Source organism: Chironomus tepperi, unplaced genomic scaffold, assembly GCF_022539635.2.
Source record: "Chironomus tepperi strain 1889 unplaced genomic scaffold, CSIRO-AGI_Ctep_v1 contig_412, whole genome shotgun sequence".
NCBI lineage: Eukaryota > Metazoa > Arthropoda > Insecta > Diptera > Chironomidae > Chironomus > Chironomus tepperi.
In genome coordinates, this window is record NW_027226534.1 from 447080 (window position 1) to 591258 (window position 144179).

The 144179-nt window shown below is 30.5% G+C and overlaps 8 protein-coding genes across 17 annotated transcripts in view; 7 read left to right on the forward strand and 1 right to left on the reverse strand.

The window, feature by feature from the left end:
* Positions 1–15307: 15307 nt before the first annotated feature.
* LOC139097068 (muscle LIM protein Mlp84B-like) lies at positions 15308–37035 on the forward strand. Of its 2 annotated transcripts, none has more exons than XM_070648831.1 (13): positions 15308–15467; positions 20277–20439; positions 22423–22487; positions 22950–23050; positions 29495–29609; positions 30627–30723; positions 30893–30977; positions 31959–32193; positions 32269–32333; positions 32452–32694; positions 32798–32872; positions 32947–33143; positions 33685–37035. In XM_070648831.1, the coding sequence occupies exons 2-13, from the start codon at positions 20325–20327 to the stop codon at positions 33756–33758; spliced, it is 1467 nt and encodes a 488-aa protein (XP_070504932.1). In that variant the 5' UTR covers positions 15308–15467; positions 20277–20324; the 3' UTR covers positions 33759–37035. The 2 variants fall into 2 exon arrangements, with proteins under 2 accessions (XP_070504932.1, XP_070504933.1); XM_070648832.1 differs by lacking the exon at positions 15308–15467 and adding an exon at positions 19829–19957.
* Positions 37036–37598: 563 nt separating this feature from the next.
* LOC139097042 (reticulocyte-binding protein homolog 2b-like) lies at positions 37599–44884 on the reverse strand. Its single transcript, XM_070648801.1, has 3 exons — positions 43368–44884; positions 37671–42727; positions 37599–37605 (listed from the first exon to the last, which is right to left on the reverse strand). The coding sequence occupies exons 1-3, from the start codon at positions 44694–44696 to the stop codon at positions 37599–37601; spliced, it is 6393 nt and encodes a 2130-aa protein (XP_070504902.1). The 5' UTR covers positions 44697–44884.
* A 564-nt stretch (positions 44885–45448) lies between these two features.
* LOC139097003 (uncharacterized) lies at positions 45449–49466 on the forward strand. 2 transcript variants are annotated; one of them, XM_070648764.1, is made up of 5 exons: positions 45449–45852; positions 45940–47244; positions 48237–48384; positions 48456–48532; positions 48645–49466. In XM_070648764.1, exons 2-5 carry the CDS (start codon positions 46116–46118, stop codon positions 49295–49297), a joined length of 2007 nt encoding a protein of 668 aa, XP_070504865.1. In that variant the 5' UTR covers positions 45449–45852; positions 45940–46115; the 3' UTR covers positions 49298–49466. The 2 variants fall into 2 exon arrangements, with proteins under 2 accessions (XP_070504865.1, XP_070504864.1); XM_070648763.1 differs by having other exon boundaries at positions 45449–47244.
* A 944-nt stretch (positions 49467–50410) lies between these two features.
* On the forward strand, positions 50411–53168 carry LOC139097004 (putative gustatory receptor 28b). The gene is made up of 4 exons (XM_070648765.1): positions 50411–50925; positions 51803–52362; positions 52521–52607; positions 52663–53168. The coding sequence occupies exons 1-4, from the start codon at positions 50436–50438 to the stop codon at positions 52789–52791; spliced, it is 1266 nt and encodes a 421-aa protein (XP_070504866.1). The 5' UTR covers positions 50411–50435; the 3' UTR covers positions 52792–53168.
* A 2867-nt stretch (positions 53169–56035) lies between these two features.
* Positions 56036–76925, forward strand: onecut (homeobox protein onecut). 6 transcript variants are annotated; one of them, XM_070648843.1, is made up of 10 exons: positions 56036–56392; positions 67445–68405; positions 68903–69001; positions 69070–69387; positions 69449–70092; positions 70165–70368; positions 70460–70598; positions 74549–74572; positions 74667–74791; positions 75511–76925. In XM_070648843.1, exons 2-10 carry the CDS (start codon positions 68225–68227, stop codon positions 75817–75819), a joined length of 2043 nt encoding a protein of 680 aa, XP_070504944.1. In that variant the 5' UTR covers positions 56036–56392; positions 67445–68224; the 3' UTR covers positions 75820–76925. The 6 variants fall into 6 exon arrangements, with proteins under 6 accessions (XP_070504944.1, XP_070504942.1, XP_070504945.1 ...); XM_070648841.1 differs by having other exon boundaries at positions 70460–70592; positions 74646–74791; XM_070648844.1 differs by having other exon boundaries at positions 70460–70592.
* Positions 76926–95152: 18227 nt separating this feature from the next.
* On the forward strand, positions 95153–126737 carry LOC139097056 (potassium voltage-gated channel protein Shal-like). 3 transcript variants are annotated; one of them, XM_070648818.1, is made up of 6 exons: positions 95153–95283; positions 118445–119259; positions 119484–119668; positions 119906–120565; positions 120718–120870; positions 126482–126737. In XM_070648818.1, exons 2-6 carry the CDS (start codon positions 118635–118637, stop codon positions 126614–126616), a joined length of 1758 nt encoding a protein of 585 aa, XP_070504919.1. In that variant the 5' UTR covers positions 95153–95283; positions 118445–118634; the 3' UTR covers positions 126617–126737. The 3 variants fall into 3 exon arrangements, with proteins under 3 accessions (XP_070504919.1, XP_070504920.1, XP_070504921.1); XM_070648819.1 differs by having other exon boundaries at positions 126485–126737; XM_070648820.1 differs by lacking the exon at positions 126482–126737 and adding an exon at positions 122357–122507.
* LOC139097048 (uncharacterized) lies at positions 97863–99998 on the forward strand. The gene is made up of 2 exons (XM_070648808.1): positions 97863–97981; positions 98879–99998. The coding sequence occupies exons 1-2, from the start codon at positions 97965–97967 to the stop codon at positions 99669–99671; spliced, it is 810 nt and encodes a 269-aa protein (XP_070504909.1). The 5' UTR covers positions 97863–97964; the 3' UTR covers positions 99672–99998.
* An 8211-nt stretch (positions 126738–134948) lies between the features above and the next one.
* Srpk79D (Serine-arginine protein kinase at 79D) overlaps positions 134949–144179 on the forward strand; it is a 20673-nt gene continuing 11442 nt past the window's right edge. The window contains exons 1-2 of the mRNA XM_070648817.1: positions 134949–135253; positions 138616–140116. Of these exons, the coding sequence (XP_070504918.1) occupies positions 138825–140116 (1292 nt within the window). The 5' untranslated portion in view covers positions 134949–135253; positions 138616–138824. The remainder of the gene's footprint in view (positions 135254–138615; positions 140117–144179) is intronic.

The window sequence follows — 144179 nt, forward strand, 5'->3', positions numbered from 1 at the left end:
TGCTTAATGAGAGCAGTAAATCATTTGAGTAGATTGTGTTGATTTGAGGAATGTTTTCGGTTGATTTGGGGCTAATTTTGATTAAGATCCAAATTTTAAGCTTTAGGGGTGTGACACTATGCAATTTTAGGGTGTGACACTAAGCAATTTTGGAGTTAATAGTTTCTAAAATCAGTCAATAGTTTTTAAATTCTATTGTAAGGTTCAGGAGGATAAAACTAATCGTGTTTTAGTTTGTAGCTTCTTAATTTCAGATTTTATTATTCAGAAGTATACAACTATGCAATTTTAGGACTTCTGGATTCTTAATTCCAGGTTTTAATGTTCAGGAGTATGAAACTAAGCATGTTAAGGTCTGTGGCTTTTAAATAGAAGTTCTTATGGTTCATGTGTTTGGAACTATGCAGTTTTAGGATTTATGGCTTGTAAATTCCAAAACTTTATTATTCAGGGGTGTAAAACTACACATTGTTGAGTCTGAGGATTTAAATTCCAAATTGTTTAGTTTTTACATCATTTAATCTTATTAAAGGATGTAAAAACTAAACAATTTTAGTATCCATGGCTTCCAAATTCCAAAAGTTAAGGTACAGGGTTTCAAAACTTTGCAATCATCGATTCTGTGTCTTCTAAATTCCAGATTCAAGGATTCAAAGCTGTTAAGCAACTCAACTAAAAGATACAATTCTTGTCTCCCGTTATGCAACACTTAAATGACCCAATAGACCTTGAAATATTTCAATTTAAATTCTCAGTATCATAACTTAAATGTTCTTCATTCTTCATAACAGCTTGCAAATGCTGCAAAATAATAAAAATTTCATCAGCAATAAGAAGATTGTTTACATTCATTCGATCGCGTGTGTATACATTAATTTCAATTTTCTCATCTCCTTTACCAGCAAGCGTGAAAAAAATCCAAAAAGTCTTGAAATCGTAAAAACATTTGAAAGATGAAAAAATACAAGCAAAAAGCTTCTTTTTTTGTTCAGTGCTGTAATTTATCGACGATTCTGAAAATAAAACTGAAATGAAAATAAATCTGAATTAAAAAAAAAAAAGATTCGTTTGCGTAATAAAAATAGAAAAATTGCGCGAATATTAATATAAAATGTGTGAGGTAGGTGAGAAAATATGTCTGATGATGATCATGTTTTCTTGTTTCTTCTTCAAGATGACGATGATGATAAAATAAAAGATTATGAAATTGAAGATGAGAATGATATTTTTCATGTGGAGAGTGGCGCTGAGGAAGTTGGGATTTTTTTTTTGTTTAATTTAAGAATAAATTGTTTGGATTTATTGGTAAAATAGCTACATGAGGAATTTTGATTTGTATCTTACTGATTGTTGCTATTATATGGATTAGTGTAGACTTGCCGAAAATCTTTCTAATAATGCAAACCTTAGGTAAATTAAGGGTGTAAAGAGATGATCAAAGCGATCGAAACAGTTCAAAAATTGCCAATAAAATTATCATAAAACACTCCTAGAATTGATAAATCGATCAAAAGTGCAGTTCCAGAACGCATAAGCGTAGTCAGAGGGATAAGAGTTTGGCTCATGATCACACTTTCTGAAAAAAATTAAAAATATCTCATACTTTTTATGATTCATTAATCATTCCTGGCTATGCTTCTATTAGGTTAGTATGACTCTGATTCCGTTTAAATCCAGCAACAATCTAGGATCATGCCTTGTTTCGAATTTTGGGTTATGACGTCTTGTGCTATTTGGGTATTAATTATGATACAAAATACTGAAAATGGATCAAAATTTACTAAATCATTATTAAAAAAGATTTGCGATCTTTTTTTGATCCAATAAATCAAAATTGATCAAAATTTCGACAAAAATTGTAGAAAATTGATCAAAAATGAACTATAGTTATCAAAAAACAAACGAAAAATTTTAAAAAAGGAATTATTAATCAAATATTTAATTTAGAAAAAATCAGAAAACTAACAAAACTACACAAAATTACAGGAAATTCATAAAAGATCAAAAAATTACATAAATGCCATCATTTCCATTTTTTATTATTAAAACCTCATTTTTCAAACAAAATAACTACAACAAGTTTCAAAATATTTAAACCATCATCACTTGAATACTTCATAGAAAACCGTACAGTTCCTTTTGGTAACCAATTTAAAACTTTTGCATCCGCTGATAGATTTGTTAGATTGAAATGTCCATAAAAAGGACATGGCCTGACGGCACCTGGAAACATTGATTTGCCGATTTTCAAAAGTGATTTAACGATTGGACTATGATTTCCGGCTACGCCAACAAGGAAACTACACAGCTCTAATTGGGTCTAAAAAGTGAGAAAGAAAAATTAGCAAAAATTAATTATGGACGCATTTTTGAATTGGAAGCTATTAGTTTTGGCTATAAATGACGTTTTCTGGTAGAACGAAAAAATTCAGTTTTGCGGATTTACATTTTTTTGTAATTATTGAATCCATAACCTCAAAAAGCGTGAAATAAGGTCAAATTAATGTCAACTACATAGGCATGACTTACAACTTTCAATGGTGTCCCAGATACAAGTCCAGATATCCAATCAAATGACATGTCAGCCTGACAAAAACAGCAAAATTGAATATAAAATGCTTAATAATTTCAATAAACTTTACCAGAACACGATCGAATGGTTTAATGATTTCGAACTTAAAGTTGAGCTTTCCATTGACAATTTCACATTGTTGAATTTTTGTAGACATATTTGATCCTGAACATTCTTCGATTTTTAAAAATTTGGACTTTGCAGAAATGTTATTAAAATTTACTAAAATTATCAGCATTTGAATAAATTGTGCATGCTTCATGACTGTATTGTTTCAAATGCTACTTTAAAATTGGAAATGAGATAAGCACAAATTGGGGTTTTTTAAATATTTTTATGGCAATGAAACTGCAATTTTTTAATTTATTTCCTGAATTATTTTTGGCCTCAAAAAAAGGTAAATTTTAAATGCTTTATATTATATAGGTTCAATCTTATGCAGCACACAAATCTACAATAGAACCAAATTTGGATGTCAACTCGGAGAGGCCATGAATCACAGTTGATCTGTACAGCTAACGAAGTCAGTAAGAAAAATACCTGATTCTCTGCTTGAAATTTCATGCTAAATTCAGTGTAATTTGAAATTAAATCTGAATAGAAAATTTTTGGAAAAATCATGAAGAATTTTAAAATAAAACTTGAGTCGATGTCAAATTTTTAATTTACTTCCTTTCTAAATACACTTCAGTCAATAGTTCATAAAAGGTTCAATCAGAATTGGCAAGAATCCAATGTAAATGATGACTCTAACGGACTCGACTTTTAGCGCATTTTCCCAAAATTATATGTCGCTATTGTTGTATGAGTCCGGACCACAGGACCAGTGCTTTTTCGGACTTTTGCAGTCCGTACTCCAAAAATTCCTACCAACTCTTGGTTCAAAAATTCAAACAAACTTTATTTTTCAAACAAAACAATCACCGAAAAACGCAAAATATTTTCATCATTCTTATTTGTTGACTTCACCACAACACGTAGAGTACCTTTCGGTATCCAGCTCAACAGCTTCGTGTCTGCAGAAGCATTCAGCAAGCTTATTCGTCCACTAAATGGACATTGTTTGACAGCATCAGCTGCAATAATTTTAAGAACTTTCAAAATTGATTTAATAATTGGACTTTGATTCTTTGTGATGTCCTGAAGGAGATTACACATGTCAAATTGTGGCTGGAAATTTAATTTGGTTAGAAAATTTCATTTTAATTTAGGAGTAAATACTCACGACTTTTACAGTTTGTTTAAAGCCAGTTGGGAATTTTCTGAAAATTGTTATGTCGATCTGAAAAAAAAGTCAATTTTTTCTTAGTTTTAAATTCAATTTTGGACATAATTATAGCTGAAATAAGCCACACTTTACCATAGACTGATTAAAAGGCTTTACCACACTGTAGACTAAATTAAATTTATCATTAGCAATTTCACAGCGTTCAACTATTGTTGAAATATTTGAAGAATCACAATAATCAATTTTAAGAAACTTTGAACTTGCCAAAATTGAATAAAAGTTTACAAAAAGAAGACAAATTTGAGCAATTTTTCGAAAATCCATGAGCGATATTTTGGCATTGAACAAAGTTTGTGGTCAAATGTGGAAAATATCGACAAAAATTTACATCTTGTTAAAGTCTTTTAAACGTCGTTTTCCGTCAATTAAGCGCAATTTTATTATTAAAAAATTAATTTTTTTTTAACAAAATAAGCAATGTGATTACCATTACCTTAGTTTGAGGCATAAAAGATATTTAGATGACAAAGCTGATCGTCTTAAAATCATGGTTTGACTGCATTTGCACCAACAATTGATTTGAGTGATACACTTCAATTCCGTTTCTTAATTTGAATGAAGTTTTTATGACAGTATGTAAGTAATAGGGCAGCCTTTGGCGGACGAAAAGTATCGTGGCACACCTCAAAAAACCTAATGGTAAACCTCGTCCGAAACAGCATACTACATACGAATCATGGCATTTCGAAATATTTTTGACGGCATACTACTGTGTCGCGATGCATAGGTAACCCACCACTGCTCTATTGTATGTTATATTTACTTACATACTTCGCTGTACGAACAGATCAATTGTGATCCATGACTTTCATCAAATGTCGTCTGAAACTGACCTTATCGCTGGCTTGCTAATTTCTAAAACACGTCTGTTCTATTTGATGTCTGACTAAATGTCATATAATTATTTAATAATGAATAAAGCTTAAATAATATATATGTAATGCTTATGTTGCATGACATTGATACTGCTCATGATTGATAATTCCACAAGACACACTACGTGGAGGATCGGAATAGAACAGGTGAAAAATCTCTCATTCCAATCTGCAATGGGTGAGATTTCACTGAATCTGGTTACACTGAGTGATTTTAAATTTGGAAATGATCAGATTCAATTGAACCTAAATGGCTAATTTAGATTCTGGTAGAATAATTTAGAATTTTAACCAATTATTTTAATGACCAAAAACCAATTTTTATTTGTTTTAGATTTTGTAAAAAATGTTTAAAATTTTTCCAAAATCTTCTTCAATTGTTGAACATTTGTCATAAACCATGAAGTCCATTTCAATTCTAATAATTTTTGTTAAAATTAACTTAACCTTTACAAGTTCAAGATTCCTAAAAATTGAGCTTTGCGACAGTTCAAATGTAACTTCAGTCATTCAACGATGTGAACTTGTTGATGATAAATTAAATTTTGTTTGGAATGTAATTAAGCCTATTAATCAAGCTCAGGTGAGATTTTAAGGGACAGACATTAACGGACAATTTTAACAATTTTGTCATACAATTTTGAGATCAGTTCCGAACAGCACAATACGGCAAATTAATTTTTGACATTCATTTTGTAGATGGATATGGCATTTTTTAGAAAATTTCCTACCGGATTCAAGCAAACTTTGAAACTTGTAAGTATTTTAATAATTTAAGATTATGAAGATTTTGCCAAGATTTTGGATGACTTCCAAACACATCCCACACCCATCCCCTGAATGCGTTCCTGGTAATTAGTGAATGGCATCAAATTGCACATAAATCATCAAATTACTTAGTAAATTTCAATTTTCCTTACAGCCCACTATCGAAATGTGCTCTGTTCTTCAAGACATCTCAAAAAGTCAAAGTCCATTGATTAAAACTTTTGTAAAATTATTTAGGACAATGGCACCAGATGCTGTTAAACCATGTCCATATAATGGTATGGTGAGCTTGCTTAATGTTTCAGCAGATACAAAGCTGTTAAATTGGGTACCAAAAGGAACTATAAGGGCTGCCATTAAAGCATATAATAAGGATGACGTGAATATTTTTAGAATTACGACTGTAATTTTGTTTGAAAAATGATAAAATTTAATTTGAAAAATTGAAATAAAAAACGTAAAAATTTCACAATTTGAAATCAGCGCCATCTTCCAAAAAGTCATCAAAACCTTCTCAACTAGCAGCGATCACTGAAAGGAAAATCGCAAATAAAAATTACAAAGTATTTTTCATCACAACATGTGGAAAATGTATTTTTAACGCTTTAAAGTCACCGTCGACATCAACACGTAAGAAATATAAAATTTCATAACAACTTGACTCATTCCAACCACATTGTGTTGATTGCGTCGACCGATGAGCTGAATTGTTGAATTTATATATTTTTACATTTTTTTGTTGTATCCAAACTGTCTCGCTAAAAGTAAAAACTTAAATATTATAAAGCATGCATGGATACATTTTTTTAATTTTAATTTAAAAAATTTCAGAATTTTGTTGAATTTTTGAGAATAAAATTTTAAAATATTTCTTGAAAAAAAATACAAAAATCCAATTAATTTGATATAAATTTGAAAATTAAAATTGATTTTGAAAATTGAAATTTATTTTGAAAATTAAAATTTATTTTTAATAATAAAATGAAATTTGATTTCGAATGTTAAAATTGATTTTTAAAATTAAAATTGATTTTGAAAATTGAAATTTATTTTGAAAATTAAAATTTATTTTTAATAATAAAATGAAATTTGATTTTGAATGTTAAAATTGATTTAGAAAATTAAAATTGATTCTGAAAATTAAATTTCATTTAAGAAATTAAAATTTATTTAATTTTTTAATATTATAATTTTTCATTTATTATAAAATAATATGAAGTTTTTTAAAAATCTTATTTAAATCTACATTTCAAGAAACTCAAATTCATGCTCATCAACCAATCCACCCCCTCACCTTCCTCTTTTCACCTACGTGATCATTAAATAAGAAATATAAATTAATAATTTTTATGTCGACAAAAATAGAACCAAAGAGAAGAAAAAAAAATAAAATAAATTAAATGATGATCTTTAAAATCCAATTCATCCTCATCCTCACTCGACTTTTCTTTATTTTATTCATAAAAATTTTCCTATAAACTTTTCTTTTGATTCTCACTCACACGTGTGTTTGTGGAGGCAAATAAAAATAGAAATGATGATGTTTTCGTTGCGAGAAAATATCAAATGTAAATAAAAAAAAATAGATAAAATTTTATAACAAAAAACATTTTTTTATGTGAATTATTTGGAAAATTGAAAATATTTTCATAATAAATTTGAAATTCGCGAGTTTTTTTTTAATTTATTATATTTTTACTTTCAATTTTAAAACTTTATTATAAAAATTTTTAGAAAATTTTGATTTATTTTCAAAACTTCAACATTTAAATAATTTAAATAAGAAAAAATAATTCTATAAATTTTTAATTTTATTAATTTAAAAAATATTTAAAAATTGTTTAAAATTTTTTAAAAAATATTAAAAATTTCCAAATTTTAATTATTGATTTTATAACTATAATTTAATTACAAATTGTAATACAATTTACCAAAATTGAAAAAAAAATCTCAGCAATTCCAACTGACATTTAAAACTTTATTTTCCTTCATCCCATCAACTTTTCCTTTCATTCAAATTAAAAATAGCCAAAAAAAATGTACAAAAAAAAAATATTTTAATAAAGCTCGCAAGACAAAAATGAAAAATTTGCAGATCTAAAAATACAAAAAAAAAAAATGTTTTTTGCACTTTTATTTCTTTTTTGATGATAATTAATTATGTCACATTTGAATTTTGTGTTCTGACTTTTTTGGTTTTTGGTTTGCGGTGTTTTGATTACTTTTTGATAATGACAAATTGAATTGTTTTTGACTTTAAGTAATCTGTGGTGTATAAAGTACAGGACATGACATCAAACCAGGTGTTGAGCTTTGTTTTCTATAAAATTCGTCTACAGCATCAGCATCATCAAAGAAGGTTGAAATTTGATCAATTTCAAACAATTGAGTTCGTTTCAGAGACTGAGACTGAGACTGAGACTGAGACTGAGACTGAGACTGAGACCTTTATACCTCCCTGACTGCGCTCATATCCCCCTTCTTCAATTAATTCCCTACTTTTTATAAATATTCAATTAAATTTTTATTATTTTTCTCTAGAAATTTCTCTTTTTCATGCACGAACGAGATTTATGAGACTCAACAAAGTGGCTGTTTTGTAAATCTGGCGTGTTGATTAATGAATGTGTGCACTCCATATAATAAGTGATGTAATTGCAATGAATGCGAATAAACAGGATAAAGTCGAGGTTTTAATTTCAATATAAACTTTTGCAAGGTAATTGTGAACGTAATTTAAGTTTTGTATTTATTGATCCTAATGGACCAGTGGTGGGCAACCTTTTATTTTTCGCGGTATTCCTTGGTATTAAGCTTCGATCAAAAGCACACGTGACTTACGGCTTATGAAATTTCCAAAAATTTTTATGGCACATTAGTGAGCCGCGAAACACAAATTGCCCACCTCTGCAAAGGACAATGAACATCCCATGAGAAAATTTGATTTTACTAATTGAGTTGCTCTGAGTTGATCCTACTGATGTAAGGGAAACATTAGAGGTAAAAGTCAAGTTCGCGCTGATTCGCTTAAAACCATTCAAATTGCCGTCATTGATTGTCATGTGAAAGATCATAGATGATACGGAGTCCATGGATTCTAGAAAATGGTTTGAACTTGACTGACATAGTAAAAATGATTGGTTATGGTATGTTGAATTGACCTGACATGAATCATGACTTAAGTCCAAGCCTTTGAAGAACTCTCTTGAAGTCTTGATTTCGTGCCCGTTCTCAGTCTCGTTCTCAAAAATTCAATAAAATCTAAACTCAGTTGAACCCTAATGATGACTGTTTTCAAATTGCTTTTTCCACATTGTTCCGCTCAAATTGATTCTATAATTTTGTTCAGACTACTTGACAGAACCCCTCAATTTGCATGCATGCATACAAAACAGATTGTTTCGACTTCATTGCCTTTTTAAGCAATTTTACTCACACAGAAAATCTCTTCTCTTAAATGAAATGATGAGTAGGAAAATAAGTAAATTAATCATCACGAAAATAATGAACAACTTTTAATCTACCTGTGCACTTTTGTCACAATTTATTTTTATGGTCAGCTGAATCAGGCTTTTTTGAGAGACTTTGAAAGGAAAATTTATTCTTTCTCATACAATTTTGTTGAATTGTCGTCAAACATTTATCTAGATTGTAAATTGTTGGATTTTTCTGAATTGTGCTTTTCGTTCCCAGAAGGCAGACGGAGTGGATAATGACGAAAATCCGCAAACTTAGCTGATCTGAGACAAGCTAAGATCAGATTTTATCGAATCTAATCAGAAGTACGAGCAACTGCAGCATGGATCAGGTCTTCCGACTATATGTATTCATGTGCTTTCCTGAGATGCAACAATAACAGATTTATCAATTCGGAAGCATATGTTGACTGCTCGTAATCTTTTGTGTCTTCAGATGTGAATTGACTAAGTGTAATAAATCACAATAGACTAGTATAACTAACAATCATGACTTCTGTATCAATATTTACACCAAATAGTCTTCCAATCACCGAATTAGTCAACAAAATATTGACATTCATCTCTGCTCAACCAAATCAGTTCTTATTTTTCAAATTGACATCTCAATGATCAAAACACAGATCTAATAAGTCAGGGGCGTATTCAGGAAGAAGAGCTTTGGGAGTCAACTTCCTATTTTTTGAATAATTCTTAATTTTGCTAGAGTTTTAGAAGTCAAAAATCCCAAAAATCGTCCCTCAATTTTTGCATTTGTCCTCTGCCTCTTCATACAAAAATTTTTTGGCTACGTCCCTGAAATAAGTCATCTGTTTTTCTCATTTTGACATAGATCAACATGGCTAAGTATGTTTATAAACAGATCATTTGTATGACGATATAATCGACTATTTTCAATGCGGTCTATTTTTGACAAAAGTAAAAAACAAAATTTATGATTCAGTCGATTTGAAAAATTTATTTTTGCATGATCAACTTTTCGGTATTTTACAATTAAAAAAGTTGATGTTTTATGGTCAATAAATTAGCGGGACTATTTTATTAATATTATCGTATTTTGCTGAATTATGCAATGAGTCTGATGATTTTCTAAAAGATCGAATTTGAATTAAAATTGTTGAATTGAGCGGAATCATACGGGGCTTTTGCAAGGCGTTGACAAAATTTATGCACTAATTATGTCACCGCCATGCATGACAATGATTTATAATTTTAGAAATGGAATATAAACTATCAATTACTGAGTACCATAGATGATACAAGCAAACCTTAACAGTAGTGACGATACCTTTAGCCTTAACTAGTGTTCGAAAAAGAACCGCAAGTCTGAGTATGCTATTTGTCTGTTAGGCTCACTTAAGGTTACAAACCTTATTTTTTTGTCTGCATGAATTTTTGGACGAACGCTAACCTTTGCCATGTTTTAAATAGAAACTTCTAATTGTGTCCAAGAAGGATATTAAACTCTTGATGAAGACAGCAATGTGCTTGATAATGGTGATTAGCAAGGTATAACCTTCGATAGAGTCAACTTCAGACGCCAACTAAGGAAATTTATGGATCACAATTGATCTATTTGTCAGCAAAGAAGGAGACGGCTCTTCTTGGGGGTTCCCAGAATCCTTCCTTTAATTATGTCTCTGACAACACCTAATTAGCGTGGATTAACTGTATTAAAAACAGATTTAAAGACAAACTTAAGTTTTTTGACATTTTTTTATTAACACAATAGCGTAGCTGTACTCTTGCGACTATGTGGACCCGATTTGTATAGGACATAAGCACTATTAGTCATACATAATCAGTGCTTAGTCTACAACAAACCAAAACAACACACAAAAAATCGTAAAATTAATGAAAAACAAAAGATTTTTATCTTCGATATCTAAAAATACCCCAAAAAAAAACAAAATTTTCATAGAAATTTTAAAATAAATTTTTTGTTGATATTTTAAAAATAACCCAAAAGAAAAAATTTTCAATTTTATGTTTATTTTTTTTGCCAAATCGCTATGGCCATTTAAAGATCACAAAACGTCTTCGAGCATTATTCACCTGACATTTTTACATTTTAGTCGACGTCGACGTTGTAGTCGAGTGAGAAATTTAGTGGCTTATAGCCAGTATTTGCGTGCATTACTAAGTCATGATGTGTCATAAACATATTCTCATACTGTGTGATGAATCGATCCTCTCATAACGCCTACGTTGGGGCAATCATTATTTTTTTGTAGAGAATATTTTTGATGTTTTATTGCTGCGTGACGCATAAAATAATTTATTTGGAGATTTATCGTTTTGGGGTGAATTATTTGGCTTATAATAACACGTTGTGAATGTAATCTTCAATTAATCGATTCCAGAAAAGAGAATACAGCTTACTTCGTGTGCAGATCAATCGCGATCTATGACCTCCTTCTTAGATGCCACTTGAAACTGGCTCTATCATTGACTCCTGTCTGCCAATTTCTAATATCAAATGCAATATTGTCTCTGTCAACAGCTTGCATGATCCGGAATTTAGTATTGCTGGGTCGGTATTGTCATTATCTGATAGAAATTTTTCCAATTTTCTGACAAAAAATCTTCAAATGATTGCATATTCAAGAGATGGCAGGAGTCCAAACTCCCAAAAGTCCAAAAAGGCACCTTTGTGGAAAAAAATGGAGTCAACTCCAATGGAATCCGGATTTTAATGAAGACGACTCCACTCTTTTTGTGAGGTGCCTACACATTGGAGTCCTGCCAACTCTGAAATGTGATATTGGGTCGTTCACTTTTGACGTAACAGGAAAAATCGGTTTAATGACCTCCACCTCCTCTGCAACAAAATCTCAACATCCTCATCCAAAGTGGGATTTATGACGAAATGCGGGGGTTTAAATAAACGTCCATTAGTCTCTCTAGTCACAACCAATGTATCCTGTTTTCCTCAATAATTCTTGAGTATTACATTCTGGATCGTTAGAACAGGAACTGTTTTGCAAGAAAATCTATTAAATTGATCCTCCCAAAATGGATGAGAGGATCGTTAAAATTTCCATATTTCAACCCTAAATCCGCCCCTGCACCAATGGTTGAAACTTATCATTTTAAGCTATTCTACTTCATTTTTAATTCAACTATATGTAATGCAACATAGTAACAAAATGCTTCAAAACCCATCTTAATCTGTCATCATAATGAGTGAATGACTCAAGTTACAAATGTTTCAATCCACAAATTATTTTAATAAATATTTTAATCTAGAATCTTCACAAAACTCACGATGGCTTATTTTACATTTCATCAAATTTTAAAAATTTTATAAATCTTCATTTTTCTTATTCCACATCCATAAAGTCGACATGCCTCTTTCCTCTCACACACCATCCTATAAGTCTATGGAGTCATTTAGCTATTTTTAGAATTTTTTCATCTCATCAACATGCTTTTCCACACATAGGTGCACAAGTAGGCATTAAATACATGAAGAGATGGAAATGAGATACTATCGTATATGTAGCGAAACTCTTTTGGGACTCATTTTTAAATGGTGTGTAATATGAGCTTACTTGCAGCTGTGGAATCAATGATGAAGAAAGGTTTCGAACTTTGCGAGGTGATTCATTACGATACTACGAGCCATGATGGAATTATTGGGATTTTCATTGATTAAATCTGATTAACCCTCTGACTTGAATTAGCAAAATGGACGTCGGCTAGTCTACCGTAATAAATGAATGTCCTCTAATCGATAGAATCCAAAGCTCAAAGTCGACTTGAATTTTGTTCGGAGCCTAGTCGACTTTAACATCCGAAATCCAACTCAAATTTGAATTCTGATAGAAATCTATTGTAAATAAATTGGATGATGCGATTGCAGCTGTGAATTCACATAACTAGGAAGATAAGCCGATGTCAAAAACATAGAAAATGTCAAATTTAGGTTAATATAATGTTATTTAAGCAGGAACAATGAGGAATTGTATCGATCATTCTATAAAAAAACCTGTGGAGACTCCGATGTTAAAGGTATTTAAATTCGACATATTATATCGAGCGGTAGCCAACGATAGAGCCAGCTTCAGGCGCCGACTGAGGATGGCCATGGATCACTCTTGGTCTGTACGGCCAGCGAAGTAAGTAAGGCCAGGCATCAATCCCTATCTAAGACATGTTCAGGAAAGGTCAAGTCATCATTTAAGAACAACTCCTGCTTCATACATCGATGAAAGGAAAAATAATTAAGAATTTATGAAGAATTTAATTGGATTGGAAAAAATAAATTTGCTAGGTTGAAACTTATTGGCTGGTTTGTTGATTTTGATATGTTTATTTGCCATTTATTGTGGTTGAAAGAATTTTGGGAATTTTTGTAGCTTTTTCAGCACTTGAAGTGGATATTTGTAGAGTCTATGCATAAATATGATCAATTTTCATCAGATTGCATCACTTCCTTCACTTCAATTGATCCTCACATGAAATGTAAAGTTCAAATCAAATCAAAAATGATTCAAAATTTATTTAAATAAAATTAATAACATAAAACGCCCAATGAGTTTGTCAGCATGTGTAAATTATCTGAACATAAAAAAATTTGATATTTTAAATAAATTTACGATCTACGATGCCGGTAATAGTAAAAATGTCACATGTCGACTTCATTTTTTTCTCATGTCTTGTACTACATTTGCCACCTTTGGCATTTTACAATTGGAACAAGATGAGAGGCTTTAAGATGATGATTAAATGATTCAGAAAATAATGAATAATTTAGAGACAGAAAATATTTAAGGAGGTGAAAGAAGAAAGGTGTTGAAAGAGATAATGTTGCATTTGGTGTCAGCAATAGCCAACAATAGCTTCAGGTGTATATTTAGAGGTTGATTGATCTGTAAAATAAATATTCATGCTATGGATCGTAAATTTTGTAGAGAGTAATGAGATTTGAGATTCCAGAATAATATAACAAAACTGAAAAGCACATGGCATAGAGAAGTTAAAAAAATCCGACTCCAGGTCATCATGTTTCTGTTCAGGAGCAAGATTCAATAGAATCCGGACTCAGATTTTAACCAAGCTAACCTGTCTCAAGATTTATTCTGGAAATTGATACAGAATTGGATCAAGAAGTCAGTTACATTCCTGAATATAGAACTCATTCACGGTTCTGGTTCCAGCCGCATCATAGGGAACCCTTAGAGGCAATGAAATCATTTAAGAAATTCACAATGCACTTCAAACTCTACTAATGTTGCTTAAAGCCATTTAAAGGAGTCCAATCTCTTATAATGACATTATCCCTTATGAGATTCCTCTTTCAATTTACACACAATGCTCGGCAGACACACAGATTGTGAACGGTATTTTTTTTCTCAATGCTACAAAACCTGTAAAATTTTGCATTAGTTGAATTCGATGGGAAAATGCTAATTAAAAATCTAAAATTCTTCATGTTTGTTTCCCTTAATTTGTCCCAAAACTAAAACGTCACCTTTATGACCAACAATACAAAGGAGTAATGCAGACTTACACCAGCTTTATAGAAACGCTGATATCATAAGACGATCCAAACTGAACAAGTTACAATAGGCTGGACATGTTATTAGAAGTCCTACATAAGCTAGATTAAGTATGGGATTTAAATCCGACTTTATAAATGGGTCTAGATAGTAAAATATCACGTAGACTACCAAGAAACTCTTGGAAGAGACTGTTGTTAGAGACAGCATTGGATATAATATTGGAAGTTGACAGTCGGAAGCCAACGATAGTGCCAGCTCGAAGCGTCATCTGAGAGAAGCCATGGATCAGAAATGATGTGTACTGCCAGCGAAGGAAGTGAGTATAATCTAAAGAAGCTGAAATAAATTTCAAAATTTTAAAATATTTTTGCATTCAAAAAAAGAAAGAAAAAAAAACAATTTAATCTAATTGCATCAAAAATAAATATCACCGCACGAGTTAACAAATAACAAAAAGAAATGCGTAAACATAAAAGTCAGAGTAACTGTCTCGTGTCCTTCAGCAAATTATCATCTTTAAATCAACCCACAACATTCATCCACAATCAAAAAAAAAAGCTGAAAAAAGGTGAAATTTGACTTCTTCTACTTGACATTTTGATAGCATTTTTGAGAGCACCTTTTTGAAAAGTAATAATATGAAAAATTATTAGAAAGGGATGAATGGATGTGTTTGCGAGGCAGGGCTGTAAACGGAAATGTTCATAGATAATTATTTTCATCATTTTCCAAACGCCGCACACAGAAAAATCTGAAAAAAGAAAGAGCAAGCAAATCGTTTGACGTGCCGTGTGCATATGACTACATAGACTACCCAGCACTCGACCAACATTCGATTCATTCGACGTCGATTAGCAGAAGAACAGATTGCGAGTTGTTTAGTGGAAACCGCTGTCTATAAATAAAATAAAAATTTTCGTCTCTTTTTTCCCAATTTTTATTCATTAATATTATTAATTATTAAGCTCGACTTAATCTTAAGTAAGTTTTTAAGTGAAATTTCGTTTAAATTTGTTTTTTTTTCGGTGATTCGTCTCGTTTGTGAATTATGCTGGAAATGAAAAGAAAAGAAATTAATTAAAATTGTTGAAGTTTTTATGAGGAACTTAAGTGGATTTTTCGATTAGAAAAAAAACTTAAAAATAATTGTGAAAAGTGGAAAAAGTGTTAATGCTTATATGAACAATTTGATAGTGATTTATGGACTTGAAGACTATTTTTTTGAATATTTTAGAATTATCCAAATTTAAGTCTAAATTGTGAAATTTTAAATTTAACACAAATTCATGGAAAGTTTTCAAAATAGAATGAAAAATGGAAATGGACTATAAAGAATATAATTTTTTCTGTGGAAAGTGCTTCACACCTACTACTAAATTCACACCCACATGTTGGATAACATTTTGAGTATTTTTCATGAGATATGAGTCCAAAGTTCATTATGAACACTTGGAAATGAAAATTATAAGTCGGCCATTTTTGGAAAACAACGATGCGCACAAAAACTTGACTTTATTCAACTGATGAGTATAATTTTACATTTTAATGTCATTTCGGACCAATGAAATTATTAGGAATCATCAAAATTTAGAAAACTTGATATAATAGAATAGTCAAATTTCTGTTAAATTTGAATGCATGAGATCACTTTATGAAATTTTTACATCCAGATTTTAACATCTTCTGATCATTTTTTTGATTTTTTTTGTCAATTGTATGATATCTCAAAATTTGAAACTAATTAAATATGAACAATTTGACCAAATTTTAATAAATTTTGGCAAGAATTCAAAAAAAATGCGGAAATTCAAGAAATTGCATTAATAAATGAATGAAGATCTCATATCAATAGCCTTAACGTTTTGAAGTCTTCATTTTTATGCAATTTGAACTGCACTTAATGCAACTATTGCATTAACTTCCTCCTACCTTCAAACTGCATCTGTCTTTGATCTCACTTAAGATCAATGCACTTGTAAATGCATTTAGTTAGTTTTTAAACTGTTTTTTTATAAGTTGAAACCTTCTGCTTTATGCTACTAAACTGGATTATCCTAAACTTAGACTGCCATTGGCATTGTTTAATTAATGGTGGACAACCTTTTTTATGCCAAGACACACCTCAGTCCAAGAAAATATCTTGCAATACACAGGTAGCAAACTACAACATTAGATAAAATTCTGAAGTTAATTCAAATCTGAATTAGGTTTTTAATAGATTCCATCTAAACCTCACAATTCTAGGTACTAGAGTTCAAGTAGTTTTTAAAATTTTAGAAATGTTAAGCTTGTCAAGTTAACAAGGGTGTCAAATTGATTAACCAACTTTTTCTAATTGTCTTGTTGACACGAATACTCAATTAAAAGTCTAATTGTAAATTCCTTTAGAAATGCAGTTTATAGTGTTATACATTACAAGGACATGAATAGTCATAAGCTAATGTACACTTAACAATGCTACAATTATATTTACAAGATTCTGCCAATAAACTCAAAATTTCACTCAACATATAACTAAAATGGCGATTTTGATCATAATTTTTAGTCTTCTTTGTTCAGTTCATCATTTTTGATCATTTTGTTTCCTAAAATTCCTAAAATTTGTAACTATAAATCCGACAATAATATAAAATATATATGTCAATCATTGCCATTTGATCATGTCTCAGACACTCAGAATAATCTCTTAATTTTCACAAATTCCATCTTTTCAATCTTAATTAAATTTTTCCTAATTATCCACACAAATTTATTTAAATTAGTTCAAAAATCCTACAAATAAATACGATAAAAATCATCAAAATCGCAATTAATCATCAAAACTATGAATTTTAATTAAACATTTTGCACCTAATGCCGGTTTATAATTAAATATCCGAGAAAATTCTTCAAAATGCGATCATTAATTTAAAAATATCTCACAAAAAAAACAACAATTTTTCCCATTCAACGGAATGGAAAGCAACAAAAAAAAAAAACATAAAAAAATTTCTCGTTAGAAAAAAAAATCTAAAAATAAAAAAAAAGTTGAGTTGTGATGAAGAAAAAAAATTGAATAAGAAGGCATAAAAATGGGCGTGATGATGCCCAGGTGAAAAAAAATTTCCAAGCGAGTGATTCGAATGCCTATAAAAGGATGTGTGGCGTGGAAAAAAAATGCAAATGAACTTTTTCCTGTAATAAATTGCATAACTTTTATGAAACTAGTTCTTTTTTTGGATAATTTTAGATCTGTAGTGAGCAAGAGGGATTTACATGGATTGCAAATATTTAGGAAGATTTTTTGAATTTTTTAATAAAAATCGTCATCAAATTGAAGAATTTTGTCCAAAAAGTGGGATGGTTGATCCCTAAAACCCTCGATTAATCGATAACCGGCATGACTATGACTTGATCCCAAATTTGGAAGCCTTCAGTTTCCATTAAAATCTCTTATTTCACTCAAAATATTCAGCATGTGTTATGTTTCTTTAGTTTCATCTTTCATAACAATTTCGTGATTTTTTTCATTTTTGAATTTTCCACAATAAAAAATGTCATGTTTTGCTATTCAAACCTTCCCACACAAGGCAATCATCATTAATAACATTAATGTTAGTCATGTAAGATTTATTTTTTTAGTTGAAGATATTTTCTCGGAAAACATGAAATGTTATTTTTTAAGAAAATTTTTAAATTTTTTCATCAAAATTCAACAAATTTTCAGATTTTCAATAGCTTAAAACACATAAGATCTCACAAATTGCAATTTTAATTCGATAAAGGTTTTCAAAATCTCACAATTTTTTTTTAATGTTTCATAATCAGAGCAATTTATAATTTGAATCTATAAACAAAAATTCTGATACTTTAAACAAAATTAATTCTGAATTTGTAAACATTTTTCCGCACGAGTTTCTTCATACTTGTGTAAATTATCGTATAAACTACAAATTTAGTCCAATAAACAAAGAGTGACACAAGTGAAGAGGTTTATGGAGTTATTAAAGCTCTGTTTAAGCTCTTTCAAAAACATCAAATGAAAATTGGTTTGTCAGTCTGACTTCCTAATGATCCCCAAAAAAGAGACAGCTTCAAAAGACCTTTAGCAGCATCATTGTAGAGCTTTCATCATTTTTTGTCGCTCGGCAACAGCAATTATGGATACTTTGTATCAAAAATCAACGCAATAATCTCAAAATAGCCATAAAAACCGTAAAACGCTCAAAAAGAATAAATTTATTGTTTATTTAAAAATTTTATGGCAACTTTTTCTCAGAAAATCTCATCAATAAATCATATCGAAAGATGAAAGGATGAATAATTTTAATGATTTGTGGTTTTTCGCGGATATTCTTTTTTTTGTGGATGGAAAATTTATTAATTGGTTTAAATAAATTTGGGATTTATTCATTTATTTGGTCCTGCAATATAATTAAAAGAATTGAGTGGCCTTTAATGAACTTTGAAAGAATGACAAGCCAATTTTACTTGTTATTCTTAAAAAATGAAAGAATTAACATTCATGTTTACATCAAAAACAAGATTGATTTCGGTTTTCAATCAAAATGTCATTATAGAAATATCAAAACATGAAAATTCAGAGAAAAATAGCAAAACTACATTCAAATCTCAAAAAACATGAATCTTAGTGACAGTTAGAAGAAGAATAAAACTTAAAATCAAGAGAACCAAGTCGTTATTGTGAACACGTGTGATCAAAACATTTAATTTTGAGAATGAGAAACTGTTTTTTTTACTTCGGATTTCGAAGAAAATAAAAAAAAAAAATTACGAAGATGAAAAATAAATTTGAACTTAAGAATTTTCTTGAATAATGTAAACAGTATGATGATTTTGGGAGAATTTATGTACATTATTTTGAACTTTTTAGATTTTTGGATTGAGATTTTCAACTAGATTTGGAAGTGGTCTAGTTATGGGCCATTCATCTATTACGTTACGCAAAACTCGAATTTTTGGAATCTCTTTCCTCCTAAAAAGCGAACGTAATAAGTGAATGGCTCATTACTATGGAATTTTGGAATAAAAACTTGAAGATTCTGAACCAAAATTTCAATTTTCTTGACTTCTTTTGAATTTTTATTCGACATTCTGGAAAATTCCTTAAAATTAATTAACATTTTTAAGACATTTCATAATTTAATATAAATTAAAAGAAATAGATTCAAAGTTTTACTGTTCAAAAACTCAATTTTGAGTCAAAATTGCCATTTTTACAGTCACATAAATTCAATGTAAAATAAAAGTTCTCCCAAAATCTCCAAAAGATCCCAATTAACTGCATCAAAGTTACAATTCTCGTCTAAAATATCGTCGAGATCGTCAAGAAGAAAAAGTTCGAAAGTTCGACACAAAAAAAAAAATAAACTCGAATGAAATTTCAATTCAGTCGCTAAGTCGTAATTGTGATGTTAAAGTGATCGCATCGCGTTGCATAAAAAACACAGAATCGAGGCTAGTCAGATTAGGTCAGTGTGTGTGGGTCAATTTCCAAAATAAAATTCATCCAATTTTCTTGTTGTGAAAATAAAAATTTGTGAATTTAAATTTAAAAAATTTTCGTGTGATAAAAAAAAGAAAAAAAAATTCTAAAATTAGAAAAAAAATTGCCGACTTTTTTTCATGTGAAAAAATAATTACGCAATCGTGCAAAAAATAAATTCGAAAAAAACCACTTTTCGTGTTCCTCAGCGATCGTCAAATTTCGCTTCTCATTTCCAGCACATCGAAAAAATGTTTTTTTAAGTGAAATTTTTTTTAACAAAAAATTCAAAATTTTTTTTCCAGGAAATTTTCAAGTTTTTTTGTGAAAAGTTAAAAATAGCAAAATAAAAAATGCCTTTCAAGCCAGCTGAAAACCCAAAGTGCCCAAAATGCGGCAAATCAGTCTATGCTGCTGAAGAACGTGTTGCCGGTGGACACAAATTCCACAAAGGATGCTTCAAATGCGGTAAGTTCAAATTGACTTTTTGTTTGGGAATTTTTGGGATTTATGATTGAGGTTTTTGGATATTTGAAGAGTAACTTGGTGTTGACTTTAAACACATGTCAATGCTTCTGACTTATTCTTGTGGATGATTGCAGTAGGGACGAAGCCTTGACTTGAATTTTGACTCTATTCATAGGCATATATCACTAATAATTTCAATTACTAAATTGAAAAAACAGCTTAAAATACAAACATTAGCAATTAAACATTGTACAAGCGATTGTTCCATTTTCGGAGGGTTCATGTGCCCCAATGTTCCCCTCCTCCTATCAACTCCTCTAGACTACAGCTAAGATACACACTTAATCACCCTATAAGCTCCCAACATTCTTCACAAATCTAATGAATCCTAGTTTATATCATTTTGATATTCTTTTTCAAAACATTGAATCCAATTTATAGCATCTCTAAATTGCCTTCTATCATCATAAAAGACAGTTTTAAGTAGATAGTTTTTTTTTGTCAAAAATTAAATATAATCTACGAATTAATGATGCTTATAAAGTTTAAATTTAGAATTGATGTGATTTTAAAAATAAGTTTTATATCCTAAGATGTATTAAGACTTCAGGGTTGGATTTTAGAGTATTTACGGAAGTATTTAGTTTTAGATGATCCTAACAGGACCATATGTCTAAATATAATTTTGACATCCGTTTAATATGCCATAAAATGATATTTTAGACATGCCTCTAGCACTGTCCCAATACCATGAATTCCATATTACAACCCCTCCTACCCCATATTAAGTACTCTAAATCATGAATCACAATCAGTAAAATAACTCAAAATTTGAATGGAAAAATCCACAAAAGATTCAAATAAATCTCCAAAATGGTCTACTCACCGTCTACAGGTTCATTTTAATGTTCCATGGAATGCATCAGTTTCAGTATCAGTCTTATAGTTTCACATTACAGCCACTAATTTGTCACAACCGCCTACTCTAAACCAGCCTCTTTGGTTTGATCTTTCAATATTTTTTTAAAATTAAAATCTGGCATCGACTAGATGTCTGACTTGATCGTATGCTGTTACTCGACTATTTCCTCTAAAACATTTTCGAGGATTTGAACTCAGACTCTCGAAACATTTTGCTTAAATACTCTTCGTTTTCCATATGGCTTTTTTATTATTCTTATTTTCACATAATTTTCACACATAAAATGAAATCGGACGATCTTTTTTATTTTTAGATGCGAAAATAAACATTTATCTTTCCACCTACACAGAATGTTTACATTACGGAGATTTTTCTAGAGAATCTAATTATTTGATTTGTGCGAATTAAATTTGAATTGAGGATAAGTTGTGGAAAATTTTCAGATTTTTTTATTATTAAGCATACAATCATAAATTTTAAAAGATATGGAGATATTGGAGCTATTTATGAATGTTCCTAAACTGCTTCTTGTCTTTAAACGTGTTCTTAAGTCAGAACTAGCCTCACTCCATTATTAGTGAATTATTTTGGACTTTTGGAGTCCGCACTGTTAGAATTCAAATTCTGGCAATTCAGCTTAAAGAATTAAATAAGTCTGAAAATTTATTTTTGTACACTTTTAATGTTGACAATTTGAAAACTTTTTGATCTGATCTATGGTCCCTGATCTTTCTGATCCTCTGATTCTATTGACCTAAACCTTCCCTCTCTAGTTCCGTCCCTGTCTCGAAATATCCAAACTTCTCAAGATGCACTTAATTAATGCAGAAGACAAGTGTATCCCAAATTACAATAATACCAAATCTACAGTGTAATCTCTGTATTAGTCTTTGAACATTCTACATATCCAAAAACAATTAATTCATATGAAGCCGAACAGACTTGATCCAATTTTTCCATAACAAAAATTAAGTCGACTTCGATCTCTCTATTACATGAACTATCCATGAATATTTAGTTTGTGACCTAATAATTATTTAAATATTCATTTATTCGACTAGGAATGTGCGGAAAGTTCTTGGATTCAACTAACTGCGCTGAACACGAAGCTGAATTGTACTGCAAGGTAAGTTCTCATTTCAAGCATATTTTAATTGGATTTTTGATGTAATATATCATTAAATTGACTAAAGAGCTAGATATTTGCTGGAAATTTGAATAACTATCAATATTAGATATAATTCTTTTGAGAGTTTGGGAAAGGAAGTTGCCAGAAAAGCACAAGTTGGTTAATCGATCCAAAATCAAACATCAGACAGATGTGACTCTGACATGGTGTCAAATTTGATTCCTGATGCTGCATTTTTGATCGATTAATCGATTCGGGTTAACTATTAAGTCAAAATTAGCTAAAAATCCTTAAATGAAGGATCTGATCAATACATTGACACTCTTTGAATCTTTTAAGCATTTCAGTGATGCAGCGGAACTGATCAGAGACTTGTTGGTCATGTTTTGATCACACTGTTCAGTTAAACTGCCTAACAATTCAATAGAATATTTTAGTAACATTTTTTCAACATTTCAGAACTGCCACGGCAGAAAATACGGACCAAAAGGATACGGATTCGGTGGCGGTGCCGGCTGTCTGTCAATGGACCAAGGAGACCAATTCAAAAATACAGAAGCGTGAGTAAATTTTGTTCATATTTAATTTGGCATTAATTTATATTAAATGTCATTTATTGACGTTGGCTTTTATGTTCAAAATATTTTTTTATGATTTTTATGGTCTTTTTTTTTTTGGTTGACGATTCTTGCGATGGAAATTTTTAAATTTCCTTTTTTTGGGGAATCTGTTGGGTTTGCGAAAATTAAAAAAAAATTCATCTTGAAGAAAATTTTCGCGCGTGTCTGGTGGGACTTTCCTTATCATTTAATTTTATTTTTTTTTAATTAACGAGAAATTTCTGGAAAACAAAAAATTTTCTGCAAGACACAGAAATTGAAGATTTTTTTTGTAAATAACATCGATAATACTTGGTGTGGGGTTGAGGGTCTTTTAGGAGAGTTTGAAGACTTTTGAGGAAATGTTGTGAATTTTTGGAAGGAATAATGACAAAAATTGTTAAAAATTTGAATAATTTTATAAAAAAAATTGAAAATTTATTAAGAAAAATTGAAAAAAATTCAAAAAAAAATTGAGAATTTTGAAGATTTGCTGCATAATTTTGACAAAAATCTACAAAACTTTGACTAAAAATTGCAAAAACCAAAAATCCCAATCAAGTCTCAAAAGTTCATCAAACAATCCTCAATTTATCACCAAGATTCTCTCAATCACCTCCATCAAGCAGGTGCAAAATTCCATAAAACCAAAAATAATTTCTTGTAAAAACAATTTTTAAATTTAAAAAAACAAGAAACAAACAAAAAAAAAAAAAATTTCCACACGCACAAAAAACTTTTGTGAATCTCAGAAAAACGAGAAAAAAAAATTTGTGTCGTCTTTTTCCTAAAAATAGTTTTTTTTTGTGTCTTTCACATCCACATTTTCATGTTTTTTTCTACTTCTTTTTCACCAATACACCTTCACACATACTATTTTTTTTTGAGATTTATTTGATCTTTTTAATGAAAATTTCCATTTGGATATTTTTTTTATGTGAAATTCCTCATCACTTTTTCTGTCATTTTCCATGTGAAAATTTGTAAAATTTACATTTATGTTCAATATATGGTAGCAGGGTAGGGAGGGAGGGGTGTGTCCTACACCTAAGAAACTAGATTCATGAACCTCTGCATCGATTATCATTAGTTGTCACTATAATGAACATATAACAGCCACCACGTGGGCGTGAATGCAATTTCTCATGATTTTGAAATTTATCTGTCAATTCAACAACATATGACTGTCTTAGTGCAGATCTAACATGATTCCGGGGAAGTTAGATTGCACAAATCTAATCAAAAATCGAAAAAAGATTCAATTTCTGAAATTTACTTTAAGTCTGACAAATTCCTAGTGGATTCCAATATGAAGAACGGCATTTTTTGCGATAGAAATGAATCTTAATCAGCCGTCATGATGCAATAAAAGCAACTTTGGGTCTTATCGTTAGTACGACGACATAGCGGTACCCAAGCGATCACATTGTGGTGTTTCGAAATTCTATGAATATGTTTATTATCATCTATATTTTAAGGAACATATCCGAAAAGCACAAGTCAGTTTATTGATCCAAAATGCCGCACCAGGTCAGTGTGACTCTAGGATCAATTCAGAGTCACAATTGCCTGGAGCTAGATTTTCAATCAATTTACCGTTTATGTGCTTTTCGGGTAAGAATTTTCCTCAAATTTTCCATAACAACTTCTTCAACATTCCACATCAATCCATCCAATAATAAACACACAATTTCTCAGAATGACTCACAATGTATCACCCCACCCACTCGAAAGCTGCAAGTCATTTAATTCTTTCCTCATATCTCTTATTCTCTTCCCATTTGGCACACGTTCAACATCAGTTCTGCCGCATTTCAATATTACATACATCATTTAAACTAAACACACACATGACATGAACACATTTAGTGCAACTTGAGTGAGAAAAACAACTTTTTTTTTAATAAAGAAAAAAAAAATCTAAAAATAAAAATAAAAAATGTTCGTTGAAGAGGAAATCGTGAATGTTCATTATTAAATTAAATTAAAACGCCAACATGTTGCATATGTGCTGGCAATGGTACGCACACCGGTTCTAAAAGGTGAAATAAGTTGCATAAAAATTGACATTATTATGTCGTTCGTTGACTTCTTGGGCTGATGTAATTAAATATGTTTGAGAAAATGGGAATTTGTATAGGAAATGTGAGGAGGATGATGATGGGTGGAATTTGGGTTAATGGGAATATGTTGAAATTTAAAGGTGGAACATTTCTCTTTAAATGATTTTATTAAATTACTTCGACAATATTCATCTCAAAATATCTTTAATATTGGGATTTTTAAATGAAAATCTTCTGGATAATGAAATTACAACCTTTATTTTGTAATCCTAACCTTAAATGTTCCTCTATTTTGTGTTCCTAACCTCAAAGTTTCCTTCATTTTAGATCCTAACCTCAAAATATTTTCAATTTTTGAATCACAAGCAATAATTTTCCTCATTTTTGTGATCATAACCTCAAAGTTTCCTCCATTTTGTGTTCCTAACCTCAAAATCACCTCCATTATGACATCTTAAATCTTTCCCAATTTTTAGATCCTAACCTCAAATGTTTCTCAATTCATGGATCCTCACTTCAAACTTTCCTCCATTTTGAGATCTTAATTTTAATTTTTTTCTCAATTCTTTGATCTAACCTAAAAATTTATTTCATTTTGGCTACAAAACCTAAAAGTTTCCTCCATTTTGGATTCCTAACCTCAACATTTACTCGATTTATAGACCCTAACTTCAAAATTTCTTCCAATTTGGGATCATAGCCTCAAAATTTCCTCCATTTTCCTCAATTTTTTACTCCTAACCTCAAAGTTTCCTCAATTTTGAGATTAAAACCTCAAAGTTTCTTCCAATTTGGTTTCCTAACCTCAAAGTGTCCTTAATTTTTAATTCCAAACTTCCAATTCTCCTTTAAAAATACTTTTCAAATTTGGGTTAAAAATGTTTAAAAAACCTTTAAAAAATTTTGAAATTTTTGAATATAAAAAATGCACAACCAAACCTAATACGTCCACTATATTTCCAATTTTTATCTCTCTTTTCTTCTCCAACAGCTCTTAAACACACAATACACAAAAAACTCCATTTTGTTCACATTGATTGAGCACAAGAAACAAGAAAGCACACAAGAACTCAAAAAAAAAAAATCTTTCAACAATTTTTAATTAAAAATTTATTTTAAATTCTCTCTTTTGTGGAAATTTTATTCTTAAAAATTTTTTTTAAAACTTAATTTAAAAAATACACAAAAAAACTTACACACACAATTACACATACACACACACGCACACACAATTACACACACATTTACATCTTTATTATTTAATTTTGGATCTAATTAAGATGGATAAAAATTTTTGTATTTTTCTGCGATGGACGTAAATTTTTTTTGTGGATTTTCATTAAAATTAAATTGTAATTTGTGGGATGAGGGTGATTTTTTGGGGGTTTATTGAGAATTTGGGGATACTTTATTCAATACTTGAACTTTTTTTAATTTTAACAAATTTTTAAAAATTTAAAATTTGGAAAAAAAATTCCTAAAATTTCCCAAAAATTCTTTAAAAAATCACTTTTCTGTTAATATCGACGTGAAATTACGCTGTCTAGCCGCACATAAACAGAATCAATCAAAGATCTTTTTTTATAAGTCCATCGACATTAAAAAAGAGATTTATAAGAAAAAATTGTCAAATTTATTTCTTTTTGTAAAAGTTAATGAATTTATAATTTTTTTTTTTTTTTTTTGATTATGAAAAATGTCAAATAAAAGGAAGATGAAAAATAATTTTGATTGGATAAAAAGCTTTTTATCGATATTATTTTTTTAAATTTTTTAAAACTCAGAATTTTGAAAATTTCAGCAAAAAATTTGAAAATAGAAAATACTTTTAAAAATTTCAGAAAAAATATAAAATTGATTAAATGTTTCAAAAAGATTTTTTAAAATTATTGAAATTGATTTTTAAAATTATTGAAATTAATTTTTAAAAAATTGAAATTAATTTTAAAAATATTGAAATTAATTTTTATAAATTATTGAAATTAATTTTTAAAATTTTTGAAATTGATTTTTAAAATTATTGAAATTAATTTTTAAAAATTATCGAAATTAATTTTAAAAATAATTGAAATTAATTTTTAAAATTTATTCAATATTAAATTCAAATTATTGGAATTAATTTTGTTAAAAAATGTTCAGTTAAAATTAAAAAATCTCAAGTTTAACATAAAATCTTCAAAAAACGTTTCTTAAATTCTGATGGAAATTCACACGAAAATTGCAAATTTTGTCTACAACAAAGCTTTGTTTCATGAGCACACACACATGCACACGTGTTAGGGTACACAAATGCTGGTTTTTTTTGGGTAAATTTCACACATTTCTTAATTGCTACAAAGTAAAATTACTTAGCACACGCAATAAAATAAACTAATTAATTAATTAATTTCAAATTTCTAATTTTAAAATGCTTCGAGTTGTAAATTTAAATTCTTTAAATTCGTAAACGCAAGAAATTAAATTTTTTTGTATTCAAGGTGGGGACACTTTAATGAATAACTTAAATTCATTTTAAATATTTCTACCTTGATGCAGTTTAATTCTAATTTATTGACAGCTTTTAAGCTTTTCAACTCTATAATTTAAACTTAAACTTTTGCTTTGTACTTTAATGGGCTTTTTGGTATCTTTTTTATTAAATCTCTATAACTATACTCTATAAACTTTAGCTGTTGTTGAAGCATGAACTCTTAAACTATTTTTTGACATATATCTAAGCAAAATTTGGGTTATAAAATCACTTATTGGACTTAATTTTTGTGAACTACGACAAATTTGAAATCGATTTCGTAACCGAATAGTGCAAGTCGGTCCAAGGTCGGTGTGGTTCTGACATGATGCTAGATTTGAATCGAATCTGGGGTCAAGTTAGAGTCATGCAAGAATTTACGATAGAATAACCGATTTATGCTATTCGGAATAGATTTTATTAATTAAAATGTAGAGACAGTTCAAAATTGTAGTCCTGCACTTCTTGGCAGAACCCTATTGAAATATAAATTCAAAAATATTATTCGATGGGCTAGAATTTTCAATAAAATTTTAATATCTGTTAGGAGAGCTCGAAGTCGATATAGCGATATCAAGGAAAATCATGAGAAGTTATACATTAGACACTTAATCAGGTTCGGGGCCAGACTTCGGTTTCCTTAATCCCCAAAAGTTGACTTAGCTCAGGTCAAAATTGACTGGTTTTTGAAAGTCCTAATAAGAACCTTTTTGAATCTTCAGACTTATAAAGTCTAAAATGGCGCTTTCATTTGAATCTGAAATTGAAAAAAAAAGTTGATTTTGAACTTTATTAGAGTCGTCTTTTATCATTTCGTTAAAGTCCTTTGAGGCGCCTTCACAATAGAGGACTAATTCTAATTTAGATTGACTAAATTCTATCAAAATTTGACTCGAATTTGTTGTAATTTTTGAACTCCTTTTGCAATGCAAAGTGCTAGTGTCAAAATACCATTTTCTGAGCTCTTAATCCACTAAACACCATACATCGAATGTACATGAATTCCTTACTGATGAAAGCTTATTTACCCATTACTCTCTTATGTTTAATGTCTAAACTTCTTAATATAACCCAATTTTAGTACAATACACAAAAATTGATAAATTCTTATGACTGATTTTACACTATTTCTCTATTAGACTTACCTAATCTTACTCTTAGTCTCTATCCTTTACCTATCATTTCTATACTTTATTAGGGGTCGTTCACTTACTGCGTAATATAAAAAAATTGACTTTTTGACTCCATTCTGACCCAAAATCTCTAACGAAAGTTGAAGTTGAAGTTCAACTTCTTAAGAGCGTTACGTAACAAGTGAACGGTCCCTTATCAAAACTATTATAAATTTGAATGCTTTTTTTTATTGTTGTGAATGTTGTAAATAATTAATTAATTAATTTAACTACTTAACCTTTATAAATTTCACTGTACTGGTACTGATTAAACTCACTCATTTTTAATATGTTGTTTGTTCTGTTTTGTGTCTAAAACATTTAAATTTTCACTACTGTTGGTCTTCTTTCGTCGATGGGATAAGGAAAGTTCCTCCAGATTTTTTTTTTTTTTTTGGTTTTAAATTTTTTTGATACCTGAAAAAAAGAAGTAATTGCGTAATTTTAACTCGATATAAAATCATGAGAAAATTAAATTTATTTTTAAAAGAGAAAAAATTTGACTTTTTTTCAAATCTTGGGGAAATGATTTACCTTCTCCCATTGATTGATATTTAATGGCCACAAGGAGCTTTTAGCTTATTTTAGAGCTTTTGACTAATTAATTATTTTTTTTTTGTAAATTTTTTGAATAAAATTTTAATAAAATTAAATTTTTTAGTGAAATTTTCAAGCCACGTGAACCAAAACCAGTTGTTCAAGCACCAGAAGGCGAGGGATGCCCACGTTGCGGTGGATTTGTCTATGCTGCTGAACAAATGCTTGCTCGCGGACGTGTAAGTAGATTGCCTGAATTGTTACATACTTTTATGATTTTAGAATTGATTATCTTAATTAAAATGCACGCAAAATTATTAAGTGAACAACTGGAATTTATGGCATATATTGACCAGTGCTTCTCAAGTTACGCTTCACGACACTCCAGATCAGTCGTGGGCAACCTGTATGCTGTGGTATACTAGTGTGGTTTAGGCCTTGGGGTTAACCACTAAGGAATGTCGCGAAAAATAGAAGGTTGCCCACCACTGCTCTAGATATGTGAATTACTGTGTCGAGTTCTGAAAAGTTTGAGGAATATTGCCTTAGATCAGTGTTTTCCAAACTGTGTAACACCGAAATCTTATTGAAAATGCCATGAACCGATTGTTGATTTCATATTTGGTTATGAATTGCCATTTAGGTGTGGATGGTACAAACAAGTTTGGACAACACTGCAATAGACTAATCATTCAATCCAGAAGACACAAATCGTTGGAAAAGTGAAAAATCCGGCAATAAACCGGCATGACTCTGACATGGATCTAGACTCGATAATATCCGGAATCAGATCAGATTCACACCAGCCTGTGACCTTTTCTATGTCTTGTGTCTTCTGGGAATGTTGTTCACTTTATGACAATAGTTGAGAATTACAAATAATATTGAAACAATAATTTTAAAGGGTTATCACAGAAGATGCTTTAAATGCGTGAATTGTAACAGGACGTTAGATTCTGTAATGCATTGTGATGGACCTGACAAAAAGATTTATTGTAGAGGTTAGCTAGAGCTAGTTTATTCCTGTTTATTGTAATTAACTGTGAAGGGATATAAGTGACTAATTAGATCCTCTTATTGAATCAATTGTTGCGTAGAATTTAATATTTTTAAAATTGGACTCAGACTTTGAGCCTTGACATAAACAAAATATCCAATAAGTTCTAATCCAAAATTTATATTTTTTGTCTCATTTTATGTTATATTGTCAATAATAAACCAAATCATCACATAAATTGTCAATTAATTAACTGTAGTCATACCACAAAGAGTGCTTTAAGTGTAATGCCTGTAAAAAGGGTTTGGATTCACGTAACTGCTGTGAAGGCAGTGATAAGGAAATCTATTGCAAAGGTATAAAACTGAAGATCTACTTACCAAGTCAGGGATTTTTAACTAATTTTAATTCTTCTTTTTTCATCAAAATTCAATCATTTTTGGACATCCAACAAAATTTACATGTTTTATTACATCCAATAATATCTGTGTACATCATACAAATTTAAATGTTTCAACTCAACAGTCTGTTACAACAGAAAGTTTGGATTGAAAGGATACGGCTATGGTCAAGGTGGTGGAGCACTGCAAAGTGATGATGCTGCTAATGAGTAAATGTCTTTTGATTAATTATAATATATAAAATCAAGTAAATCCTGATGGTTAATGTTAAGGCATAGATTTATTGATAATCCTCAGTTTTTGGTGAGAATTGAGATGTGGAATTGATCAAAATAATTGAAAATTATCTAAAAATGGTCAAAAAATGATCAAAAATTGTCAAAATTGTTCAAAACTGATGATAATGTGATTTTCCAGTTCCACACTCATCGTGTTTAGTTGAATTATCAAAAAATATGTCAAAACATCAGGATGCTTTACCCAAGAGTCAGACATTATCGTAAAATGCTAAATTCATGATAATATCTGACCCATGGCCTTATGGACCGTTCACATATTATATAACGTGAAAAGCCTCATCCCATAAGGGAGCGTAACGTAATTAGTGAACGGCTCCATACCTTAGTTATAGTTTTATGTACGTACCATTTCCATTTGTGTCATAATTTAATTGATACTTTATAGATTATTTTTTAGCAAGAATTATTTGTCGTTTTTCGTTTGTGTTCATTTCTGTCTAGAATATTTAAATCAGATTACACAATTTTCACACAAAACAGACACAAATAAGGCTGATTAAACTGCCAAAAAAATACACGACAAACCTACACAATTTTGACTTCTGTATAACGACATCAGAAGTAAATTTTCATGTTTTATGTCCTGAATGTCAATTTTATGTCAACAAGCTGAACAAATGGCCAAAAAAATCTAAAAAAAATCATTTTCTTCTTCTTTTTACCTCAAAATCTTCCAAATAATTTCCCAAAATGAATCCTTAAGGCTGCTACTCAATGAAATATGGCTCACGTGGCTATGGTCATTCAGGAATTTCATCACTTGGTCTCATGTCTGATGCAAAAGATTTAGAATGGCAATGGTACATAAATTTGTCCCATAAATGAAATTATTTCAATTTTTCTCACAATTTTCCTTTAAATTTCCCAAAAAAAAAAAAAAATAATTAACAGCGAAACTCATGCACCAAGAACAACTGTCGTTGATACAGCCAAAATTTTAGCACCCGAAGGTCAAGGTTGTCCACGTTGTGGTGGTGCCGTCTTTGCCGCTGAATTAGTTTTGGCCAAGGGAAGTGAATGGCATCGCAAGTGCTTCAAGTGCAAAGATTGTAAGAAGACACTTGACTCAATCATTGCATGCGATGGCCCCGATAAGGATGTTTATTGCCGAACATGCTATGGAAAGGTATAAAGGCAATCTTTTTGTGCTTTTCTTAGAATTTTGTTTTGTTAAGGCTGATGTTTTATTTTTGATATCAAGAAATGGGGACCTCATGGATATGGATTCGCATGTGGATCAGGATTCTTACAAACTGATGGAACAACGTAAGTTTTTTGAATGCTGTTGCTTTAATTGGCCAAAATTTTAAAAATTCTAACCTCAAAAAATATTTTCTAACCTCAAAAAATAATTTCTAACCTCAAAAATATCCCAATTTTCCAGCGAGGAAGATCTCTCAGCAGCTCGTCCATTTGTCACTACAGACACAACAATCATTAAGGCTCCAGAAGGTCAAGGATGTCCAAGATGCGGAGGTGCTGTCTTTGCTGCTGAACAAATGCTTGCCAAGGGTACAATGTGGCACAAAAAATGCTTCAATTGTAGCGAATGTCATCGTCCACTTGACTCTGTTCTTGCTTGTGATGGACCTGATAGAGAAATTCACTGCAAGGCTTGCTACGCTAAGTAAGTATCATGGAATGGAGTAGTCTGGGTATGGATCAATCCAGATTTTTCTTTGGATGGATTCAAAATACAGGATTAATTGACATTGTGCTTCTGTTTCCAGATTATTCGGACCAAAGGGATTCGGTTACGGCCACACTCCAGTTTTGTCAACAAACGGAGAATCTACACTTAACTTGTGAGTATTTTGACTATTTAAATTACATCCAATATCCTGAAATACCTAATAAATCTCAATCTTCTCTCCTTCAGTGCTGGTAAGATTGGCGGTGTTCGCCCAACTGACGGTTCTGGATGTCCAAGATGTGGTTTCGTAGTTTATGAAGCTGAAAAGATGATTAGCAAGAAGAATTCATGGCACAAACGCTGCTTCAACTGCTCAGATTGTCATAAATCACTTGATTCAACAAACCTTTGTGATGGTCCTAATGGAGAGATTTACTGCAGAGGTAGGAACTTGGAAGTTTATACGCTTTTTTTTGGGGATCTGGGGTTTCAAATTTGAAGGATTAATGACTTCAAAATTGAGGTTATGTGTCTGAAATTTGAGGTTATGTATTTAAAATTTGAGGTTATGTATCTCAAATTTGAGGTTATGTAACTGAAATTTGAGGTTAAGTATCTGAAATTTGAGGTTACGTACCTGAAATTTGTGGTTATGCACCTAAAATTTGAGATTATGTAACTGAAATTTGAGGTTAAGTATCTGAAATTTGAGGTTACGTACCTGAAATTTGGGGTTATATACCTGAAATGTGAGGTTATGTTCCTGAAATTTGAAGTTATGTACCTGAATTTTGAGGTTATATACCTGAAATTTGAGGTTATATCTCAAGTTTGAGGTTATGTACCAGAAATTCGAGGTTATGTATCTGAAATTTGAGGTTATGTACTTGAAATTTGAGGTTATATAACTAAACTTTCAGGATATGATTCTACATTTTGATATATTTGAGGTTATGTAACACTAATTTTCATGTTTAATTTTAGGATGTTACGGCAGAAACTATGGACCACGTGGTGTTGGTTTCGGTATGGGTGCCGGTGTACTTTCAACAGTCTAAATCACCAAATCTGTATAAAAAAATATTTTTATAACCTAAAAAAATCTGCAAAGTCATCCGCAGAATATCTAAATTAGCTTATAATCTTTACAAAAACTTTCAATTTCTTTTATATAGTATTTATTTATAAAAATTTATAAAAAAGTTAAACTTTTTTTTGTGTATAAATACAAATTTTAGTGCAGCAAATTTTCCTTATAATGATAGCAAAACTTGAACTTTTTTTTTTGGGAGTAAAAGAATGAAATTCCTAACAAACATGCACAAAACTTTAGATGACTAACTTATAAAGCTATCAAAAATTAGATCCCTAAGAGTCAATAGATTGTGCTAGGCAGGGGTAGTGTCAATGATAGGAAGTTGACAGCCCAGCAGATAATTTTAAGTTTTGAATTAAACATGTGGCATAAAATGGTAAAATTTAAGATTTTAAGATCGTCCCAAAGGCAGTCATTGTTGGAATGTTGTGACTTTTTTGGAGATTCTGTTGATGAAATGATCAAACTTAATGAAAATTGCTGCATTCCATCAACGACTGCAACATTGTACAAAAAAGGACCACGAAAAATTTATATTTTAATATCCCTAACGCTTCATCACACTTTTATAATGCATATTTATTTAATTTATTGTAAAATATAACCTCAAAAAGCTAGATGTCCAAAGAATTTCAATAAAATCCAGCTTCTGTAATTTGATTGAGTCAGTTTGAATATTTTGCAATTTAAAAATTGCAGTTTAAAGCCATAGCTACTGACTAATCGCTTGTAGAAGTTGAAGATTATAGTACAACTTACTAAGTTGAACTTAACAACCGTCATAGAATATTAAATTGAATTAATTATTAAATAAAATAGCTTAAAGCTACCAAGTAAAGGTAGATGAGAGTAGTGTAACTAATTAAGGATGTTCAATAATCCTAATAGTATTTTATAACAAGGAATCATTGAAGTCCTTAGCAGCATAAATGAGTAAATAAGCCTTGATCAACATCTAATCGAGTTATAAATTCAAAACATATTGTGCGCTAAGGAACAGGCTAACTGCTAGGATTGATAAGCAATTTTATAGATATACAAATAGGGGCAAGTCAATTAAGTAACACAAAAAGTATTTTAGTGTTTTTGACGATCCAAAATAATTATTGAGTGAACTTTTAACTTTAAATTGACAAAATTTTGTCCACCTTAATATCAAGTCACTCTATTTAATCATAATTAGCTTTTTGGTAAAGAAGGCAAGTAACAATAACTATTTACGATCCACGACTGGATCACATACCACTAAGGATTTTCAACTACGAGATTAAAATGTACAGAGTCCCGGGATTGATCCCGAAATCACTTACAACTCAATCCCGTAATTGATAATCCTTAATAACACCAAATATTATAATCTAAAATATTTTTTATCAACTTTATGGAACAAAAAAATATATTTAAAGTGTGTAATAATTTACTAGTTGGCACTTAGATATTAATTGCAAATTTTGATTATAAAAAAATGCAGTCCTTTGCAAAATATTTAAAACTAAAATGAATTGGAGCTTAGACTTATAGTTAATAATCCCTAAATGACAATGAGTACAGTTAAATCCTAGCAGATACATCACAGCCACTTCATATAGTTCAAATAATGACAATTTAGCTTGTTGCTACATCAAATGTAGTTGATAGTAGGACACACCTATTAAATTGTAAATACACAGAGGATTACAGAGGTTTGATGAACATTGATCACATCCGAGTGACCAAAACAGCTTTTACGGATCCATTACCGCTCCTTAACTTGAATTTGTTGTGTCACTCGAGCATATTAAACATCTAGGGATGAGATTTGTCCATAAATCAATAAAAATACAGTTTAGTAAGCCATAAGCTACTCTAACCTAAAGGGTAAAATCAATAAATACTAAAACCTAAACCCAAACAAGCTTCCAGTTAACAAACAAATCCAGGAAGCTCAAACTATCCCACCATACTTCCCATAATTATACACAGGAAGTCATAACACTTAGCAATTTTGTCTTCTTCTGCTGAAAGTCTTGAAAATATTTTTTTTTTTTGAAGAAATTAAATTTCTAACGAATTTAAAAAAAATAACGTTTTTACTGAATTGTGTGAAAAAAAAAACATAAATTTTATATAAAAAAATTGAAAAAATAAATACAAAAAAAAATTTGCTTAAAATGATAACGAAACTAACTAAATGTTGGAAATTTTGAGGTTAGAAAAATTGTAAAAAAATTTAAAATGAATTTTGCCGGCAATTTTAAAGAAGTTTTTTGCAGCTCTTCTTTAATTTTGTCTCATTTTTTGCAATGTGAATCTAAATTTCAAAAAAACAAAAATGACTGAAAATTTTCCATAATTTATGCTCAATCTATGTTTAGAGGATGCCTGGATTGAGTTGACTACTTTCAGTATTTGCCGCTTAATTGTCAATTGTGAGATGAATTTTGATAAATTTGAATGAATTTTGATGGAAAAATGCTTAAAAAAATAATTAAATTTTCTTGAAAAATTTCACAAAAATTAAAAACTTTTTCCCCAAAAAAATTTAGGGAATTTTTTAAGAAAATTAGCTTTTATTTTGACTGTTGTTGACTATAAGCTGGCATAATTGATAATTTTTTCTTATTTTTGTTTCAATTTTCTACAAAAAAACTTGCATTTATTGTAGAAAAATTTGATTTTTGGTTCTGAAAATTTTTAAATTTTTTATAATTTGTTTTGAAGAAAAAAAAACAATTTTTAGATTTTAAAAATTAAATTTTATTTTAAATATTTTAAAATTATTGAATATTCATTTTAAATATTTGGATTAAAAAAGTTAAAGCTTACATTTAATAATTAAAAAACAAATAAAATGTTTATGCTTAATTAAATTTCAAATTTTTACATTGAACATTTAAAATTTTAATTGAAAATAATTTTAATTTTTTTAAAATTTAAATATTATTTTTTGAATAACTTTCAATTTTAACCTCAAATTTTTTTTAAACTGATTACTCCACATTTAAAAGTTAAATAATTTGGAGTTTTAAATCCAACAAAATACAAAAAAAAAATTACTCAACGATCGAACAAGAAAATGAATGAACAAAAATCGTTTTTTACAAAATATTTTTAATTATCTATATTATTAATTTTGTAGCTTCTTTTGTGAAACAATGTGACTCTTATATTTAAAAAAAAGCATTGTGAAGAAAAATGTACACAGAAAAATTGCGATAAATTTTTTTAAAAACAAAATAAAAGTAAAATAAAGAAAATAATTCAAATTTTAATTTAATTCTTAGATTTTTTCTAGGGCTGCCACTTTATGTTATTTAACTGAGGCGCTGCTGTTCTTTTCTTCCTAGCTGCTGGCTGTGTTCCGACAAAATGTGCCGATTTTTGGAATTTTAAACAAATTTCCTTTTTAAGCATCAAAGTTTCAAGCTCAAGACATAGATTTTTTTTTTTGGAATTTTAATTATTTTTACAAAGTTTTTAACGTGACTAATTCTAAATATACTCAAAATAGTCCAAAATAACTTAAGGAGTGCTAAACTTAGAAGCGAAATTCTCTGGTCACCAAAAAGTTAGGAATCACCAATAACACGCAGCTATGGGTCTGAACAGCTCATTTTATTAAATTTTATTATTTAGTAATAAAAAATCAAATTTTAATCTTTTTTTTTATTCTTAAATTATGTTTTATATGGCCAAGATTAATGAAATTTTGATGATTACTTAAAATATAATAAGGTGATTAAAATAAATCTAGAATTTTGATATCTAATCTGTTGAGAGTCCAAATTCTTTAAACAAATTGATCACCCAAATGTTCACATTCTTACCATCTGAAAAATTTTCTAAAGACATTTTTATTAAATTTTGTTCATTATATCTAGTTTTACTCAAATACTTAATTTGCTCATCTTTTGAAATAATAAATCTTTTAATTTTATTCCATGTAAACTCGACAATATCCATTTGGTTCCAATATACAGCCTGATGGAAAATATTGTCATCATCATCATCACAATGATTTATTAAGTGCGTAATTTCTGATGGATTTAAATATTTTTCAATAATTTGCCAGATTGTTTTATGCAATTCAAGTGATTTATTGGATTCTAAAGCAGAATGCAGCAAGTTTCCATTGTAGTAACCTAATGAATTTAAAAACAATTTTACTTTTTCAATTCCTGCAATATTTTCAATCTCGTGAATAGCAAATTGGAAAACTTCAATTGTTAAGAAACTGGCTATAAAATGTAAAATATTGAAGTCATCTTCAACTTTTTCGAGAATTTTTATAAATTCTTCATCAGATCTGCACTTTCGAACAATTTTCCATAAAATTTGATGAGTTTCGACCTTTTTGGATTTAAATACAGCAGTTTGTAGTAAATTTTGATTTCTATACCATATATCCTTATTATATTCTGTTGAATGTACAATTTCATGATATTGTGAATTATCGAGTAATTTCTTTAGCTTATCAAATATTAGTTTAATAATTTTAAAATTATCTCTTTCAATTTGTAAACAAATATAACTTTTTATATTAAAATGTTTTCGTTTAATAAATTTTTGTAAATTTTCCTTATTGCTCAAGTGAGAATTCCACATAATTTCATGATTTTCAACATCATCATTAAACTCTAGTAAGTGTATGTAGTCTATATAAGAAATTGAATTTTTCTGAGTTGTGAATTTTTCCAAACTTAAAATTTTTAATTCTATATTCAATTTACCAATGCATTCAGAATCATTTGGATCTTTTTCAAATTTATTTAAAATTTCTAAGCATTTCATTTCTTGTTTTGAATAAATTTCATTTTTTGGGATCAAAATTTTCTTAATTTCATCATAAGTTAATTTTAAAACCTCTTTATTATCATTTTTAGCAGCAATGTAGAGCAAATCTTCTTCATTACCATCCCAACTAAAAATCATTTCCGCTATTTCTGAGTCATCAAAATATTTGTGAATAATTGTCCATAAAAAAGTGTGAAGTTCGCACGACTTATGGGCATGTGCTGCACACTGCAGTAAATTATGATTATTTTTATTTTTAGCATTCAACAATTTTTTGATTTCTTCATAAGTTGTCACCTTTTCAAATTTATCAATTACAAATTCTAATATTTCATAAGTCGACCACCTCGCGATGCAGTGAAAAATATTATTTTCATCACAATATATATCTTCATCACTATCTACATCTTCATCATTATCTACATCTTCATCACTATCTACATCTTCATCATTATCTACATGTTCATCATTATCTACATCTTCATCACTATCTACATGTTCATCACTATCTACATCTTTATCGCAATCATAATCTTGATTTAAGAATTTTAGGAGTTCGTCATTAGATTTGCATACTTTTAAGACTTCATCCCATAAAAATTTGAAAATTTCAATAGTTTTAGATTCATCTACAGCCTTTTGGAGCAAATTATTTCCACTTAATACTCTGGATAATAACATTTCATGATATTGGGCATCAGTTAAGATTTTTTTAATTTTTTTAAAAGTAAATTTTACAATTTCTAAATTATTCCAATTTTGAGTATGAATAAGTGTGTAACCATTTCCATCTTTTTGAATTATTAGCTTTTGAAGTTCCTTTTCCGAATTTACAAAAGTTTTAAGAAGAAGATCCCAAAGTGTCTCAAGGAATTCAAAATCGTCACTGTTTGCAGCAGTATGAAGAATGGTTTCATAAAATGATGATTTTTGACAAATAAATTTTTTAAATTCATCGTGAGAATTTTGTGACTTGAAAATTTCTTCTAATTTTGTCCAAATAAATTGAAGATTAAATTTATTTTCACATTCAATACAGACTTCTAAAATGCTTTTATCAACCAAATTCCTTCCTTTTGCAAGTTTTAAAATCTGATCATCAGTTAAGTATTCATTTATAATTTTAAATTTTGCTTCTAATTCATTTAAATCTTCTTCATATGATTCTAATAAATAAAATATTAAATTTTCGTTATAGCTATTAGTATTTTGTAGCTCATTGCTGATAAATGTTGAATTAATTTTGGTTTTCAAAGCATCTAATGCGATTTTTATGTCTTTAGAAGTTAATTCTGAACGAAATATTCGCAATAAAATATTGGTGCTTGACAAAACTTCTTTTAAATCGACTTCGTTTAGATAATCCACAATGAAAGTGTGAATTTTTAAAATCATTCCATTTATTCTTGTATATTCATACAAAATATGTGCATTTTTATTCAAAATGCCTTTAATTTCATTTTTCATGACTTCATTTTTCATACATTTAAAGATTTTTATTACAAATTCAAGAAGATTTTCTAAATTTTCATGAGAAATATTCTGCAAAACGTCTTTCCAGTCGATCTTCGTTGATAAAATTTCAGCAATTTTTGTCATCTTTTCCTCATTAATTTTCAAAATATCTTCCTTATTTACAGTGTCATTCAAAAACATTCGAATGACTTCAAATTTCTTAATTGATAAAAATTCGACAAAATATTTCACAGCGTCACTGTCTCCTTTTGATAAGGTTCTGAGTATATACTTTGCAGCATAATATTCACGAAAAGTTTCATGAATAAAAAAGAATTTTTCACCAATTTTAATTAATATTCCATGTGCAATGATTTCTTCATCTGGATAGTCCATATCTTCAAAATCTAAGTCACTAAATGTATTTTCATCAGGAAACAAGCTTTTCATTGCCATAAGCTCATGAAGTTTGTGATAAGTTAAGTCTTCTAGCTGGTTATTAATGCTTTTCGAACTCCACAACTTGCCTTTTTCTTTTAATAGTCTTTCATAGTAAATTTTAACGCATTCTTCAAATATTTCAAATATTGTAGAAGCAATTGTTGAAGATTTTGAACTTTTTAAAATATCTGCCAACATTTTATAGAATTGTGGAAGTCCAATTGAATACATATTCAGATTTGAAATTTTTTGATTTAATTCTGCTGCTTTGCTTTTATTATTTTGAAAGTTTGGATGACATTGAATGATATTTTTAGCACTGCATGCTTTAAATCCATCAATTTTCGACTTCATGTCATTCAAAGTCCAATATGAAGCAATCAACTCAACTCCGTGCTCTTCAGTGAACTCATCAAGCTTATATGCAGCATCAACATTTAATTTATTTTGTAAATCCAATTCAAAGTAATCTCTTGTTGCAATCCACAGTTGATTTCCGCCATTTTGTTGGAATTTTTGAAATAATTTAGACACAAATTCAGCACAATCTGGTGCAATTTCATCAAATCCATCAAAAAGTAGGCAAACTTTTCCATTTTTATAAAGTTTTTTAAAGATTTCAACCTCAAATTTACTTTTACTTTTGACAATATGTTCAGCAACAAAACTTAAGAATTCTTTTGGTTCACTTGTGGCGGTGTCCATAAATTTATCGACAAACTGCTTCAAATCAATATAGTAAATCCATTTCTTTGCATACCGATTGATGAGTAAATTTTTAAAATTCTTAAATATCCAACTTTTTCCAGATCCAGCTTTGTCTGAGATGAGAACAAATTGTTGATTTTTGACATCTTCAAGCATTTCGTCAACTGACATTTTTTGTGATTTTTTGTCTGCTTCGTCAGGATTCTTAGTGCTGTATATTTTAACTAAATCTCTAGTTTGATAAAGAATATCGAAGAATGATTCATTAATTTGTGGATTAATCATAACTTCTCCTCTTTCTAGAAGTATATTCATCAGTTGACTATCAAGTATGGAACTTAAATGATTATAATTTTGGAATCCGACATGCTGAGGATCCATCTCATCACCAATCAGCTCATAAAGTGAATATGTTGGATTATTTTGAAAATTAACTTTGCTGTCCAGTAAAATTTTCTGACTTTCAATTGTTAAGTCCGTCCAGTCGTAATCCAATGTGACTTGTGCTGGATTTTGCTGCTTGTCTTCCAATTGCTTACACAAATCTTCACAATGCTGTTCACTGGGCACGATGAACATTTGTTTAGATGACCCATTCAATGGAATTTTGTCCAAAATTCTGCCAGATCCTTTCGAACAGTCAATGAAGATTTTTAGATTTTTAGTTTTATTCAAAACTTCTTCAAATTTGTCAAATGTGAAAGAATTTTCCAGAATTTGTGGATTAATAAAAATATTGTGAATATCAACAAAATGTTTATCGATTGCATTAAAATGTTTAAATACATTTAAAAGAAATAGTTTAGGCATATTTGTAGTTATTACAACTATTTGATCTCTAACATATAAAGTAATGTCTTTTAAATTTGAAAATTTAAGATTTAGTTGTTTCACATCAGACAGCAAACCAGTAATGTAGTTGAAATTCTGAACACTTTTTCTTGACATTAGCTTGAACTTTCTTAATTCAGGAATCACAAATTTTCTACAAAAGTCAAAAAGACTTTTGTATTTTAGTTCCAGTTCTCCCAATTTCGTTTTATTGTCATTAAATTGTGCTTGAATGTGGAAAGGTCGGACAATTAATTCAGCTATCCAATTAATTTCATCATAAAATCTGTAAACTGTTGATATAATTCCATTACATTCATCAACATCTGTTTGAATTTCTGCTTCCTCTTCTTCTATTTGCTTATTATTGTCATCTACAATTTCATCCTCAACTTCTTCCATTAATTCTTCTTCTGGTGCAACTTCTTCAACTTGATTCAATTGTTCGGGTTGGAATTTTTTGGGAAACAGCATTGTTTCTATTTCAGTCACAATTTCACTGAACATTGTAGCACCACTTTTATCGTCTTTGTAGAATGGACTCTCATTATTTTGGTAGACTAACCGCATCACATAATGACATATTTCATGTGCCAGAACTCCTTTAATTTCCTGTTCGCGCATCTCCTCATCTGATGTTTTAGCACCGACAAATATAAATTTACTCACTGGATAGGTTACGCCCAAGCTTTCAGATGGTTGTGAGACATCAACATTTTTGACCTGAAATATAATTTAAATATTTGAAAAATATAAATAAAATGCAGATAGATGCCATGGTAATTAGTCTATTGATAGCTAAACTAATTAAGGAAATCGAAAACGTAGCCCGATCCAAAACAAAATCAAATAAGCAAATTATCAGAAAACATGACATGTTGAAAACAGACAATGAAATCAGATTTTTCCATAGTTTTTTCTAATATATATAGATTATAGATTATAGATTATATAGATATTAATATATAGAAATATTAATTCTTCCTGAAGATTTTTATATTATAAAGATCAACTGCTTACAGGAACATAATTTTACTTACAGAAACAATAAACACTGTAGGTTATCTCTCTTAATGGGCTCAATATTTCAAAATATTCAATCAAAATTGGCAAAAAACCCATTTCTTGCTTCCGTACTCACTGAATATTTCAATGGAAATCAGAAAATTTATGAAATTTGAGTTCCTAAATAGCGATTTTAAGCAGGCAAATATTTATTTTTTTTTTCCAGATATTAGTGTTTTGCATGGTATTGTTCGATTTACCCCAAATATTTGGGTATTTGTATTGACATCTCTACTTTCAATCAAATTTACCAAACTATCTCCTAAGATTAATTACAAAATTAATTTGAAACACTTACCGAACTACATTCAAAATCGAATATTATTTTCAAATCTTCACATTGTGAGGCAGCATTCAACAGCATTGGTCCAAAATCTGTATTCTTAATTTCCTTAAACCACTTCCTGATTAAATTATTGAATTTATCCATTGGTTTTTCTGTTTTATTTCTATTGTAAATAAACGATTTCATTAACAAAAGTTGAATCTCACTGTCTTCACGTTGCATTGAAATTTTGATATTTTTTCTTCGTTGGACAGCTGCTAATTTTGATGCTTTTTTCTTATCCTTCTTCTTATTTAACTCTTTGCTGGCATAATAATCAATTTCCTTGTCTTCATATCGTAGTGCTTGCAGCAGAAAAAATGATTTAAATGTTTTCGTGTCTAATGCATTACAAAGTGCTGATTTATTTTTCAAATTGTACCCGAATTTGATTTTTGGATATTTTAAGCTAAAATCTTTAATTTCTTTCCAATTTCGATTTAATATATTTTGGTGAAATGTTTCTCGATTTTCTACAATTTCTTTAAGTCTTTCATTTGTGATTGAATCTTCTTTTAAATCTTTTGGAAATGGAAAGTCCGCAAATTCGATTAAATCACACAAAAGTTCAAAATGACCATTTTTAAATGCAGCTGTTGAAATCTCAATTTGATGATTCAGTGAAAGTTGAAGAATCAAATCTGAGCAATTTTTGACCAAAAAACTGATAATTTCATGATGATTGGAGGCAGCACATGCTTTAACCAAATTTATCCAAAAATTAAAAGAAAGTTTCAAAGTTCTTAAAAATCTCAAGATTAATGAAGAATTTTTGGGCTGTTTGAATTTCTCAATCGCAACGGATTCAAAGTTGTTCGATTTTTGTATTAAATAAAATCGCAAAAATGATGAAAAATCATCAAAAGTGTCTGATTCTTTAACTTGCTTCTCAAAATCTAAAAATATCTCCGCATTTTCATCTTTGTAATAAATTTTTGTGGCTTTTCCATTACTTGACGTAAGTTGCAAAATTATCGGACGTGATATGTCGAATTTTAATAAGAAACTCTGAAGTATTTTAACTTTTTCATTATTTTCGTCAAATTGTGTATCACAAAACCCAAAATTGTCACCCTCGATGATAAATATGAACAAATATGGATAACATTTGGAATCGAGTCTTGAAATATTTGACAAAATTGCATTCGCATCAAAGTCCAATGTAAATTTAAGTATTTTGCACTTCCGTTTAGCTTCATGATCAATATTGCTTATGTTTTCTTTTGTTAATTTGATGACATAATCCTGATTCACTGGAACCACATTATTACTAAGAATATCCACGTCACCACTATTTGACATTTTTGAATATTTTCTTCAAAAATCTTCTTAAATTCCACAAAACCTTTAGTTTTAATGTTTTTTCAATATTTTATTGTCACTTTCAAGGCACAAAAGGTTTTTTTTAATGTTTAAATAGTTAATTTCACAAATTTTCACAATTATTTCGCTAATGAAACAATGAACAAAAAAATTTAGAACTTATTTTAAAACCGCACCCGATCAAATGGCAGCGAATAAGAGAGGAACAAGGAGTAGACACTCAGCATTTAATAATAAATTATTTTTTCTATAATTGATTAAAATTAGATTTTTTTATTGAAAAATGTTTTAATAATTAATGTTAATGTTAAAAATAAAAATAATAAAGGCAGTGTCCAAACCTTAAAATTTACTCTCCCAAAAAGATTAGTCAATATGTTATTTTTTTGTCACGTAATATGCGAACGACTCCTCAAAAAGCTAACATGTTATATTCAATATAAATTTTAAAATAGGAAAATGGAATAGATCGTTGTGCATAAATAACTAAAGTTATTTGTATTGCCGACTTGAAGAGCTCCTTAGTGTCTTTGAATGATATGTACTGGGAGGAATTGATGACCCTGTAAAGGATGATAAGGACTATTGATCACGATATATTGACGAGTTATATCAGTTTGTAAAGGATGCTGATGTCATGTCTGTTCTTCAATTTAACCTGTTGATATGAGTTGGATACGTGTAGAGACATCCACAGGATGGCCCAGTATATATAGTAACAGGATAGATAGACAATAGATCTCGAATAATTCATTTATTTTTAAATAAATATTAACTCTCATTTCCAGATTTTGCTTCCAGTGGTGGGCGGCTCTCGCAAATTAAAAATTGAGAGAATTTTTTGATCGTCTTTAAAGACGTTACGGGAGAGTTTCTCTTCTCTTTTAGTTCTCAACTGCTTCAAATTGATGTTCTCTTGCTCTTTGTGAATATCATCTCAGTTGCAGTTTGCTTCACAATCTTGATAGTTTACTTATTATTTGTTAACAAACTTTTTTGTGGTTTTTGAGTGAATTTCCTGAGTAATTTGATAGCTAGTTAGAAATTCAAGTCATTAGTCATTAGAAATTTAATAAAGCAATTCAAAGTAAATTCTTACCTTTTAACCAATTACTGTAATTCTCACCTACAAACGGTAAAGTTATCAACATAAAGCAATGAAGTCATTAATGGTTTTTTATTGCAAGAAGTAATTTTGTCGCTGGGTTTTTTTCTGATCTAGCTCGGGAATTTCTAAATGGCAAAGATGATTAAGCAGTGAATTGTAAAATGGAACTAAAAAGTGTTGAAGCATAGCCAATTAAAAAAAGTGATAAAATATTGAAATTCTGATTATAATTTATAAAAAAAAGTGAAAAAAAAAGTCAAAATTTGTGTGAAAATTACAAAAATTTAAAAATGGATCTAAAAATACTTCAGTTCCTCATAATCCTTATCATTAAAACAACAAAAATCTCATCAGAAATTATCAATTGCGACTTTACAGACACTAATGTCGTCATTAATTTCCAAAATGTTCCCCAATACGGTTGCAACATCTCAAATATCAATATATATTCAACACAATCAGACATAACTGGTTCTCATTTTGATGATCTTCAAGACAATGACGTCAAGTTCGTTTCATATCAATCAACAAACACTAAAAATCTTCCAATATTTAGTCCAGTTTTGTGCCAAAAATTCCCAAATTTAGAAAAAATTCAATTTTCACAAATCAAAGTGGAATCGATTGATGAAAATGCTCTAGAAAATTGCAAAAATTTAAATACTTTGAGCTTAACGGAAAATAAAATTTCAAAAATTCCGGAAAATTTTCTTAAGGAAAATTCAAAATTAAAGGAAGTCAATTTTGGTCAAAATAAGCTTAAAACTTTACCTGAAAATATCTTTGCAAACCAAGATAAACTCGTTTGGCTGGACTTGCGAATTAATTTAATAAATTCACTGCCGCCGAAAATCTTTGAATCTCTGGAAAATCTTCAAGGTCTGTGGCTGGGCGAGAATAATATTCGAACTTTAAATCCTGTTTGGTTTGAGAATTTACAAAATTTAGAAGAACTGAGACTTCATGGCAATAAATTAACGGAACTAAGTGCTGGTATCTTTAAATCTTTAACCAGCCTCAATGGACTTTACCTAAGCTTCAATAGAATTCAAAATTTATCGCCTGATTGCTTCCAAAATTTAGAAAATTTACAAATTCTTTCAATTGGATCAAATTTAATTACGGAGATTCCAGCAAATGTCTTTACACCATTAATAAACTTAGAGGAATTGTGGATGCATGGGAATCAGTTGACAGTCATTCACTCAGATTCATTTGGAAATAATAAAAATTTGAATAAATTTGCTGTACAAAATAATAAAATTAATCAAATTGATAAGAGATTTGTTGATAATACCGGAGTGACGGAGGTCAACATGCAGAATAATTTATGTAGTCAGGATTTTATCAGAAGTAGACAGGAATTGAATCAAAAACTGTCAATGTGTTTTGATAATTATCAGCCAAGAATTGGAGTGGGTGAGTAAAATATTGAAAATCTTGCAATAAGTGACTAAGGGACTAATGGACTAAGGGACTAAGGGACTAAGGGACTAAAGGACTAAGGACTTACTAAGGGACTAATGGACTAAGGGACTAAGGGACTAAGGGACTAAAGGATTTAGAGATTCTAAGGGACTAAGGGACTCAGGGACTAAGGGACTAAGGGACTAAGGGACTAAGGGACTAAGGGACTAAGGGACTAAGGGACTAAAGGAAGGGACTAATGGATTAAGAGATTCTTAAGGGACTAAGGGACTAAGGGACTAAGAGACTAAGGGACTCAGGGACTCAGGGACTAAGGGACTAAGGGACTAAGGGACTAAGGGACTAAGGGGCTTAAGGGGCTTAAGGGGCTTAAGGAACTAAGGAACTAAGGGACTAAAGGACTACGGGACTAATGGATTAAGAGATTCTAAGGGACTAAGGGACTAAGGGACTAAGGGACTCAGGGACTAAGGGACTTAGGGACTAAGGGACTAAGGGACTAAGGGACTAAGGGACTTAAGGGGCTTAAGGACTAAGGGACTAAAGGACTAGGGACTAAGGGACTAAGGGACTAAGGGACTCAGGGACTAAGGGACTAAGGAGATTCTAAGGGACTAAGGGACTAATGGATTAAGAGATTCTAAGGGACTAAGGGACTCAGGGACTCAGGGACTAATGGATTAAGAGATTCTAAGGGACTAAGGGACTAAGGGACTAAGGGACTAAGGGACTAAGGGACTAAGGGACTAATGGATTAAGAGATTCTAAGGGACTAAGGGACTAAGGGACTAAGGGACTAATGGATTAAGAGATTCTAAGGGACTAAGGGACTAAGGGACTAATGGATTAAGAGATTCTAAGGGACTAAGGGACTAAGGGACTCAAGGGACTAAGGGACTAAATGATTCAGGGGACTAAGGGACAACATCAGCTTTATATCTCTTAGATCCAGCAACTTTAAACGATTTGTCTTTAATTTCTAGTCTCAGTTCCTACAAACATCAATTTAACTCCTAAAGATGAAATTCGACACCCATCAATGCCAACCGTGCAGAACAGTTGTGGACGTTCTAAAATTGGTCAAGGTCAAATAATTGGCGGAAATTTTATTACACGTGGTGCTTACCCATGGTATGAGTCATAAATGTCTGGCGGATTGAAAAATAGTACAAAATTTACTTTTTAAAATCTGCTTAATTTAGGATTGCAGCTCTAGTTTATAACAATGGAAGCTATTTTTGCGGTGGAACTATAGTGTCGGATCAAAAAGTTTTGACTGGTAATTTTCTATTTTTGGATGTAAAAACCAGAGTTGGAGTCCGTACTTTCGGATGGTCCTGCCTTTGGAGTCCAACTCTGGAAAAAAACTATTAATATTTAATTAATTTCAGCTGCTCACTGCATACAAGAGAAGCACAAACCATCACGTCTCTATCAATCTGAGTTAAAAGTCCTCCTAGGTGCCTTTAATCTCAATGAGCGCTTTGAAGTTGGCCTCAAAATTGCTGTCGTTCAAAAAATTCACATGCATAATGACTGGAATCCAAATTCAGTTAGTTTTGACTCGGACATTGCAGTTTTGGTTTTGGAATCGAAAATTATTTTTGATAATTATATTCAACCAATTTGTATGGGATCTAATATTGAACATGTTAAGAATGGATTCGTTGTGGGATTTGGTAAAAGTGAGGATGAGACGAAAATTCATGAAAATATTCCAAAAGTATTGGAAACTCCAATACACTCCAATGAAGATTGCTTCCTTGTAAAAAGTGAACTTGCTAATTTATCAAGTAAAAAGACATTTTGTGCAGGCACTGGAAATGGTATTGGAGTGTGCAACGGTGACAGTGGAAGTGGATTAGTGGTTCAGTACAATGGATCTTATTATTTACGAGGAATTGTGTCATCGTCACTAAAGGGCGATAAATATGAATGTGATGTCAATAGTTATGCTGTTTGTACAAATGTATTGAACTTTACTGACTGGATTAATGGAATTGATGTAACTGAGAACTTTTATGCTTCTAGTTTTGGAAGATAAACTTAGTACGTTGGTGATCTTTTAATATTAGGTTCCGATGGCCACAATGGGCTGTTTGAGAATTCCTAATCCTTTATACTGTTTATTTTATATCCATTAAAATCTATAATAAATGTAGTCAATCCTCTCATTAAATTAGAGGGATTAAATAAATGATTTATCTATAAAATGCTTGCTTTTTATTCAAGACGATTTAGTTTATTTCTGTAGCTCAGCTCTAGCTCTCAGCTCTAGCTCTCAGCTCTAGCTCTCAGCTCTAGCTCTCAGCTCTAGCTCTCAGCTCTAGCTCTCAGCTCTAGCTCTCAGCTCTAGCTCTCAGCTCTAGCTCTCAGCTCTAGCTCTCAGCTCTAGCTCTCAGCTCTAGCTCTCAGCTCTAGCTCTCAGCTCTAGCTCTCAGCTCTAGCTCTCAGCTCTAGCTCTCAGCTCTAGCTCTCAGCTCTAGCTCTCAGCTCTAGCTCTCAGCTCTAGCTCTCAGCTCTAGCTCTCAGCTCTAGCTCTCAGCTCTAGCTCTCAGCTCTAGCTCTCAGCTCTAGCTCTCAGCTCTAGCTCTCAGCTCTAGCTCTCAGCTCTAGCTCTCAGCTCTAGCTCTCAGCTCTAGCTCTCAGCTCTAGCTCTCAGCTCTAGCTCTCAGCTCTAGCTCTCAGCTCTAGCTCTCAGCTCTAGCTCTCAGCTCTAGCTCTCAGCTCTAGCTCTCAGCTCTAGCTCTCAGCTCTAGCTCTCAGCTCTAGCTCTCAGCTCTAGCTCTCAGCTCTAGCTCTCAGCTCTAGCTCTCAGCTCTAGCTCTCAGCTCTAGCTCTCAGCTCTAGCTCTCAGCTCTAGCTCTCAGCTCTAGCTCTCAGCTCTAGCTCTCAGCTCTAGCTAAACTTTTGAAGGAATCAATTTACCGAAATAAAATCCTAACTAAGCCCCTGTCCCTTTTTTCAGATATTTAGCTTTCTATTGCCTCAAACAGCGCATTTTAATTAACAGAAATTGATCAATTTTATGAATTTTTAATGACTAAATTTCAATTAATTCGTGTATTTTAAGAGTGTCCACATACGTAATTTAATCACCAAATTACAATAATTAACCCCAAAAAATACATAAAATTCATTTCATTTTCAGCTGTCACAGGAACAAGTCACATTGAAAATACATGAAAATGTCTGTTGAACCAAGAAGAGCTTTTGAGAATCCATACACAATTTGGGATATTGTTAAAAGATTTCACGTCGGTTGGAAAATTTTTGGATTTGCACACTTTTCAGTGGATGGAAAAATTGAAAATGGAAAAATTAAATTGGAACTTTTTGACTTTTTGTCAGCAGTCATAAGCAATTCTATAGTTTTGTACATCGTTTATTTAAATTATGATCGTGACTTGACAATCATTTCGACTACATCTCGAGTTATTAACATGGGCAGTCGATTGGTATTAATTTATGAGATTGGAAATGTTTTTATTGCTGCTGTAATAATGATGCTGAAGAGACATGACGTTTGGGGTATTTTTTACAGATGTCATAAGTTGGATGAAGAGCTGAAAACTCTTGGAATGCGGATTGATCATAAGAAACAGCAACTAAACTTACACATCGTTATTGGAGTTTGTCTATTGATTTTCTTCTTGATGGCTGGAATTTCAGGTTAGAAATAAGTTTAATTTACTTGTGAGTAGAGTGATGACTAGGTTAGACATGGGTCAAATGCTGTTGGTAAGGTTCGAAATTTTGGAGCCAACAACCATCAATCCCACCCTGTATACTCCTCAAGGAACATCTGATTATGTTGATCATAATAGAAAATTGAGAAAAATGTTCAAAAATCAGGCACAGACGAACGTAGTCGACTCTGTCGTTATGCCAAATTCGATGAAATCTGGTCTCACATTTTTTCTCAATTAATCCCAAATTTACGCTGAATCGGAGTCAATATCAGGTAATATCTGACCTTGTACTGTCGGATTCTATCCATACTCTTCTTTTAGATCTAAATTAATCAAACAAATGACTCTGTAAATCTAGATATTCATTTGCTCAATCGAATCGAGTCATTTAATCGATAAAATGAGTATCATGAGCAGCACAATGTGGCTAACCCCATCATACGCCGTAAAAAAAACCTTTAGCTATTCAGATCTTTAAGATCCAGAGCTGCGCTAGGGCGATTCGCGGCTAATGATTGTTAGGATGCGCCAGACCACTGCACTCAATAGACCTACAGTTTAAAGTGGGATCAGAACCACTCCTTTGATGACATTGCTGCCTGTAGCCTTCAAGGATAGGCTGTGAGCCGCGTTTCCCCTACATATGATTCGAAAAAGGACATGTGAAAAATTTCCCATGCCGAGTCTCGAACCCATGATAGACATAATTATGTACCGAAGTACTGTGACGTTACAGTCCAAATTAAACAAACTCATAGTCTATACAGCACTAAGTCAATCACTCTACATATTATGCAATTAAGTCTAACCTATAATCACTAAATTACATCCAAATAATAGAATAAACCAAATTTCAGGATACTTTTTGTGGACATTAATCGACCCATTACGTGCTCCATTTATGATTGTATCGTACATGACCATCAATGCATCTATGACGACCACTTTATTGACATCAGCATTTCTACTTTATTCAATTTTCATTCGATTTCGTCTCATTAATGATTCAATCAAAAAGTTTTTCGTTACTGAAGAAGAAGACGAACTAAAAAATCAAAAATCCTCAGAAGTTTTGTGTAAAATTGTAGCTAAATTGGCAGACCTGCACGACACTCTTGTCGACATCGTTGGAAGTTTCAATTATTGCTTCTCATTTACATTAATGCACGTCGTAGCATCAACATTTTTGACAGATATTTTCAGTATTTTTGCAATTTATCGAGTATTTGTGCGTTATGACTACTCGCAATGGGAAGCAGCAGTCATTCAGTATGTTTGGAACTTGTACTTTTTAATTTATGGATTCATAATTGTGATGCTTGGAAGTTTGGTGACAAGGACTGGAAAATATACAGCTGTGTTGGTTCATAAGGCTGTCAATTATATCTATGATGATGATGATCCGATTATTGATGTTGTAAGTTTTGTGGGGTCTGGTCACTTATTATGTAAGGTCCCAACAGCCTCTAGCAATGAAATGGAAGCAAGGGGTGGGGTTAGGGACGTAATAAGTGAACGGCTCATTGATATGTACTTGAATATCCATCAGGTATGATTAATTTTTATAAATTACAGTTGAAAATGTTTTCACAACAAATGCAGCATCGAGCACCAGTTGTAACCTGTGGGCTATTTACTTTCGATTTTACATTACTATTTACGGTAAATTAAAAGCAAATTATTGTCAATAATTATTTAATTAATTTTTATTTATCAGATTATTGGAGCAACTGCTACATATATTGTCATTTTAATTCAATTTGATACGGATGTATCTGTACCGAATAAGAATGTGACATCAATGTTTTCAAATATATCACTTACTACTGAAATTATGGAATTGTAAGGAGTTGCTGGATAATGTTTCAACTTTTATGCATGCACAAATTTAATAGTTTTCTGTGCTCACAATTATTGTTTGGATAATATACACATCAAGTCCTGACTAATTCTTAGAAGTGATTCCATAAAGCACAATTAGATATCTGCAGATAAGTCAGTGTAAAGCTGAAATTAGAGTTGCAAAAATAGGTTCCTGTTACTAGCCTAGGCAACAGATCTGTCACAGATTTGTCACAGACAATGTCTTTCACAGGTGTTGCCTGTTGGCAGGCAAAAACAGAATTGCATTTTCGCAGGCTATGCCTGTTCACTACAATGCCTTTTTACAGGCAACGCACAGATTGCAACTCTGGCTGAAATCGACAATCGTAGTAAAACGACAACAAATTTCGCACAATTAAGAACTAACTGCTTGATCAATTTCTTCAATCCAGTAATTCCAAAATTGTGATTCGTCCTCTTGATTGAAATCTCTAAAATTTAAAAATACATTCGCATACAGAATGACCAAAAATTCAATAGAACAAACATATAGGGTGACCAAAAACGTTTTAATTTCAATATGAAGTGAGATGGTTTTTGGTCACCCTGTAATAAAGAATAACGCACTTTTTGTTGCATATGAAAGACACATTAACAATTTTGTTAATTTTTGAAAAATAAAAACAAGTTTGAAAGAGAAATTTTGATTAGTTGTACTTAGGATTATTAATAATAATTAAAATGGACTGAATGCCAGGATTGATTCTGGAATTACATACATTTCATGCTCGGGATTTTAATCAGCTGAGATTGCACTTAGATCTTAAAATTGCTTATAATTTTGTAATTGTGTTACAGAAATATTAAAATTTTTCTGGGAATGCTGTTCAATTTTGAGGTTATTCTACTGGATTGCTCACATTTTTAAGGTTAAGTTGCAATACTGCTCGATATTTCTGAATTTTGGTGGTGAGATTTCAGGTTATTTTGTTTATTTGCTCAAATTTTTGATACTATATTGCTAAAATGCCCAAAACTTTGAGGTTATGCTGTAAAATTCTCTCAATTTAGAGGTTATGGTACAAAAATTGAGACCCTGCTGTAAATTAAACCAAAAAATATTCAAATTTAGAACAAAATCTTCAACTGTCTTTTCCTAAAATACAACAATATTCACAAATTCATGAAAAAAAGCCATCAAGAAGGGGTCGTTAAACACATCAACATTAGCCAACGATGTACGAGCCGATTTATATACAAATAAGTAGTCAGTCAACTTTCTACTATGCCATTGCATTCAAAACACTTTGCATCAAATGTGAATTAATTTCATTCACATAATGTTCACATTTCTATGTATGTATGCGCAATGAACATATCAAATGTACAAGCTATGAAAGGAAGAAGAAAAAAAAAGGGATTGAAAATAATGCGAAACAAATAAAAATGAGGGAGAAATGAATAGAAAAATAACAAGGGAGGAAGATTGTGAGGAGAGAAATAACAAAAAAAGAAAAAGTTTAAAAGGCTGAGTCAGAAGATTTGGTAAAAGAGAGGAATTTAAAGGGCATAAATGAATGAATTGAGAGAGAATTTGAGAATGAGAGGAAAAAGACAGATGATTGTGAAATTGAGAAGTTGGTGGATGGATAGGGTGAAGTCTGATATTTGTTGACAAATTCGGGGTTTTTTAACTTTCCATCTGATAAGGATTCTGTCCTTGGCTTTACTTAGACATCAATTTTATGCCGGGTTGCTCAGAAATAGCTAAAACTGTCTACAGAATTCTACCCCATGCAAGTTTCAAGCCAACCTGAGGTCTAGATTTTTTCGAAGTTTTCTATGCTTTTGGGGCTGACTATGATAATATCTTACATTTTCATTTTTTTTTTCATTTCAATATCCTTATACCTCAAATGCAGGTATAGGTTACATTATTGGTAGATTATATAGAACATTTAAGATTATGTACTCTAGTAAGTGTCGGTTTTTTGGTATACAGCTGTAGGTCTACTCCTATTTCTACTACATATTTGAATTCATAATTTGTTAGAATTTTCAGGATCGTAAGTCGAAGTTATTCTGACTTGGTGCTTGATTTAAACTAAATTCGACTTAGATCCGACCGGTTTAAATACCATACCAGAATCACGCTGGTCTGGTTGAAGCTTGCTGCATGACTTGAATCGACTAGCCAACCTAATTGGATTATCTGCTGTATTTTTCTGTACTTTTCTCATGATATTGTGTCTCTAAAAAGCTTAAAGTAGTGATGGGCAACCTTTTATGTTTCGCGGCACACCTTGGTGGTGAGCTTCGACCAAAACAGAACAAATGACATTTCCAAAATATTTTGATGTGACACAAGTGTTTCGCGTCCTACAGATTGCCCACTTCTATCCTTCGATAACTTCTGCCAATTTGTGATATTGAGAACTCTAGCGTCCTTATCAACACAATTCCAGGACATTTTCGGTCTTCCTCTTGATCTTTTCAAGACCGTCCTCGAAGTCTGCAAAGGTTACTCTATATACTGGGGCATCATGTGGTCGTCTGATCACATGACCTGCCCATCTAGGGCATCAGTAGGTTGGCCACTACTGGCCTAAAATATCCTGATTATTCAAAAATTCAAGAAATTAGAATAAATGTCCAAAATTAACACAAAATAAACAAAAAAAATGTCAAAATTAATTAATTAACAGTTCTACATGCAGGTCTATTTTTTGAACCATTCTTTAAATTCAGCATATTAAGACCTTGCCTTCAACAAATCTAATCCAGAAATTTATTAAATTGAACCAGTTTTGCAACCCCCTTGCTTCAACTATATCCCTCGTTTCCCTTCATTTACTTAATTGCACATAAAATTACTCTCCCAAAACTCTCAATTTAGCCATAAATTCTCTCAAAAAAGTCCAAAATTCTCTCAATAAACCACCACACTCAAATCTGAAACCCTCCAAAGTCTTTGCAAGCTGCAAACAAAATAAAATAATTTTTTTTTGTCGTCTCTCATTTCCCTTTTAGTTAATCACTCGGCGTTTTCGGTGTCGTTTGTTGTCCTGAATGTATTTAAACTTTCAGTTCCTTTTTTCTAGTCAAAAAACATAATAAAAAAATATTTAATTAAAGCATACACGCCGTAAAAATTAATTTTTTAAGATCACAAAAACTGAAAATTTTTGATGTGAAAATTTAAAGTTAAAAAATTTATGAGAAAAAGGAAAAAAAGTTTTTCACTTCCTTAAGTGCGGAAGAAAAAAAAAATTTTTTTTTATAGCCATAAAAAGCCGTACGTGCAGTTGAAAAAAAAAGAAACAAGAAAATTTCCATAGCAATTCCGACAAAATAATTCACTGCAAATAATAATTTTTTGATTTTGGTCGTGGAAAATGAAGGAAAATTCTTGGAAAAATGTAAAGTGAAAAAAAGGAAGAAAAATTTCTTAAAGGAAGTGAAAAAAAAAATATAAAAAAAATGAAAATGTCACACGGAGCTGAAAGGTTTAAAAGTTGAAAAAAAAGAAAGAAATAAAATTGAATATTTTAAACTGATTTGTGGATTAGATGCAGTCATATCAAGGATTAATTTTGGATACATAAACACCGGATATTTAAGAGGTCCGAAATAAGTTTTTTAACATTTTGTTTTAATTTGAAAATTTAAAAATTTTGCAATTTTTTTAAACAATTTTAATTAATTTTGAAACTCAAAAAATGCTAAAATTCCCAAAAATCTACAGCAACCCTCAAAACTTTCATTCATTTCATCCTCAAGTCAACCTTTTTTATACCTTCATGTCCTCACCATTTCACATTCTTTACAAATCTCATCAAAAATCCACCTGAATCTCAACAATAATTTGTATCACAAGATAACCGCAGGTGTCATCTTCAACCTTTCCCTTTAACCCATCAAGCTCTTGTTTTCCTGAAACAATATTAAGGTAGAATAAGTGGAGTAAAAATACGTGGAAAATGAATTTTGGTTTGCTTAAGATACACAAATTTGTAATGTTTCTTGGAATATGATTTTGTTGGATTTTGAATAGTGAAAGTTAGGGTTTTCAATCCCGGGATCCCGAACACCGGAGAATTTCACAATACCGTAATCCAGGGATTGAGATTTTAGTCCGGTATTGAAATCCCTAGTGAAAGGATAATGCTCTAAGGCAGTGCACTGCAGTGGTGGGCAACCTGAGTGCCGCCAAAAAATATGGAAATGACGTGAATCAAATGCCGTTTACTGTTTCGGTCGAGGCTTACAACCAAGATGTGTCATGAAAAATAAATGGTTGCCCACCACTGCTTTAGAGATTGATCATCACTATGCAATCGGTTTTTAGGGCGGACTGGGGTCTACTATTTTGTGATAGTTTAAACATTTTATATGGACCTTTTGTAAGGAGGAAGAGTAAGGGAGTAACCTAACTCATTTCTTTGTGTATCGTAAGGAACCGTATCGCAAAAAGCCGACTTTTTTGAACGCCTCTTCCTTTCTAATAGTGTTACGTATTAAGTGAACAACTCCTAAGAACTGAACGACCCTTAATGCAGATTAACAGATAATCTCTAATTTAACATTTATCCAATGATCATCATTTAGGTGCTCTGTTAAAATAAATCCAAATACTAGTATATTGGGTAAAAATCAGAGCTTGGAGTCGACTTGAATTTCATGTGGAGTCGAGTCGATTGGAGTTGACTTTTTCTTACAAAATCCGACTTGACTTCAATCTCTAATAGACATGCAATGTAAACATAGCATAGAGAGTCTCGCGGATAGGCCAAGTTACATATGCTTCGATAGGACGGCCATATGTTGTATTTTTCCCAGGACGTTGCTGTGACTTTTTACTTTGCTGCTGTGTCCCGACAAAGCCTTAATATGTCCTGATTTTTCAACAAATCAAAAACAATTTACAAATTTTGGAATTTTGGATAAATTTTGAACATTTTCCTTTTGAAGGTCCGGGTTCAAGCTCAGGACTGAATACATTCCTGACTACGATTACTTACTTACTTCCTTCGCTTGTCGTACAGATCAATTGTGATCCAAAAGCTCCCTTAGAAGTCTCCTAAAGCCGCCTACCAATTACCGATACCAAAAGTCATGCTATCTCTTTCAACAGCTTCTCTCCATGAGATCTTAGGCCTCATTTCCATCAATTATTTTGATACATCCCTAAACCAAGCAGTCTGATCAAATCATGGACTTCAAACATACAAAAAAATTCTCAGAAAAATCAAAAACTTTCCTAAAAAATGTGTCATTTTTCCTCAAAATTCACAATTTGTCTCACATTTTTCCATAAAATTTTACACAACAAAATTCCTGTAAGCATCAAAAACAATCTTCTAACCCCTTAGGATCCACATCCTTTACAAAATCTCATTATCAATTTCTCTGGAAAAACAAAAACATAAAAAAAGCTTTAAAGAATCTTCAAAAAAAAAAAAAAGTTTTTCTTTCATGAGACTTTTAAGGCTTTTGAATGTTTGATTGTGTGCGTGAATGTGCATTCATATGTGTTCAATCACGCACACACACACACACACATTTCAATGTGGGATGTTTACCAACAATTGATGTATTTCTCATTTATACATGAAGGTTCTATATATAACAATTTTTCACATAAATTATGTCCAAGTATGTGGAAAACGAGAAGAGAAATTACACAAAAAAGAATCTGAGGAAGAAGAACTGAGGAAGAAATAATTCGATTTCATCGACAACAAAAAAGACAATAGGATCAATTAGAAGAGGCAAAAAAAAAATGTTTATAGGATGGAGGAAAATTGGAAAAAAATTGGAGGTTTAGGATGAGATTGACAGGGATCCTTGTGGATGTTTTTTATGATTTTTTTGTGAGTTTTGAGATTCAGGTGCCTTTACACTAGTTATTTTGAGATTCAGGTGTCTTCACATTTGTAATTTTTGAGGTTCCGGTGCCTTCATGCTTGTAATTTAGAGGATCAAGCGCCTTCACACTGATTATTTTGAGGTTCAGGTGCCTTAACACTAGTAATATTCAGGTTCAGGTGTCATCACATTAGTAGTTTTGGTATTCAGGTGTCTTCACATTAGAATTTTGTGGTTCAAGTGTCTTCACATTAGTAATTTTGAGGTTCAGGTGTCTTCACTTTAGTAATTTTGAGGTTCAGGTGTCTTCACATTAGTAATTTTTAGATTCAGGAACCTTCAAAACACAATTTACTTTCCGAAAATCTCAAAAAATCTTTAAAAATCTTTTAAAAAATCCCCTCAAGGGACTAAGCAAGCCTGCATTATCTGGATAAATTCCAAGAAAGCTAAACAGCAAGCTAACAAAAATATATCTAATGAAAAGAGATTAGACGAAATGAAAAAGAAAAAAAAAAGTTGTAAGTTTTCCTTCACTTTCCATGTCTTCTTTCGTTTAATTCTACAAAAACCCACATCACTTAGTGGAAGTGAATGAATGTATAATAAGCAAGACAGCAAACAACAACAACGATTGGAAAGCAATGGCATTGGCAGCATTTCACATTTATGTATTTTTTTAGCTTCATTCAGGTGTCTTCACATTAGTCATTTTCTTCCTTCAGGTGTCTTCAAAAAAAACATTAGTAAAATGAATGAAAAGAATTCAGGAAGTGAACCTTCAGGGGGGATGAATTGATACAAGTTTGAGATAAATTTGTGAAAAATCTCAAGAAAATTATCAAGTTTAAAATGATCTTTTAAAAAATTCACTCAAGGGGTTAAGGTAAATTCACAGCAAGTTGCCTTCACACTAGAGTTCATGGTTTAGGTGTCTTCACATTAGTTCTGGAGTTGCCTTCAACTAGAATTCCAAGAAGTTGCCTTCACAACAGTTAAGGTGCTTCACACAAAAATGGTTAAGTCTAAGGTGCCTTCACACTAGAGATTATGGAAAGGTGACACTAGAAAAAAGGTGTCTTCACATTTTCCTTCATGGTTCCAAGTGTCTTCACACTTTAGTTTAATTACAAAGGTGTCTTCACACTAAACTGGTTAGTGCCTTCACAGTAGAATGAATGGTTAAGTCGCCTTCACATAAGTTCTTGACAGGTGCCTTCACACTAGACGATTGGATTGTGTCTTCACATAGCATTAAGGTGCCTTCACACTAGAGCAGATGCCTTCACACTAGGAATTCAAGGTGCCTTCACACAATTTATTTAGGTGCCTTCACTTATACTTTGGTAAAGGTGCTTCACATTCAATTCGTTAAGTGCCTTCACACTAGAGTTTTTAAGGTGCCTTCACACTCATTCTGGTAAAGGTGCCTTCACACTAGAAATGGTAAAGGTGTCTTCACAAAGAATGAAGTGCCTTCAAAAGAAAGTTAAGGTGTCTTCACACTAAAAGTGAAGTGCCTTCACACTAGAGTTCAGGGGTGCCTTGAACTAGATATGTGGGCCTTCACATGATGGTTTGAGATAAATTTGTGAAACAAGAAAAGCTTCTCAAGAAAATTATCAAGTTTAGAGTCGAAAAGTTGATTGAAAATTTAAAAAACTTGAGCACATGGTTAAGGTGCATTCACACTAGAATTCATGGTTAAGGTGCCTTCACACTAGAGTTCATGGTTAAGGTGCATTCACACTAGAATTCATGGTTAAGGTGCCTTCACACTAGAGTTCATGGTTAAGGTGCATTCACACTAGTATTCATGGTTTGAGTGCCTTCACACTAGAGTTCATGGTTAAGTCGCCTTCACACTAGAGTTCATGGTTTAGGTGTCTTCACACTAGAGTTCTTGGTTAAGGTGCCTTCACACTAGAGTTCTTGGTTAAGGTGCCTTCACACTAGAGTTCATGGTTAAGGTGTCTTCACACTTGAGTTCATGGTTAAGGTGCCTTCACACTAGAGTTCATGGTTAAGGTGCCTTCACACTTCATGGTTAACTTCACAGAAGTTCATTGTTAAGGTGTCTTCACACTAGAGTTCATGGTTAAGGTGCCTTCACACTAGAGTTCATGGTTAAGGTGCCTTCACACTAAAATTCATGATTAAGGTGTCTTCACACTAGAATTCATGGTTAAGGTGCCTTCACACATAAGTTCATAGTTAAGGTGCATTCACACTTGAGTTCATGGTTAAGTCGCCTTCACACTACCGTTCATGGTTAAGGTGTCTTCACACTAGAATTGATTGTTAAGGAGCCATCACATTAAAGCACGTGGTTAAGGTGCCTTCACACTAAAGCTTTTCAAGTTGAAAAATAATTCTTAATAAATTCCAAATTTAATTCATAAATTCTATTAATAACATCCAAACTTTCAATTCTAAACAAATAAAAAAGAAAACTTTTTTTTATATTTAAATTTACCCACAAAAAGAAGAAAACTTTTTTTTATTTTTATTTCCTTTTTCCAACATCACAAGTGCAAACATAAACAAACATGAAAGTGCCACTGTTCATAAGATTGAGCATGTATTTGTGACAGTACAGACGATGCGGTGATGTGGTGGTCTTGCTAGTCACCCCGCAGTGCCTCCTCGTCATTATGTTTTTTTTTTTCTCTTCCTTATTCTGTGTCTCATGAAAATACGTAAATAAACGAGTGGAAGAGAAAGAAACACATTGGTGATCCTTGTGAGGATTTTGGGATGGAAAGTTGGACTTTTTGGAAATTAGTTGGGATTTTGGAAATTTGAATTTTTGGATTAATTTTTAGATTTAAATAAATTTTGACTTATTTGTTTAAATTAAAATAAATTTTGCAATTTTAGTTAAATTTAGTTAAATTTTCAATTTTTTTAAGAATTTTTAAAATAATTTGCAATTTTAATTTAAAATTTTTCTAATTTTAAATTTTCCTAATTTTCCAAAATTATTTTCAATTTTCTTAAAAGTTTCAAATTTATTTTTTATAAATAAAATTTTCTAAAAACCTTTTATTCTTTTATTAAAATTTGGAAATTCAAATTAAAAACTATAAAATTTTTCTTTTAAAAATTTGAAATTTTCTTTTAAAAAATTTAAAAATTTGAAAATTTTTTTTATGTTTAAATTTTATTCAAATTTTCTAAATTTTTTTTAAATTTATACAAAAGATCAAATTTTATTTATTTTTAATTTTAATTTATTTTTTCAATTTATATTTTTTCAAAAGATTTTTAGAATTTTCCTAAAAGTTTCAAATTTATTTTAACAAAAATTTCATATTTTTTATTATAATTTGAAATTTTCCAATTAAAACTTTAAATTTAAATTTTCAAATCTTCCTTTTATCCTTTCATAAAATTTTATTTCTTGAAAATTTTTTGTCCTTTTTTAAAAGTTTAAATATTTTTTGATTTAAAAATTTGAAATTTTTGATTTAAAAGTTTAAAATTTTTTGTAAAAAATTTTTTTCTTTTAAAAATTTCAATTTCTTTTTAAATTTTAATTTTTTTAAATTTAAATTTTCTTTTAAAATTTGAAATTTTTTTTTAGTTTTCTATATGAAATTTTGAATTTTTCTATAAAACTTCTTAATTTTCCACAAAATCTTTTTTATTTTATTAAGAAAAATTTCAATTTCCTTTTAAAAAATTGCAAAATTTCAGACAAAATGTGCACAAGGAAGGCAACATAAATGAAAAGAGACTTTCTTTTCTAATGAGATAATACTTAAATTCCCACATTTGTCTGTATCCGTGCATACACATGTCCATAGTCATTGCAAACTTTATCCGTATTAGTAAAAACTAGAGGAAAAAAATATCCACATGGAGTGGGTAAAGTGGGCAGCAAGTAGGGTGGCTCTCAAACACTTAAAATAATGTCAATGTATTGGTGAATTTACATTAGTATTTGTGTGCTTTTTTTTATTCATTCTAGATGTACAAACGACACAAGAGCGAACAGAACTGAGAGAGGCAAAAAAAGTTTTCTTCATTTTTGTGTGAATTTTTGTGTTTTAAAAATTTTTGTTCATCAAAAAATAATTCACGTTGAAAATTTAATCTCAAAAAGTGAACAAAAATTTTTAGTTTTTAATTGTTCAATAAAATTTTGTAAAATTTAAATGTAGTCGCGGGTGTTGAAGTGTAAAAAGTTGATGGAAATTCGGGAAGGTAAAAAAAAATCTGCGCAATTTTCTTCAACTCGAGGAAAATTTTTCTCATCCATTTTTATATTTTTTCCGGGGATTTAAAGCCGTGAAAAACTGTGGAAAAGTGAAGAAAATGAAAAATTTAATGTGAAAAATTGATGAAAAGTTGAAAATTTTATGTGAAAAGTTTGGAAAATTTCAAAGAAAAAAAAAATTATTTTGAGGAAAAGAAATTCACAAATACAAACAAAATAAATTTTCACCAATACCAATAAAGCCTCACTAATACAAACAAAAATTTGGATATTAGGCCTAACAACCCCTCAGTGATGAATCACGCACACCATTTTCAACCCTCATTAAATTCAACTGAACTTCCTTTATTTATTACATCTTTACATGTGTTAGTGTCATGTATTTACACAACATTTAAATGTGTTAGTAACTTTCATCCCCCTTCACGTATTTTTTTGTGTTTCCCTTTTCTGGAATCATTTCGAAAGTTATTTTTCATATTTTATGATTCTCACATGTGCATTATATGACACATTCACGCACACCATCAAACATCAATCTGTGTGTGTGTGTGTGTGTGTGTGTGTGCAACTTCTTTTTTATAATATTTTGGTTTTTATGAGAAAAAAAAATTTATTTTTCATTCAAAAATTTCCACCTTTTTTTTGAACGAGGAACTTTTTAACCTTTTTTTTCTTACTTTTATTATCATTTTTAAGTGGAAGTTTATTGAGATAAAGATGCTGGGTTGAATATTTACTATGTATAAACGGACGGTGTTGTATTAGAACAAGAAGAAAGGATTAATGATTCATAGAATTTTATGATTGTTGATGTGAAGTTTGAGATTGAATTTGATTAAATTTTAATCAGAATTATGACTTGAGCATTGAGTCGAGCTGTGCTGAGAGTGTTGAGTCAAGTCAACTTGAGTGCAAGCTGTGTAGAGCTGCGGTAAATTGAGCTTAGTCGAGTTTAGTTCAGTCGAGTAGAATCTAGTCTAATTGAGACGAATCGGCTCGATTTCCTACATTCAAGTCAAGTTGATTTGATTTTTTCAAGTTAAAATCGACTTGCTGTGTAAAAGTTACTTCCGATTCAGCTCAAAATTGACCCAAAAAATTAAAATAAAATGAAACTGATTGAGAGTCAACTAGAAATAAATTATGTCAAGTTGAATCGACTTTGAGTTAAACTGGAATGAAATAAAGTCAAGTTGAGTTGACTAGGAGTCAAGTTGAGTTAACTTAAGACTAGTTGAGTTAATTAAGAATCAACTTGAAATAATTTAAGTCAAGTTGAGTCGACTTTGTTTGAGTCTATTTCAGTCTAACTCAATAATTAAATTGACCCCATGGAAGTCAGCTCAAGTAGATTCAAGTTGACTTGACTCGATTCAAATGAAATCGACTTCTAGCTCTGAGTGGAGGCTGATACATAGTAAATATTGTGATTCAAAGACTTCATAATTTGGACACTCATGTCAAGTCATTCAAAATTTTGATAAATTGGTCAATTAAGACTTTATTTTCGAAAATTGTACAGCTTATGAAGCTACAAAATCACAAAAATTTAAATTCAGTACCCAAACTCGATGACATGTCCTATGTTCCAGATTAGAACATTTGTGTGTGTCAAAATTGAGCAAGAATCATCATTAGGTCACTTCTATAATATAATGAGGTTTTGCCTGCATTATGGTGACATTATTACTATTTATTTGTTTACGTTACTGTCCGGAGTTATTCATTTTGTATACATAATTTGTAATATCTTTCATATTGGCTATTGATGATGTTGATGATAAATTAAGGCTCTTGTTTTGATCTTTAATTGACATTAAATGATGCTGTCAAGAACTTTATATTAGTATTGCATTCGTGAGGTGATCTTGAAGCTGTGGTTTCTATTTTTGTTGCTAAATTTCATGTTTCTTGTCAGTTCCTTTAAGTGTGGAGGCGAGGGTTTTTTCAAACCTCTCCTTGCCTCTACCTAAATTCGTTCTTGTCGGTTTGTTTCTCTACCTTGACCAGAACTCTAATTTCGTGTTGATCTGGTACATTAAGCAGTTAAAGAATCTTAACTTCTAAGGCAGCATAAACATAGGAATGAAAAGATTCTAACCGACGATATTCAAATTACCACCCCTAACAGGCAACGAGCATGCTTTCATGGTATAGAAACACAACTCCGGTACTTATAAGCTGTCTCTTTGCCTGTTAGGGCACATCAAATTTGAGCGAAATGCCTTACTGGTTACTCCATTGAGAAACAAACCTATTTAACAACTTCATACCGGTGCTCAGAGATATAGTCTTAGGAAAGAGAGAAAATGAAGGTGGAGGTCCAAAAACCTTAGCAACTTAAAGAATTTTGTCCAAAAAGAGGATAAAAGAGCCTCTAGTCGACTCTAAAAATAATCACAGCACTCAATAATAATCCAATAGAACCATGTCTCATTGCCACCTTCACCCCCAAATTCAGGTCACCCCATCTATAAATTAAGCCACACAATCCACAATCTTATTAAAAACTCATAAATTCCACTTTAAATATTTCATTAAAATTGCGACAATCTCCATACGTAAAAAAAAATAAATAAATTTCGATGAATATCACAGACACAAAAGAGAAAAAAAGCGGAATTGACACATAAAATAAATTTTCATTACCTCATAGCAACAGCAACAACAAATGGAAGGACAATGCAAGCAAGCAAGCAACAACAACAACATTGAAAAAAATGTTATTAATAATAATAATAATTGATACTCTCATAATACAAACGTGCGAATTGAAAAAAAAAGTTCTAGCTGTACAATGAAAAATGAGGAACAAAAGGACATGAGTGCTCACATGTATGTACCTCATACATAGACAATTGTAAATACAGACACAGTTTTCAAGTCTAAATATAGAAATAAAATATAAAACGAGATGAATTTAATGTTCGACTGACCATTTATGAACATTAAATGACCATGCACATATGGACATGTGGAGAAGATGTTGAGGAGGGTGTGAGGGATGTAATGAGAAATATTAAAATGGTTTTAAGCAGCTTGGTGGCGAAGTGGTTTTGGTTATTAATTACTGTATACTGAGAAAATTATTGTGAATCATCTGACTTGGTATTGGGAAGTGCTGCTTGTTGTGGGCTAGACGCAATGGCAGGGGTGTATTTAATAAGGTCTGATCCTCCTTCTTGGGCAAAATTCATCAATTTGCTAGGTTTTTTCGAGACAAAATCCGAAAATTAAATCAAAATGTTTATCAATGAAGTGTCTACGATCTTGGGCCGTTAAGGTTCTCGAAGCCGGATCAAAGACTTTCCGGCATCGTTCCCAAAAATCTTAAAACTCTCTAAATTTTTTAGATCCATTTTTCCTCCCCTTAGAAAACTTCTGGCTACTCACAACTGGGTGTCATTAACAGTAGGTTTAGTATTGAAGGGACAGTCTTGCAAACTCTCACTAGATCAACAGTCATTGACTTTGATAAAGCACTAAAATATCACAAATATGACACACAGTTCATGTCTAGTTATAACATATTTTTGTCCACTCACGTGACAATCAACTGCCTAAAGTATACAATTTCGAATATTAATTTACACAATTTGTATTCAATCCATAGAATGAATTAAAAGCTAATTAACCAATAATGATTGCCATTAAGTGGCGCTTATAATTAACTGAATTAAAATTACAATTTTGAGTCTCTCACGAGAATTAGAACGTGATTTAAATTGTGATAATTTTAATTTGAAAGGAGATTTTATGAGTCAGTGATGATTCGTTGGCCACTAAGGCGTTGACATTCGTTTTATTTGGATGTATGTGGATGAAAGTTTTATGTGAGCTGGATGAAAGTGAATGAAGGAAATATAGCAGCGTCAATGCCTTGTTGGTTACTAATTCTCAAAGATCTACATCTGATTTTAATACTTGCTTGATTCTTTAGCACAGATCAAGTTCTTTGTTAATTAGAAGCTGACTTTTTTGCATTCAAATTAGAGGTTTCTTAAGTTTCAGTTTCAACTAATTCTTGGGATCGAGGCTGAGAGCAAGACCGACACTGAGACCGACACTGAGACTGAGGCTGAGTCTGCGCCTGAGACTGATACTAAGACCGAGAACGAAACCCGAGTCCCGAGAAAGGAATATCTCGAACCAATAAGTCTTTGTCTCGGTATCGATAATCCTTAATTAAAATTACTTAAGTTTGAATTTAAATGTCAATGAAATTTGTTTGCTCGGAAAATTAGCAATTACCTTGGACACATATAAATTAGCTATGGATTTCTAAGGTCTGAACAGCTTCTTATTTTTTTATGTTTAAAAAAGAATTTTTTTTGAAGTCACTAAGCATAATTAAATTTTCTTCATTTGAAATCATTAATAAGATTTTATGGCTCAGAACCTTCACTTCACAAATTAAAATTTGTTCAATTTCAAGAGTACTTTGAGATAAAAATACAAAAATTCCTTAAATTCTTAAAATATTTCCCTTTTTTTGAGTTTTAAATCATCAAATTATCATTTCAATTTAAAATTAACATTCTGTGACTTTATTTAACATTCTCAATTTCTTTTCTCATTTTAGGGTTGTAAATTTGAAAGTTTAACTGGATTTAAGTCAACAACATCATTCTAGTCATAAATTTTGATGAAGTTTAAGAACAGCAACAGCAACAGCAACAATAAAGTGGACTGATACCGAAGATTATACCAACAAGAAAAGTTTTAAAAACCCCAAAATTAAAGTGAAAAGCTCTTGTAAATTTATGGGATAAAGGTTTAAAATTGTGAATTAATTGTTGAGAACTGACAAGAGCATTTAAGCTACAAAAGCTCTGTAAAGTGCAATTTAAAGCTTGAAACAAAAAAATCATAATTTTTGTGAATTTTTTACATATTTTATTTGAGTCCAAGGAACCTAGTCCTCATCCAAAACCATGAAAAGTGCATCCTAAATTACAAAAAAACTCAAAACAAAAACTTGTAAATATCCAACCCCAAAACAAAGATTAACAATCAGTGATAGTGAAAAGTAAAAAAAAAAAATGAATTGAATCACCCCAAAAAAATAAGCATTTGTAACATATATTCTCAGTAAGCAAGTCGGTGCTGCTGTCAAATGTAAAAAAAAAAATTATTTTCATAGTCAAAAAAAAAGTGCAAAAATTAAGAAAAGGCAAAAAAAAACACGTGAAAAATAAACTTCTAGTCATTAAAGTCCATCATATCTAGTCATTACCATCTAGTCATTTTCATTTCCTCGTCGACGACACGGAAACAAAAAGTAAAATAATATTTTGTGCATATTCTAGTCAAAAAAAAATAAAAGAAATTGTAATAAAAATAAAAATAATAATAAAAAGTCATGGAGACAATTGAGGAGATAATTGAGCAAGAAATAGCAGAGCCATTGGTTGAGGAAGCACATCACACACATCACATACAGCATCGTACTCATCGTCATCATCATAATGGCTCAATTGTTATGGTAAATACTCAAACTGGACACTTGATACATCGCGGTGGACATGAGATGAATAATAATGGTGAGTAGTGTGTGTGATTGGGAAGTGACAGTGGGTAAAGAAGTGCGAGGTTGGGTATGGCACTGTAATGTAGGTTTTGGCACTCTTGAAGCAGGGTATGACACAACAAATAGGAGGTTGGCACTATATTGCAAATTTTGAAATAATGTAGCGGAATTTGGCACTAAGTTTGGCATTATGAAGCGGGGCTTGGCACCATGAAGCGGGGCTTGGCACTATGAAACGGGGTTTTGGCACCAAGAAGTGGGATTTTGCACCCTAAAGAGGGGTTTGACACTACAAAATGTGGACTAAAAATTCAAACTTGGGTTTGACATCAAGGAGCGGTGTTTGGCATTATGGGACATGGTTGGGAAATGCTAAGTAGAGTTTGACACGATGAAGTTGTGTTTGACACTACAGAACGGGGTTTGACACCACAAAGCGGGTATTTGACACTATAATGTAGAACTTAACTCACTATAACCTGAAAACTAATAAAAGCAATTTCTTTACAGAGCAATTAGATCACCAACGTGGTCGAATAATCACACATGCAAGTCAGGTTGTACCTGGACTTGACATGGTCAAACAAGAGCATCCGTGCGTTGATGTTGGTAAGTTGACAATTTATCTCAAATTTATCTTTAAAATCAGAATGTAAATATCAATTTTTGTCCATCAGACACACAACTCGATCACCACTCATCACAACAGCACCATCATCAGAAGCAAGAGACACTTTCAGTGATTGTACAACCGCACGACGACTCTCGTGATTCACAAATTCTCAGTCCTGGCTCAGGACCATGTACAGAAATAATTGATGCATCGGATTTTCGTGCGATGAATGAGCCAACATACCAGACATTAACGTCAGTAAATGGACGAATGTCACCGCCAGGTTTTAGTCCAAATTCAAGTTATGCAACACTCACGCCACTTCAGCCTTTGCCACCTATATCGACTATGTCGGATAAGTTTGCTTACGGACATGGACATGGTGAGTTATTTTGTGGATATTTGGACATTTTTAGATAATTCTAACCTCAAAATTATTTTAGGTCTCGGTGTAAATTCACCATACACATACGACAAATCACCATCGATGGACATATCACCACCACATAGCTACTCACCCATTCCACAATCAATTTACAGTCAAAATGGCCTTCCATCACCTCAAAAAAGCATGTCACCAGGATACGAGTCTCCATATCATCGTGACTTGCTAGCCTCAACACCAACATCAGTACGTCAAAATGGTAATGGAAATGGTCCAAATTTAGGTGATCAAGCATCACCAGCATCACCTCCACACAGTTACTCACCAATACCCGATTCCATATATAATGGAATTCGACAAAACGGAAGCAATGGACAACAACAGCAAAATATCTCAATTACAACATCCGCACCAAGTCCAACGTTGAGTGCACAATCGGCTGAACTGCACTCACCGGTGGATCAACAAATGGATAAATTATGGAATGGTAAAATGATGGAATCGCCATCAAATATTCATCATAATGGTTCACAAACTGGATTTGTACAAATAGGTGGTAATGGTGGACAACAACAACAACAACAACAACCGCAACAACATCATTTAACATCGCAACAGCCGCATCATCATCACAATCAAAATAATCGGGAGCTTCTCAGTGGCAGTAGTAGTGTGTCGCCGATACCGCCAATGATTCAGAGAGTGAGTTCTGTTCCCTAAAATATCAAGCACAAATATCCCTAAAATTAAAATTCAATTCCCTCTTTTTAACAGAGCGAAAATACCGGAAGCAATAGCAACACAACGTCAGGTGCAATTACAACAAAGAGCAGTAAATTATCATCAAGTTCGCTATCGTTATCGAATGATGTCGAAGAAATTAATACCAAAGAATTAGCACAGCGCATAAGTGCTGAGTTAAAGAGATATAGCATACCGCAAGCAATTTTCGCACAGCGTGTCTTGTGTCGATCACAGGTGAGGATGTGCATTGATGTTAAGCCTCATATTTATTGAAAAATGGCAATTTTAAGGCACAATTTATTAATTTGTCTATTTGAAATTTTAGGGCACTCTGTCAGACCTGCTAAGGAATCCAAAGCCATGGTCAAAATTGAAATCTGGTCGGGAAACCTTTAGACGAATGGCAAAGTGGCTTCAAGAGCCAGAATATCAAAGAATGTCAGCACTAAGACTAGCAGGTAATGGTAAATTTTCAGCTTTTTTACAATTTTTTTGGTGTCTTTTTCATCTCCGACATATGAAATTAGGTCACAAAATTTTTGACAATCTCGTAAAACAATGATGGACTTAATTGACTGTTACGTGTCATGATGAATCCCAAAAGTCCATAAAACAGACAATAGTCTCATAAAAGTTTATACTTTTTTACACCCAACCAAAAAAATTTCGGTTTAAAAATAATGAATTTATGGGAAATACAAATACAAATTTATATACACACAAAAGGAAGCGTGATTGGAGAAAATACTATTTTTACGTGTCAAGAAACACACAACAGTGTATTTTCAATTAATTTATGATAAACAGTTGCGAATTAATGGTCATAAATGGTGATAAAAATGAGGTGTAATCCTTATGATGATTTTTTGTGATTTTTTGGTAAAATAGGAAATTTTAGTTGAATTTTCTAAGGATCTGATCAGGGGCGTAGCTTTTTGGGAGAGGAAAAGGTTTACCCCTATATATAAAAATTGAAGGACCCAACCTTACGAGTTGAAAGCACTGCTATTAACAATCTGTTGTACCATACGCTTTAGACAAACTGTAGATAGTTAATAGTGAGATCTGAACCACTTGCAAGATCTACACATTTCAAAGACACAAGCATGGCATAAGACCTGATGTACCCTGCAATGCGCATCCGGTTATTAATATATCCTTTGACACATTATGTGCCAAAATGAGCTGAGAAATTTAGACACGACCTGGGAATTAATCTAGAATCTTTGGCACGTAAAGCCAACTCTATTCCATTTACTCCACTGATTCCATTTAACCGGTTGGCCCCTAAATCTCTTTCTCTTTCGACTGAACATACTTCTGGCTCCTCTCTAAGACAGTCAATTTGAATGTGTTTTCGGTAAAATTTAAGAAATTTAATCTCAAAAATCCTAACAAATTGGAAGAAGTGACTACAAAACTCCCCAAATTTTCCCTCTTTAAATACACCAATGTGTGCGTTTCTTCCCTTATAATAAGTTTGTCAGATTTTGAAATCCTTACAAGTCGGTCCTACTCAAGTCCAAAACTGGAAGTCGACTCGAGTTGACTTTTCCATACAAAATCTAAATCGAGTTCGAACTCTGCCTCAAAAGCCTCAATACTACAAAACAAATCAAATTTCCAAATTTCCATACAAAATTCTCACAACGATTACGCACCATAACAGTAAACCATCAAGTTCCACCCACACATTCACGCACATTCACACACCACAATTAACATGATAATTATATGCAGATGATAATATTAAAAAAAAACAAAAACATAAAAATCGTCTACATTTTACAGCAATCCCCACAACATATCAAAATCGACATGTGGGCCACTGCCAGGTGTTTTAACATGCGACATCTGATATAGTTTTTTTTTATGTATTTTTGGCTTTACGCTATGCGCGTATCATGACGGTGTTGAATTATATCTGTAGATTTTTTTTATAAAATTTGAATACGAAAGGAAAGAATTGAACGAGGAATAGGGGCGAATGACATGAAAAAGAGGATTCTATACAAAAATATTTTGTGAGGGCGGATACAACCTAACCTCAAAATTTAGTTCAATACAAATTATTAAATCCTCATTGTCGTATCCAATTTCAAATAATTCACAAAAATACTAAACTTTTTTTGAGGTTTCACTGTCCAAAAAAGATTTTTTTAATCTAATTTGCAAACATTTGATGGCCATTAATTTACTTTAGTCATGCTTAATGCTCAGGTGAAGATAATTAGCAGTAAATTTTTCATTGACATCACATTTTAATGCTGCAGCGAGTTTAATTAACCTAAATTTTCTACTAGGATATGCATACATAAATGTTTGAATGTAGATGGGATATATTGAGCTTAAAATGTCGTTTGTGGATTTTATTAAAGTTAAAAAGCAGATCATGATGTCGTATGGATATAAATAGGTTGTGCTGGATGCTTTTTAATCAGATTTAAGTTGACTAATGTCGTCTTAGGGGTCGTTTAGTTGTTAAGTAAAGCAAAAAGTCGACTTTTATTTGAATTTTATTTGAGGTATTAGACCCGTCGTTATTCTTGTAACCCAAATTTTGGACCCTTTTGGCGAGGTAACCTTCCAAACAAATCAAACTAACGGTTTCATTTCAGCCTTACCGATCACAATTCCACAATGCAAGCGAACCTTCATATCAATACTACCAGTTCCACTACAAGCTTAACAAAGTCTCAACATCCCATTTCCTACTTTTTCCCTTTTTTCGCCCCCTAAAAGGTTTACGTAATAAGGTAAAGGCTTCTTGGTGAATTTTGAATCAAATTCAACTTCAAACTCTAATTTTGGGAAAGTTCTATATTACCAATTATACTTCATGGCATGTCCATATCCGCAGAAGAGAGTCGTACCCTTTCCATTTCTTGGAAGACATTCTTCAATTTTCTTAGGTTTTTTGATATTAAAATTCCAAAACTTCCAAAAATTGTGGATTCCATCCAGAAAATTTCCCCACAACAGCTGTAAGACCCTCTCTCTTGGACATCATACTCTGCATCCTTCAACTTTATCAAAACACATTTAAACATTTTCATACAGTTTTAAATGCCAGCTAATTTAGGAAACATATAATTATGTCCAAAAGCTGAAACTCGGTGAACTACGAAATAATAAGTAATGAAAAAATTTTAATTAACATCACATTCAGCTGTCGAATCTTCATGTATGCATGAAGCATATGCAGCTGGTCGAATGACTATATAATGAATTAATACATAAAATTTGTTTGGACTTTTTTTTTAATCAGAATTTTGAGATCTAAGTTAAGGGGAATGGTTGGTTACTAATGTATGTTATGCATTTATACTTAAAGTTAAGGGTACCAAATATAACAAAACCCTTAATCCAGTGGTGGGCAAGCTTTTAATTTTCTCAGCGCACCTTGGTGATAAGCCTCGATTGAAACTGCACAATTCATGGCTTTTTAAATATATTTTAGTGGCAAACTAGTGTGCCGTGGCAGACTAGTTGCCCGCCACTGCGTTAATCGATTAAAAATTCGGTCCTATGTCGATGTGGCTCTGACTTAGTGCTGGATTCAGCTTAATTCTAATACTATGCTACAGTCACACTGGTTTGTGGTCGAATTTTGGACCAAAAAGCCACTTTGTGCTATTGGGGAGATCTCAAGACATAGACAAGCCTTCCAAGACTTTCCTAGTCACGGCCTGGATAATGTTCTTATAGTCTAGGTTTCGGTCTTGATCTAGAAAGCCAAGACTTTGAAAAACTATACTCAAATCATGAGATTGGAAGTGTCAAAAAGTCGATTCTTTGCATTTCGAGTTACTTAATAAGTGAACGGCTTGTGATCGTTGTTTCGGCTTGTCCTGATTGCCAATTGAATGATCAAAGTCATTGCTCAACAAAAAAAAATTAGCAATGAATCCAATGATCAAAGGAAATCAAAGAGCTCCTGATTTGTAAGCAACGCTGAATCACAGTTTATTACAACGACTGCAAACCTGCACATATGTATGCAAGCTATACACATAACATGTAGTACACATGGTTACATAAGATATCCATTCACATAAAAAATTGAAATATTTACATACGAAATGAGAACTTTATATCAAGCATATTGTAGACTCGACAGAGAACCCACAAAACGTAAAAAAATATGTCGAATGACGTCACAAAAGAATAAAAGCAAGTCCTAATGACGATTCGCGTGTAGTTTTATTTTTTTGTCTTTGTTTCATTATGTAAATGAACAAAATGACAGAAAAAGAGTTGATTATGGTAAAAATGAAGGAGGAAATGGAAGGGTTGTTTGAACTTTTGTGACATTTATAAATGATCTGAAAAAATCTGTTCTAAAAATGTAATTTTTTTCACTATTTTTTTTTTCATGAAAATTTCATCAAATTCAATCCAACAAAACTTATAGCCGCCCAAATTCCACAAAGAGGAAGTGAGTACTCTCAAGAATTTCAAATTCTTTTGTTGACAGCGTCAATTAATGTGACATTTTTTTCTTTCTTTTGTAAAACCATCTCAAAATTTTGATGTCTACTCATCTGATGGTGCAGGCTGCAAGCGGAAGGAGGAGCCCGACCACGTGCAGACACCAAAGAAACCACGATTGGTATTTACCGATCTACAGAGACGTACCTTACAAGCAATATTTAAAGTAAATTATTTAATTTAAAATTTTATGGGCAATTCCACAATTTTGTCTCAATTTTGAGGAATAATTCCACAATTTTGTCACAATTTTGAGGAATAGTTCCACAATTTTGTCAAAATTTTGAGGAATAATTCCACAATTTTGTCACAATTTTGTCACAATTTTGAGGAATAATTCCACAATTTTGTCACAATTTTGAGGAATAGTTCCACAATTTTGTCACAATTTTGAGGAATAGTTCCACAATTTTGTCACAATTTTGAGTTCCTCAATTTTGAATTTTGAGGAATAATTCCACAATTTTTCCACAATTTTGTCAATTTTGTCAAAATTTTGAGGAATAATTCCACAATTTTGTCACAATTTTGTCACAATTTTGAGGAATAGTTCCACAATTTTGTCACAATTTTGAGGAATAGTTCCACAATTTTGTCACAATTTTGAGGAATAGTTCCACAATTTTGTCACAATTTTGAGGAATAGTTCCACAATTTTGTCACAATTTTGAGGAATAATTCCACAATTTTGTCACAATTTTGAGGAATAGTTCCACAATTTTGTCACAATTTTGAGGAATAGTTCCACAATTTTGTCACAATTTTGAGGCAAATTTCCTCAATTTTGTCACAATTTTGAGGAATAGTTCCACAATTTTGTCATAATTTTAAGGAAAAGTTCCACAATTTTGTCACAATTTTAACCCAAAAACTCTTCATTTTTAGGAAACCAAACGTCCGTCCAAGGAAATGGTCGTGACAATTGCCCGCCAACTCTGCTTACAAGCCACAACAGTTGGAAATTTCTTCATGAATTCACGTCGCCGTTCGTCCGATAAATGGCAAGAGGAATCGCATGACGATGGCGATGATGGAACACAAAATAATGATGATGATGATGACGATACCGGCGATGATGAATGTCAAATGGATGCAGTACAACAGCAGGCAACAAAACAACAAATTCAATATCATTTACAGCAACATCATGCCCAACAGCAGGCTGCACAGAATGCGGCGCATGATGAGATGTGACATAACAACAACCGGTCATATGATCCGAATGATTTTGATGATGATGGTGGCGTTAATGATCGATCAACCCTTAAATATTACAACAATAATCATCATCATCATCATCATCATCAACATCATCATCAGCAGAATAAGACAACAGATGGACATCATGATGTGAGTAGCAATAATAATGGATTCAGCAGCGATGAATCAACGGACGGTGATAAACAAATTATGATGCCAGTTGTTGGTACTGATGATGAGGATGATGATCATCAGTCGGATGATGATTATATTGGATTATATGATAACGGTGAAGCACTTAATAAGCTTGTCGATGAGTTTTAGTTGTGGATCTATTTAACTGCTATTTTGTAGTTTTCATTTTTGTAGTGATAATGTAAAAAAAATTAAATAACTGACAAATTATGGTGAAAAAATAATAATAATTATTGAAAAAAACAGATGATACACTCACACATTTACATATGAATACATATACACAGTTGATTATTAGAGGAGATTATTGTGGGGTTTGTAGGGACATTTGGGAGATTTAAGCTACAATTTTCAAGATTATTGGCAATATTTTTTGAATTTTTAGGTTATATAACCTCAAAAAATTTGTTTTTTTTTGAACCCTAATTCAATTTTCAAGAATATGTCTGAACTTTTACTCCAAAAACACCTTTTTGGACCCAAAACTCACCACAAATTCAAACCAAACCCTCCCAAAACCCAACTAGATCCCATTCCAAAACTCAAAGTCAACTTGGAATTACTTCAAATAAGACCCAAGTGGACTGGATAAATTGACTTAAAAATAGAAAATTAAAATCACCAAGAAATTTGCTATTTTTGAATGCCGTAAAGAGTTGAAACCACAAACACTCACACATATAAATACACACACATACACACATACATTTTTTATTAATGCCTTGCGGTCGTAGCCCGCCCTAAAACTAAAAAAAATATTTGAAAATAATTAAAAAATTAGAAAGTAAAAATTATGATGAAAAAAAAAATCACAAAAAAGTAAAAAAATGAGGAATTTTTGGGAGGGTGGGGATTGATGGGAAATGATTATTGTTGGAAGTTTAATAATTATTGTTGAAAATTAAAAAAAAGAAAAGAAATTTGAAAATTTAATTTAAAAAATTGGTTTTCTAAATTTATTAAAACTTAATTTTTAAAAATTTTAATTTTTTAAAATTTAAATTTTTGAATCTTTTTAGAAAATTAAATTTTTTTTTAATTTTTAGAAAATTGAAAAAAAATTTAAAAATTTTCATCAATTTTAAAAAAATTAAATTTTAAATCTAAACAAATTAAAATTTGAATTTTTTAAAAAATCAAGTTTAAGTTTTATTACAAATTTGAAATATTTAAAATTTTGAAATTAGATTTTATTAATTTTGAAATTTTTAAAAACCAAATTTAAAATTTTAATTTTTTTTTTAAAAATTATTGAAAAATAATTTTAAAAAATAATAATTTTAAAATTTTTAAAATTTCTGAACAATTTTAACATTTCAATTCTTAAATATTTTCAAAAATATTCAACAAAATGATATTCCATCTTCCCCACTTTCCACAAAAATACCGAAGAAAAAACCTTAAAAGTAAATAAATTAATAAACAAAATATAACTAAAATTATTTAGAGCAAGCAAGTGACATAAAAAAATTATTAATGATTATTATTATTGATTATATATAAAAAAAAGACAAGAAACAAGTTAATTATAGTGATTGAAAATGATGATAAAAATAATTAAATTAAAAAAGACAAAGTAATGAAAAAAAAATATTGTAATTTGTAGAATACTTACATTTGAAAAAAATAATAAGATGCAACATAATATGAAGAAAAAAAAATTAAATAATAATCTGCAGAATAGGTGAAAAATATTTAAATAATTAAAAATGTAGATTTAAATATTTTGAAATTTTTAAATTTCTTTAAAACTTTTCTAAAATTTAAATTTGATTCAAAATTTTAAATGTGAAAAAATTTTGAATTAAATTTTAAATTTTCATTTAAAATATTTTTAAAAATTAAAATTTTATTTCAAATATTTTAAAATTCTCAATTTAAAAAATTTTGGTATTTTTTTTTCAAATTTAAAATTATTTGAATTCTTTTAAATTTTAAAGATTAAAACTTTAAAATTCTAAAGATTAACACCTTAAAATTTAAGTTATTTAAAAATTTAAATTTAAATTTAAGTTATTTAAATTTTAAAATACAATTTTTAAAAAACCAAATTTTATTAATTTTGAGACATTTAAAAATTTCAAAAATTTAAATCTACATGAAAATTTTTTTAAATTAAATTGAAAATTAATGTTTAAAAAATATGAATTTTCAATTTATTTTAAAAAATATAAATCAGATTTCCAACAAAAAAAGTCCCACAAAAATGCAAATAATAATAAAGAAAAATCACACAATAAAAACAAAAAAACTCACACACCTGTAGATTTGAAACAAAAATGTTGCAAAAAAAAAACTTTTTCTTCTTTAAATAAAAAGACGACAAAAAGATGAAAAAAAAAAGTCTTAAATTATTTAATTTTTAGAGCAAAAAACAAGAAAAAAATACCAAAGAAAAAAGTAAAAAATAATTAAAGTTATTAAAAAATAATTAATTTGTAGTAAAGATGAAGAAAGAAATAATTCACAATTATAATAATTGCAAAACAAAACTTTTTTAAAAAAAAATGTTTTTTCTTCTTTGAACCACATCGCTAAATTTTATTTGGTTCTGGTTTTGTGTATAAAAAATAAGAAAATCGAGAAAAATGTTGGAAAAAAGCGATTAGAAAAAAAATTATTTTTTGCAATTTTAAAAAGATTTTTTTAAAATTTATTGCTAAATTTCTTATTGCACTTTGCTTTTTTTGTATGATTTCTGTGATAAAAACACTTAATTTAACTTTATTTTGTAATTACCCAACTCATTCCATTGATAAATTGAGCTAGTCGGCTAAAAAGTACTTAATTATTTGAGAATTTTGTTGAAAAATGTCAAAAATTTTGCAAATTAAAACAAAAAGTCAACAACAAATAATTCCAATTAAACATTCTAATTATATTTAGTATTTAAATTTCAATTTAATTTACTTTTATTTTTCAAATTATATTTATTTAATATTTAAAAATTATTTAATAATTTGAATGAATTTTCATGCAAAAAATTTTAATTTATTTAAATTTTTAAAAAAAAAAAATTAAAAAACTTAAAATTTTTTGCATGAAAATCATTCAAAAAATCTGCTGCTTAAAGCTGAACAAAAGCAAATCTTGTCAAAAAAACAAATCTAGTCGCTTTTAATGCTGGAAAAGAGAAAGCTAAAAAACTATTTAAAGGAAAATCTCAAAAAAGTAGTAAAAAATAAATGAACTATAAATTTAATTTAAATTAATAAAAAAAATTCTTTTCTTTCTTTGTAAAAAGACAAAAAAATTAAAAATAAAAAAGAAGAAAAATGATTTGATTCAATAAAAACACAAAAAAGTGAATGAAAAATTGACAAATATTATTTTTAACAAATTTTTAACAAATTTTAATAAATTTTTTTTCAGGTTTTTGAATTTTTTTAATATTGTTTTAATTAATTTAAAATAAATTTTTTGAAATTTGGAAAAAATTTTTTTTTAATTCATTAAAATAATATTTTATTTTTAATAAATAAAAAAAAAACGTATTTTTAAAATTTTCCAAATTATTCAAAATTAAAATTTATTAAAAAATTTATTCAATTATATTAAAAATTATATTTTTTTAATTAATTTAATTTTTTTAAATAAATTTCAAATTTTTTAAATTTTTAAATTTAATTTTAAAAAAATTTAATTTACAAAATATTCAAAATTTATTTTGTTTTAATTAAATTTATTTATTTTATAATTTTAAATCATTTTTTTTTTCAAATATTTTTTTTTTTTAAATTATCGACATAATTGATTTAAATCACCACAATTTAACTTTTTCCACTATTTCAGCTTATAACCAAAAAAATTAAATATTCCAATAAACGATAAAAATTCAACTTTTATCACACTTGTTGCAACGTCAATTTCAAATATTTAATAAAACATTCTTCGTGCATGAAATAAATTTCAATTTATAAAAGAAAAAGTCTTCTTTTAATATTCTCGACATGAAAATTCTGTTTTTCATTAAATTAAACTTTTCTTTACTTTATCTTCATTTTGGAAGAAATATATTTGAACAGAAAAAAAAACTTTTTTTGATGTTTTTCTTGAGAATTTATTTAAAGTTAATTGTGTTTACTTTATGCTGTTTTGGCTGGTTGAGTTGATTAATGGATTTTAAAAATTGGCAAAAATTCGGATTAAAAATAATTAAAAATTTATGGTTTTAAATTTTTAAATTTTAAATTTTAAAAAAATTATGAATTAAAATTTTTTAAATTTTTATTCAATTATTTTTGAAAAAATTATTTGAATTTTTAAAAATCGTTGAAAATTTGATATTGAAAAATTGGATTAAAAATCATGACTTTTGACAAATTTGAATTTGAAAAAATTTAAAAAAAAAAATATTTGAAATTATAGAAAATTTGAATTTTTATTGAACGTTAAATATCAAATTTTAAATAATGGACAAAATTTGAATTTGATTTTAATCGAGATTTTGTTACAGAAAGTTAAATTTTCTGAAAATTTATATCCATTAAGTCACTAACATTCTTAATTCCGAAGGTCATTTCCTCCCCAAAACCTTCAACACGAGCCAAATTCCACATTTTACTTTATTTATTTATTTACTTTTCAATTCATTTTCATTGAAAGTTTTTTTTTTCTTTTCTTTTAATCCAATTGCATGGATATGAGGCGGCATGTGAGGAACATTGTCACATAACTCAATTCACAAACATAAAAAATAAAGAAAAGAAAATAAAAGTTGTGTACATTTTCATTTACATTCTTCTACATTTTCGCTCCTTTTTGTTACGTTCTGTTGTAATAGAAATGAAAATAAATTTTGTTGCGCATGCCTTAATAATTTTTTTCGCATTTTCGTGTGATTTTCTTGTATTTTTCTTTTTTTAAATTCATGTAAGAAGAACAAAAATAGAAAAAAAGTCGCACTTTTTAATGCTTTTTGATGGCAAAATGTAAGAAAAATGTCCTCGTTGTAGAATTTTTGTTGTAAGAGAGAAAATTGAGAGAGAAAACTTTTTTGATGAGAAAATTTCTCAATTTTTCTATTTTCTCTTTTTAATCGCGGAATGTTACAAATATTTTTCGAAAATCTCATTTCTTGAGGGATGAAATTTCAAGATTGGTTTTGGGAAATTTTATTCTCAGTCTTTTATGAAATAATTTTTAAACTGATTTAAAATTTAATTTATTTTAGGGTTTTAAAATTGAAATTTAGTTTAATTATTTTCAAAAAAAATAATTTTTTAATAATTTTTGATAATTTTTAATGATTTTTTATTTTCATAAATTTAAAATGTTTTTAAAAATTTTAAAAAAATTTTAAAAATTCTTAATTTGATAATTTTTAAAAATTTAGTTAAATTTTTAAAATTCATCAATTTAAATTTTTAAAAAATTCTTAATTTGAAATATTTTATTTAAATAAAATTGAAAAAATTTAAAAAATTCAAAATTTTTAATTAATTTTAAAAAAGTTTTAAATTTTTTTTAAATTTTCAAAAATTCTTAATTTTTAAAAATTTTTTTGAAAGTTTTGCAAAAATTTAATTTTTAAAACTTTTAAATTATTTTTCAAAATTTAAAGAAATTTTTTTCTAATAATTTTATCATAGAAGCTAAAATTTTGCATTTACAAAATTTTTAAATTTTTGATTAATTTTTAAAATTTTTCAATTTTTAAAAAAATTTAAAAGTTTTTAAAAATTCTTTGTTTTTAAAATTATAATTTCAGAGTTTTTAAAAATTTTGAAAAATTTCAAAACTTTCAATTTTTTTCAAAAATTTTCACGATCTTAAATTTAAAAAATTAAAAAAATCTTCAAAAATCCATCATAATTCAATTTTTGTGACCTATTAACTTCAAAATTTGAACATCCTATATCCTACCAGACAACAGCAAATACAGCCATGCCTCACAGTCGTAAACTAGGCCAGTTAAAATCCTTTCAATGATTTACATTCTCATACTCATCGACTACTTAGTAAGTTTCTCACAATGAAAAAAACTTTTCGTCTTCACTTTTCCTTTTCCGCTTCCGTTTTTCCTTCCATTCTTCTTCTTTTCTCGTGTTTGTTTTCCATTTCAGTCTTTCTTTATTTTGCAGTAATTTTTGCAAGTCAAAATAGAAAAAAAGAAATTCTTGAATGAAAAAAGATTTTCGTCGTCACGCTTCAGCGACGAACGTTAAGTAGTTCTTTATTCATTCCTTATTGAATGTTTTATTTCGTTTTGAGGATTAAATGGATAGTTGTGAATGGATGAAATTGAGATGTCAATTATATGAGGGATTTTCTATTTTCATGATTAGACATTCATGAGGAAATTTGGTAGTTTTGGGAATTTTGGAAGGAATTGAGGAATTCTTGAGGAGCTTTAAGTAGGGTAAGGATGGTTTTTGGTAAATATTTGGGTATTTTGTGACTTTTTGGAATGTTTTTGACATTTTTGATTAGTTTTTGTGGTTTCTGACTCGTAACAAGTGAATGGCTCCTTACTAGACCCAAATGATCAAATGATTCAAGGCACTCCAGACAGCATTGAGATCAATACATCCCAGGACTATCTTGATATTGAGAATTTACCTCAATATTGACCAAAAGTATCTAAATTAGAATAAACTCACATTATTGTCATTTCAATCAAATTTTGAATAATTCAATCTTAAAGCTACAACACCCATCCCAAACCCCCATCACACCACCAACTTGCCTTGTTGCTATCGCATTATCCTCTTTTATATTTATCAAAAACCCATTTCATATGACTTAAATTATTCATTTTATGTTGTAATTTTGTGACATCATAAGCTTACATTAATATATAAAACACACATAATTTCTATTGCTTTGTACAATTGTTGTTGTTACTGACTCATTGTAACAAGCTCATTGTCAATGTTGTAATGCGATAGTTTGACATAAAAGAAATGATTGTAAATGAGAAATGAAATCATGCGAGCTTTCGTTTAATCATGAATTGTGATGATATTCTGTGCTGGGTTATATTGTATTTTATGGAAGCTTTTCTTTTTTTTTTGGTTGATAGATGAATGGTTTCTTGTTGATATTTTGATGGTTTAGATTCCTCAGTACAATGACCTTAGAAGTGTAAGTTAGAGCTAAATCAAGGATAAATTATGTTGGCCAAGTCAGGGCTAACCTAAGATGACCAAGTCAGGACTAACCTGAGAAGACCAAGTCAGGACTAATCTAAGAAGACCAAGTCAGGACTAACCTAAGAGGACCAAATCAGGACTAACCTAAGAAGAGCAAGTCAGGACTAACCTAAGAAGAGCAAGTCAGGACTAACCTAAGAAGAGCAAGTCAGAGTTAAGCTAAGAAGACCAAGTCAGGACTAACCTAAGAAGACCAAGTCAGGACTAACCTAAGAAGACCAAGTCAGGACTAACCTAAGAAGACCAAGTCAGGACTAACCTAAGAAGAGCAAGTCAGGACTAACCTAAGAAGACCAAGTCAGAGTTAAGCTAAGAAGACCAAGTCAGGACTAACCTAAGAAGACCAAGTCAGGACTAACCTAAGAAGACCAAGTCAGGACTAACCTAAGAAGACCAAGTCAGGACTAACCTAAGAAGAGCAAGTCAGGACTAACCTAAGAAGAACAAGTCAGGACTAACCTAAGAAGAGCAAGTCAGGACTAACCTAAGAAGACCAAGTCAGGACTAACCTAAGAAGACCAAGTCAGGACTAACCTAAGAAGACCAAGTCAGGACTAACCTAAGAAGACCAAGTCAGGACTAACCTAAGAAGACCAAGTCAGGACTAACCTAAGAAGACCAAGTCAGGACTAACCTAAGAAGACCAAGTCAGGACTAACCTAAGAAGACCAAGTCAGGACTAATCTAAGAAAACCAAGTCAGGACTAACCTAAGAAGACCAATGTATGGTTAAGATAAGAAGAGCAAATCATGGTTTAAGTAAGAAGATCAATTCAACCTAAGATTGTTAAGAAGATTCTAAATCCACGACAGTAAATGCCCCAACATACTTAAGAACAGAACACTAACACATAATCATCTAATTAAGTATACATCTCATACAAAACATTCTTATTTTCACATAATTAAATCATTCCATTCTGAAAATCCCCAAAATAAACACAAACAACAACAAGAAGTAGACATCGAGACACAAACATGAACGAAACAAGAACTCGAGAGAAAGAAAAAAAGAACAAAAAAAAATTGGCATCGTTAATCTAAATCCATGAATGAAAATAATTTATGACCAAGCATGTGTTTTTGTTTGGCTATCAATTATCAATTTATTGGAACAACATTTCAATCAACATCGTCTTATGCTGGACAGCAGCAGTTGCTTTTTCAAGCGCACACACAAAAAAGAGCTTTCAAAGTTTCAGACAAATTTTCATATAAAAAAGATGATAATAATCGTCATTATTACTGTCATTTCCATAAAGACGACGACTTGCTGAGCGGGAAAATTTGTGACTTCTTTTTTTGTTCTTTCAGCACAAAAAAATTCTCGTCTGTCGCTGAATTATTTATTTATATTCACATTTGTATAGTGTTTGTTGAAGTAATGTATGAAAATATAAAGACATGAGTAAATGAATTTTTTATATGAAGACAGAGAGATTTAAAGGAAGTTAGAGAGTTATTGGAGTTGAATGAACAAGAGTTTGCAAAGGGTACTGACGCGCAATACAGGTGTTCAACGCCCTTCAGCCTATCCTACCCAAGTACCTACTTCTACCTCCCTGTTGTGCATTTCTGGCTATGCCAATAAGCTCAAACGGTGCGGGACTAATAGAGCAGTTTAATTTCGAGCGTGAGTGCTGGTGAGTCCACTCTCGTTAAACAACATTAAGCCACAAAACGTTACAAGAATATTCAACGGACAGATGAACAAGGTGCATTTATTAAATTTAACATGAATTTTGTAGAACATTGTCAAAAGCTGATGAGCCACAGTCATGCACGCGTCATATGCGTTTTAGCTTGCATTTTTCAGTTATAACTCATAGTTAACGTCTATGAGCACGTTCCTACATTTATTTGAAGTTATATCTTTTAATGCAGTAGTGATTCTCTATGCCAAGTGTGGACAAATTAGCTGGCATTCAACAAATAAATGATAAAACAAAAATGACAAAATTATCCACATACTGCCCTATCCCTTAACCAACATCAACCCAAACTGAACAACACCATTTCCATTTCACAATTTTTTCCAGATCACATAATTCAATAATAACCTCACTTAGCATATGAGAAAATGAAATCCAAATGATGAGAGAATTTGCTAGAATATCAAACTAAAATAATATTAAAATATAATGAGATGTCTTTCATTGAAATCGTCATTTGAGGTTCATGAATAAGAAATTTGTAATGTTTGCAAATTGTTTTAGGATTTTAATGATGTTAATAAAAATAGGATGGAAATTGAGGAATTAAAAAGGAATTGAATACAAAATTAATGTTTGTTTTAAGGCTTTAAGCGGCCGTTCACTAATTTCGGAACGGAAAAATCGACTTTTTGGCCTTCTACATAATAAGAGAACCGAGATCCGTATGGACGTTTTGCTTTCCCCAACTCTGTACGCTGCATGACCCAGGTGTGTCGATGATTTTTAGTCCTGGCCTTGAACCCGAACCTTTAAAATGGAAATGATCGAAATTTATCAAAAATTCCAAAATTTGTATTTGAAGTTTTTGGCTTCTTAAAAAATCGGGACATTTTGAGACTTTGTCGGGACACAGCAGCAAAGTTGAAAAGTACAGCAACGTCCCGACAAAAATACAGCAGATGGCCGCCCTTCCCCTAAGTGAGGTCTGCAAAATATCCACCTAAGCACCCTAAAACCTCATTTTCTAATTTTATCCCTTAATTAATTCATGATTAAAAAGTTTCATCTCTTTTTTTAAATCCAAAAAAAGAAATTTATAATAAATTCAAATGTATATTTTCAGAACCTTGTTATTTTAAGTCGTTTGAATAAGCTCCAGCAAGATTATCTCAAAATCCTTTCAATTTTCATCAGCTTTTCCTTTTGCATAAATGAAATGAATTTTCAAACAAGGAAGAGAAAATTAAATTAAAATTTAAAGGAGGAAAAATCTTCTTTCTTTTTTTCGTGGAAAATTGTTTTAATTTTTCAATAAACTTTATTTTCTTGGCTTCGCAAAAAACTTTTTATTGCTTCTTATACAGCAGTTTGAGAATTTCTATCATTTAATTCGCCTATTAATTTTCAGGAATTTTACATTATTCTGTGACTCAATGACAGTAAAAGCCATTGAAGCGTTTCAATGCATGAAGACTGAAAATTCGAAGAAAAGTTTTTGTTGAATATTAAAAAAAATATAGAAGCTTACGAATTCTTCAGCTCTTTTCCCTGATTAGGTTTAAATTTCGGCAACAAGAGCGTAATAATCGGGGGTTTGGAAGTCAACCGCTCTTTTTTGCGAAAAAATTTTTAATTTGCTACAAAAAATCTCAAAACCGCCATACATTTTTTACAATTTATACCTTAAAAATTCAATGTTTTCCTTCAAATACATAATCCGGTGCAAAGTCAGAGTCACTCCAACCTTAAACCGGATTTTTGATCGATTAACATATATGTATATGCTTGTCAGATTTGTTGTCAGTTTAAGGTTTGTACTACCATTTGAGGAGTTGTAACTTAAATCATGGATACAGTTCCTAGTTGTAGAAATATTACAAGATCATTGATTTCCCAAATTTGACCATTGCATGACCCAGGGTATATGAATGCAATGCACCTTACCGCAATTTATGTGTCACGAATCACACAATCTGAGTTGATGTGCAAAGAACAGCGAAAAAGCATCAAAATTTAACTAGATGCTTTTTTAAGATTGAACCTGATACGTTAAAATCAATTGACCAACACTGTAACAACCATACCATTGTTGTTTACTATAACCATGTTCATATTTGGAGTTTACGTTACAAAATAGGCTTTTGTCTGACTTCTGTTGGCACTGTCAAAAAGTTTGTACAAATTCTCTGTCCGCACGTTGAGCTGACATTCTTTCATCACTGTTCTGTGCCATGTAGCTCCTGACCGCCGTTTCCCTTACGGATTCTTACCATGAATGGTGCAACAAACTTGTAATTCTATTCCAGCAATGATATTTTCTCTTGTATTTTTCTTCCGAAGTGTATGATTATCCAGCCATACTTCCCATTGTTGCTACCCCCTAACTTGTATTGTTTATCTCTTTTCTGATAATCTGATAAGTAAAGTTTTAATCTTAACGAATATTTCACTGAATAGCTGCAACTATCGTTGTTTGTAAATAAAATCTACAAAAAATTCTCTTCACTCTCAAAAAAGTTCTCTCAAATTCGAAGAAATTCCTTGCAAAAATCTCTCATTTTCGAAAAATTCTCTCTCAAATCTCCTTCATCCCTCTCAAAAAAAACAACACACGAAATGATGAAATTTACATCATCTCAAAGCTTTCATTTTACAACAACATTCAGCAACAAGAGAGAATTTTTTTTGTTGTAAAAAATTTCGCACAATCATAAAAGAAATTTTCAGTTCACTCGTGCTGTGTAATTCAACCCTCGATGTTGAAACTTTTATTTCTTCTCTGTGTGTAGATAAAGGAAAGGAAAAATAAGGGAAGGAAAATTCTTTTTTTCCATTGACTGATAATAAATATGGCGAATTGTGGAGAATTTCGAGCGGAAAATTCGCAAAATTGTGACAAAAAATCATTAAAAATTGAAGAAAATTCAAAATTTTTGAAATAAAAAGTGAAAAAAATCAAATAAAATTGTGAAAAAAAAAATCCAAAATTTATTCAAAATTTTTTTTATTTCCAATTGTTTATCAAAAAAAAAAAATTGCAATAAAAAAACTATTTTTGTGAATGAAAAAAGAAAAAATTGTTAAAACTTGTTGCAGACAAGTAAAAAACAAAAGAAAAGAAAAATTGGTAAAAATTGGCAACTCATAATGTGATTAATATCCTGTCTAATGCCAAAAGAATAAGTAGAACCTTTACATATGGTGAAAAAAAAAGTGAGAAAAATGTGTGAAAAATGAGGAAAATTTTTTTGTGTTTTTGTGGCTGAAAAAATCTTTTTTTTTTTATTTTTTTTCTGTGAGGAAAAATTTAATTAAAGAAAAAAGTTTTTTTTTGTGTTTTTTTATGTGTTGGCCAATCCCAACTTTATGTTGAGGACTCATCGAGGAATATGAATTGAGTATTGAGGAAAATTTACTCGATGAAAAAGTGAAAGTAAGAATGAAAATTTTCTTATTAAAGATTTTTCTTTCTTTTGTTTCATTTTATGGATTTTTGTGTTGTATTTTTGGGGTAAATATTATGTTAATGTCCATGTTAAGTCCAAAATGACATCAGAATTTGATCATTAATTGGATATAACGTCATGGAACAGTGTGGGGCTACTGGTGTCATGGACTTAAGTGCACATAACAATAGACTCATTTTTAACAAAATTCCAATAAAAACAGACAGAAATGTTTATAAAATTCTATCGAATAAAGGCGCAAATTGCTGATTTAACCTGAAATTTCCGAATTCCGTCTTAATTTTGATATTAATCCATTCAATTACTTGATAATGATTTATAAAAATTTAAAGAAAACCCAAAAAATTGCCATTTTTCGACTTATTCTAAAACAACATAGACTAGTCTATTGATTTTTGACCACAAAAAGACACATTTCAGTGCCAAAAACGTGACCAGTTAATAATTGTAAATTATTTCATTACTTAATTTACAAAATATAGTGAAGAATAATATATAAGGTTTTAAGGGTTCATCTTTATAAGTTGAAAGCACTACGACTGTTAATCTCAATTGTACCTCACGCTTTAGATTACAGTTAATAGTGGAATCAGAGCCACTTATTCGAACAGACAATGAGCAAACTTACCTGAGCATAAGCATGAACGTGCCCATGAGTATACTCAGTCAATATAACTGAACATACTTAGTTTTGTAGACAACTAGTTCGTCATTAAATTTGAAGTCCCCTAAAATGTACCTAATTACAATTCCTGTGCGCAAGTTTCATCAAGAAAATCATCCAAATACTATTCTTCGGAATATATCTAGCAATTAAGATACATTAAATGCCAAAAATCTGAAAACTGCATTCAATACACAAACTTAGTTGTGTAACTAGAACTAGAAATTTCTAACAAGATAAACAAATGGTCAACAAGAACTTTAAAAATTTGGCATAACCTGAGATTCAATCCAGGACCTTTGGCACGTAAAGCAAACGATTTACCATTTAGATCACTAATCCCTTTTTACGCCATGAATTTTAGAACCTGAATTCAAATTAGCAACTTTTTAGCAGATTATTGCTTCCTAATACATTACTTCGTTTGGTTGACTGGATGGGGCATGAGAACTCGTTTTCTTGCAATCTATCAAAAATTGTATAAATTGGCAGAAAAATCTTCAAAATTCCGAAAGTGTCGTTTATTAAAGTACAAAATCCAGTCCGTTATATCCAAAAATCCTTGCAAAATTCGTTCTAGATTGCTGAAATAATAAAAGCTCTCAAATCAGTAAATTAAGTCAAATTGTAAATAAATCTACCTTTGTTGTCCAAAAGTATCAACTTTTACAAAATCACCCAAAATAAAAAGTACAAATATTTACTCAAAATGAATATTTTATTTGTATCAGATTAATTAAAATTTTAAAAACAATTCAATATCCGACACCACCTATCCTGTTTACAATTCTGATTGAATTAATTTTCAATTTCCGCTTAACACTTTCCATATAAAAAAAAATCCAATTTAATTTTATTAAAATCTGCAATCGTTTTACTTTACTTTCGGAAATAATAAAAAATCGCCATGGACAGTGCAAAAAATAAACAAAACAGTTCGCGAGTATTTTCCTTTCATTTCCATTTCAATGTCATAAACATTCACACACAGGCACACATACACACGCATAAACATTATGACAAATTGTCGACCATTCTGAGCAGTCAACTGACCGATATAAATTGCAGAATGGAATGACAATTTATTTTTAGAAAGTTTTCAATGGAAAAAGGAGACATAAAAGTGGGTTGTGTAACTTGAAAAGGACAGCTGCATGAGATTGGAAATTTGATATGATATGAATTAAAGTTTAATGATACATTGGGATCTTTAGAGATATTGGACGCATTAAAGTTGATTGATGGACACTGAGCTGAATTAACTATCAGCTTGAATAATACCTAGCTCGTCTAATGCTCAGCTTGAGTGATGTTCAGCTTGACTAAAGCCCAACTTGACTAACGCTGAGCAAGACTGTAGCTAAGCTTGATTAATTCTTATTTAATTCGATGGTTGTAAAGATCAATTGTGATCCATGATCAGCTTAACTGACACTCAGCTCAACGAACGCTCAGCTTGACTAACGTTCAGCATGGTTAGTGCTCAGCTTGACTAATGCCCAGCTTAACTGACGCTCAGTAAGACTGTGACTCAGTTTGATTATTTCTTACATACTTTTATAGCTATACATATCCAATATGCATCTTGATTAAAGCTAAGCTTGACAGACGCTCAGTTTGACAGATTTTCAGTTTGAATGAAACTCAGGTTGACTAACGCTAAGCATTGAGTAAAATTCTCAGCTTAAGCATGAGTGATTCTCAGCTTGACTGAGGCTGAGCGTTAGTCAAGTTGAGCTTCAGCTGTCAAAATTGAGACTGACAATCAAAATGACTGTCGCTCAGCTTGACTGACGTTTAGCTTGACTAACGTTCAGCTTGAGTGATGCTCAGCTTAAATGATTCTAAGGTTAACTAATGCTCAGCATGACTTTGTCGCTCAGCTTAATTAACACTCAGCTTGATTAATGCGTAACCTTAGTAATCCTCAGTCTGACAGACGCTTAGTCTGACGCTAAACTCGGCTTATATTTTTAAATAATTAGAAATTTGCGACAAAATGCTCAAAAAATACCAAACATCACATCCCAAAATCTTGACTTTAATAATTTCATTTAAAAATCAACATGAGAGAATATCAAATAAAATAAAAAAAAAAAGTATAGACAGCATGGAAATTGGAAATTTCAATTTCATTAATGAATCAGTGAAGCCTAAAAAAATAGTCGAAATCTATTTTCAGAAGCCTGATAAAAAAAGCAGGAAATTTGAACACACAAAAAAAAAATCGAAATGAAGCCCATCAAAGCTACCCAATTAAATTGGAAATGAGTCAAAAAGGAAATGAGGAACAAAAATTGATTGAAAAATTATAATTAAATTAATATCGCAAAACTGGAACTGACAATAAGTTGTGATGATAAAATGCTAATTTTCCTCACAATTTTCACCGTACCAAACATCACATAAATAACAATAGCTGCATATTTTAATAATTTACAAACACCTTTAAATCAACCTTCCCTGTTCCTTTATCAACGTACAGCAATAACATTTCTTTGTTCAACGTTTTGTTCTACATAAAAAAATTATTAAGACATTAATTTGTTGCTCGCGTGATAAATCACGAGATGTAAATGAATGTGAAATGCCAGCTATAAAAATATTTATGTGAATAACTAGAATTATGGTTAAAGATTAACTGTAACTTGATCTCATTTGATGGATATAAGCAGATGGTATGAGTGAAGGGGAAATGATAGTTGTGAATTGAGACATTGATGAAATATGATGAGTCAAGCTGAACGTTTTTCGAACTAAGCGTTCTTAAAGCTGGAATGTCTTTAAGCTGAGCGTTCTTTAGGATAAATGGTTGTTTAAATTCTAAAACGAATGTCTCTTAAGCTGAACATTTTGAGGATAAATGGCCTTTAAAGCTGAGCGTTTTACAGGCTGAACGTTTTGAAAGTTGAGCATTTTACAGGTTGAGCGTTCTTAAAGCTCATCGTCCTCATATCTGAGTGTACTTAAATTTAGGCGGTCTTTAAGCTAAGCGTTCTTCATAGCTAAGCTTTTTTCAAGCTGAGCGTCCTTTAAGCTGATTGTTGTTCAAGCTGAGCGTTTTGAATGCTGAGGTTGCTTCATGTTGAGCGTCTTTCAAGCAGAACATTCTTAAATGCTGACGGTTTTTACGCTGAGAGTTTTACAAGCTGATCGTTCTTCAAGCTGAGCGTCCTTTAAAGCTGAGGGTTTTTAAATTTGGACTGAGCGTTATTTGAAATTAACTTTGAAGAACGTTCTTCAGGATGATCATTCTTTACGCGGAACAAACCTCAGCTGAGCGTAATTAAAACTGAGCTTTCCTCACGCTGAACGTTATTAAAACTGATCTTTCCTCAAGCTGAGCGTTCTTCAATCTGAGCGTACTTTAAGCTGAGCTTTCGTAACTCTAACCGAATCTCAAGCGGCTGAGCGTTTCTCAATTAAATCATTCATAAGACTAAGCATTCTACAAATCCATTTTAATTCAATATTCAGCTTCACAACTCAAAAACTCAACCTTAATTCTCAATAATTCATAAAAAACCATTTCAACACATCCAAAAGTCTTGACTTAATACCTCAAACGAAATCCACTCTGAGCCATATTGAGCCTTCATCATAATCAAAGAACAAAAGAGTCTTAAATTTTAATTCCATAATGCATTCCATTTAACTGGATTGTTCTGTTCTTATTTTAAATATTCTCATTTACATTCACGTTCATTCACATTTGTCGTGAGTAAAAAGCATTAACGTAAGCACTTTGTTAATTATGGAATTTAAATATAACTTTTTTTTTGTGCTGCTGCCGTATGATATTCTGCAGGATTTTTTTTGTGTCGGCTTTTTAAGGTGTAAAAATAAAATTTTGTCGCAGGAAATTATTATGTGAAGGTTGAATTGGACATGATTGAGGAGATTTCGGTTGAACAGAATTAATGTGCAAAAAGAAGCATTTAGCTGCAGAAATGCTCAGCTAGATTGACATTCAGCTAGACAAATGCTTAGCTGGAAATACGATCAGCTGCAGTAATACTCAGTTGAAGAGACGTTCAGCTGGAAGAATGCTCAGCTGGAGTGACGTACAGCTGAAAGGATGCTCAGCTGGAGTGACATTCAGCTGCAAGAAAAAGATGTTTAGCTGAAAAAACTCTCAGCTGGAGTAATGTCCAGCTATGGTGACGTTAAGCTGCATAAATGCTCAGCTGCAAAGACTTTTGACTGCCACAACACTCAGCTGGAGAGAAGTTCAGCTGGAGAGACGTTCAGCTGCAAGAAAGTGATGTTTAGTGCTAAACGCTCAGCTGGAGTAATGTTCAGCTGCAAGAACGCTCAGCTGAAGATACGTTCGGCTTCAATAACGCTCAGCTGCAATAACGTTTAGCTGAAGAGACTTTCGGCTGCAAGAACGCTGTAAACTTTAATAAACTTTAATTAAAGGTTTTTACATAATCAACCAAATTAGTCTCCTAATTCCTAACCCTCAGCCCGTCCCCCAAATAATTCATTCAGTATCAACGTTTTTAAACGTAAACAAAAAGACCGATTAAGAATATTAAATACCTTCCAGCCAATATATAATAAAAATATATCAATATCGATGTCACGTTTCGAATCTCAGAGGTATTTGAGCAGTATTCAGTGAAATTGATATTGAAAATATGAAATATTGGAAGCGGATCATGTTCATAGAGAAAGTGGCAACATCACGTTGAACTTTGAGTCAATTGATTACTTTTTCTTGTCAAAAATGTATCTTTAATTTACTTCCGTGTGTGAAGGTATGTTAAGGTGCGGATCTTGGGGATTTAAAGGCTTTAATTAAGTTTAATCGAGGTCGGAAGTTGAAAATTTTCATTTGTGCGGTGTATTTTGGAGAGACTGTAATGTGTTCACCGGAATATGACTCATTTTGTTAAATTTTTATTTGATTTTTACTTGAAAAAAAAAAAAAACTAAAAATTAATTCAATTTTTTTAATTTTTCCTCAATTTTTCCAGAATTCTCCAAATCGACCACCAATAAAATCCAACAAATTGAGTGTCCATATCAATAATACAAAGCTTACAAAGACCGAAAACATAAAATTCATTTGAAATCATTAAAATAAATGTTCTTTCATCATTCGAAGTAATTTCTAAGTTTCACATTGAATACCCAAAAAAAAGAGAGAAGAAAATTGCACAAAAGAACAGAAAGAAAAATGTGAGTTCGTGATAAGAAAACAGAAAAAGAAAGAAAATTCGGAAGTGAAAAAAAAAAAATTATTTGAAAAGGAAATTCAAAAATATAAAAAAAATTTGTTAGAAAGAAAATTTGAAGTGAAAATTGCTAAAGGAAGTGAAAATTGTGTACAATGTAAGAAATTAGAAAGATAAAGTGGAAATGAGGAATGGATAAGAAGAATTGAAGGTTTTTTGTTAAAAATCTCAAATGATTCAAATCTTGATTCATTTAATTTTTTTAAGCAAATTATAAAATTTGAATTTTTAAAATAGTTAAATCAAAAAATTTATTTTACAAATTAAATTGCTAAAATTTAAAGTTAAAAAATTTTCAAATTGTTGAAAAAGATTTAAAAATCTTGAAATTTAATAAACAAAAATTCAAATTTTAAAGTTCTAAAAATTCAAAAATAATGACTAAAATTTCAAAATTTTAATTTTAAAAATTTAAAAAAATCAAAGACTTTGAAATTTGAAACATTTGAAATTTATTGATTAAAAATTCAAAACTTTCAGTTTTTAAAAATTACAAAAATTGTTAATCAATTAAAAATTTAAAAAAATTTAAATTTCGTTGACCAAAATTCAAAATTTTAATTTTTAAAATTTCATTTAGTTAAAAAGTTAGAAATTTTTTAAAAAATTTAAATAATTAACCTAAATAATAAAATAATAAAAGTCATTTCTAAATTTAAAGTTAAAATATATTTAAATTATAAACGTTAGAACAATTTAATAATTCTATTTAAAAATAAAAACATTTTTGTTTAGTAAATTTTATTGAAAATTTAAATTCTATTAAAAAAAAAAATGGAAATTAAAATTAATAATTTTAAAATCTTTTTTTTTTCAACTTATCCTTTCCTCAAAACCACTTAATCTAATAATTCCATTAAAAAATATTAAAAAATCTCATTTCACAGTGAAAAAAAAAATCATCATTTTAATTAAAAGAAATGTAAAAAAAAAACTACACAAATACATAAAAAAAAGTAAAATTTTTCAATTTACCGCGGCACAAAAAAAAATCTTCCAGCTTTAAAATTTTCTGCTTAACAATTTCATTCAATCTTTTCATCAATCGACATTACTGTGAATCAAATCCGCTTGCTACAAGTAAGTACATTTCATTTCCCAGGATATTAAATTGTAAAAAAATAGAAGAGAGTAAAATGAAAGGAAATTGAGTCGCACACAAAACTCTACATAGATTCAAAATGTAAAAGTTTATTTTTTTTTATCATTGAGCTTCAGGACTTGAAAAAAGGAACAAAAAAAATGTTGATTTTAAAGAGTAAAAGAAATTGGAAATGCAATCAGTCGAATGTAGAGAGGATTAAAGTGAAAATGTAGTGATATGTTGAGCTTAAGAGAAGTACAAGGATGAAAATTGACTGTCCAATGTCAGTATCTGTCGCATGACTCTATTATCCACGACTATGCTTACTGTATAGTCTTCATCTAGCTGGATTCATTTGAAATTTGTCTGAATTTTAAGACTTTTTGATTCATCAACAAACCTGGAAAGGACATGGCATAGAAATGTCCAAAATCCAGTTCCAGACCAACCTGACTCTATCCTTCATCTAATCTGACTTGAACCAAGAGTCACACTGACCTGCCCCGGATATTCGCCCATTTCTAAGCCATATGCCTTCCAGGATACATGCAATTTAGATCACAATGTTAAATCCAAGCAGAGAACTCATTTGCTTTGTCGTTTCCGTTTCACATCATTATTCTTGAATTTCAAAGAGAAATTCATTTTTCTTTTGTTTAAATTACACCGCATCGTGGCTGTTAAGCTCACAGTGAAATGATAATAATGATGAATTGGATTCTGTAGCTTTTTTGCTTTGGGTGGTTTTTTGTGTTTGTTTGTTTTGTAAATCTGTGTTTCTTAAAATTGAGTGAGGTTGAGGGACGTATGCTGGAAGGTATGGGGGGGTTGGGGTCAAATCTTCTTTCTTCCCGTTTTTGGAGTTTCTTACTTTGCAAGGTTTTTCATGCAAAAATATCAAAACTCTGAGGGAGTAGAGTAAGGAACACGTGATGTAAGTGAATTGCTCATGGCTTCTTATATTCTTTCTATCGTCATCATCATCATCATAATGTGTGGCTCTGGGTTACTTACTTACTTACTTACTTACAGAATACCGGTGACCCATGGCCACCCTCAGATGTCGTCTAAAACTGGTTCTATCGTCGGATTCCGCCTGTCAATTCCCAATACCAAATAAAATGCTGTCTCTAGGCTCTGGATTATGATAGGCTTTTAATGAGTCGACTATAGACCAGTATGAGAGCCAATGATGTGGATAACATAAGTCTTAATCTAAACAATTCCAAAAAGGATTTAAATTTTCTGATTTTTTGACCATGCTAAAGAAGTTTTGAGTACTTATGTGTCTTACAATTCGGATCTAGCCGAGAACCCAGGAATGTACTTCCTGCAGTTTTGGTTTTGTTGCGCAGATCTGCAGTTTACGATTAAACCTTATAATTTGTCCAAGGTTACAGTCCGACAGCTTTGGATGAGTTCTTCTTAAATTTCAAGCATATTATGAGATTCAACTTTAACTTGATGAATATTTTTCCTCATTATTGTCTCCAATCCCCACCATCTTCAACCCTTTATACCAATATTTCAAAAATAAATACACTTTACCATAACAACAACAAAACCTTTTCAACCCACAAAAGAAGCAGCAGAAGAAGAAAATTCTCAATTTTTCATAACTTTATTCCATCTGGTTGATCATTAATTTTCATAATAAGTCTCGCATACAAAAACAGCACAAAAATCATACTCAGCATAACAAAGCGATAGTCTCGGGAGAGTATTCGAGAACATTTTTCAATTTTTGAGATTTTTTGTACTCTGATTTTATTTCATCTGTAAGCCCTGAATTTTAAATGACGATATGAATAGGAGGGATTGTGCGTCATATGCTGTTGAGATGTGAAAGTCATTTTTTATAAGGATTGGCTTGGTTGTTCCTTTGGATATTTTGGTTTAAAATTGTTAATGCGACTCTTGACATGAGGAGGAATTAAGTAGAGAGCAGAACTTGATGTTGACTTGGATTTTGGATGGGAAAATCCACTCGACGTCACATAAAATCCGAATCGACTTCGAACATTGGTAGTAAAGCAGAATTGGCAGGACTTTAGAAATCAGTTCTCTCAAAATCCAAGAAAGAGTGGATTACAGTGAAGACATCTCCATAATGTAGTCATGTCAACTTTGTTATTGACCTGGAACTCCCTTGAGGATTCACTGAATTTGGATCCAACTAAGAATCGTCTTGGCTTGGTGCTGGATTTTTGATTATTCTACTCAATATGCCATCTATCAGTATGTAGAATGGCTCTCAAAATTTCAAGGTCGATTTTTGTGAATTGTATTTTAAAAGTAAATTTTATGACATTTTAAAAAAATTATATCATTTATTTAAACTTATAGGATCACTAAAATCATCAAAAATCCACAAAAATTTCAATTTTAATTCATTAACTAATAGATTTAATTAATTTTTTGCTATTATCATAAAAATACTATTTAAAATAATCTATGTGCTATTTATTTTCATAATAAGGTCAATGTTATCAATGCGCTGCTGAAAATGATTATATTAAATTGTCTCATAATATTAAAATTTATTTTTTTTGTCTCATTTACTCATTTTATTAAATAATATTACAAGTGAATTTTCAGTTTGAAAATAATTCTTGATCTGTGTACTTGCAAAATATTAATCAGTGGAAAAAATAAAGTTCAATATTTGCATCGAAAAATGAGCAAATATTTGATGTAAGTCTCATAAGTGAATTTCAATTTTTGTGGATTTCAAAAAATATACTTTTGGGATTTTTGTGACTTTAAAATAGACTTTTTGAACCCTTTCTTTACGTAATAAGTGAACGACCCGCTTTGAAACAAATTAATCACAATTTTTAATGATTTTTAAGATTAACTGATTCAGAATTAGCCAAATATGGGTTCTGCCGATAACTACTAAAGCATAGGCACTAGCTCATATTTTCCATGGGGCTCCTTCAGAAGGTTGCTTACCTCCAGTGATGACCTATGGAGAGTTTTGAATGTTACCTGATCTTGGTATTTATTTTACAAGATCATTTATTAAAATTCATAATTTCTTATAAGTTTTCCGATATCAACAAAAGCTCCGCAGATTTCATCGCCGGAACCTTAGGAAAGGGCTACCGGTGAATGCCGTGATTCGACGGACTTTCGCTAATTTTATGTATTGGCATGTGACCAATTCTGGTCTGATCCTCCAATTGATTCCGGTCTGATCCCGGATATTTACAATAATCATATTCTTGACAATTATCAATTTTAATTTTAAATGTTGAGAATCATATTTTCGAATAGCTCAAGCGTCGTCCCTGTGTCGGATTAGTCACGCCTCTGTCATACTAGATTTTGGATCAAGTAGCCGACTTGTGCAATTCGCCCTAAGAGACAATCAGCACAGTCACCTAAATGAGTGTGCTCATGAGTATACTCAATCAATATAGTTGAGTATGCTCAAAATGATCATACTCATAAGCATTCTCTTTGCCTGTGTGGGTCGGGTTTTACTTATCATTCTTAAAACCGGCATAAAAATCTCAAATTATTCTATCAATTTTGTCACACAAACCTAATAATAAATATTCATTATCATTTAAAATTCATATTTAGTGCCTTCGTCATTTTTAACCTTGGAATATGCAAATTATCATCATCGGCTAGAATCAACTGTGACTACGGTGGTAATGGAAATTATGCAGGAATTTTAGGCTACATTTATCAATGTGAGGTTGATCATGATCCTGAAATATTAACGAAAGAGTCATCTACAATAACTGAAATTACTGGATTTCATACATACTCAAGAACTGACCAGTCAGTGCTTGGCATTCGTGCTGCACATAAAACTATTAAATATTTTCCACAAGGTATGGAAAAAATCTTTGCAAATCTCAATCTTATTGACTTTTATGGCGTTGGATTGCTTGAAGTTCATCAGGATGATTTAAAGGCATTCCCTGATCTTGTCGTGCTTTATTTGGGACACAACGAAATTGAATCTTTAGAGTCTGGACTATTCGATTACAATCCAAAATTGCAGGTCATTGCATTTCCATATAACGGAATTAAGGAAATTCATCCAGATATTTTCGATAATTTGAATGTCTTGATAAGATTTTGGTTTAAAGGAAATAACTGTATTGATAATGAATATAATAGCAGATATGACATAACAAATGCCTTAACTCGTGTCTATAATAATTGCGCTCCAAAGGTTGAAAAGACTTCGTCTGAATCGGAACTTGATGATAATTTGTCGGAACATAATTATGGATTGTATGATTACTCTGAAAATGCTGGTGACTCAATAAAAACAGTAGAAATGTCGAAAGATGACAGTGGCAGACATTGTGGAAATTTGATGCTTATTGGACTTATGACTGCAATATTTAGGCTGATTTAAGTATCATGTTATGTCTGGAGCTACATGGAAGGTCATAATAATTAGAAATAAATGGGATCGTTCACTTATTAAGTAACATGGGAAATATACTCATCGAACCCGGACCTTCTACCCCACCTCCTCCTCCACAAGAGCGTTACGCAATAAATGAACGACCCCATATACACGTGCTCAATTTGAACCTCCTAATCCACTCTATATCATACTCAGATTCTAAATTTACTCTAAAACTTTATCTACAATTCAATTCTTTTTTGCATGTGCTTTACTTTTTTTTTCAATTTCCGATCTAATAAAAGAGAAGAGAACAAAAAGTTTTTTATTCGATTTAATATTTTTTTTTGTCTTATCTGCTCAGTTGTGAGAACTTTTTTTTGTTGATTCTGCTCTGTGAGAAAGTTCCTTATTTCTATTTGAGTCTATTAGTTTTCAGACTATTTGAATTTTGGAGCTAACAAATTTTTGGGGATGTCTTCTTCATCCTATTTAAATGATTCATATGAGTTGATATTGAGTTACGCTCGACCAGAGCTGATCTCGAGTTATCGTCGACCAGAGAGGATATTGTGTTATGCTCGATCAGGGAATATTTTAAATTGCCCTCGATATGAGTTGAGTTTGAGCTTCGCTCGTCCAGAGATGATCTCGATTTACGCTCGACATTAGTTTCTTTTGAGCTTTGCTCGATCTAAGCTGATCTTGGGTTACGCTCTTTTTAAGCTGATCTAGAGTTGGGTTCTGTTTGAGCTGATATCGAGTTACGTTCAACTTGAGCTGATCTAAAATTACGCTCGACTAGAGCTAATCTTAAGGTATGCTCGACCAGAGCTGATTTTGAGTTACGCTCAACCTAAAAGTTTGGAACTAAGGATACGCTCGATCTGAGTTAATCTTAAGTTTCGCTCGATATGAGCTGATTTTAAGTTACGCTCGACCAGAGCTAATTTTAAGTTATGCTCGACCTTGACTGATCTTGAGTTGCGCTCAATCTGAAAATTTGGAACTTAAGTTACGCTCGATCTGAGCTAATCTTAAAATACGCTTGACCAGAGCTGATCTTGGGTTACGCTCGACTAGAGTTGATCCAGAGTTACGCTCGACTTGAAGTGGTGTTGGTTTATGCTCAACCAGAATTGATCTTGATTTACGTTTGATCTGAGCTGATCTTAAATTAAGCTCGACTTAAGCTAATCTTGAATTACGCTCGACCTAAGTTGATTATGAATTATGATTGATTACACAAAAATCATCCACTCTGCTCAAATATTCGTTAATAAAATTCTAAAAATACCAATCCAATTAGAAAATCTGATGGTTTGAAGTTACAAAGGTAAACACAAGCCTTGATGAATATTTCTTATTTACTCTCAGATTTCATTACTTAATACACAGTTTCAAACTTTTTTAGAAGAGAGCATAAAGAAGAATTTATTCTCATCAAAAAAATTGTGCCTCCCATACTCAAATTCTCATTCTCCCTATTCTCCCTATCCACAATCTGCAACTTGTCACCATGACATTTTGTCTCTTCTCATTATCATTTTTGTGCCTTTATTCTTCTTGCTGTCTCTGTTTCCACTCATTTTTCTTCATCTCCTTCGGTTATACATTTTTTTTTTGTGGATAATTAAACTCAAAACTTTATTGTCATGGCAGCGGCAATGGCAAACTGAGATGTTCCATAAAATTTAACAAAACAACAATAAAAACATTTTTCAAGGACAAAAAAATTCTCATTTTAAGAAGTTTATTCGTACGTGTTTGACATTTTGGAGCTTGAATGGGAAAATTTTTCATTTAAAATTGCTTTTTTGGCAACTTTTTTTTTTTTTTTGTGTGAGTCTGTACGACTGTGGTCATTATTCATCTGAAGGCTTAGTCAGCATTAACTTTCAATTTTACTTTCGGATGCCTTTTTTTTCGTTTTATTGAGGGAATGAGGATAATTGAAGGCAAATAAGGTCAAAGCAATATTTTAGTGTATACATTTTGAGTTTCTATTCTTTTGAAACTGAACTTATTCAATTTTGAACTGAACTTATCCATTTTTTAACTAGACTTAATCTTTTTGAACTGAATGCATTCTATTTTATTTAAGGATTTTTCAATTTTTGATAAAATTGATTATATTTTGTTGACAGAACTTATACTTTTTTAACTGAACTTATCCTTTTGAACTGAACTTATCCTATTACTACTTATTACTATTAGTTTATTGAACTTATCAACTGTTAACTGAACTTATCCATTTTGAACTGAACTTATCCTTTTTGATCTGAATTTATTCAATTTGAATTAAACTTATCCAATTGTTGTTAGGGACTTTTCAGTTTATAGATGACTTATCAATTTTTAAACTGAACTTATCCTACTGTTAACTGTTCTTTTTGAACTAAACTTATCCTATTGTTGTTAAGTGTTTCAGTTCAGAGTTCAATTTGTCAGATTCTAAACTGAATCTATCCAATTCTGAACTGAATTTATTCAATTTTGAAATGAACTTATCCTAATTTCAACTAAGATTATCCATTTAAACTGGACTTATCTAACTTTTAACTGAATTTATCCTTTTTTGAACTGAACTTATCCATTTTGAACTGAACTTGTCCAGTTTTCATTTAGAAGTCTTCACTTTTGAGTTCAATTTGTCAACTTATGAACTGAACCTATCCAATTTTCTGCTGAAATTGCTCACTTTTTCCATAAAACACGATAACTGTCGGTAAATAATTTAATACAATTCTCATTAAAATCGACAACTTACCCTTTCCCCAGTTCCATTTGCAGAATAATTTTTATTTTTATTACATTTTTCAGCCCGACTTGCTCTTATCGGTGACAAGGAAAGGAAGAGAAAAATAACTTTTTTTTTATTCTTCTCAATGTGCAAAATAATGACTTTTTTTTATTCGTTCTGTTCATCTTCTTACCCATGTCTCATTTCATAAGCTTCACTTTCCTTTCTTCATCAACTTTTCATCCTCTCTCTTTTGCTTCTTTTACATATAGCCGGAGAAACTTGACGGCTGCTTATTTTTCATTTTCATTCCTTATCAATTTTCCTAGCGGAAGTTTTTCGGCAGAAGAAAAGTTGGAATCTACTTTGCCTTTGTTAAGCTTATTTGTTACTTTTTTGCGATATTTTAGTCAGTTTTTGGAAGTTTATATCTGGATTTATGTTGAATTGAGGAAGGGATACGTTCAGTTGTAATTGGATTGATCATACTTTAATAGGTTCAGTTCAATTTTGGACAATTTTGAGTAAATTTTGTTAAAAAAACGGTTAGTTTAGTCCAAAATTGGATAAGTTTAGTAAAAAATGAACAAGTTTAGTTTAAATTTGGATAAACTCAATTCAAATTTGGATAAATTCAGTTCAAATTTGGGATAAGTTCAATCTAAATTTGGTTAAGTTCAGTTCAAATTTGGGATAAGTTCAATCTAAATTTGGATAAATTCAGTTCCAATTTGGATTAATTCAGTTCAAGTTTGAGATACGTTCAGTTCAAATTTTGGATAAGTTTAGTTCAAATTTAGACAAACTCAATTCAACATTGAACAAGTTTTTTTTTAAAAAAGGAACAAAGTCAGTATGTCGTTTAAGAAATCTCTCAAACTTGTCGACATTCCCCTTTCTTCATCAATTTCTTCACCCCTCAATCATTACTTTTTCTCTATCATTTCGACTTTTTCTTCTCGACATTTATTTGCATCTCTCTTTTTTTCTGTGCAAACTTTTTTTTCTAGCTTTTTATAGCAAAATTTTTTCTTTTTGTTTTATGCCTTTTCGTTGACTCTTCTTACTTAGACCTTATTTCGATTGCCGTAATCCAACATTTTTATTTCCCATAAAGACGACAATGATTAAATGTAGCACGTAGTTTTCACATTTTCTCTCATTTTTTGTGTAGCTGTTTGGATGTATTTGTGAGCTCCTCAAAAAAATGTTTCTTCTTGACTATTTTATTGCTACGTGAGATATCAGCAACACAAAAGGAACGAAAATGATGAAAAACGAAGGACAAAAAAAAAAATTTTTCAAGTACAAAAAAAAGGGGAAAAAATGATTCAAATGTTAACAGATACACAAAAGTTTAATGGGTTCCGAGTGGTGTTCAGGGTTGTTGAGAGATTTTCTGTAGTGGCTCATGCATTTTTTAAAGTGCTGGATGTGAAGATCATGATGTGTACGAGAAATAGTTAAGGATGTTGTTGAAAGTTGATTGACTTTTCTGGGTCCATTGAGAAATGCTTGAAAAATTATTCATGAAAGCTTTGAGAAAATGTTTTCTTTAATAACTAAACTTATCCCACTTTCTTTATTAACTGAACTTATCCCATTTTCAGAACAACTGAACTTATCCTTATTCAGTTCAACTGAACTTTCTTCTTTAAGGTCTACTGAACTTATCATTTTTATTTTTCAATCAAACCTGCCCTTTTAATTGCTTTACTGAACTTATCTATTTTCTATTGAACTGAACTTATCCTTAATTAACTCAACTGAACTTATCCTTCTCCTTTTTCGAGCAAATTTATTTAAAAAATCAAACTGAAACTATTTATTTCTCATTTGAACTGAACTTATCCTTGACTTACCCAACTGAACCTATCCTTCTTCAGCCATATCTCTCAATCTCTTCGTTGAACTAAACTTATCCAATTCATAAATTCTAGTATAAATTCATTCACAATTCATTCCCTCAAATCTCTCATCAAATCTCATCAATTTCAATGTGGAGAAAATGTATCGAATAATGAATATCCATAACTGAGCTAAAAAGTGCGAATGTGTAACAAATGAGGACAATCAAGATAAGGTCGAAAAACGCTCGAGGAGAAACAACACAACATAAAATATTCTACGAATGAATGTGAAGGAAAATGAACGAATAAAGAAACAATGAAGCAAATGAGGAAGTCTGACACACGCTTAACCCTTGTGGGAATTGAACCTTTTTTTTTGGAAGTTTCTTTTGTATTTAGGGTTGAGTTTAGTTAATTTTGGAGATAACATTGTGTATTTTTATTGATAATTTTAGAAGATTTTCTAAAAGTTTTAGTTTGAATTTGGGTGCAAGTTGAAATCTGATTTGGTTGGGGATAAGTTTAGTTTTTATTTGGGATAAGTTCAGGTTTGTAATGATGAAATGGGATACGATCAGTTAATTTTATGACAAATTTATTTAATTTTCAGTTCAAATTTTTGATAAATTAGGGGATTTGGGATAAGTTCATTTTCTATTAAGGATAGGTTCAGTTATCAGTTTTAGATAAGTTCAGTTTAATTAGGGATGAAGTTCAGTTTTGACTTTGAGATAAGTTTAATTTTTATTTGTTCAGTTTTTTTTTAATTAAAAATAAGTTCAGTTGTTTATTAGGGATAAGTTCAGTTTTCAATTTGGGATAAATTCAGTGTTCAATTCGGAATAAGTTCAGTTTCCAGTTTAGTTTAGGTTCAGTTTGGTGATAATAGCAAACAATACTGTTCATTATTGGGATAAGTTCAATTTAAATCACATTCATTCTTATTCCTTAAATTTATTCAATAAAACAAGAAGACAAATCGTAAAAAACCAACTTAAGGAAACCCAACAAAATCCCCTTAAGGAATTTTAATACTCATTCGTCTAGAAATGCTAAACTGAAAAGAAAAACGCACAAAAAAAAGAAGTAACAACAAAGAAAATGAAAGTGTTTGTTCTCGTTAACGATAAAGATAGGCGTGAGATAAGACATGAAGTTCTTGATTCTTATTTTACTATGAAAAAAGAGAATACAGAGAAGGTTGGGGGTCAAAAAAAAATTCTTATTCAGTTTGCTGCTTTTGCTTTTTCTTCGCAATATAGATTTTTTTTTATATTGTTTGAATAACCTTTTGCTGACTTTTTATGAGCTTCCTTCACACTTTCGGAATTTACAGCAGAATATTTTGTGTTTCTGTATTTTTGTGGGATTTTTCAATTAGGAATGTTGCTTTGGAAAGGACGTCTGAAGTCGTCAAACCCCATACCCCTGCCTAAAAGCATTAAGTAAAAGGTTGAAGTCTTCTTCAATCTTAAAAGCTAGTTGGTCAATTGACACCCACAAACCCATTGCCTACATCCCCATTCAACTTGGTCATGCCCCCAATTACATTTTTCATAATTTTAAAACAATTTGCCGGTAAAAATGTTCCAACTGGATTCACTCATCAGAGAATAATGAAAAATTCATGGAAATTCTCACTTGAAAAAGTTTTACAACGCTGCTGATACAGTAATTGCTTTTAAGTGAGGAACGGTAAATAACTCAAAATGTGTGCAGCTACTGTGTACAAGCACAAAGTGCTCAAATGCGAGCAATTAAATTTAACTTGATTTCCGCGTGCTGCTAGCTGCTGAATTAATATTTTTTTTTAAATAATTTAAAATGTTGTTTATGTAATCGGTAATGTTGTTAATATTTGATGTCAATGATGATGAAAATTGCATTGGATGTTAATGGACAGTTTGTGGTTATTGAAATATGTTGATGGATATTGATATGAAAATGGGACGAAATAGATTCATTGATTGTGGTTTTGATTTGAAATCATGGCAATTTTTAGATACTTTCTCTTTTAGATGTTAACGTTAGCTGAACGTTCTTGCAGCTGAGCGTTCTTGCAGCTTTACGAGCCAACTTAGGGAGGCCATGGATCGATCACACTTGATTTGAACGGTCATGTTACAGGCTGATCTAGCTGAGCGTATTCTTAACTGAGCATCCTTCCATTTGAGCTCCTGTTTAGTTCACTCTCAGCTGAGCATCATTCCAACTGAGCGTGCTTCCTGCAGAGCGTCTTATCAACTCCGAGTCATTTCCGAATTCGTTCAGCTAACTGTCCTTCTAGCTGAGCTTAAAGTGCAGTGTCCTTAAAGTGCTCTAGTGTCCTTAAAGTGCAGCTTCACTCAAACTGAACATGTCTTTAGATTCATAAATCCACAGCATTCTGTTCATACAGTAAAGCATACCTATACTTGAACACATCCATTAACTTGAAACGTTCAATATGCAGCAATTTCAACCTCCTTTTCCATCTAATCTATCAAGTTTTAATCTCTCAAATGTTCAATTTTAATCCTCGATTCGCAATTTCTCCATTTTACATCCAGTTTCACGACGTCTCCATAAAATCCATTTCTAATTGTTCCATATACCATCCATAAAAGCCTCCTTAATTCCATTCATTATTTCCATGCTGATGCATCAAAAAAAATTGTCAAGTGATCTCGAACAAAACACAGCAATCGTTTGTGAGCATTCAGTGACATGAAAAATTGCATATATGTGAAAAGAGAGAGAGAGAGAGGGAGAGTGAGACAAAAAACAAGCAATTTCCAATAAGCACTTTCATATTGTTCATAAAATGCTCACGTCTATTGAAATTGAGTGTATATGGATTTACAAAATGACTCTTAAATCATCCTCAATATTCATGCGATTATGTTTGGCATGTTCAGCAGTTTTTGTTCCATTCATTCAGTCAATTGATTCCATTTTTTTTTTGTAACATGTAATGTCAGTTCAGTTGGATATTGAGGTCATAATGTTTAGTATGACGGACTGAGTAGCTGTCAAGAGTTGAAGTATTGAGTTTAGAATTGAATGATTGACGCTCAGTTTGAGAAATTGATGTTTAGTTTGAAGTATTGACTCTAAGCTTGATGTTTTGATGCTCAGCTGAAATTAATCAGCATGTTCAGTTATTTTAAAATACTGAAGTTCATGCTCATGAATGATTGACGCTTAAATTGAATAATTGACTCTCAACTTGATGTATTAATGTTCAGCTTGAGGAAATGGAACTTAAATAGGAGTATTGAGGCTCAGCCTGAAGTACTGATGCACAGCTAATGGGATTAATGCTTAGTTAAAATTATTGACGTTCAGCATGATGTATTAATGCTCACCTTGAAAGACTGAATCGCAACTAGCTTAATTGATGCTCAGCTTGAAGTATTGAAGCTCAGCTTGAAGTATTGAAGCTCAGCTTGAAGTATTGAAGCTCAGCTTGAAGTATTGAAGCTCAGCTTGAAGTATTGAAGCTCAGCTTGAAGTTTTGATGTTCAGCTTGAGGGACTGAATCTCAACTAGGAGTATTGATGCTCAGCTTAAATGATTGATGCTCAGCCTGAAGCATTGACGCTCAACTTTGTTAAATGCGCTCTAAACCTAAATTTTCGTCTAAAAATCATAAATTCATTACTTTTCTTTATTCCTTTACACTGTCATTAAGCACCAACAATGATGACGATGACTATAATGTTGATGACTTTTTCTGGCACTTGATATGAAAGAGAAAATATCAAAAGATTGTTCCTTCATTGAATGAGTAATAAATTTATTTAATAATGACAAAGGAAAATTACTTCATGTGCTTATATGTGGATTAGTCTTTATGGCATCTTATTCAATATTTTGTAGTCGTTCTGAGAACATTGGTTGAGATTTTGAGGATATGGATGGATATTTAGTTAGAAGTCATGCTTTAAACTCACCATAACCTGAAAATTCATTCCTATTCATGGCAATTAAATGCAAATTTCAACTTTTGAGTGCTTCCCACCCTCGCCATTTGTGCCTTCGTTTCCCTTTTTTGTTCATTTTTAAAATTCAAGACACATAAAGACGCACCGTATGCTACAAATGACAAAAAGTTCTTTCCTTTTTAGAAAACTTTTTCATGCATAAAAACTGAAGATGTCAAAAACTTCGCTGCTTTTTCCTCGCTCATGTGAGAGATTCTCATATGGAAATGACGGGAAAAAATATAAACATAAACACATATGCTTATGGCTTCCTTAGGGTGAATTTGTTGGAGATTTTATGAAATTATCGAATTTAAGGAACTTTTTGCTTTGTTGCCAGATTTTCTTATCAAATTTGACGAACTTTGTGCTTTGTTGCCAGATTTTATTATCAAAATTGACGAACTTTGTGCTTTGTTGCCAGATTTTATTATCAAAATTGACGAACTTTGTGCTTTGTTGCCAGATTTTCTTACCAAAATTGACGAACTTTGTGCTTTGTTGTCAGATTTTATTATGAATTTTGATAAACTTTGTGCTTTGTTGCCTGATTTATTTATCAAATTTGACGAAATTTGTGCTTTGTTGCCAGATTTTATTATTAAAGTTGACGAAATTTGTGATTTGTTGCCAGTTTTTCTTATCAAATTTAACGAAATTTATGCTTTGTTGCCAGATTTTCATTTCAAAGCTTCCAAAAATCCCACAAAAATATTCCAAAGGAGCCAACAAGATCATAATAAGAAGCAAAAATTTATTTGCATAAATGAAATAATTTTTTTCTGCTGAGAGATCATTACGAGGCATCGAAGCATAAGTTTTTTTTTTTTTGCTTTTATTACACGAAGTGTGAATGTTTGCGTGGAGGAGATGACGATAATGTGAGAATGGAATTTGCATATGAATAAATAAGAAGAAGTTGGGAGAAAAAAAACGTGGAAATAGATTTGGAAAATGAGAAAATTTAGATTTAAATGAGTTTTTGAATGATGAATCTGATATTAGAGTATGCTATGTTGCCAGATTTTACATTAATTTGGTTTAATTTTGAGCAATGTTGCCAGATTTTAAACTAATTTGGAGCTGTGTTGACAAATATTTTCCTAAATTTGGCGTAATATGACAGAATTTTGATCTATGTTGCCAGATTTCACACATATTCATCAAATGTATGAGCTTTGTTGCCAGATTATTTGTAAATTTATCAAAATTGTAAGCTACGTTGCCAGATTTTCCACTAATTTGGGTTAATTTTGAGCTGTGTTGCCAGATTTTTTGTAAATTCATCAATATTATGAGCTTTGTTGCCAGATTTTCCACTAATTTGGGTTAACTTTAAGCTATGTTGCCAAATTTCATACAATTTTCTTCAAATTATGTGCTTTGTTGCCAGATTTTATCTTAATTTGGAGCTAAAATGTCAAATTTCTTATCAATCCATCTAAATTGTGTGCATTGTTGTCAGATTTCACGTTAACTTATTGCTCTTTTGCCTTAAGCTCACACTTTACATCCTCAAAACAACCCACATTCATTAAATTTTCCCAATTTAATTGCTTCCAAGACATAAATTTATTTTATATCCCCAAAAATGACATCAGCATCAAATTCCTCAAAATACAACACACAACTGACAACTTTTGACATTTTTGGAGCTTCGCAGTCGTTGACATTTCGAAGTTTGCAAAAAAAAATGTTCAGTCGTTTAAGCATTCATGAGGCTTCATCAGATGCTCTCATCATTGCTATAATTATTTGAAAGCGTACGAATGTCAAAAATGAATGGAAAAATGACGGGCGAAGAGAAAGGTTGAATAAGGGATGATGAAAATGTTGGAATGTAGATTGAGTGATACGAACTAGACATTTTTGAGGTTGAGTTTGCTAAATTATTGTGGAAATTGAGTTGTTGGATATGAAAAAAAGGTTGAAAATCTGGCAACATAGCAATAATATTGGAATTTTAGGGTCATATGGCTGCGATTAGCTTTAAAGTTTGTCTGATCTGCTCAAAAATTAGAGCAATTTTTCAAGCATCTCTCGCACACCTATCAACCTGCCATAACCTCAAAACATCAACTTTTATTATATTTTTCCAATAAAACTTTTCATGCTTTTTTTCTCATTTTTCTCATTTTGCAAAACTTCAGCACGTAAAATATTGAAAGTTGTTATTATTTCGGTCTGTTGTGAGAACCTTTTTTGCTTATAATTTGTGAATACTTAATGTCTGTGCGATGTTTTGTGAGACTTTTCAGGATTCGCTTATTTTCTTCTTTGTTTTGTGATTCGCTCAGCAAAAATCAGCTGCTAAAATAAATTTTAAGGATGGAATTTATGGTTTTAGAATACAGACGCGACTTCAACACGTGGAAAATTTGTGAAATTTTTTAGGTTATGTTCTAAATATTTGAGGTTAAATAGTAAATTTTAAGGTTATGTTGCAAATTTTTTCTGAGACTTTTGAGGTTATGGTTTCAAACATTAGGGCAGAGTTGTGAAATTTTTAGGTTAAATTGTCACAATTTCTGGTTAAGTTGCTCAATTTTAATTTTAAATTGTCAAATTTTGAGGTTAAATTGTCAAATTTTGAGGTTAAATTGTCAAATTTTGAGGTTATGTTGTCAAATTTTGAGGTTAAATTGTCAAATTTTGAGGTTATGTTGTCAAATTTTGAGGTTAAATTGTCAAATTTTGAGGTTATGTTGTCAAATTTTGAGGTTAAATTGTCAAATTTTGAGGTTATGTTGTCAAATTTTGAGGTTAATTTGCCAACTTTTGAAGATATTCAGACAAATTTTGAGGTTATACTCTTAATGTTTAAAATTCCATCTTAATTTTTTGCAACAAACTATCTCATCTTCCAACACATCATCCATTCACATTAACCTAAGCTTCCCATTCATCCCACACAAACCATATTTTCCATTTCCATCCACAGCCCATAATTCAACCCAATTTTAATACCAAGAACAATAATTTATGAGAAATGTGTTAAAAAAAAGAGTTTATATCCATTAATCTGTCTCATAAATTAAGCATTTTTTGACATTATTGCAATTTTTCCTCCTCTATGCCAATCGAGGCATTTTTAATGCTTTATAAAGTGCTTACAATTTGTTGTGAGAGGAAATTAAAATGAAACTTTTTAAATTGAGTCAAACTTGGAACGAAGTTTATCGTTTTTAATGAGACGAAGCTGGAAAAAAGTTTATCAAATTGAAAACTGTTGGTGAAAATGATGAATGTGTTGGGAAAAACAGAAGCTGATGACTTTTTTGTTGAAAATATGTTGGGAGTTTTAAGGGAAATTTATTAATTTTTTGAGGTTAGTTTTTTTATTTTGGCTTATTTTCTTGAATTTTATTTTGAATATTTTGCCTTTTTTTTACACAATTTCTTTTGTTGTATTGCAAAATTAGACTCAAATTAACGGATATGCTTAATAGACTTGATAGAATGAAGCATGATTAGTGGGTCAGATACTTTCCATATTTAAATGCCAAAAAGCTTTTCAAACATAAAATTTTTCAATTTAAATCAAAAACTTCAAAACCATCACGTCAAATAAGCTGCGCTCATGTCTATCATTCTGTCATTTCCTGTTATTTTCATTTCAATTGCTTTTTTAACAACTGAGCTTTTTTATGCACAAAAACTTGCATTTTAACATCAACATTTTCAATTTTAATTTTACGAAAAAAAGGATTTTTTTTTTTTTCAATTTTGGACAATATTTGTAGCTTTGGGGCATGTCCTGTAAATCGTTTTTCAGTTGACAATTTTTAAGGATGAAGGTTACAAGCAGAAATGTCGTTATAGGAATGGTTCGGATTCTACTATAAAATGTAGATCTAGTTTTGACAATGGAGGCTTAGCAAACTCTCAGTGAGGCTTTCTCGATATCCCGGAAAAATCCCGGGATCCTGAAAATTTCAAAAGTCGGGCTCGGAATTGAAAATTTCAATTTTTCGGTAATTTTGACTTTTTAAATGTCAATTTTCATGTCAAACTGTTTGAAAAACTTCTCTACAATGGTAAATTACAGTCATTTTCGGGATCTCAGGACTTCCTCAGACAAGGACCTTTTGATATACCTCAACAAGCTCGGTAGACTAATTCCTCCTTGATAATCTTCTATTCATAAAGAATCAGTTAAACCAAACCAGCAATCTACCAAAAAAACATGAAATTATGAAGGCATTCAAGCATTAATATCCCTCATTCAAGCCATTTAACTCAATTTTATTTTAAAACTTCTTGGGTCACAGCCTAAAATTAGCTCAATTTATCGTAAAATATTCATAACACATCTGCGAGACTTTCTAAAAAAGAATCTTATTCGGCGTACTTCAAACTCAAAAAAAGTCTTGAAAAACAAGAACTTCTCATTCTCATCGCACTTCCTCATCACACTCAACTAAAATGCCATTTTTATGATTCTGACATTATTAAGTTAAATGAGACCATTGCAATTATGGCAGCGAGCCAAAACAACAACGAGTCGTCTTTTTATCGACTTCATTACCCAATCAGGATTCTTTCTTTTTTTTTTGTTCACAATTCGACGAGCTGAGAACAATTTTTTTTTTCTTTTTGTGCTGGATGTAACGCAAAAGTTCATTTTTGGCACGAGATAATAATTGACGAATTGAATCTGAATGGCGACATGATGCGAGAAAGATTGAATTTTTATTTGGTGGTTGATAATGAGTGGAGATTAGGAAGTGGGGGATGGTGGGGTGGTGGTTTGGATTTTGATGGCTTTTGTTTATATGTAATTAAATTCGGGATACATATGTGTGCTATTGGATGGACTGTATTGAGTTGTGAATTTAATTTTGTTGACTCATAAACTGAATGGAATTTTGGGATAAAATCATTAAAGCTTGGAAAATGCACAGTAAGAGCTTTTAATAATTATTTACTTGATTTCGCTGGGCGTATACTTAAATCAGCTGTGATTTATGTATTGCTATGGCTTTCTCAGTTGACGTCTAAAACTGGGTCTTTCATTGGCTGCCCTTTGCCAATTTCCAATACCAAGTTGTGCACTAGTGTAGATATTATTATCTGAGCTTTTACTAAAGCTTCCAAAAATACTGAAAAATTACTCCAAAAATCTTAAAAAAGAATTTAAATAATTTGAAATGATTTCAAAATGCTTGCCCGGGAAATCTCAGGATTATCTCAGGATATCCCGGAAAATCCCGATCCCGATCCCGATAGCGCGAAAGCATATTCTCAAAATTAAAAATGTCCATAACGCTTTTCTCTTATTTTTAAAAATCCTACAATTTTACATCCAACAAACTACAAGAAAAGTCCATAAATATCAATAATTTTTGACACTTAATTCAATTACTAAATGAATGCATTGATGCCAGTCATTGAAATTCGATTTAAAATATCCACAAAATTTAATTACTGATATCGACATAATTATTAAGTGAAATCAACAATGATTTAATGTATTCAATTTAATTTATGCATTTGCGATGCATTGAGAGTCTGTTTATTGAATAATTTTCGTATAGTAAATAAAGGGACAGTTCAACTATTAGGTAATGCCAAATATTGGCTTATTTGAGCATTGCTAGGAAGCTAGGTTCAAGGAAACTAATTTCATTGTTTAAAACATAGGCAAATCTCAACCCCCTTCAAATATGGGGGACCATAATAAGTGAACAGCACCCAAATTGTAATTGCACAACTAATGTATAAAGTATGCAAATTTGCACATAATTTATGGATTTAATGTAAAAAATTTAAAAACTTTTTGTTTTTTCTATGTAATTAAAAATTCAACCCAACAAAATCCAATTTTACCCCATTATCGTAATAAATTTTCATCCTTTTCGTTCCATTTTCTCACAAAACTTTTCCATTTTCATTAAATTAATCAGAAAAAGAAAAGCAACAGCGAAGGAAATTCGCATGAGCCAAAAAAAAACTGTAGCTGCTCTCGAATAATTCTCATTAACACTTTCAATTCCCCTACACAAAAATTACGCAGAAAAGAAAAATGTGAACAGTAAACAAATAATTTAGTTACGTGGAAAAAGTTTTATTTAATGGCAGAGAACAATGACGCCAAACTCATTTGAAGTTGTGCCGATACTTCCGTTTTGTGAAGTTTTTAATATCCGTAATAGTCGTAATTGCCATTTTTATTTGTTGAGCTTTTGTTGCATGTGAGAAAGTGTCAAGGTTTAGATTTTATTGTAAAGTTGATATTATAATGATTAACTTTTAAGTACTTAATTTTAAGGTTGGGCAGCTGTAATTTAGCTGCATTTTCTCAAAGATAATCAATCAACTTTGATACATTTTTTAGCACTTTTAATGAATTTTAGAATATTTTAGTCAAGTTTTTAACATTATTATCCACAAGATTATTTTTTGAGCCAAATAGTCATGTTAAGGTTAGAAACAGAAGCGATCATAATTCGGTCGTATGAATAAGAACGAACAGGGCTTATTTAGGGGGAAAGAGGTTATTTGTCAATTAGTGTATTGGCTAGTCGTCAATTAAGGGGTTGGATAGGTGCCAATTGAGGGTTGATACCTTCTTATCCCCATTCTCAAAAAAAAATCAATTCTGGCTACGCTTTTCACTAGACAGGGCCAAAAAGGGTCTTAATTTTATTCATCATAAGCAAAATTGAATGTTTTTCTATAGATTGCTGTTCAGACCTTGGCTATTGATAGTTTAACCAGTGATAATTTGCCAGATCTGCAACTCGAGTTTTTAAATCCGAACTACTTCTTTTTTGACATTTCTGCATGTAGCATTCAAAAGGAGGTTGTGAGTCGTATTTCCACTACATATTATTCGAAAAAGGTTAAGTGTATCTCCTACCCAGCCTCAAAACCATGATCATAGGGTCAGTATTGCAATAATTAGGTTCTGAAGTACCAAACAATTCACCCACCACCGAGCCACCTCAACTCATTAACCTTTTATGTAAAATCAATAATTAACAACTCCACTAGAACCTCTTCATAATGCAAAAGTAGCTTCATTCCACACCAGCTCATTTACAGTAATTGAAATAAAACCAAAAAATTCTAAACAAAAAGAAAACTTTTTTCACTGCAATGACCGCAAAAAGAAGAGAAAAAATAGAAAAATGCGGATGTTTTACAACAAAAAACTTCTTCCTGATTTTGGATTATGTTTCTAAAAGTGGCACTGCTGACCGCAAACAGCACAGAAAAAAAGAGAAGAGAGAGCAAAAGAATGCTCATAGACGAGCAATTTGTAATAAATCCACGTCGACAATTCACTATGAAAATTACATAAAAATCCATTTGGCTAAAATCACAGAGACATGCAAGTCACGCACATTTTTTTTGGGCTCTTTTTTTTCATTTGCGTAATTTTTTGAAGCACTTTTTGTGTGCCATGCTTCTTTGTTTATGGATTATTTGCTTGGATTTTGTGTTTTTATGTGAATTTTGGTCTTTAGGTCAGTTTTGCAATTTCCTGCTCAGGAGCGTAGTCAGAAGGGGATTGTGGGTTCAAAAATGGGAGATTGGTCCCCAAAGCCAACCCCTGAATACGCTCCTACTCGTGCTTTACTCATACAATCTACAATACCCAAAAGTCAACTCCAAATCAAGTCCAGATCCCTAAAAAAATTGACTAAATCGAAAGGTCAGCAAAAATAAGATTTCTAATATTCATGACTACAATCCGTCCTACAAGTTCATTATATTGTAGTTACTGAATATTGCATAATTTCCATTTATTTTCATTCAGTTCTGTCTTTTTTTTCACATTCATGATATTTTTTTCTGCTTACTAAGCCACAAAGGGATGAGTATGAAATGAGAGATAAAATGACTTGTGTGTATGTGCTTGTTGGATGGATATTGACCGAATTAAAGCTTTCGATTTTATTAATACGACTGGTTTACTGCTAAATTAAACAAACTAAGCTGGTATGTGGAGTGGATGAAGATTTTTTTTTGGAAAATGTTGTTTGGGTTTGCAGACTGTGGCATTATGCTTTATAAAAGTTTGATGAATTCATGAATAGATTAAGACAAAAGTGAATTGGATTGACTTTGGGTTTGAAGCTTGTATTTAATATTAAGACAGATTGATCTAAATAGCTTAAGCATGACTAATATAGGCAAAATTTACTCTGTAAAAGTTATGCCTGTATAGCATTTGATGGCAAAAATGATTAAAATTTGTTAAAAGTAAACAAAATTGATCGAAATAGATCAAAATCTTGACTATAGATCGGGAAATAAAGCAAAACTCAAAATTAGCCAAGCTTGAGTGAGTCTGGCTTGGTTGAAATGAAACAAAGATGTGCTAACATTGGCCAACACATGCTAACATTGAATATGCCATGCATAAATGCCCAAAATTATTTAAAATTAATCAATAATTAGCCAAAAAGATCCAAAAATTAATTTAATTCATTCAAAAATTTAGCAAAATTGATTAAAGTTTGACAAAAATCTAATAAAAACGAACCAAAACAGACCCAAAATTGAAAAAAAGATCAATATTCCTAAACTGACCCAACATAATGGAAATATGAGAAATTATTAAGCACAGCTATTTTGCGCAAAGTTTTATGAATATTAAAAAATGAATATTCACACAATATGTTCACTTAGGTTCGTCATAAATGTTAATAAAAACAAAAATACATTTTTTACATGCTCCTTAATTTGAATATGTCACAAGAACTTGGCGTAGTTTTTGGATGAACATGTTAAATTTGAATTCTTATAAAACTAATTGTTCATGCTTGAATACGGAATTTTTAAAGGGTTTGGAAATACTTACTTATTTCTCCTTATTTCCCTGGACGTACAGTGCAATTGTGATCCATGGCCTCCCTCAGATGACGCCTAAATCTGGCTCTAACGCTGTCTTCCCTCAATTACCAGTACCAAGTGCAAAACTGTCTCTATCAACAAAATTTGAAGATATTATATCAAAATTGAGGACAATAAGATCCATAAATTCCAGTTTCTGATCAGACATCATGAACAAAAAGGCTTAAATAAATCACAAAACTAATCCCATATTTTACATAATCTCAAAAAAATCCTATAAATCCAAATTAAATAGTTCCCATACATTAATCCTCACAAGTAATTCCCTCAATAGTTCCATTGAAATTCAAAATACATCAATTAACACAAAAGCCTTATTGAAGGACTCAGTTTGCAAAAAAATTTGTATCACTACAGCAGTTATTATTGCTATAGAACATGCAATTTTATGTCTGATGGTTATCGGCACATTCTCGTATAGTTTTGAGTTGAATGAGTGTGCTAATTGTTCATTTACATGAATAGCTTTGGGTTTTGAGTAATTTATGATGCAATTTTCAAATGTTTATTCCTTGAATAGTCTTGTACGTTTAAAATTTCAAGTGTAATTCCAGCTAATCCCATTCAATGTTTCAATAGTTTTTCAGATTATTTTTTAAAAAAAAATTAACTATTTTCAATCCAATTTCATTAAAGTTTTAATGAAGTTTTCAGTCATTAGTGTTCATTGAGGAAAGGATTTAGTTGTTAAATTTTTGTTACTGATGCAATGTTGTGATAATTAAGCTGTTCATAGAAGTCATTGGGATATTTATAGAAATTGTACATATGGATTACTACATCAAGGATAATTTCTGTTATCAAAGATTTTTGTAATGACTTTTTGTGAAATTTGCTGTAACCTCGTATGAAGGATGGCAGCACAACAATCAGACTAGGGATGGGTAAGGTTTACAATCGACCATTTCGTAATCAACTTGTTAAAATAAAGTAACAGAAGAATTGTTTCACTGATGAAAGAGTACAAGCTGAAGGGCACAAGTCAGTCAATAGATCCAAAATTCATCACCAAGTCAGAGTCATGCTGGACGTGCTATTTGGGTACATAAGGTCAATAAGCTTTAAATCATCTTACCAAGAGTCTAATATCGAGATCCTGGAGCTCATGATTGAATTACTTCAACTATTCTCTAATTAAACAGCGTCGTACTGACTCAATGCAAGTTCCATGTCAAATATTATTCTACACTGACTTGATACCTCCTTTGTGAACTTATTGTCATCTATACATTCCGGGATTGCAACATGAATAACAAAACCATACATAAGATCCTCAATTTCCTTTCAATATTTCAACATTTTTAATTAAAATAAGATTTACATAAATTCAATATTCCATGTTTTTTCTCATTCCAGAATATTTTCATCATTTTTGACCATTTCAACAACACAGCATATCCAACAACAGATTTAAACCGGAAGTAACATCACCAAATCACCCCATTTCCCAACCTCCTCACCAAATACAACACCCAAGTGATTATAAAATCGCACCATCGTGCCACCATACGAGGTAACATCGTCACGTTTCAAATCACCTCTGCCGATGGCGTCAGTGGCGGCAGCATGGTTACCTTTCGCTCGTGCGGCAGCAGTAGGATGGGTGCCAATCGCTGCAAATCCACTACCGCCGCCACCAGTGGTCAAAAAAGATCGACGAAAGCCAGAAGATGAGAAAATGCTAATAAATGTGTCAGGTCGACGTTTTGAAACGTGGCGTACGACATTGGAAAAATATCCGGACACATTACTTGGCTCAACGGAACGTGAATTTTTCTATGATGAAGACTTGTGTGAATATTTTTTTGATCGTGATCCGGAAATATTTCGTCACATACTTAATTATTATCATACGGGTAAATTGCATTATCCGCGTCACGAATGTCTTTTATCATATGATGATGAGTTATCATTCTTTGGCATCTTACCCGATGTCATTGGTGACTGCTGTTATGAGGATTATAGGGATCGTAAGCGTGAGAATCAAGAGAGATTAATGGATGATAAGTTGAGTGAGAATGGTGAAGCTAATCGTCCACCATTGACAAATAACAGAGAGAAAATGTGGAGAGCGTTTGAGAATCCACACACATCAACATCTGCACTCGTTTTTTATTATGTTACTGGATTCTTTATTGCTGTTTCCGTTATGGCTAATGTTATTGAGACAGGTGAGTTTTAAGGATATTTAAATTGATTTATTTTCAGTTCTGTTTGTGTGAAAATTTGTTCATTTATTATGTAACCCTCTTAAGGGAGGAGGAGGGGAGTGGGGTTGAGATATGATGACCCCCACCCCATAAGAGCGTTCTCCAATAAATGAACGACCCTAAAACTATCAAATTTTAATTCAACATTTTTCAATTAATTTAAAACAATAATTTTAACATTCCAGTTCCATGCGGTCACAGGCCTGGCAGAGCGGGTACAATTTCATGCGGTGAACGATATAAAGTTGTATTCTTCTGTCTCGATACAGCATGCGTAATGATTTTCACAGCTGAATATCTTTTACGATTATTCGCTGCACCCGACAGATGGAGATTTGTAAGATCCGTTATGTCTGTTATTGATGTTGTTGTAAGTATCCGAGAAAAAGTTATTTCGCTTAATATTTATGATTTATGAGGGTTGTATGATAAATTATGTGAATGGGGTTGTGGATGGAGTTGGGGATTATAGGAGATGCGGAGCTTAGCATTATGGAAAATAAAGTTTAAAATTACGCTTTTTGAATTGTGGAAAACATAGGAAAATTATGGGAAAATTAATAGGAAAAATTGAAAATTTAATGAAAAATTGTTTCCATTCCTTTAGGCCATCATGCCATACTACATAGGTTTATTCATGACTGACAATGACGACGTTTCTGGAGCATTTGTGACACTTCGAGTGTTTCGAGTTTTCAGAATTTTTAAATTTTCACGTCACTCGCAAGGTCTCCGAATTCTCGGTTACACTCTTAAATCTTGTGCATCCGAACTCGGTTTTCTTGTCTTTTCACTCGCCATGGCCATCATCATCTTTGCCACAGTCATGTTTTATGCTGAAAAGAATGTGGATGGAACGAACTTTACATCAATTCCTGCAGCATTTTGGTATACAATTGTAACAATGACAACATTGGGTTATGGTGATATGGTGCCCGAAACGATAGCTGGAAAAATTGTTGGTGGTGTTTGTTCACTGTCTGGTGTGTTGGTCATTGCCCTTCCCGTACCCGTTATTGTATCCAACTTTTCGCGCATTTATCATCAAAATCAACGAGCTGATAAGCGAAAAGCACAGAGAAAGGCTCGCTTGGCGAGAATTCGTGTGGCAAAGGCAAGCTCGTCAGCTGCATTTGCATGCAAGAAACGATTGGCTGAGACAAGACTGCTCAAACATCAACAGGGACTGGATTCGGATGAGCTTAGTGATGAGGACATTTTCGAAATGCAGCATCATCACTTGCTGAAGTGTCTTGAGAAGGCTACGGTGAGTTTTTGATCAAATTTTGTTAAAATTCGACAATTTTTGAGTAAAATTTGCAAATTTTTCCCAAACTTTTGTGTTATTTTTATCAAAATAATGTCAATTTTCCTCTATTTTACCATAAAATAATTACAAAATTTACAATCCATAAAAAGGATCGCGAGTTCACCGACTTAGACAATTTTAACGGTCAAACGAAGCGTCCCGGCTCACCATCACCCCTCACGAGTCCAATACATGCTCGAATTAGCAAGCTTGGCTTCCTGCAGACATGTTGCGGTCGATGTTGTAACGGAAAACGCTACAAGGTAAATGTCGCCAAATGAGATTATAAAATCAAAGAATTTTAGTTAACATGAGAGAATTATAATGATTATTATGAAAAATATTGAATACAAAATTGCTTATTTTGGTTATTGCGTGAATAAATTAAATTTATTTGTTTGGTTGAATTTATGCAAAATTTTAAAATTTTTAGTTTAGTTTTGAGAAATTCAAATGCAATTTTAAGTTTTTTAAAAAAAAAAAAAAGGTTTGAAAATTCTGTTTAAAAATTCAAATTTTGGCAAGTTACTTTGTTATTGAATTTAAAAATTTTGATTATAATTTAAACTTAATATTTTTTAATTTTAAATTTATCTAAAATTACTGAAATATTGACAGTGGCATAGTCAAAGTGTCTAAAGAATTCCTATCAAGTTATGGTATTCAGAGCTCAGGAGCGTAGCCAAAAAGAATTGTTCCAATGGAGAATGACTGATTTTTCTTTTAAATACTTGACAAGTTTTTAAATATAATTGAACCTAATAGAAAAGATGCAATTTAAAAGAAAATTAGAAATTTTAATTTAAAAATTGTTTTCGTTCTGTACAAATGATTTGTTTAATCTTTGGAAGTTGGCTCATATCCCTAAAGCACAGTCTACACCTGTTGGTTACACTCCTGAATTATGGTGTCTAGAATTACATTTTCGATCATCTCACTTATCCTATGCCACTGTAGAAATCTAAACTTACTTTAGTTTTATTAACAATATAATCAAAACCCTAAACCTTTTCTATAAAATAATTAAAAATATTTAAAAAAATAAAATCATGCACGTATCATTCATAAATAAATTTTTTTGAGTAGAATTTTTGAATAATTAGTTTAGTTTTTTAGTAAGTTTGATAGTTTTTTTCTAATTCAATTTTTTCATCTATTTGTTTTCCGCTAAGTTTTGAATATTCTTTTTGTAATGATGAGATTGAAAGTTTGTCTAATCTTTTCTATTTTGAGAAGGATTAGATGGCAACATTGGACTCAACTGCATATAAAGTTGGAGTTGATTTCAATCACTGAATTGCATTTTTTTGATAGTATCAAGTAAACAAGAGTCGGTAGAGCAGTTTCTTAGATAATTTTATATTCTTCAAATTTAGAACTTCAATCTCATTTATTAGAAAACTAGTTAATTTTAAAAAAGACTTGACTTAATTTGATATTTTTACTTCTAATTGGTTTTTATCAAATTTTTAAAATTTTTTTGGATTTTTTAAATTTTTTTGAATTTTTAAAAATTAAAATTGAATTTTTTTTTCTATTTTATCAAATTGAGAATGAATTTTTTGAGAATTTTTTATCATCAAATTTTTGCTTTTTGAATAAATTTATATTTTAACATAAAATTTATCAATTAACATTCCAAAAAAATGTTTATAATTTCACCATTCAACACTTTAAATTTCTCACTCACGTCATTATTTCCAAAAAAAAAGGAAAAAAAAAACATTTTTATTCTTACTTTATTTACAGGAAAAAGATACAAATTCACAATTTAATCAGAATTCATGCCAAACAACAAAATAGAAAATGTTGAAAATTTTCCTTAGAAAAATTTTAGTTTTTGAGAAAAAGGAAATTAAATAAAATAAAGAGAAATTCTACCTCAAAAATGAACACAAAAATACACACATGAAAAGTTTTATTTAATTTGAGTTTTTTAAGTTTTTTTTCTCACCTCAACAGAATTTTTCTTTTATGTTTTTATTCTTTGAGTTGCAAACAATTTTTTTGAAGTTATAAAAAAGTTTCTTTAAATTTGATTTAGTTTAGTAGAAAAATTAGTTAAAGTTTTGCATGGTAGACCTTTACAATTGTTCACTTATGACGTCCATTTTTAAAAAATTGAAACGAGATAATTCCGAGCTGGTGCAAGGCAAGTGCTGAATACACTTGAGCCAGGTCCATTGAGTAGATCATATCAAGGAACCACATTTTTAGCATCATAAGTGAACAATTCTCAATATGTGTCTTAGAAAGAAATAAAGCTTGATAGAAATGATTAGATTAGCAAGTATAGTTAAGATATAGGTGATGGTATCTATAGAGGTTGATTATTAGAGTTCCATTTAGAACCTTACTATAGAACTTACCCCCGAAGTTTAGCCACTCATCAGAAAATTGAATCACAATTCATATGAGTTTTTTGATATAAAACTTGTATAAAACTTCTTAAAAAAAATGTTAAAAAATTTAATAAATTCCCATAAATTTTTTAAATTTTCTGATGAGCGTCGGAGCTTTGCAATCCTCTTTAAATTACCCTTAGCACTGTAGTAGGACTAATTAAAAATTCTTAAGATACTGAGGGATAGTTAATATTAGGTTTTAAATGTTGATCCTACATGGATTCCAATTGGTTCAATAAACCATCCTAAGTATAGACAAGTGTAATAATAAATGATTGGCCGAAATCGTTTCTAGAATTTTCTAGGTCCATTAAAATTTAAAGAAAATCTTCTGTAATGACAATCGAGTTTATAGTAAACTAAAATTCAAAAGGCATCTAGTAAAATAAGGATATAGAAACAAGGAGAGGAGGGAAGTCGTTTTAAGTAGTTCTTCTAAGAATTGAAAGAATAAGTAGCGTATATTTAATGCAAATTTTTGGAATTATAAAATAACATCCTACCGATTTTTCTCCAATTTTTTTTAACTTTTAAGTAATTTTGATTTAATAATGAGTTAATAGTAAGTCTTTATGTCGAAACATGGTTTTATTATCTCAAATAGTTTCATTTATGGGAAAAAAGTTATTAGCTTTACTACCAAGGGTTCTTAAGACCGAACCATGACTTCCAAGTCTCTGTCTTTGTCAAGATCGAGACTTCGGGTTTCTAATATTTAAGATATTTTTTCTTTAAAATAAATTTAAGGGAATTTTGCTTCTAAATGCATGAAAATGCTAAAATTTTCAAAATTATCATCGGAAAATTTTTCCGGACAAGAACATTAAATTCTAGTTGAAACAAAATAATTCGACAATTTCTTTTAAAATTTTAACATAATTTGTTCAATATTATTATTATTAATATTATATATTTTAGTATTGTAGTAAATGTGATCACTTCCATTAAAAATAAACTAAAAAACATTTATATAAAATAAATTTAAAAAACTTAAAAGTTCACCTAAAAATATGAAATTTTTTACTTTAACTCACAAAGTTATAACAATTTTTTCTTACTTTATTTCTTTTTTATCCAATTTTTCTCATGAAAAAAAAACTATTTTGACACCAACCAAAAAAACTCACCTTTTTGCTTTGCATTTGAAACTTTGGATATGAAAATACTTTTTTTTCCAATAAAAATACAGAAAAAGGTTTGCAATTTTAAATTCTGATTTATTTTTGTGGATTGAAATTTTGTTGTTGACTTTGTTTTGAAAATTGTTTTTCTGTATTTTCGGCGTTGTTTTTGGACGATTTTGAAGGAAATTGAAGATTTATTTTAATAAAATTATAAAACTACATTTTTTAATTTTTAATTTTGAGCTAATTTTCAAATTAATTTTAAATTTTATTTTTAAATTAATTTAAATTTTTAAATTTAAATTGCGTTAAATTATAAATTAAATTTGCTAATTTTTTTAATTTTAATTGTCTTCAATTTTCTTCAACATTTTCACTTTAAAACCATTTTTGACAATGTTGAATGCTGCAAAAATTTACTATATATAATAATTTAAAAACCTATTTCTATAAAAATTCACTTTTTCCTCGAATTTAAAAAAAGGCTTTTGAAAACTGCAAAAAAAAAATCAAAATCAATTTCTGGATGAATTTATTTAATTGTAAAACTTGTAAAATTTGTGTAGTCGTTGAAGCATGTAAATTGGAAATTTTGATGATGATTAATAGTTTGTATTTTGTTGATGAAATTAAAAAACTCAAAAGGTAATAAATTTTGATGCGAATGAAAATAAAAATACGAAAAAAAAAACATTTTGTGAAATATTTTGTGTAAATTTTTTTGTAAAAGAAGCTTTAAATTAGAATTTAAATTTTTAGTTATTATTTTAAAAATAATTGTGTTTTAATTAAATTTAATTTTGATTTTAAAATTTTGGCATTTAAATTTGTTTTTTTTTATTTTTAAGTAAATCATAAAATTTTGATTTTTATAAAATATTTTCGTTTTTTAAATTAGTAATTTTAATAGTTTTGAAATTTTCCTTTTTAAAATTTTAATTTATTTTTTTTTAATTTTTTAATTTTTTTAATTTTTGAATGTTTTTAAACTATTAATTTTTTTAAATTTTTAATTTTTTATTTTTAAAACTTTTAATTTTTTATTTTTCGAAGTTTTTAAATTTTTTAAATTTCTGATTTTTTTTAAAGCTTTAAATCTAAATTAAATTTTCAATTTTTCAATTTTAATTTTATTTAAAAGCTTTTTTAAATTTAAATTTATTTTTTATATTTTTTTAAATTTATTTATTTTAGTTACTTGCGACACTTTGTTTTTGAAATTCTTTTTCAGCTTGAAAGACAAAAAATTTTTGTATGAAAAAAAAATCAATTTTTAAGTGTTTTAAATTTTGAATTTCTTCTTTATTTTTGGTCAATTTTGAAGAAAGTTTTGTGACATTTTATGCCTTTCATGCTGCTCTGTTAATATTTTTAAAACTATTGCTTTTTGACGGAATGTGTATTTGGAATGTGGTTTGTAAAAAATAATTAAAACTATTTTTATATGACTTTATTTTTGTTATTTTCGATGTCGTTTGTGAGGACTGAAAATGCTTTAACAATTTTTTAATTAAATTCAATGTTTTACTTGAACATAATTTTTTCAATCCTCAATTTTTTTATCTTCTTCTTCTTGGACATAATCCCTAATTGTAGATTTTGTATTAATTATTAAAATTTAAATTTTTTTAAAATACAAAAATATTTTTAAAACAATAAAAACTAAAATTTATGTTTTCGACACTTTGACACTCATTTAAAATTTGAAAACAAAAATTTCAATTTAATTAAATTTTTTAAATATTTAAACTTTTTTAATTTAAAAAAAAATTGTATTCAAAATATTAAAAAAATTATTTTTTTTGTAGAATTTTAAACTTTTTTATTGGTTAAATTTTATTTAGATTTGAACTAATTAAGATTTGAATTTAAAAAAATATATATTACAAAAAACAAAAAAGTGTCCTAAAATTAACCCAAATAGCCCCAAACTGTTCTTCATTAAATGTTAAAAACTTTAATGTTTGATGTTGTTTTACAAAAATAAAAATCATCGTTGCGATGTCGGTTTTTTATGTTTAAAAAACTTTTTTAAATGTTAAATATTTTATTATATTATTTTATTTGAACTTTTCCTAACAATTTTCTTTTTTTTCTCTTTTTTCTTCCTGTTCTTGTTTTGTTCCTGTCAACCAACAAAAATACACTAAATGATGTCAAACTATGCGCAAATGTTGCATGAAAAACAATTAAAACTTTTGTGATTTTCGCGAATATTTTTTAAAAAATTTCAATTATTTTTAAATCACAAAATTCAAATTTTTTTATAAAAATTGTTAAAATTAAAAAATTTAAATATAAAAATTAAAATCTTCAATTCAACCAAATTCAACAACTTCTCAAAGCAGGGCTATGGAAAGTACGTGCCAGCCAGGACAAGCAGTCGTGTCGTGATTCACAATAATAGAAATAACGATAGCAACGACAACAGCAACCAGAATGAGGAAAGCATGGACTATTTGGTTGAGGAAACTTTTTAAAAAGGTTTGAAATTTTAAAATTAGAAATTAGAAAAAATTAATTTAAAACAAAAATGAATTTGAGTTGGATATAAAATTGTTAAAAGTTAACTTTGGAATTATCAAAAAACTCAAAAAAATGGCAAGAAAAATGCAAATTACTATAAAAATTTCAACTAAATAAACAACGAGAATGTCACCAAATTATAAAAAAATTTATAAAAAAAAAGCTAAAAATTAAGATTTTTTAAAAAATTTCCAATTGTTTTCAATTTGAGTTAACAATTCGATAAAATTTGAAATTAATGACTCTTTGGCTTCAACCTGATTTTCAAATCCCAAATTGATACATAATCAATGACCACTTTGGAATTATACAGCATAATAATCTTAAAACAAAGAAAATTCTCAAAACTCACCAAAAATAAACATAAAAAGTAAATAAATTTTTGATTGATTGGTCAAAAGATTTTAATATGCAACTTATTTTGTCCCTCATTTTGATTGATTTTGTGCTTATTTTTTAATAAATATCCAGATAATTTTTGAGTCCAGATTGTAATGTAATCAATCACATCTTCTAAATTGAAGGATTTTGTGGATTTCCTTTGAAACAAAAGAGAGAGATTTAATGAAAATTGAATGGAATATCCATGAAATAATTCTAGTCTACAAATTCTGAAGACAATGTATTGAGGACACTTCAACTCAGGAGTGTATTAATGAAGGTGAGGTTGAAGTAAAACCTTCATTTTGGACAAAACTCTCAACTAATTCCTTAAATTTTTACAAAAACTTCATGAAAAATTGATATAATGCATATTATCGCCCTTGATTCAGTCTTTTGAGAGATGAAGGTCCAAAATTTAGTATTCTATAAAGGATTATCCATTTTATACCACTGAAGCATGAGGTTATGTCAATGTAACTACCTTTCTGGTGCTCGAATAACGCAAATCGGTTAATTAATCCGAAATTTGACGTAACTCTGGTATAATGACGGATTTTAACCGAATTTAACTTAGACTTACTTACTTACTTGGCTGGAGCGCACAAGGGCCCATTGCCGCGCGTAGGGAATGTCTAAAGACAACTCTAACCTTCGAAACATTCTGCTAGTTCGGGATATTAAGGACTCTAGCGTCCTTTTTAACACATTACGAATTTAACTTAATCCGGCACCAAGTTAGTGTCACACTAGTCTGGAGTCGAATTTTTAATCCAATTATCAATTTTTTGACATTATGGATGGCAACCTTAAATTTGATCAGATTTTAAATAATTTGTTGAAGAGCACACAGAGTACACATAGACTCTTACTCCAAGCTCGAAGAACTCCTGGGGGGTCTGAAGAACTCCTGAAAGGAAGCTATCGACAAAGACAGTATTGCATTTGGTATTGGCAATTGGCAGGCGGAAGCCGGCTATAGAACCAGTTATAGGCGACATCTGAGAAAGGCCATGGATCACAGTTGATCTGTACAGCCAGCGAAGTAAGTAAGTAGTATCAAGCTATCACCATATCGGCTTGAAGCTGGATTTTTCGCAATTTCTACGCCAAATGCCTTCCGGCTTTATTTCCTAAATCAATTTTCGCCAACCTCATTAAATCTAATCTCACATCAATCTACGATCAAAAAAGATAACATATACCATAAATCCACGACTCAGTGACTGTAAAATTTTCATTAATTTTCATTATGAAGACAAGAATAGAAAAAAGAAATTTAGAAAATGGATGAGATGATAAAAATAAGAAAACAGTAAGCTTTAAAAATTGAAGACCTTGACATTTTCATTGCTTCATCTCCGACCCCAGTCAGCCCCTCATAAGCCTACAAATAATAATGAAAAATGATTTTTCAGCTTTTTAATGGATTAGAGAGAATAAAAGCTAATCAATGTCAATTTTGATGCTTAAATTTGGAAAGGATTTGATGGAAAAAAGTTAGTTTTTGGATGAAAATTCAAAGAATTTTTTATTATTTTTTAAAATCCATAACAATGTATCAAGAACATCCAAAACAAAAGCATCATTTTCCTTAACTAAAGTGCGCTAAAGAAACCCTAAAAAAAAGTCGTAAATGTCAAAAAAGAAGCAAGAAAATCTTTTACTCAGCATGAATAATCGAATCGACAAAATCTAATTTTTATCATACATAAAAAAAAAGAAAAAAAAAATAAATCTGAATGTGCAGTAACGAAGAAAATATGAAGATGTTATAAAGAAGAATAAAAAAAAATGTAATTTAAGAAGAAAAAATAGGAAAATAATCAATAATAAAATAGCTGCAGGTTGTAAATTAAGAAATATTTTAGAAATAATGGAATTAAATCATGACAAAAAATATCAAACAATAAAGAATTTTTAAATAAAAACGCCAAAGGGAAATTGTGGAATTTGAAAAAAGGAATTTAAAAGTTGTTGGAATTGATGGGAGTTTTTGGGAACGATTTGAGGTTGGAATTTGAAAATTTTGAGGTTAGGTCATGAAATGTCATTTTGGGTCATTACAATTTGACTTGGTACAATCAAGGTTCAACTAAATTTGACATCAACTAGACATAAGGACTTACCATATTGGTTTAAAGTGGATGTTGAGGTTAGGGGTAACTATGTGTTTTTGGAGACGGGATCCCGATTGATACTTTGTCAAAGATGAGACATTAAGAATCCCTCGAATAGTACATGTCGGCTTATCAGTCCAAAATACGCCACTAGACCGGCTTGAGTCTGTCATGGCACCGTCTTTAAACTGAATCCGAATTCGACACTAAGTCAGAGTCACACCGGTTTGGGACTGAATTTTTGATCAATTATCCGATTTGTGCTAATTATCTGGAACCCTTATAAGTAGGGTGGGATGGAATATTTTCAGTCCGGGGCTTGAACCCGGAGCTTCAAAATGAAAATGTTTAAAATTATTCAAAAAATTTTAAATTTGTATGGAATTTTAAAAATAATTGCACAGCAGCAAGGCTGAAAAGTACAGCAGCGTCCCGGCAAAAATACAGCAGATGGCCGCCCTACTTATAAGTCACAATAAATTGAGGTTATGTCATCAAAGAGGTTAAGTAACAAAGAAAATTAATTAAAAAATCCAATCCAATTCAAACTACTTAACCTAATTCTACCTAAGTCACAGCCTTATGCCCCCCTTAACATTAATATTTTATGCTTAGCTGTTGAGTTTTATTGCCTCATTTCCTCTCTTTCCTTTTGACTGTTTACCTTGTACTCATATTATGCCACAAAAGGAACGTGGAATATAAAATGAGAAATTTTAGATTTGTGTATGTTTATATGAGACTCAATGCGGCAATTCCAATTTTCTTATGAAAATAATAAACTGAATCAGATCAGAAAATATGTGTAAACGTGAAATGAGTCTAATGGGTTTGTGACTGCTTTTTTTTCTTCATGAGTAGGTGGTGATAGGCAGCAACAAAGAGGGATGAGTAGAAAATATTGTAATAAAAAAATTGAAATAAAAAAGTTAAAAATTTGGAATTGAAATGGTTGGGACGTGAATTTTGGTGTCAATAGAAGTGAGTTTTAATGAGAATTGGGAGGTAGGAATGTGGCAGTTCTGACAATTTTGAGTTATGTTATTACTTTAAGTCTTCTTGACTTATTAAGAAACATTTGTGATCAAACCTCAATTTTTTGATACTTAACTTCAATTTTTTGTGACCTAACCTCAAATGTTGGTGACTTAACCTCAAATTTTTGAGATCTAACCTCAAATTTTCATGATTAAAGCTTAATTTTTGGAGATTTGCCCTCAAATTGTTGGGACTTAACCTCAAATTTTTGAGACTCAACCATAAATTTTTGTGATTAAACATTAATTTTTTGTGACTTAGCATATAAATTTGATGACTTAACCTCAAAATTGCTGAAAATTTCCATAATATTTAAAAAGTTCCAAATAAAAGCTGAATGAATTGACGAAAAATTTGCTAAAAAGGAACAAAATTAATAAAAATCCAAAAAATTGTAAAAAAAATCATCAAAATTTAAATAAAAAACCAAAAAAAAGAAAGAAAGTTAAACTGAATTATTAAGCATGAAAAGCGGAAGGAAGGAAGCTAATAAAATTAACATATTGACAATTAAAGCACGAGAATAGACAAGAATGCTATTTATATACAAAAAAAAGAAAAAGGAAAAATTAGATGAAAATGTTTATAAAAAAAGGAATAAAATGTTTGTAAATGTAATCGTTGTTGAATTTGTATTTGTAAAATTTAATGTATAAGTCAATAAAAAGTAATAAATTTATACAAAAAAACTTGCGCGTGGAAGTTGAAAATAGAAAAAAAAATCATTTTCACATTTTAATGAATAAATTAAAATTTTTAATTGAATTCATTTCACTGTTATTTAATTCTATCAATAAAGACATTTTTCACATTTTTCTCGCTAATTGGAAATTATGAGTTGAAAGTTTTTCGTATTTTAAATGGTAAATTTGAAAAATGTGGGAAAATAATTGAATTAATAATTGAAAATGGAATTACTCAACAAAAATTAATGAAATGTTGAGGAAATTCTAATCAAAATTGAACAAAAACTATTCATAAAATTAAGATATAAATTGGCAAAAAATTATTATTTAGAAAAATTATTATTTTATATTTGTAAAATTTTAAATTTTTAAATTTTTTAATTTTTCAATTTTTCAATTTTTAAAATTTTTAAATTTTTAAATTTTTAAATTTTTAAATTTTTAAATTTTTAAAATTTTTTAATTTTTTAAATTTCAAATTTTTTAATTTTTAAATTTTTAATTTCAAAACTTTTAAAATATTTAAATTTAAAATTTTTAAATTTCAAATTTTTAAAATATAAAATTTTTGAATTTTTAAAAATTGTTAAAATTTAAAATTTTTTTTCCAAAATTCTTTTAATTTTTATTAAATTTCTCGAAAATAAAAAAAAAAATTCGTAAATTGTTTTAAATATTTGCTAAATTTTATTAATTTAAAAATTGAATTTATTAATAATTTAAATAAATTGATTTTAAATATTTTTGAGTTAAAAAAAATCTTTATGGACTAATTAAAAAAAACTAAAATTCAAAATAGCTTTTTACTTCAAATGAATCAGAAAAGTTAACCAAAATTTTTAAAAATAAATTGAGAAAAAAAAATATTTTTTTCTATTTTTTCTAATTTTTAAAAATAATATTTTAGAATAATAAATATTTAAAATATTATAGAAAATCGACTAGGTGAATGTACTAACTGCCTCTGAATATTTGCAGAAAATAAATAGAGAAAATTGCCAATAAAAGTAGAGAAAAGTGAGAGAAACAATATAAAAAAAATTAAAAAACCAAAAAAAAGTTGAAAATTCGGAAATAAAACTGAATGAAAAAGAAAATTAACGAAACATGATTCTTATGCATTTTACCTAGGAAAGGAAGTTCTTTGTGTATAAAATAATAAAATGCAGCACAAAGAGCTTCCACATATCTCTAGGCATAACTTTTTTGTAATTGTAGATTTTATTAAGAAAATGTATTTTTCGTGAAAAAAAAAGAAAATATTAAACTAGAAAATAACAAGAAATTCTTCCATTGTAAATTTTTTTAAAAACGTGAAGAAAATAAACAAGTTTTTTAAAAATAATTATAGTAAATTTATCTCCGTTGTTATCCCAAAAGAAAAAAAAAAAAAAATTAATAAAATTAAAAAAAAAAGTATGAGAAAATCTTTTTGTAATAAAATGAAAATGTTATGGCATAAAAAATGAAATGAAAATAAAAGTGAATGTGTTAACAATAAATAAATTCCTCTTTTTCTACTTGATCTGTGCTTCTTTCAGGATTTTTACATCATATTTTCAGTGAATTGCTGACTTAACCTTGAATTTCAGTGACTTAACCTCAAAATTTAGTGACTTAACCTCTAAATTCAGTGACTTAACCTCAAAATTCAGTGAATTAACCTCAAAATTCAGTGACTTAACCTTTAAATTCAGTGACTTAACCTCAAAATTCAGTGACTTAACCTCAAAATTCAGTGAATTAACCTCAAAATTCAGTGAATTAACCTCAAAATTCAATGACTGAACCTCAAAATTTGATGACAAAACCTCAAATGCCAGTGACTCAACCTCAAAATTCAGTGACTTAACCTCAAAATTCAGTGAATTAACCTCAAAATTCAGTGACTTAACCTCCAAATTCAGTGACTTAACCTCAAAATTCAGTGACTTAACCTCAAAATTCAGTGACTTAACCTCAAAATTCAGTGAATTAACCTCAAAATTCAATGACTGAACCTCAAAATTTAGTGACTTAACCTCTAAATTCAGTGACTTAACCTCAAAATTCAGTGAATTAACCTCAAAATTCAGTGACTTAACCTTTAAATTCAGTGATTTAACCTCAAAATTCAGTGACTTAACCTCAAAATTCATTGACTTAAATTTAAATTTCAGTGACTTAACTTCAAAATTCAGTGACTTAACCTCAAAATTTAGTGACTTAACCTCAAAATTCAGTGACTTAACCTCAAAATTCAGTGACTTAACCTCAAAATTCAGTGACTTAACCTCAAAATTCAGTGACTTAACCTCAAAATTCAGTGACTTAACCTCAAAATTCAGTGATTTAACCTCAAAATTCAGTGACCTAACCTTAAAATTCAGTGACTTAACCTCAAAATTCAGTAACTTAACCTCAAAATTCAGTAACTTAACCTAAAAATTTGTTGACTTAACCTCAAAATTCAGTGGCTTTTTCTCGAAATTCGGTGATTTAATCTCAACATTCAGTAACTTAACCTCAAATTTAAGTGAATTAACTTCAGATTTTGATGACATAGCCTCAAGATTTATGATTAAACCTTATATAACTTCAAACATTTTCAGATGCATCCTCTAAGTTCTCCACAACAATGTATGCCAATTAATCTCACCAAATATTTCTGGATGTAAATTCTGAATAGAAAATGCAATCTACTAACTCAACAATGTTCATTCGTCAACGGAAAAAGCTCTGGAAACGACATTTATGCAAATATGTCAAACAAAAACAAAGAAAGTCTCACGAATATTCACATTTTATTTGGTGCTGCACAGTAAATTTTCCCAAAATAAAACAATGAAAGCACCAAAATGTTGACGAAAAAGTTTAGTTTTTTTCCTATCCAACCGAGGAAGAGAAATGAGGACGTTTTTTACATACATGAATTAGAGTAAGTGCATTTAGTTTGCTTTACTGCAACGTAACGCTTCCGCTGCTTTAAAAACAAACTTGAAGTATTTTTTTTAGATTTACTGCAACTGAATACGGTGAAATTAATGAATTTACAATAAAAAGCTACATAAAGTTAAGTCAAGGCTTCAAAAATGAGTCAAATCTTTAAAACCTTGCATTTTAGTCAATTAAAAAAGTCAAAGCTTTCAATAAGTTAAAATTGAGCCTCAAAAATGACTGAAAAGTCAAAGCTTCAAATCAATATCTTAAAATTGAGTCAAAGCTTTGAATCAATGACTTAAAATTGAGTCAAAGCTTCAAATCAATGACTTAAAATTGAGTCAAAGCTTCAAATCAACGACTTAAAATTGAGTCGAAGTTTCAAATCAACGACTTAAAATTGAGTCAAAGCTTCAAATCAAGCTTCAAATTATTGCCTTAAAATTGAGTCAAAGCTTCAAATCATTGCCTTAAAATTGAGTCAACGCTTCAAATCATTGCCTTATAATTGAGTCAAAGCTTCAAAAGCTTAAAATTGAGTCAAAGTTTCAAATCATTGCCTTAAAATTGAGTCAAAGCTTCAATTTAACTAATTCATAATTGAATTAGCTTTGAAGCTTAGTAAACAACATACAATATCCTTAACGTACCTAAAAAATTCAAGCATATCAACGAACCAAAACATCACAAACACACTCACACATCCACGTGATTGGCGACTCAATAAACTTTCCATACAAAAAAAAAATCTGTGTCGCATTTTTTTCTATCAAAACAAACGTTTTTGTTCCCTTTTACAACAGCAATGCTTCCATTTACTCATCATAAAATTCCTCAACATTTTCCATTTTCGAAATTCCATTGCAAATTCCATCGAAATCAGCTGTTTATAAATTGATTCAAATGACACCCGTACTCAGATGTATGACAAGGACATAAAGCTGTAAAAGCACACAACCAGCACTGTCTGTGTCTATTCGAACTTTCCAATGTACGCACATGCGCAGATAATTTGCAATTAGAACAAAAAAAAAAAAAACTTTTTTTGTACTCGTTAAGAAATTTTTTTTCGCTGCTCGAAAAAAGAAGTAAATTAAGGAATAGGAAAATTTTTATTCAGTTTATGGCATTCAAAGTGATTTAAAGTTTGACAGTATTTAGAATAAATTTAGGAAATTTGTAAAAAAACATTAGTAAAAAAGTGAAATTAGAAAATTTTTCAAATTTTTCTACTATAAAAAAAAATCAACTTTTTTTGCATTTTCATCAACTTTTTGATACCATTACGACTTTTACTTCCCCTCGAAACGGTTTTTTCTATGACTTACGGGTCACCAAGTCCCCTTGACTTACACTAAGACGATAAAAAAAAAGTTTAAGAAAAATTTTTCTACATAAAGCGTAAAAGACATTTTTTTTTTCATTTTTCTCGAGCTTAAATGGAACAGTAAGTATTCATGAGTCATTAGGAAGTAAAGTAATTGGCTGTATCGAGTAATGTACAGTTCTACCTACAGTTGAGCTCATTTCTGTCTTGTTAATAACTTCAAATTAGAGAAAATTAGAAGAAAAAATTTAATAAGTAAGGGAGTAATTTGGGTTTCGGTGGTTAGGGCGCATTTTTGAGGCAGTCTTACAATTGTCATTTAGAATTGATATCTGAATCTGCTTTTTGATTCTAAATTCTTTAAGAATTAATTCCGAGAAACCATCTTTTATAGTAAAATTTAATAATTTTGAGGTTATGTTATAGATTTTCAAATTATTCGTCAATATTTTGGATATTTTGCATAAAAGATTAAGACTAAAATCTACATTGTTGAATCTGTGGCCAAATATTGAAGATACAATTAAGTTTTTGAGGTTAGAATCAAGAAAATTGAGGTTATGTCTTACAATTATGATGTTAGTTAGTTAGTTTTACAGGATTAGATTATTCTTTTGGGTTTGGGATCGAAATATTGAGGTTAGAATTGTATTTTTGAGGTTAGAATTTAAAATTTTGAGGTTATGTTTAACAATTTTCAAATTACTATTTAGAACATTTGATGGTAATTTTGGGATTAATTCCTGCAATTTAGAAATCGTAGCTGAATATTTGAGGTTAGATAAACTTGTTGATAAACATTCAAAATTTGAGGTTAACCAAGTGAAAATTTTAGGTTAGATTCATTATTAATCCAGAACATAGTTCAGTACAATTGCCATGCAACGATTAGCAACATAACAACTCATAATCCCACACATTTCATCTTAAATCATTTTCCAATCATTATTTTATATCTCCAGTGACTAATTATCATAATGAGGAAAAACTGCTATGGCAAATTTACCCACACAGTTCATGAATCAGACTAAAAATCATTTAGTTGTGCAACAAAGAAACTTCTCGGTTTTTATTGTTCATTATAGTCACATTAATTTGTGATTGTGCAACTTACTGACTATTTTAAATTTCTCCGATTTTTTGTTTCTTCTTGACTTGTCGTCTACCAATGGCTATTTTTAGATGGATTAGTGAAAAGCTCAAGTTGTCCGCTGGACAAAGAAGAAATGGAAATTTTTTGTGTTCAGTGAAATTTTCCTTAGTGTTTGTAAAAAAATTTAAATAAATCAATTTTGACAGAAATTCCAAAAAAATTCACATCAAATTAGACATTTTTGGGCTAAAATTCTGTACAAAAAATTAAGCTTCCGCAACTGCCAATCCCATGCATGACCCACATTCCGTCAAACATTTTTTTCTCGAAAATTAAAAATCATATTTTATGAAAAACCTTTTCAATGAAAATTCTTATGTGAAAGAAAATCAGCACCAACAAATTGCCAATAAAGATTGAATGAAAGCTCAAACCCTTGTGGGAATCTGGAATGAATTTGGCATGAGTTTTTGGGGATAATAGACTGGATTTTGGCGAACTAAACACAGCTGTCAAGATTTTTATGATATTTTTGTCATTTTTTCGACACGAAAACCTTTTTCCTTGAATTCTTCAAAAATCTATTCTATTTTCGATCAAAATTTGGTATTTTTCTGTTCAAAAACCGGCATTTTTCCACTAGAACTGGGCAAAAACAAGTTTCTGTCCAAAACCTGTCATTTTTTCATCAGAAAATATTAAAAATTTCATATAAATTTTCTGAATTTCTCTCAAAAATCTTGCAAAAATTGTCAAAAAATTGCTCAAAATATCACCATAGCTATGTAGTTAACGACAAATTCAGCCTGTTAGCCTCATATGTATATTCCTGTAAAATTCGTACAAAATTACCGTAAGGGTAAATCATAGCGAAAAAAAACTCCATTTTTCATGTCAAAGTATTCGACATAAATGAATATTGATAAGCAATTAATTCAAAGTGATTTTTATTAGCTTGGATTAGGAGTCGATCATAAATGACGTAGCTATGTGTGGAATGGGAAGAGGGAAGTGATACCTTGCAATATTTCCATGGTCGACAAAGACATGACTTCACTCAAAATTAACATGGACAGATTTTGAAATTTTATACGATTTTCAATCGGTATTTAGCAAATTCATGTCGGCTTGATGTCGAATTCGACCTCGGGTTCATAAATTCATATAATAAGAAAGCTTTTGGTATGCAATTTTGTAACAATGGGGACATTGCCATAACAATGATGAACATCATTTAATAATGACCCCAAAATTGCTTTTAAGGATTTTTTTGGCTTAAAATAAAATTAAAAATCCTTAATGATGTATTACATCTGCGAATATTTGAGAAATTGTTTTGAACCCAAAAGCCACCCGGCACGAAAAAAGCGATTCACAGATTTAGTAAAATCAGTCCAGACTCACATTGGGCTGAAGAACAATTTTAATCATTTCCATCGTCGTCCGGAAAATTTTAAGTTATATCATAAGATTATAACGTTAGGTCACTCAATTTTTGAAGTTAAATCACAAAAGATTGTTGCTAAATCATGAAAAGTACAATTGCAGCTTGTCATAATACAAATTCATAATAATCATTATAGTCATAACAATTTACATATTCAAAATTGCCTAAAATAGCTATAGCTTCTGTGGCTTCTTAAATTTCAACTCAAGATAAATCTTTTTTTTTCCTTCTCTGCTTTCAATTTCCTTTGAACTTTTTTTTCACCTCGCGTTGATGACGACAACAAGACATGAACAAAAAGAACAGGATTTTTTTTTCATATAAAAAGCAAACATTCGAGACATTTTGGTAATAAAATGAATATGAGATCCTTTTACAGCTCTCATTTGAGGGCTCATAAAGTCTGTATGGGTTGTGAAGCATGAATTTTGAAGCATGGAAAATTTTGTATTTGAACTGATGTGACCTTGACTATAAGTTTTTGGCAGTTATATTACTTCAAAATTATTGATAATACTTTAATTAAGCTTAGGTTCTCTTACAATAGACTAGTGTTGTCCAAACTGTATGTCACGGTACATTAGTCAGGAGGCAAGGAGAATACTTTTGGTGCTTAAAAGCGGCCTCTTTGCATGTTGAATTGCGTGCTGCTAATTTTTAGGATGTGTCCTGAGTCACATGCCGTGTACGGTTTGGTCGTGGCTTACTACCAAGGCATAACGTGGCACAAAAGGTTTGGATAACACTGCAATATACTGCCGATGTTCAGCTTCTACAATATGATGAAATGAGCTCAATTTTGATTAACTCGATAAGGAACTGATCACTTATTACTTAACCCCTTCCCTAAGAGCAACACTGTAATAAGTGGACGACCCAACCCCTAAATATATTAAACAATTAAATTTCCAAATCCCTAAAACCTCTCCTTTTGTATTTTAGATCATGAGAATATCCTTACATCACCATCATCACCACCATTGTCATCATCATCAGAAATTAGTTGAATCTAAAATTGAAGAAAATTCATCAAACTGGCGCCAATATCACCAATCACGAATTTACCTCCGCCGGATGCATCATCATCCATTACAACGGCAACAAATGCAGCTGATAATGACGACACAACAGTTGAGGAGGTTCAGCCATCAATGTCAACATTCTCATCGTTACCAGTTGCATTGGTTGTTGAGCAAACAGCAAAAATTCTCGAAGATATTAAGCGTAAAATTCAATTGCAAAAGGAAGAGGAGGAGCGTCTTAGAAAAGAGCGTGAACATGAGGAATTGACAATGCGTCTATCGCCATTAGCTGAAACAAATTTCTTTAATTCGACATCAACAACAACAACATCAACGACATCGTCATCAATGTCAACAAAGAGCTTCATAATATTAAATCACACAAAGGCTTTATCATTGTCGCCTGATTCAGGCACTGATTATGGTCCGTTTTCAGCATCCTCTTCCATTTCACCGCCATTTTTAAGTTCAAATTTAAAAGATAGTTATTTTCCGCCTGAGCGTGATGTGATTGGTGCTGAGCGTGAAATATTCTCAGCTGAACGTGATGTGATTGGAGCTGATCGTGAAGTTTTGGAAACATTTCCATCAGAACGTGAACTTTTTTCAGCTGAACGTGATGCATTCACAGCTGAACGTGAAGCATTTGCGGCTGAACGTCGAACAGAAAATTATCAACGTCCGCACAGTGATCATTGTACCTTTAAGTTTCCATCATTTTCGCTACCATTATCGACATCACCATCGTCGTCAGCATCCTCAACAACTCCGTCAATTTCAATACGTCGGCTGAGCGGAATCACAATGACATCAGCATCAGCCGCATCACTCGCCAAATCAACGCCATCAATATCTACAGATGTATTTAATGAACGTCCATTATCATTCACGGTGCTACCAAATTCGACTACAAATTTTGAGACATATCAGACCGTTCAGCAGCCACTTGCGTCACCATATAAGCCAACGCTAAGCTGTAGTTCATTGGCGAGTTTTAGTTCATGGTCACCGATCGTTACTACATCAGCAGCGACAGTATCATCGGTAATTCCATCAACAATCTCGAGTATGTTGAGCAGTAATCGACATTCATTTGGTGCCGATCCAAGTGCTATAAAGCCAATTGTTAGTGCACTTGAATATCCACATATTAAATTAGTTCCTCAATATTCACCACCAATAATTCCGATTGAAAAAGTCATCAGCTCACCACCGGCATCAATATCGAGTCTTTTAAAACGTGAACATTCAGATACATTTAGTCGGACATTAGAAAGATATAATAAGTTTGTTGAGAAGCAGAAAATGCAATTGGAATTGCAACAACAGCAGCAGGCTGACTTTTTGTCATTGTCATTATCGCCGCCTATGAATCGGAGGAATAAGGAGATGTTGGCACTTAAAGGAAGCTTTGTCAGTTTGTGAGTATATTTTGATGACTTATTAGTGTTAATTGTTTGGGTCTGGTTGATTTACATTCGAATTTGAAGGTTCAGGTGCCTTCACACTAGTGTTAATTGGTACAGGTGTCTTCATACTAGTGTTAATTGGTACAGGTGTCTTCATACTAGTGTTAATGAGCTCCTGGGATATTTACATCACTGTTAATTAGATCAGGTGCCTTCACACTATTATAAATTGGTTTATGTGCCTTTACAATATTGTTAATTTATTCAGGTGCCTTCACACTAATGTTGATTGGCTCTTGAGATCTTTACATCACTGTTAATTTCAGTGCCTTCACACTAGTGTTAAATGGCTCAAGTGCCTTCACATTAGTGCTAATTGGTTCATGAGCCTTCACAGTAGTGGTAAATTATTCAGGTGCCTTCACACTATGGTTAATTGGTTCAGGAGCCTTCACACTAGTTCTAATTGGTTAAGGTGTCCTTACACTAGTATTAATTGACTCAGGGGTATTCATACTATGTGATAATAGGTTCAGGTGTCCTTACACTAGTATTAAATGATTCAGCTGCCTTCACACCAGTATTAAATGGTTCAAGTGTCTTCACATTAGTGTAAATTGGTACAGGTATCTTCACTGGTGTAAATTGGTTAGGGTATCTTCACACAAGAGTTTAAAGTATATAAATGCATACAAAATAGTTCAAATCTCTCTGAAATAATTACAAGGAATCATATTAAATCGGATGTTAAGCCAACACCCGCGAAACTAAAAGTCCACATAAAAATTTTTCAATTATTTTATTTTTAGTAAAAAAGAAACAAAAATATTCACGAAAAAAAAAATGCTAAAAATATTTTCCCCAAAACATAGTCTGATCAAAAATAAAGGCAGAAGCACAAAGCACACACAAAAAAAAAGGTGTAGCGTAACATGCAGTCTTTGTGACACGTGCTACATGACGCACAAGAATTGAGAAAATTCTCTCATTGACGATCGAGTTTGAGAGAAAATTTTGCAGCTTGAGTGGAAAACAAAAAAACAAAAAAAAATATTTTCTTTATTTTTCTCATTTTCGTTTGCGACGTCAATTGGCGCGGGTCGCTGTTCATTAAGTCGCTCGCGCGGAGCCGTCAAGTGAAGGAAAAAAAATAATAATTTTCATTTTTTTGTGGATTATTCAACAATTTTTCTCAACAGGATATGAGAAAAAGTTTGAATTTTAAAAATGAAAATTCAGTGAAAATTTAAACAATAAAAAAGTGAAAAACATGGTCAAATTTTAAAAAATTTATAAAATTTTGGATTAAAAAGTTGGAATAAAAAAGTCAAATTTTTCGCTTCTTTTTTGTGCTCGGCGAGTCCAAGAAAAATTTGCTTTCGTCATTAACGATGAGAAAAAAAAAGTTTTTCTTCAGTGTTTTTCAAAATACACAAAAAATTTACGAGAACGAAAAGTGAACGTCCTTGCGAAAATTGCGTTAGAATTCAAAATTATGTCTAAAGATGCGTAAAGTTTAGGCAAATTTTGGGGTAATTTTGGGCATTTTTGAAGTAAATTTGTGGACCAAAAATTAATGAAATTATGGTTGCTGTTTTGCCATGGAACTTAAAGACTATTTCTTGTTCAAACTAAGTGTTTTATGTCCTTTACTAATAGATTTGTTACGAATAATCAGTTAAAAATGGCTGTAGTGTATTATTTAAATTAGAAAAGTAGCCAAGGAGGGATATTTGAAGTCAATACCCCTCTCTACCTTCTTGCCGACTTGTTTCTGGCCTGAAATTGTATTATATTGGATCTGGGCTGCGACCAGAGTCACGTTGGGTTGGTTCCAGATTTTTAACCATTTTTACGCTTTATGTCTTCTGAATTAGCAGTCTATGAATACTGAAAAATTCAAATTCGTATCAATTAAATGTCCATTGAATCAAAATTCATCAATTCTATTATAAAATCCACAACATGCTCTCTTGTGCCTCATTTATGTCGATCCCTGTTTTGATCAATTCCTTCCATCACAATTCAGCTTCAACTTAATACTCAATAAGAAATTGTCCTTTACATTATTATTCATTTATCTGTCATAATTGGCCTAATCAAGCCTCAACTTATTCTCATCAATTCCATTAATTTCATCCAAACTCACCCTAAGGGACGTCAAATTTATGAATACGAGAAAATATTGCAAATGATATTGTGGGAATTTTTCATATTTTTATATTTTTTTCCTTCGTTTTTTCGACTCGAATTTTTTTTTCTTCTGTCAGTCTTGCTGATAATAAATTTTTGTGCTTTATTTGCCAACTATTCGGAACAACAACAACAAAATATCAGCATCGAAAGAAATAAGTAAAATCACAAACAATAAAATTGACATAAATATTGAATGGAATCGTATCGCTACTATATTAGTTGGATGGGGAATGGGGGACGGGGGTAGAAAAAAATAAAGAAAAAGCTTTCAAGTTTATTGAATGAATTGGATGGAATTGAAGGCTTATTGTGGTGGTTATAGTAGAGCAAATGGTTGGGGTGTGTGGATTAATATTCAGATAAAAATTGTGGTAAGGTCGTTGTCCTCATGAGATGAATTTTTTGGCTTTTAATGTGTAGTTTCATGTCTAGATGTCTTTTTGTTATAGTCTTGTAGTTCAGGTGTCTTCACATTAGTCATTTTAAGGTTCAGGTGCATTAACATAAAAATTATTAGGTTCAGACGTCTTCTTACTAAATTTTGAAGTTCAGGTGTATTTACACTAGAATTATGAAGTTAAGATGCCCTCACATTCAGAGTTCTGACTGTCAAGTGCCTTTACATTTAGCTTAAGGACAACAAAACTTCCTGCAATTTCCTTATCATTTTGTCATATAATTTTATTGATCCTCATAACTTTATCCTTACATATTTCCATCATTTTCAAATTGAAATCACGTCTCAGTAATTTGATCCTTTAGGGCAAATAAATATGCCTGCGGTTGGCACAATTTTGATGTCATTTGCATTATGAAACATTTTTTTAGTAATGATGTTGGAATTGGAAATGGATTTTCTTCCCATATGAAGCTATATTGAAAGGATCATGAGCAATATGTGGGTTAGAAGAAAGTAAGAAAATGAGGGAAATTAGCAAAAAACAAACTGTTTGGTATGCAAATAAATTGTATGAATTGCAAAAAAATCTATAAAAAGGAAGTAAAACGAAGATGATTAGAATTGATTATGTGATGTGGGTTTAGATATGAAATTGATTTTTACAAAATAACTTACTTTTTCTGCTTGAATAAGGTTAATACAGGAAGAATGAATTTTCCAGGTAGACATATGGCGTTGAAAAGGCAAGAAATGTGACTTTAAAAGGAATTGAACGAAATTTAATGGAATTCGACTCTGTGTCAGAGTCACACTAGCCTGAGTTTCATTTTCTTGTCTTTTATACGCACTGTGTCTTGTGGGCTTATCTGGAGAACATCCTAACTAGAGAATGAACAGAGAACCAAAGGGATTAGCACATAGACTTGATTGCCAAGTAAACGATCAAACTACATCAAGCATGTGGAACTAGCTAATCACATTCATATCTTTTTTGACCATTTTCACACCCATGTTCCCAAATCTACTCTTTTGCACCAAAATTAACATTCTCTAACTTAACTTTTAAATACACCAATTTATATACCTAAATATGAGGCCAATAAACTTCAAGAAAAGCTTAAAAAAGCAATAAAATTATGCTAATCAACTCTCATGTAATTTTCTCTTTTATGGATTTGAATAACAAATATACCAAAAAAGAAATAAGAATAAATAATTTCGGTCAAGCAAGGTGTCAAGAATAAGAAAAATATTAAGCAAATCAACTTTGGGTCAAAAGTAGAAAACCAAAAATATTTCACTGCGGAATTTGCGCGTGTTTTAGATTTCTATGTAAATAGTTTATCATTATTAGCTGTGCAAAAAGGACGAAAGGAGAATTTTTTGAGGCATACCTGATTTGGGACAAGGAAAAATTTTGTTTCGGTTAAAGAGTTTGGCTGTGTTTTTGTGATGATTTACGAGAATTTAGTAATGTGG

Bases quoted from the DNA above. Each gene is read 5' to 3' on its own strand.
- LOC139097003 (XM_070648763.1), top strand. From the start codon at position 46,116: ATGGATCTAAAAATACTTCAGTTCCTCATAATCCTTATCATTAAAACA. The intron at 47,245-48,236 runs GTGAGTAAAATA...TTTAATTTCTAG, and splicing joins TCAGCCAAGAATTGGAGTGG to TCTCAGTTCCTACAAACATC. The intron at 48,533-48,644 runs GTAATTTTCTAT...AATTAATTTCAG, and splicing joins GGATCAAAAAGTTTTGACTG to CTGCTCACTGCATACAAGAG.
- LOC139097056 (XM_070648818.1), top strand. From the start codon at position 118,635: ATGGCGTCAGTGGCGGCAGCATGGTTACCTTTCGCTCGTGCGGCAGCA. The intron at 119,260-119,483 runs GTGAGTTTTAAG...TTAACATTCCAG, and splicing joins GGCTAATGTTATTGAGACAG to TTCCATGCGGTCACAGGCCT. The intron at 120,566-120,717 runs GTGAGTTTTTGA...ATCCATAAAAAG, and splicing joins AGTGTCTTGAGAAGGCTACG to GATCGCGAGTTCACCGACTT.
- onecut (XM_070648841.1), top strand. From the start codon at position 68,225: ATGGAGACAATTGAGGAGATAATTGAGCAAGAAATAGCAGAGCCATTG. The intron at 69,388-69,448 runs GTGAGTTATTTT...AAATTATTTTAG, and splicing joins TGCTTACGGACATGGACATG to GTCTCGGTGTAAATTCACCA. The intron at 74,573-74,645 runs GTGAGTACTCTC...TTCTTTCTTTTG, and splicing joins CCAAATTCCACAAAGAGGAA to TAAAACCATCTCAAAATTTT.
- LOC139097004 (XM_070648765.1), top strand. From the start codon at position 50,436: ATGAAAATGTCTGTTGAACCAAGAAGAGCTTTTGAGAATCCATACACA. The intron at 50,926-51,802 runs GTTAGAAATAAG...ACCAAATTTCAG, and splicing joins CTTGATGGCTGGAATTTCAG to GATACTTTTTGTGGACATTA. The intron at 52,363-52,520 runs GTAAGTTTTGTG...TATAAATTACAG, and splicing joins ATGATCCGATTATTGATGTT to TTGAAAATGTTTTCACAACA.
- LOC139097042 (XM_070648801.1), bottom strand. From the start codon at position 44,696: ATGTCAAATAGTGGTGACGTGGATATTCTTAGTAATAATGTGGTTCCA. The intron at 42,728-43,367 runs GTAAGTGTTTCA...ATTATATTTCAG, and splicing joins TCGATTTTGAATGTAGTTCG to GTCAAAAATGTTGATGTCTC.
- LOC139097068 (XM_070648831.1), top strand. From the start codon at position 20,325: ATGCCTTTCAAGCCAGCTGAAAACCCAAAGTGCCCAAAATGCGGCAAA. The intron at 23,051-29,494 runs GTGAGTAAATTT...TAAATTTTTTAG, and splicing joins CAATTCAAAAATACAGAAGC to TGAAATTTTCAAGCCACGTG. The intron at 33,144-33,684 runs GTAGGAACTTGG...GTTTAATTTTAG, and splicing joins TGGAGAGATTTACTGCAGAG to GATGTTACGGCAGAAACTAT.